The sequence below is a fragment of the Oncorhynchus kisutch genome, linkage group LG3, assembly GCF_002021735.2.
Source record: "Oncorhynchus kisutch isolate 150728-3 linkage group LG3, Okis_V2, whole genome shotgun sequence".
In the NCBI taxonomy this organism is placed as follows: Eukaryota; Metazoa; Chordata; class Actinopteri; order Salmoniformes; family Salmonidae; genus Oncorhynchus; species Oncorhynchus kisutch.
The window spans coordinates 49,614,821-49,758,999 of record NC_034176.2 but is presented as its reverse complement, the minus strand read 5'-3'; the positions used below and the strand labels follow the sequence as shown (position 1 = coordinate 49,758,999).

The window sequence follows — 144,179 nt, the reverse complement described above, 5'->3', positions numbered from 1 at the left end:
AGACTCATCTCTTCAGTGGGTCATATGATTGAGTGTAGTCTGGCCCATGAGTGTTGAACGGAAAGGCTCTGGAGCAATGAACCGCACTTGCTGTCTCTGCCAGCCTCACAACCGCAGACCACATGTAACTACGCCAGCCCAGGACATTCACATCTGGCTTCTTCACCTACAGGATCATCTGAGACCAGCCACACAGACAGCTGATGAAACTATGGGTTTGCTCAATTGAATAATTTCTGCACAAACTGTCTGAATCCGTCTTAGGGATGCTCATTCGCGTGCTCGTCGTCCTCACCAGGGTCTGTACCTGACTGCAGTTCGGTGTCGTAACCAACTTCAGTGGGAAAATGATCACCTTTGATGTCCACTGGCACGCTGAAGAAGTGTGCTCTTCACAGATGAAGCCTGGTTTCAACTGTACCGGGTAGATGGCAGACATTGTGTATGCAGCGGGCTAATGTCAACAATGTGAATAGATTGCCCCATGGTGGCTGTGGGGTTATGTTGTGGGCAGGCATAAGATGGACAATGAACACAATTGCATTTTATTGATTTCAATTTTAATGTACAGAGATACCGTGACGAGATTCTGAGGCCCAATGTCGTGCCATTCAACTGCCGCCATCACCTCACATTTCAGCATGACAATGACCGTCCCCATGTTGCAGCGATCTGTACCCAATTCCTGGAAGCTGAAAATATCCCAGTTATTCCATGGCCTTCATACTCATCAGAACATGTCACCCATTAGCATGTTTGGGATGCTCTGCATCAATGTGTATGACTGCATGTTTCAGTTCCCGCCAATATCCAGCACAGCCATTGAAAAGGAGTGGGACAACCTTCCACAGGACACAATCAACAGCCTGATCAACTCTATGCGAAGGAAATGTGCTGCACGGTGCTGACAACAGATACTGACTGGTTTTCTGATCCACACCCCTACCCTTTTTAATGAATTAATTTCAATTTATTGATTTCCTTATATGAACTGTAACTCAGAAAATCTTAAATTGTTGCATGTTTGTTGCGTTTATATTTTTATTCAGTGTAGTTAGGGAAAAGAGGTTAGTTAAGAGATGGCAGAGTTATTGATAAATGTGACTCGTTTCAGGATTCTAGGCATATTTTGCGCATTACTACTTCACAGGAGAGGCATATGAACTTTAAATTTTTTTTAAATCAAAATACATTTTAGGGCTGAACTGCCTTCTGGAACATGTGAACTTTCATGTGCCTTAATAACAAACTTGTATGCCATCTGCAAATACAAATAAAATTACTCCTGAGATAATGGATGAGCTGGACATGCCAAGAGGTGATGCCAAGAGATGAGTTCAGATTGGTCTGCCATGTAGCACGCTTCTGTCTAACATGAGCTGGTGGGTAATCCTTTCTAATGCAGCTTTTTTTAATGATAAAGTGGTGATCTCCCCTTTCTGGAGGACCGAGGTTTGAAATTAGTGAAAGGCCCGGTGGAATTTGAATATGATAGCTAAGGAGATTGAGAAAATTCTGGCCTTTGATTGCAAATATGCCGAGGGAGACAAAAAGAACACAAAAGGTTGTATAAAACACCTGTCTCTGGATTACATCTTCAAACGAAGGGCAACCATGGCCTCCGTGACAGAGAGGGAGAAGTGTCTATCCATGATAAGGTAAGATAGAGCTAGCTACATTTTCAGATGTTACACATTTCAAATTTTGTCAGAAGGTAGCTGGTAAATTCGCTCTCACTATCTACTCCGATTTCAGAGCACTCTCATCTGAGTGTGCCAGAGCGCAGAATAACTGACACAGTTGCGAAGGCTCAATACCCGTTGAATATGGCCGGTCTAAGTAAATGTTGGCAAAAAAGTGTAATTAAATTGTTGCCAGCAGCACAGTTACAGTCATAACATAAAAACAGCCTAACCAGCTCTGCTAGGGCGAGTAAAAAAAGTCAGTGAGCTGTTCTCTCATGTGTCTGGAAGTAGCTAGCAAGCTAGCCAACGTTAGCTTGGGATCAACCCTAATCCTCAGCCAGAGCATCCAGTGTGCGCTCTGAACGCTCCGAGAGCGAAATGCTCTGAAATTACGAAAGGGCAATTTGACAAGCTCTAAGTTTATGAACGCCCAGATCGCACTCTAGCACTCCAGATTGAATTTATGTCACAAGAATTATGTTCTCAATGTTCATAAACTGAACTTCAATTAAACTGCTCAGTATGCAACCCAGAATTTGTAAGATTCTAGTTGAATGAAACAGACAGAGTCCCAGCTTATAGTCAGAAGGTTTATTCACAAGAGCGCAAAAAATCATACAATGCACATAGCCTTTTATACCTCACATTTGGTAATATAAATGCCCCTCCTCTCTAACACTGTCAATGCTGTTTACAAGGTTTCTCCAACACATACCTTGCTTATCATATCCTGCAACATGTTACACAATCTACGGCAAGCCCAACGGTTTCTCCCCTTCCTGGGTGGGGAGACCTCCTTCCCTGTTATCAGTTTCACAGTTGTCACAAGTTGTCTGCCACAGTCTCTTGTCTGGTAACAGTTCCTCTTTTTTTATTCTTTTTTTTTGTTCCTCTTTTTTCACATACAATCAAGAATTCTAGTCTTATGATTCAAACACATTTTACTCCATCATACAGTGACAGGGTGGAATACTGTTAGTTATGGCCTTAACATTAATTGGAACGTATTAATCATTATCTTACCATTACCTTAACCATGTGAATCTCCATAACAATTTACAAATACACCCGTAGTATAAACCAGCCTCTATTCTTGAAATCTTTGGTTGTTTAGTACATGGCCTCACATGTTAATCCTTAAAGTGTTGAGCAGGGGGTTAAGGCTTAAGAGGGTGTGAACGATGCTGAATGGGTGTAGACAAAGAGCTCTCCAGTAGGTTTACCAATCATTCAAGGGCCATTTTTTCAAAAGTGAGGTTAAGTTTATCAACTTTCAAAGCAGAATGACTTTCCCATTGTTCCTCAACTCTAGTGTACGAAATTATGCTTTGAGTCCAGTCCTGGTCTTCCCATGGCCACTAGAGTCGCCGACGACAATTCGTCACCTGGCGTGGGGAACCTCCCTGCAGTGGCTGACGTGAACCTAAGACCTCTCTGCATCCTCTCTGCAGACAACGCTGTCTGTGTTGTCTGGAGCACCTGGAATAGACCAGTCCAGCGCTGTTGGTGCCTAGTATTTCTGCGGAGGTCCTTGATGACCACCCAATCGCCTGGCTGAAGTTTGTGGAGTGGTCCAGGTAAAGCAGCTTTTACCCTGGGTAAAAATAGATTTCAGAACATTGTTAAATGCAGGACAGTAACTTACCATTTGGTCCTCACAGTCCATCAGTGTCAGCCTATTCTTTGGGAATGGGGTGTTTAGTATTCTCATGGGTCTTCGTGTGAATATTTCATGAGATGCTAAACCAGTAGTACGATGTGCACATCCACGCATGTCCATCAGAGGCATTACTGTTACTAATGTGAGCGGACCAAGTAATTGGGCGTCACTCTAAAGCGGGAAGGTGGAATAAACGAGTCAGGAGTGGGTTCTCTTGATTGAACACAGTTCTCTATTGAGGGCATTTGGTCAACACAAACACTCCAACATAATCAATGAAAACCTTCCAAGGAAAAACATACATCTTCTCCAGATGAAACAGGAACGCCGCTGATGGACATGCGTGGATGTGGGTTAGGATTAGCTTTAAACTACAACAAAAGTCACAGGATTGTCACCGTCTTAGTGGTTCTTCCTGGATAGCTCCTCTGTCTCGGTGGTCATCTTCCAGAGATAGTTTTCCCCTCCCCTCTCTACTGGTTCCATTCTCTCTCTTATATAGGGGAAGGAGAATATGTCATTAGTACCGTCAGCTGTGCTCAATTGCCTCTGGTTACCTTGTCTCCCATGCCTTGTTGGGCTACTATCCGTGAGCCCAGCCTGCCCTCTGGTGGGCCTTCCACATACCTTCCCCCCCAGGACTGAACCGGAGGGTCTGGCTCCAGACGCACCATCTTGGTCGCGTCGGGACAGCGCGTCTGCATTCCCGTTCCTCGATCCGGCCCTGTGGATGACATGGAAAGAGAACCGTTGTAAAGACAAAAACCATCTGGCTATTCTGTTGTTATTGTTTCTCTTACCAGCCATCCACGTGAGGGGCGCCTGGTCAGTAACTAATGCCAATGAGACCGTGTCGGACAGCATCACCGTTTCTCCGGGGGCAGTACAACACTGAGGCCCTTGTCTTTGCAAAGGGTGTTAACTCTCTGGGATATGTGGGACAGTAGCGTCCCACTTGGCCAAAAGCCAGAGAAAATCCAGAGCGCCAAAATCAAATACATTCCTATAAAAATCAAACGCTCATGAAATCACACATGTAAGATACCAAATTAAAGCTACACGTGTTGTGAATCCAGCCAACATGACAGATTTCAAAAAGGCTTTTCGGCGAAAGCAAACGATGCTATTATCTGAGGATAGCACCTCCGTAAACAAAAGAGAGAAAACATATTTCAACCCTGCAGGCGCAACACAAAACGCAGAAATAAAAATATAAATCATGCCTTACCTTTGACAAACTTCTTCTGTTGGCACTCCAATATGTCCCATAAACATCACAAATGGTCCTTTTGTTTGATTAATTCCGTCCATATATATCCAAAATGTCCATTTATTTGGCGTGTTTGATCCAGAAAAACACTGGTTCCAACTTGCGCAACGTGACTACAAAATATCTCAAAAGTTACCTGTAAACCTTGCCAAAACATTTCAAACTACTTTTGTAATACAACTTTAGGTATTTTTTAAAGTAAATAATTGATCAAATTGAAGACGGGATGATCTGTGTTCAATACAGGAAGAAAACAAACTGACGCCAGCTTTCTGGTCACGCGCCTCTATCAAATAGTACCTTGTTTTGAACAGGGCTACTTCTTCATTACACAAAGGAAAAATCTCAACCAATTTCTAAAGACTGGTGACATCCAGTGGAAGCGGTAGGAACTGAAAGCAAGTCCCTTTCGCCTGCTACATAAGTTCTGTTATACTCACAGACATGATCCAAACAGTTTCAGAGTGTTTTCTATCCAAATCTACTAATTATCTTCTGGGGATGAGTAGCAGGCAGTTGAATTTGGGCATGCTTTTCATCCAAAATTCCAAATGCTGCCCCCTATCTTAGAGAAGTTAACTTCATTGGGATAGGGGGCAGCATTGGGAAGTTTGGATGAAAAGCGTGCCCAGAGTAAACTGCCTGTTACTCAAGCCCAGAAGCTAGGATATGCATAAGTATGCATAGAAATACTCTAGTTTCCAAACTGTTAAAATAATGTCTGTGAGTATAACAGAACTCATATGGCAGGCATAAACCTGAGAAAAATCCAACCAGGAAGTGGGAAATCTGAGGTTTGTAGTTTTTTAAAGTGATTGCCTATCCAATATCCTGCGTCTATGGTGTCAGATTGCACTTCCTAATGCTTCCAGTAGATGTCAACAGTCTTTAGAAGTTGTTTCAGGCTTGTATTGTGAAAGGGAATCGAATAAGAGCTGTATCAAAAAGTGGTCAGGCTGAAAGCCTTTAGTTTAGTCTTGCGCGTGGCCGTTCCCTTTCCCAACTGAATTGTCCGGTTGGAATATTTTTTAAGATTTATGATAAAAATATCCTAAAGATTGATTCTATACATCGTTTGACATGTTTCTACGAACCTTAATGGAACTTTTTTTACTTTTCGTCTGGACTTTGTGCCCGCGTTTTGTGCATTTGGATTACTGGATAAACGCACAAACAAAAAGGAGGTGTGGCTGTATGGTTTTCTGTGGCTAGGCGCTGACCTAATATAAACGCATGGTGTGCTTTCGCCGTAAAGCCTTTTTGAAATCGGACACTATGGCTGAATTAATAAGAAGTTTATCTTTTATAATGGTGTCTAATACTTGTATGTTTGAGGAATTTTTATTATGAGATTTCTGTTGTTTGAATTTGGCGCCCTGCAATTTCACTGGCTGTTGGCGAGGTGGGACGCTCACGTCCCGAACGATCCCAGAGAGGTTAAGTCCCAATTTGCAGAGAAGTTCTCTTCCCAAAGAAATTGACAGGGCACCATTTGGAGGCGATAAATTGGTGTGTGAAACACTTGTCTCAGCCTCCAGTATTTATGCTGCAGTAGTTTATGTGTCGGGGGGCTAGGGTCAGTTTGTTATATCTGGAGTACTTCTCCTGTCCTATTCGGTGTCCTGTGTGAATCTAAGTGTGCGTTCTCTAATTCTCTCCTCTCTTTCTTTCTCTCTCTCGGAGGACCTGAGCCCTAGGACCATGCCCCAGGATTACCTGACATGATGACTCCTTGCTGTCCCCAGTCCACCTGGCTGTGCTGCTGCTCCAGTTTCAACTGTTCTGCCTTCTTATTATTCGAACATACTGGTCATTTATGAACATTTGAACATCTTGGCCATGTTCTGTTATAATCTCCACCCGGCACAGCCAGAAGAGGACGGGCCACCCCACATATCTACAAAAATATTTCCCAAGCTTTTAACATCCCAAGGAGCACTGTGCAAGCGATAATATTGAAATGGAAGGAGTATCAGACCACTGCAAATCTACCAAGACCTGGCCGTCCCTCTAAACTTTCAGCTCATACAAGGAGAAGACTGATCAGAGATGCAGCCAAGAGGCCCATGATCACTCTGGATGAACTGCAGAGATCTACAGCTGAGGTGGGAGACTCTGTCCATAGGACAACAATCAGTCGTATATTGCACAAATCTGGCCTTTATGGAAGAGTGGCAAGAAGAAAGCCATTTCTTAAAGATATCCATACAAGGTGTCGTTTAAAGTTTGCCACAAGCCACCTGGGAGACACACCAAACATGTGGAAGAAGATGCTCTGGTCAGATGAAACCAAAATTTAACTTTTTGGCAACAATGCAAAACGTTATGTTTGGCGTAAAAGCAACACAGCTCATCACCCTGAACACACCATCCCCACTGTCAAACATGGTGGTGGCAGCATCATGGTTTGGGCCTGCTTTTCTTCAGCAGGGACAGGGAAGATGGTTAAAATTGATGGGAAGATGGATGGAGCCAAATACAGGACCATTCTGGAAGAAAACCTGATGGAGTCTGCAAAAGACCTGAGACTGGGACGGAGATTTGTCTTCCAACAAGACAATGATCCAAAACATAAAGCAAAATCTACAATGGAATGGTTCAAAAATAAACATATCCAGGTGTTAGAATGGCCAAGTCAAAGTCCAGACCTGAATCCAATCGAGAATCTGTGGAAAGAACTGAAAACTGCTGTTCACAAATGCTCTCCATCCAACCTCACTGAGCTCGAGCTGTTTTGCAAGGAGGAATGGGAAAAAATGTCAGTCTCTCTATGTGCAAAACTGATAGAGACATACCCCAAGCGACTTACAGCTGTAATTGCAGCAAAAGGTGGCGCTACAAAGTATTAACTTAAGGGGGCTGAATAATTTTGCACGCCCAATTTTTCAGTGTTTTTAATTTGTTAAAAAAGTTTGAAATATCCAATAAATGTCGTTCCACTTCATGATTGTGTCCCACTTGTTGTTGATTCTTCACCAAAAAATACAGTTTTATATCTTTATGTTTGAAGCCTGAAATGTGGCAAAAGTTCGCAAAGTTCAAGGGGGCCGAATACTTTCGCAAGGCACTGTAGGTTTTGGCCTTTCTAGGGAGTTTTTCCTAGCCACCGTGCTTCTACACCTGCATTGCTTGCTGTTTGGGGTTTTAGGCTGGGTTTCTGTACAGCACTTTGAGCTATCAGCTGATGTACGAAGGGCTATATAAATAAATTTGATTTGAAAATAAATGTGACTTATTTTAACCAGCAGGATCATTGTGAGCAATTCATTCATTGTTCCTGAGGCCCCCACGGTGCTGACTGATTCATTTGACATAGGAGAGTCAGACATGGTTTTAGAATTTATGACAGACATTGCAGCCCCAGTATTCAACAGACTCACCATTGACGAGGAGAAGAACCATTGGCTCCTCACGAGGGCTTGAAAAAAATCCTTAAATGCTGTCCAAGGGGGTCAACTCTCTACCTCATGTCCATCAATATGTGGTCGTTTTCGGCGGTCGTCCGGTTATCCAACCCCCCCCACCCCCCCCCCCCACACTGCCCCATGTTCGGTAGGTTTGCTTCGACATGTTCTGGCGATGCCTCTCCTGTCCACAGATATAGCAGGTCAAGCTACTACCTTGCGATGTCCGTTGTCCAGCCCATCCTTCAGCAGTCTCCTCTGCCTCCTCTTCCTCTACCCCTTCCTTTCCTCTCTGTCCACCATTTTGAGGTCCTCCCTGAGCCTGCCGCTGCTGGCCCTGTCCTTGATAGAAGGCCAGCTGTGCAGCTTGTAGTCTCACGCCCTCCTTTTCCATTCTCTGTTTCATCATATCTTCTTGAGAGAGTTGCTGCCTCTCAGCATGTTTACAGTGTTCAATGACCGTCTGTAGGGTTGTAGTTTCCCAGCTAATGCAGGTCGTCTTAACCTCACTAGGGTATGTGGGACGCTAGCGTCCCATCTGGCCAACATCCAGTGAAATTGCAGAGCACCAAATTCAAATACAAAAATACTCATTATAAAAATTCAGAAAACATACAAGTATTTTACATAGGTTTAAAGATTAACTTCGGTGTTCGATTTCAAAAAGGCTTTACGGCGAAAGCATACCTTACGATTATTTTAGAACATCACCCAGCAGACAAATCATTACAAACAGTAACCAGCCAAGTAGAAGAGTTACACAAGTCAGAAATAGAGATACAATTAATCACTTACCTTTTTTACATTTTTTATATTAGACGGTGGATCAGCTTAATATTGCGGAAAAAATGTTGCTTCCAATGTAATTGTCTGCATCATTTCCAATCCCCCATATTTTTTGGGTAAATATATATATCCAAACACGCATGCATATATATATACACATATATACATACACATACCTATATAGACATACATACTTTTTAAAAGAATATACCTTTATTATTATTCCCGGCAAACACTACCGCGATCCCCCAATTGAAGTAAACTAATAAACACTTCTGCTTCTACCTTCAATCCATACATCTTATACACATTCTACAGACACAGTCTACTTTACAATAGTTCTCTCTTGTTTGTTCTTAGTCCTTCCTCTTTTTCTGATGTCCATCCAGTTTGATTTCTATTTGTAACTATGCTATTTCACAAAAGTTCCGAACCTATATACATTGTACAGATCCCGTATGCTTTACATTGTTTATCTTGTTATTAGTCCCACCCTTCAGCTCCATTCAACCCCTCCCATCTGTCTCTCAACATCATCCATTTTGGATTTCTACTTGCCATATATTTTTCAACTGTGATGTGATGCTTCACAAAATAATTGAACCTTCCTATTCTCATAGCTTCTACAGATTGTAAATTAAAAATAAACATTTTTGCTAAAATGATTATTATATTATTGATAGATTGATTGACTATGGCTTTTCAAATCACCCAATATTGCTATCTGTAGTGTTAGTTCTAGGCAAATGTTGCAATTCTTCAGCCATTCCTGGACCTGTGACCATATGGACAATACCAAAATAAATGATCTAATGACTCTGCCTCCTCACAGCAGAATCTGCAGAGCTGGGAAGATTGTATCCCCCATATATATAACATTCTATTAGTTGCAAGAATTTTGTATAGTAATTTATATTGAAAAATTATAAGTTTTGAATCCGGTGTTGTTTTGCGTATCAATTCATAAACCATTGTGCCATGGAATGGATTCATCGAAAATCTCTTCCCAACTATTTAGCAATTTATATGGCACAGCTGTCAGTTTTTTGGTCCTTAAATTAAATTGGTAAAATTAAATTAAATTAAATTGGTAATTCGTGTCTGATAATCTACCATTTATATAGGAGTGGTTAAAACAAGCCAATAATGGTCCTTTGAGTATACCCCAAAAAGTTTTGTATACTTCCACTGGTATGCCATCCAGCCCTGGAGTTTTCCCATCCTTAAAGGCCGAAATTGCCTCAAGCAGTTTCTCCTCTGTAATTTGGCCTTCACATGAGTCTTTCTGTACAGATATTAATTTTACATTATTATTAGGAAATAAAACCGTACAATTAGTTTCAGTTAGTGGAGATGGAGGAGTCTGAAATTAAAACATATTCTTAAAATACTTTACTTCCTCTTTCAAAATATCATTTGGTGAATCATGCGTGACTCCATCATTTGTAACAAGTTTTAATACATTTTTTTGGTAGCATTTCTATATTGAAGATTGAAAAAGAATTTGGTGCATTTTTCCACATATTCCATCCAGTTCGCTTTATTTTATAATATATTACACTAGATGTTTCTTGAATAAGTTCCTCCATTTCTTTTTGTTTTTCCTAACTTATTCTGTGCCTCTATAGTACTGTTTTTATTGCTATCTAACTGTACTGTTAGTCCTTCAATTTCCTTTGTTAATATGGACTCTTGATCTACATTGCTTTTGTTTTATAGATGAGTACTGAATTGCATTGCCTCTAAAGGCACATATAAAAGTGTCCCATACAGTAAGGGGATCTGCTGTACCTATGTTATGTCTGGAAAAAGTCAGTTATAAATTCTTCTGTCCTAGTTCTAAACAATTTATCATCTAGTAGGCTTTGATTAAATTTCCAATATCCTCGCCCACGTGGAAATTCTGTAAGAGTAATATATATGCCAATTATGTGATGATCCAACCGCATTCTGTCCCCTATCAACACTTTTTAAACTTTTGGTGCCAGAGAGAATGGTATAAGAAAGTAGTCAAGGCGACTAGCTTGATTAAGCCTCCCCCATGTATATCTCACTAGGTCAGGGTATTTAAGTCTCCATATATCCACTAATTCCAATATATCCATGACATTCATGATTTCCTTAAGTGCCTGAGGGTGATAGTTTTTAGAGTGATTTTTTTCTGGTCCATAGAGGTATTTAAGACCGTATTAAATTCTCCCAACATAATAATAGAGTCTAGTGTTGCTTGTAGAGTTGATAGATTCTTATATATATTTTCAAAGAAGCTTGGATCATCATTATTCGAACCGTATAGGTTAATAAGCCATATCTGTTTATTGTCCAATAACATATTCAACATAATCCATCTAACTTGAGGATCTGTTTGGACAATTTGCATATTTGGATCAAAATTATTGTTAATTAAAACCATCACCCCTTTTGAATTTCTTTACCCATGGGAGAAGTATATTTCGCCCCCCCAGTTCTTTTTCCACAAAACTTAATCTCAAACTGTTGAATGTGTTTCCTGTAAACAATATATATTATATTCCTTCTCTTTTAGCCAGGTAAATACTGATTGTCTTTTCTTATTATCTGCTAGGCCATTACAATTGTAACTGTAACTATACTTATTTCACCACCTACCATAATGAGACACAACTTTCAATTATTTTTATCAAAATATATGTTTGTAAACGTACCATTAAAAAGTAACATGATGATTGAGTGTCTATTTAGCTGTACCATGACCTTTGCCTTTCTACTAAGTAAACCTCCAATTGGTCCCTACTATTCCACCCGTTAAAAGCCCTCCTCATCCCGAGTTGGTTTGTCATCCCAATGCCCGGCAGACCACCCTCGACCCCCTGTATCCCATAACCCATAACCGACTGGGATCCATCCTTTGAAAAGAGCACACAGTGCCATTTACCGAATTGAAGTAGATTAACTGCAAAATGCATTTCCATCGCCATCATCACTTACCTTTGATGATCTTCATATGCTTGCACTCAGAAGACATTCATTTACTCAATAAATGTTTGTTTTGTTTGATAAAGTCTCTTTATATCCAAAAACCTCAATTTTGTTCGCACGTTTTCTTCAGTAATCCACAGATTCAAACGCAGTCACAACAGGCAGACAAAAAATACAAATTGTATCTGTAACATGTAACATAGAAACATGTCAAACGCTTTTCATCCAAAATTAAGAATGCTGCCCCCTACCCTAGAGAAGTTAGTCCAGCCGCTTTGTCAGATTTCAAAAAGGCTTTATGGCGAAAGCATACCATGCGATTATCTGAGGACAGCGCCCTGCTTACAAAAGCATACAACATTTTACAACCAAGTAAAGGAATTACAAAAGTCAGAAATAGCAATAAAATTAATCACTTACCTTTGAAGATCTTCATATGGTTGCAGTCACAAGAGTCCCAGCTACACAATAAATGTTAGTTTTGTTCGATAAAGTCACTCTTTATATCCCAAAAACTCAGTTTTGTTCAGTAATCCACTGTCTCAAAGGCGGTCAAAACATGCAGACGAATACATCCTAATAGTGCCAGTAAAGTTTGTCGAAACATGTCAAACAATGTTTATAATTCATCCTCAGGTTGTCAATTGTTGATACTATTTCAACCGGACAATTGCGTATTCAATAGAAATGATAAACAACGAAGGGCGCACACTCGGTCATGTGCAAAACCAGCACTGCATGATTCTACAGTCCACTGAGAGAAAGGTCTCATTCTTCTTCATTTTTCAGAAGACAAGCCTGAAACAATGTCTAAAGACTGTTGACATCTAGTGGAAGCCATAGGAACTGCAATCTGGGTCCTAACCAATTAGATACTCTATAAGCATTCAATGACTACAGCCTTCCACTGTTTCCAATGGCTTTCATACTTATTATGAGGCAAAGTCCTCCCAGATTGCAGTTCCTGGGGCTTCCACTAGATGTCAACAGAAAGAGTTTCAGGCTGGTTTTTGGAAAAATAAGCTAGAAGTTGTAGTTTTTCTAAGTGGCTCCCATTTTGGCTGTAGTGTTTCCAAGCGAGTGGGTGAAAGCGCGTTCTTTGTTATTTATCTCCGGTAATGAACATACTATTCTCCGTCTTAAATTTTGTTTATTTACGTATTAGGGTACCTGAGGTTTGATTATAAACATTGTTTGACTTGTTTGGATAAGTTTATTGGGATTAATTTTGTATGCATTTTGAAGAAGAGAAATCGGTGGATTATTGAATGAAGCGCGCCAGCTAAACTGAGTTTTTATGGATGTAAAGAAGGACTTTATCGAACAAAAGGACCATTTGTGATGTAACTGGGACCTTTTGGAGTGCCAACAGAAGAAGATCTTCAAAGGTAAGGCATTTATTATATCGCTATTTCTGACTTTCGTGTCGCACCTGCCTGGTTGAAAAATGTTTTTCATGTGTTTGTATGCGGGGCGCTGTCCTCAGATAATCGCATGGTGTGCTTTCGCCGTAAAGCCTTTTTGAAATCTGACACAGCGGCTGGATTAACAAAAAGTTACTCTTTATTTTGATGTATAATACTTGTATTTTCATGAATGTTAAATATTTATATTTCTTTAATTTATAATTCGCACTCTGCAATTTCACTGGATGTCGGCCAGGTGGGACTCTACCGTCCTACCTGCCCATAAGAAGTTCAATTACTCTATGTAATTTAACATGTTGTACCCAGATGGTAGTTGATCCTACACAAATTGTCATAATTTTTGTACAAGTTGTCACGTTCTGACCTTAGTTCTTTTGTTTTGTCTTTGTTTTAGTATGGTCAGGGCGTGAGTTGGGTGGGTTGTCTATGTTCCTTTTTCTATGTGGTGTTTTTGTGTTTGGACTGGTATGGTTCTCAATCAGAGGCAGGTGTCGTTTAAAAAAAAAAAAAATTATTTTACCTTTATTTAACCAGGTAGGCAAGTTGAGAACAAGTTCTCATTTACAATTGCGACCTGGCCAAGATAAAGCAAAGCAGTTCGACAGATACAACGACACAGAGTTACACATGGAGTAAAACAGACATACAGTCAATAATACAGTATAAACAAGTCTATATACAATGTGAGCAAATGAGGTGGGAAGGGAGGTAAAGGCAAAAAGGCCATGGTGGCAAAGTAAATACAATATAGCAAGTAAAACACTGGAATGGTAGTTTTGCAATGGAAGAATGTGCAAAGTAGAAATAAAAATAATGGGGTGCAAAGGAGCAAAATCGTTAGTCGTTAGTTGTCTCTGATTGAGAATCATACTTGGGTAGCCTTTTCCCACCTGTGTGGTGTGGGTGATTGTTTTCTGTCTTTGTGTATGACACCAGACAGGACTGTTTTGTTTAGTTCGTTATCGTTATTTTGTTTTTGTGTTCATGATAATAAATTATCAATATGGACACTTACCAAGCTGCACATTGGTCCTCTTCTTCCACCACAGTCAAATCCCAATTATAATCAACTGTTTAATTGATTCCTTATTTTCTACAATAAAAAATGTTTTAACCTTCAGGAATATTTCTTATTTCTACCTCAGGATCCTGTCCTGGAATCACATAGCTCATGCATTTACATCTAACGATCGTAACCCATGGCATATTACTTCAGGACCTTGTCCTGGAATACTTTCATCAGGATCCTGTCCTGGTATCTCTATTGTACCACAGGATCTTATCATGGAATCGCTTTCAACAGGACTGTCCTAGTATCTCTAACACACATGACATGTTTCCAGAACTAGATTTTCTAAAAGTTAACAGAACTTTCCCCAATTGGAGGTTGTGTTTAAGAAAATCAGTCTCACCCTTAACTCTGTATTTTCGGGATGGCGCCTTACTCCCTGCCGGGTCCGAGGCAGTTCCCTTCTGCTCCTCTCAATAGAAGTGTGGGCTCCCTGAGCCACGTCTAACCTAGCCTCTATGCACAGTTAACCTTGGTGTCCCTGGGAACGATCAGCAAGCGGAATTAGCCATCTCATCCTTGTCTCCAAGAATTGTTGTGGAAATGAAGAGAGACTGTAGATTCTTAAAACATCAACTTTATTATAGGACTTTTAAATCTGAAGCGGTAAACAAATCACTCAATGGTGCAGAGTTAGGAGCCCAACAAACGGAGTTGGGTTTCAGCTTTTATAGAAAAGTACAACCTCTGTCTACGTGGCAGTTAGCAGATGTGTGAAGACATGGGTGGAGGAATAGAGTGCAGACAAGTGATGTTTTGTTACTATTTTCTGCTGATATTTAGGTGCTGCTGCTCCAGCTAGTTTCTGTTCTCTTGCATATCTCCACACAGCTGTGCCCTTGGTGGATACCAAAATAACAGGATGTATCACTTACTGTGGTCACCCCCAAACGGCCCTTTGCCACATGACTAAGTTACTCAAAGACCGTTTGTATCAGTAGAAAAAACACTATCATATAACAATAGACAGTACTCTAAGTAACAAAATGCATGGCATGTCTAATTTGTAACTTTACACCACAGTATCCATAACATGATGTAGCTACCACTATGCTTCAATATAAGGAGAGTGGTACTCAGTAATGTGTTGTGTTGGATTTGCCCCAAACATAAAACTTTGTATTCAGGACAAAAAGTGATTTGTTTCAAACAGGATGCATGTTTCGGAATATTTGTTTTCTGTACAAACTTCCTTTTTTTCACTCTGTCAATTAGGTTAGTATATTGTGGATTAACTACAATGTTGTTGAGCCATCCTCAGGTTTCTATTACAACTATTAAACTCTGGAACCTTAACAGTTACAGAAGGATGTCTGTATCTTTGCGGTGACTGGGTGTATTGATATACCATCCAAAGTGTAATTAATAACTTTATCATGCTCAAAGGGATATTCAATGTCTGCTTTATTGTGTTTTACCCATCTGCCAATAGGTGCCCTTCTTTGCGAGGCATTGGAAAATCTCCCTGGTCTGTGGTTGAATCTGTGTTTGAAATGCACTGCTCGACTGAGGGACCTTTCAGATAATTGTATGTGTGGGGTAACAGAGATGAGGCAGTCCTTCAAAATCATGTATAAAATCACTATAATTCCACACAGAGTCCACACATTTATAAAAAATATAAAACACTGAAATATTACATTTACATAAGTATACAGACACTTTATTCAGTACTTTGTTGAAGTACCTTTGGCAGCCTCAAGTGTTCTTGGGTATGATGCTACAAGCTTGGCGCACCTGTATTTGGAGAGTTTCTTCCATTCTTCTCTGCAGATCCTCTTAAGCTCTGTCAGGTTTGGATGGGGAGCATCTCTGCACAGCTATTTTCAGGTCTCTCCAGAGATGTTCAATCGGGTTCATGTCTGGGCTCTGGCTGGGCCAATCAAGGACATTCAGAGACTTGTCCCAAGCCACTCCTGCGTTGTCTTGGCTGTGTGCTTAGGGTCGTTGTCCTGTTGGAAGGTGAACCTTCGCCCGAGTCTGAGGTCCTGATCGCTCTGGAGCAGGTTGTCATCAAGGATCTCTCTGTAATTTGCGCCGTTCATCTTTCCTTTGATTCTGACTAGTCTCCCAGTCCCTGCCACTGAAAAACATCCACACATCACAATGCTCCCACCACCATGCTTCACCGTAGGGATGGTGCCAGGATTCCTCCAGAGTGACCATCGGGTTCTTGGTTAGGGAGGTGACTAAGGCTCTTCTCCCCTGATTGCTCAGTTTGGTCGGGTGGCCAGCTGTAGGAAGAGTCTTGGTGGTTCCAAACTTCTTCCATTTAAGAATGATTGAGTCCCCTGTGTTCTTGGGGACCTTCAATGCTGCTGACATTTTTCGGTACCCTTCCACAGATCTGTGCCTCGACACAATCCTGCCTCAGAGTTCTACGGACAATTCCGTCAACCTCATTGCTTGGTTTTTGCTCTGACATGCACTGTCAACTGTGTGACCTTATATAGACAGGTGTGTGCCTTTCCAAATCATGTCCAATCAATTTAATGTACCACAGGTGGACTGCAATCAAGTTGTAGAAACATCTCAAGGATGATCAATGGAAACAGGATGCACTGGAGCTCAATTTCGAGTCTCATAGCAAAGGGTCTGAATACTTATTTACATAAGGTATTTCTGTTTTTAATTTTAATAAATGTGTTTTTGCTTTGTCATTGTTATTATTTAGAATAAGGCTGTAACAAAATGTGGAAAATTCAAGGGGTCTGGGTACTTTCTGAAGGCATTGTAAATCGTGAATCTTTATTTGTGTTGTTGTGTGGCTGGGAATGTGCATGGTGCTGAATTTCGCATGGTTCTTGTTAATGCCTTCATCTTTATGAATGGACAATTGCGTGCCTGAGGTCACTTGGGTTCACTGACTTTTTTTTATGCCCGAGGTACGGGACATTTACTGAGGAACCTAAGTTCTTATTTTGTGACTAATATTGATTGTGTGATAATTTATGTTGGTAATTGTAACGGAGATGCTGTGTTGAGTTTGGTAAAGAACTGGGCCCTGCGGAGGTATTCGATGGCACCAATGGGAGATTGTACCGATACTTTGTGGTGATTTCGTTAAGTCCTCTGAGGTGTGTGACATCTACCTCCATGGGTTCAGGCTCTGATCCCGAGTGTTCACTGAGGAAAGGAGAGAAGCGATGAGTACCGGCTCTCCTGAAGTTGGTTATCCGGACGGCCATCGCAATGAGTGTGTCCAGGGTAAGGTTGTCATCTCGACAGGCCAGTTCAATCTGGACTTCTTTGAGTAAACCTCTTCTGAATAGCATACGAAGCACCGGCTCATTCCATCCATTGGATGCTGCTACTGTCCGGAAGGTGAACGCGTACTCAGAAGCTGTCATGTCCCCCTGTCGTAATTGCAATAGAGCATTACCCTCTGGGGAATTATCAAAAATACATTTAAAACAGAGCCATGAACCCCTCACAGGAATCCTGTCTCCCAGATGGCCATAGCCCATTCCAACACCCGCCAGTCAGTAGAGAAGTAACCGTGGCAACGTTGGACCTCTTGGTGGTGGAGGCTCCCATCTGGTGTGTAAAGTAGAGGGAGCACTGAAGTAGGAAGCCACGGCTTGTGGATGGTGTACTATCATACTTATCCGGGAGGGATAAATGGCCATAGCTGATCTGAGCAGGTTGCTGAATGGGCTGCTGTGCTGGCTCGCTGGGTCGACTGGTTGTAGAGTATCATCCGCTGGTTGAAGGCAACACCTCCTGGGTGTGTTCGAGACATTTCAAACTGCAAAGAACCTCCTCCATAGCCGTCCCCAGTTGTGCCAGCTGGTTATGGTGTTGAAGTAGAAGGTAACCCTGTTCGTCAACCGTCAGAAATATTCAATGTTCCTGCTGCTTCCATAGTTGGAGTCGGTATTCTGTAAAGTAGGCGCTGTGAGTCGAGAAGCAGGTGCAACATTTAATAAAACAACAAACATGAACCGAGACACCACAACAGTGGCGATAATGCATGTACACAAGAACAATACCGACTGATGAAGGAACCCAAGGGAGTGACAGATAAAGGGGAGGTCATCAGAGAGGAAATGGAGTCCAGGTGTGTATCAAAATGATCTGCAGGTGTGCATAATGATGGATGCCAGGTGTGAGTAATGATGGATCCCAGGACTGGTGGTTAGTATACCGGCGACGTCGAACGCCGGAGGGGAGGAATGGGAGTATTTAAAATATATATATTTAACTAGGCAAGTGAGTTAAGAACAACTTCTTATTTGCAATGACGGCCTACACCGACCAAACCCGGACAAAACTGGGTCAATTGTACACCGCCCTATAGGACTCCAAGTCAAGGCAGGTAGTGATACAGCCTGGAATTGAACCAGGATGTTTGTAGTGATGCCTCAAGCACTGAGATGCAGGGCCTTAGATCGCTTCACCACTCGGAAGTAGACGTTACCATCAAATGCAAAAGAACCATTGTTTTGAAGTTATTTCCTTCTATGTTTTAAGGGTTTTACAGTTCAAGTCGGGAGTCATTAAAACTCATTTTTCAACCACTCCACAAATTTCTTGTTAACAAACTATAGTTTTAGCAAGTCGGTTGGGACATCTACTTTGTGCATGACAAGTAATTTTCCAACAATTGTTTACAGACAGATTATTTCACTAATTCACTGCATCACAAGTCTAGTGGGTCAGAAGTTTACATACACTAACTTGACTGTGCCTTTAAACAGCAATTCCAGAAAATTATGTCATGGCTTTAGAAGCTTCTGATAGGCTAATTGATGTAATTTGAGTCAATTGGAGGTGTACCTGTGGATGTATTTCAAGGCCTTTACTTCAATCTCAGTGCCTCTTTGCTTGACATCATGTGAAAATCTAAAGAAATCAGCCATGACCTCAGAAAAAAAATTGTAGACTTCCACAGGTCTGGATCATCCTTGGGAGCAATTTCCAAATGCCTGAAGGTACCACGTTCGTCTGTAGAAACAATAGTACGCAAGTATAAACACCATGGGACCACGCAGCCATCATACCGCTCAGGAAGGAGACGCGTTCTGTCTCCAAGAGATGAACGTACCATGGTGCGAAAATTGCAAATCAATCCCAGAACAATAGCAAAGGACCTTGGAGATGCTGGAGGAAACAGGTACAAAAGTATCTATACCCACAGTAAAATGAGTCCTATATCGACATAACCTGAAAGGCCGCTCAGCAAGGAAGAAGCCACTGCTCCAAAACCGCCATAACAAAGCCAGACTACGGTTTGCAACTGCACATGGGGACAAAGATGGTACTTTTTGGAGAAATGTCCTCTGGTCTGATGAAACAAAAATATAACTATTTGGCCATAATGACCATCATCATGTTTGGAGGAAAAAGGGGGAGGCTTGCAACCCGAAGAACACCATCCCAACCATAAAGCACAGCATGGCAGCATCATGTTGTGGCAGTCCTTTGCTGCAGGAGGGACTGATACACTTCACAAAATAGATGGTATTATGAGGCAGGAAAATTATGTGGATATATTGAAGCAACAGCTCAAGACATCAGTCAGGAAGTTAATGCTTGGTCGCAAATGGGTCTTGAAAATGGACAATAATCCCAAGCATACTTCCAAAGTTGTGGCAAAATGCTTAAGGACAACAAAGTCAAATTATTGGAGTGGCCATCATAAAGCCCTGACCTCAAACCTATAGAACAGTTGTGGGCAGAACTGAAAAAGCATGTGCGAGCAAAGAGGCCTACAAACCTTATTCAGTTACACCAGCTCTGTCATGAGGAACGGGCCAAAATTCACCCAACTTATTGTGGAAGCTTGTGGATGGCTACCTGAAACATTTGACCCGAGTTAAACAATTTAAAGGCAATGCTATCAAATACTAATTGAGTGTATGTAAACTTCTGACCCACTGGGAATGTGATGAAAGAAATAAAAGCTGAAATAAATCACTCTACTATTATTCTGACATTTCACATTCTTAAAATAAAGTGGTGATCCTAACTGAACTAAGACAGGGAATTTTTACTAGGATTAAATGTCAGGAATTGTGTAAAACTGAGTTTAAATGTATTTGGCTGAGGATATAGATACTTTTGTACCCGTTTCCTCCAGCATCTTCAACAGGTCTTTTGCTGTTGTCCTGGGATTGATTTGCACTTTTCGCACCACAGTACCTTCATCTCTAGGAGACAGAACGCGTCTCCTTCCTGAGCGGTATGACGGCTGCGTTTTCCTATGGTGTTTATACTTGCATAGTATTGTTTGTACAGGTGAACGTGGTACCTTCAGGCATTTGGAAATAGCTCCCAAGGATGAACCAGACTTGTGGAGGTCTACAATTCTTTTTCCTTAGGTCTTGGCTGATTTCTTTAGATTTCCCCATGATGTCAAGCAAAGAGCAAATTATGTCAATTAGCCGATATCAGAAGCTTCTAAAGCCATGACATAATTTTCTGGAATTTTCCAAGCTGGTTAAAGACACAGTCAACTTAGTGTATGTGAACTTGTAACCCACTCGAATTGTGATACAGTCAATTATAAGTTAAATAATCTGTCTGTGAACAATTGTTGGAAAAATACTTTTGTCATGCATAAAGTAAATGTCCTAACCGACTTGCCAAAACTATAGTTTGTTAACAAGAAATGTGGTTGAAAAATTAGTTTTAATGACTCCAACCTTAATGTGTATAAACTTCTGACTTCAACTGTATGTGTGGGGTACAGAGATTAGGTTGTGTTATAGGCTTTGGTTTTCCCATTTATATTTCGAGGTTGGACATTAGCATGTGGGTGGCACCAATTGGTGTCTCCCCGTTAGTCAGTATGGCCCAGGTGATATTTAAGAGTGGCTGGCCCAGTGCTCCAGTTGTCTTGAGAGATGTAGAGGGTTGTTCTGCTCCACTTTTTGATTTGCATCCTTTCTTTAAGTTTGGTGTGGGTTTTTCTCTTGTTTGCCTCTTCTTGTGCAAATTTAGTGGGTCCTCATGGTTGGTGTCTTTTAGGTTCCAGTTGTTGTTGCTTGTCAACTTTCAGTGGACACCCCCATGAGTGTCTTTCAGAACCCCTCCTAAAAACCCACCTGTTCAGTTTAGGTTGTTGTCAGTGACTCTTTGTTAGTTCCTCCTTCTGTTTGAGCAAACATTTTTGGTTTTCTTGCTGGGGAATGTAAAATGGGGCTTGTCTGGGACATTCTTCCTTTGAGTATGGTATTCGCTCTAATCATCTACTCGGAAGCTCTGCTATGCCCAGATATTTGAGTGTTCAAAATACACTTTTGTGGTAAAGTTTCTGTCATTGACATCCACCCTTGAGGGGTTATAGGATTCATTAAGTTATTTTGAAAGTTACATAAGCACACGGGCTTATAAAATTAAATCCACCGACTTTATGTTATAAGCATTTGTAGAAAACGCTACATGGGAGACTAAATAAATGTACAAATGCAAATCTGCTCATCATTGCAAAGCATTTTCACATCAATGTTGCACATACCGACTCAAAATCATTGGTCGAAGAGTTAGCCAATACTGCTTTGGTGGAGGAGGAAATCCTTCCGGAGAGGGAGGATGATGAAAAGGATTCTACGGATGGTAAAGTACACCCAATAGACGTGCAACTGTGAAAGGTAGAACTAAAGGCAAAATGGGAACCACAGAAATTGGAGCAAAGAAGGGAAAGAGAATGTGCAGGCAGACAAGAAGAAGAAGAAGAATGTGCTCCTGCCACTCAATTAAAAGAGACGGAGCAGGAAGCGTGACAAAGGGAGATAGATCTGGAAGTACTCCAAATCAAGTCAGGCCATCCTGTAGCCTTAAAGCTCATCTTGGTCGGAACAGCCGTCTTGTACCACTTTTCACCGAAAAGGAGGGTAGGCAACAACACATCGGCTGCAGTGATCCTCAACACGGGAGCCTTTCAGCGGTGCGGGCTTAGTCCCCTCCTGTACTCCCTTTACTCCCTGTTCACCTACGACTGCATGGCCAAGCACGGCTTCAACACCATCATTAACCACACAATGGTGGTAAGCCTGAACACCGACAATGATGAGACGGCCTATAGGGAGGAGGTCAAAGACCTGGCAGTGTGGTGCCATGACAACAATCTTTCCCTCAACGTGAGGAAAACAAAGGAGCTGATCGTGGACTACAGAAAAAGGAGGGCCGAACAAGCTCCCCATTCACATCAATGGGGCTGTAGTGGAATTCGTTTTTGACCATCAAATCATCTTTAAGCTTAATGAGTTTATCAAAATCACCTTTAGAATTGTCTGTGAATATACTGAAACTGTCTTTACGACCCTTGATTAGATTGGTATAATCAGTGATTGATATAGAGGGTGACTGGAGGCCGTTCATAGCGAAATCACTGATATCAAATAATTTAGCAAATGCTCCAGCATCCTTTTCTATTTGCGGTCTCTTTAAAAAAAATTGTGGGCTTTGTTTTTCCTGGTTAATAATCAACCATAATTCAATTTCATTACATACATTAAATAGATTTTATGTACAGCAGTAGATTTTATGTAGGCCTACTTTTAATGTACAATGTTCTTGACTGTCCTGAAAGGCATCTGCCAAATAACTTTTATTACTAGTATTATTATTGTCAATATACACTGAACAAAAATATAAAGTATTGGTCCCATGTTTCCCAGAAATGTGTTTACAGTGAGCATTTAGTGAGCATTTCTCCTTTGCCAAGATATGCCACACCTGTCAGGTGGATGGATTATCAAGAAGCTGATTAAACGGCATAATCATTACACAAGTGCACCTTGTGCTGGGGACAATAAAAGGCCACTCTAAAATGTGCAATTCCATTTCTCTACCATAAGCTGCGTCCAATGTCGTTTTAGAGAATTTGGCAGTACGTCCAACCAGCCGAAGACCACATCTGGCTTCTTCACCGGCGGAAATGTCTTTGGGGGGGTGGGGTATTTCTGTCTGATTGGCTGGACCTGACTCCCCAGTGGGTGGGCCTGGCTTCCAAGTGAATGGGCCTATGTCCTCCCAGACCCACCCATGGCTGCACCCCTGCCCAGCCATGTGAAATCCATAGATTAGGGCCTAATTAATTCATTTCAATTGACAGATTTTATCATATGAACTGTAACTCAGTAAGATCTTTGAAATTGTTGCTTGTTGCGTTTATATTTTTATTCAGTATATATCCATTTCCCACCCCATCCTACTTCTTGCTATGAATTCTATCTGATGGCATATTCCTGTTGAGGCCAGTGCTTGACTTGGACTGAAATAGGTGCCGGTACTCATTTTGGGTGCTGGCAGCGTTTTTATTCAGGTGCAGGAACTCCTCAATACTTTTGAGCTAATATTCTATAGGAGGTGGAGGAAGTCAAGCAGAAGAAAATTTGAGGTGCCGGTACTCAATTCCAGTGAGCTCCTGCCCAAATCAAATACTGTGTTTTGGTAAAAAGACAAATAATGTCTGATTTGGAACACTGATTGAGTGGGCCTGGGTCCAGGTGGTATATTGGTGTACACTATCAGTCAAAGGTTTTAGAACACCTACTCATTCAAGGGTTTTTCTTTATTTTTTACTATTTTCTACATTGAAGAATAATAGTGAAGACATCAAAACTATGAAATAACACAAATGGGATCATGTAGTAAACAAAAAAGTGTTAAACAAATCTAAATATGTTTTATATTTGAGATTCTTCAAATAGCCACCCTTTACCTTGATGACAGCTTTGCACACTCTTGGCATTCTCTCAGCTTCATGAGGTAGTCACCTGGAATACATTTAAATTAACAGGTGTGCCTTGCTAAAAGTTCATTTGTGTAATTTCTTTCCTTCTTAACGCGTTTGAGCCAATCAGTTGTGCTGTGACAAGGTGGGGGTGGTATACAGAAGATAGCCCTATTTGGTAAAAGACCATGTCCATATTATGGCAAGAACAGCACAAATAAGCAAAGAGAAAGACAGTCCATCATATCTTTAAGACATGAAGGTCAGTCAATACAGACCATTTCAAGAACTTTAAAAGTTTCAAGTGCAGTCGCATAAACCATTAAGCGCTATAATGAAACTGGCTCTCATGAGGACCACCACAGGAATGAAAGACCCAGAGTCACCTCTGCTGAGGATGAGTTCATTAGAGTTACCAACCTCAGAAATTGCAGCCCAAACAAATGCTTCACAGAGTTCAAATTACAGACACATCTCAACATCAACTGTTCAGAGGAGATTGTGAATCAAGCCTTCATGGTCGAATTGCTGCAAAGAAACCACTACTAAAGGACAGCAATAAGAAGAAGAGACTTGCTTGGGCCAAGAAACATGAGCAATGGACATTAGACCGGTGGAAATTAGTCCTTTGGTCTGGAGTCTAAATTGGATATTTTTGATTCCACCTGATGTGTCTTTGAGAGACGTGGTGTGAGTGAACAGATGATCTCCGCATGTGTATTTCCCAATGTAAAGCATGGAGGAGGAGGTGTTATGGTGTGGGGGTGCTTTGCTGGTGACACTGTCTGTGATTTATTTGGAAGGCACACTTAACCAGCATGGCCACCACAGCATTCTGCAGCGATATGCCATCCCATCTGGTTTGGGCTTAGTGGGACAATAATTTGTTTTTTAACATGAAGATGACCCAACACACCTCAAGAATGTGTAAGGGCTATTTTACTAAGAAGGAGAGTGATGGAGTGCTGCATCAGATGACCTGGCCTCCACAATCCCCCGACCTCAACCAAATTGAGATGGTTTGTGATGAGTCGGACTGCAGAGTGAAGGAAAAGCAGTCAACAAGTGCTCAGTATTTGTGGGAACTCCTTCAAGACTGTTGGAAAAGCATTCCAGGTGAAGCTAGTTGAGAGAATGCCTAAAACTTTTGACCGGTAGTGTATAAATAAAATTGTACTTTGAGTGGTGATGTTTAAGGTTTAAATTATTTTATAGAGGTCAGACTCTCCAACTGTTACGGCTTACTTTAAACTGAGACTCGACGATATGATGTGATAAGTTGGCCGCATATAGCTGTTTACTTTGTGCATAACTGACTTTGCCTTTATTATAATACCTATTTTGCTATAATGAGTTGTTTTTTTTGTTTTTTTGTCAACGTGGGTCTAGACTTTGACTCTCATACTATACAAGATACACAGGGTGAGAACCTGGGCTATTGCTGAGTAGCAGTGAATCATGCTCATGACAACATCTTTCAGCACTGGCAGCAGGAATCAATATTTTGAGTGTGATACAGTGACATACCATCTGTAGTTTGACAGGGCAGTAAACACATTTTGCCACTGCTGTCAGTCAGATATTTGCCTACCACAGAGAGTACACATGACATGATAATGAATGCCCTTCAGACCACCTGTTGGGTGCAAACGGCTGCATGTCAGAAGCGTTTGGGGAGCCTTGTGCCCTCTAGTTGTGCTGTATTTACTTAATTTCAATAATCTTCTTGTGTTATATGTTTTATGTTCTTTGACCATTCTGTAATTGAAAATGTTTGTACATGACAAATTGTTGATTTCCCATATAGTGATGTTGAAAGATGGACAACTAGCATTGGTCTTGGAAAATAATACCAGCATGCAAAATTGGCTAGGACTACTCTATAGACTGACAAGTGGTCGGTACAGTAATAGCTAACAGCTGAGATATTCCAATATTTTAGGCTATTCATTGTGTGAATATGTCACAGTGGTAGTGCTCTGACAACTTGTTCTAACTACACTGAACAAAAATATAAATGCAACACTCAACAATTTCAAAGATTTTACTGAGTTACAGTTCATATAAAGAGATCAGAACATTTTAATAAATTCATTAGGCCCTACTTGGGAGCTAGGCCTAGCCAATCGGAATGAGTTTTTCCCCACCGAAGTGCTTTATTACAGACAATCCCGCAGGTGAAGAAGCTGGACGTGGAGGTCCTGGGCTGGTGTGGTTACACGTGGTCTGTAGTTGTGAGGCCGTTTGGACGTACTTCCAAAGTTTCTAAAACAATTTTGGAGGTAGCTTATGGTAGGGAAATTAACATTCAATTCTCTGGCAAAATCTCTGGTGGACATTCCTGCAGTCAGCATGCCAATTGCACACTCCCTCAAAACTTGAGACATCTGTGGCATTGTGTTTTGTGACAAAACTGCATATTTTAGACTGGCTAATAGGTCTACCAAAACAAGTGGCTGACAATTTCACTGGAATAGAGGTAGATAGATATATTTCTAATTACCAGTTAATATGTAGAACACAGTAAAAAACAATTTTTTTAAACATGACAAGGATATCACAAAAGTCAGAGACTTATTTCCATTGTAGTCCCTTTAACTTGCAAAGCAAAAAATAAACAGGCACAGCAATTTATAGATATATAAAAAAAAATGTAACGCAAATGGTGTCTCTAGCCTACTTCAGATAGAAGTAGAGGCAGTTCGGAAAGGCAGGATTGAGTGAAGATAAGGGTATTGATAGTTACAGTAGCCAGGGTCCGGGAGAAAGTCAGCCTGACAGACAGGCTCTTCTTCAAGGCACCTTGCCATCTCCAACATTCATTCCCCCATACTTCCTCTGAATGTCTTAGTGCACCACCGACAACAGTGTAGCACCCGCCTCTGGGTGATGCTTCGGCTGCTCCTGAGGAGGTATCACAAATATATCAGCATAAGTGTCTTAGGCCTTAGAATTAAAAAATATCTACTCATAGCCGCTTGCCTATAGTTTATAAAGTGATAAATACCTACACGCCTTCACCGACTGCTTAGGATACTGAGTATTTTCCAACAGAAATAAATCAACTTACAAAATCATTTGGCATATTTACCAACGTAATCTGTCCCAAACTAACATTTACTTTGATATTTTTATACATGATCTCAGTAAAACTTCCTATATTCATACCAATAGTGTCATTGTTCCATGTAGAAATGGCACAATTTATATAGTTGACTTCTGCAGTCCTTTTACAGTGATACTAGAATACGCTTGAGAAAACTGAACTCCTCGGGTCAGTTTCCAACACTCTTCAACCTGTTTTAACTGCAAGTGTGTACACTTCGTTCACTTAAGCCTACTTAAGCCTATGCGTAAGCCTTAAACCTAAGTATAGATAATGCTGGACTAAAAAGTATGCTCAATAGTGAATCTTCCCTCAGTGTGAGACAAAACAGGAGTGATCATGATAAAACATGTTTTTTTTATTGATATCAGAAAAAATACATCACTCTTCACGAGAACAGAGGGGACAAATGCAACACTCCGTTATGTGTCATCTGCCTGTTTGGCAAGTTTGCTCTTCCTCAGAAGTTCGTCATTTAATTTCTTCAGATGTTTTGTTCGACTCTCAAGCCTTCGGTGCCATTCGTCTCGCAGCCTATGTAAAGACAAAGTATTATAATTTTTTAAAAGTCAGACACATTCCATAAGCCATATGTTTACAATATTGCTTTAGGCTACTTAATTGTATGTGTCTTGTTCAGACAATGGATTTTTTTCTAGCCTGGTTACAGATCTGTTTGTGCTTTTACCTACTTCATTAGCAAGAGAGCAGAAACAAACGGGCACCCAGGCAAAATTTCTACGACAATTCCTCTAGGAATTCTAATGGGTTTATTATTTGTGACACCATGCTCTTGTGCCCAGTATTGTGAGGATGGCTCTGCCACCTTCCTCACATCTACTTGGCTTATTGCATTTGTTGCTGCTGTGACACTGCTGTGTCTGATAATCCTCTAACCTTAAAGCAGCACAGGTTATTGTAGGACAGCTAAGCATGGAATATGGCATCCCCTAATATCACTCAACACTCTCTGATTATCATATCGGATTCCCTAAAGTTTTTCCAGTCCTTCTCAGATCGGGGATATACACATGATTACATGGACTAGCTACGGACAAGCCATGGGGTTATGAGATATTAGAGTGCGCTTTTGCTTTTGTGGTTAGAGATTCTTATGGCCAAGTACTTTAATATGATTGTCAGTGTAAGTTGTCCTGAGATGCCCTTAGTGTTAACATTTTGCTCGTAACAAAATCATGATCTGTTACATGTAGCATGTGCGTCGAAAGTGATATCGCCTAAATTGTGGAAGTTTTATCACTCATAGCAGGATGTATTCCTAATCCAAATATGAAGAAGAAAAGTTCTGCAAAACATAAATAAATAGACCTTTGTTTCCCTTGAGTAACCTTTCCTCATATCCTGTGCAGTATTCTTATAGCACAAAAGTGTATCCCTTCAGAATGTCCAACAATCCTTACTTGGTGAGAGCACTATTTTTCTTCCTCATGTCTTCAGTTTCTGTCCTTTGGTCGTGTTTAGCAATTTTTTGTTCCCAGAGATCTTTTATAAAAAGCTTATCATGAATAAGAGCCACATTCATTTCCTAGAAGAAAATACACATCTAATTAGTTAACATGGACTCAAATAAATAAATTCGCAATGTCTCACATTTCTCAATGGCTCAGAAAATCAATGTCAGTTATGTTTACTCTTGACAGTAATACATTTTTCATCTTGAATATGTATTTGTATAGTAGTAGATAGTAGCTACAGTATATGTAGTCAGATATTAGTGATGAGACAATGAGTTCCAAACAGCTGGACTAATAAGAGGAACAGCATGCATAGATCATTAAAAACAAACCTTCTGTGGGTATGAATCTTCTTCTCCCAAAGAGCCTCAATGTCACAGGATGTACTGTATAGTCCTGTCGTGGTGGATGTGGTGCCGATGAAAGTCTCCCCTCTTCCGCGCCCCCTGCTGAGCTTTATTTAAGTGGGGACAACATAAGACCTTCGTGTCATCTGGCCTTTTTGAGAAGAGTTTGGAAGGGAGGGGGAAACATAACGTTACTTCCCTTTGTTACGTCTGATGACATTATGTTTAGAGGGGACCTATAGCAGAGCTGTAGTAGTGCTCAGCTCAGCATTAGGGGCCTCCCACACTGGCCTTATTCTAATCGCCCCCACTACTCCAATGACACTAGCACCAAAAGAAGGATTGGCTTGTTCTGTTCATTCTGGCTAGATCACATCAGTCATTTGATATCATCCCCTTTTATTCAATTTGAATGGCTCGCGCCACATTTTAAGACGGTGGCCCATGAGAGGCTAGAGCAGCAAGGCTAGACTGGGTAGCTGTGGATCGTGTTACTTGTAAAACTGATGAATGTATCAGGTTCTAATTTATGACAAGAAAATCCTTGACATCTTCTTGACAACTCCTTGACTGCTTATGACAACCTCAATGATTGGATGGCATTGAGGTAAAAGGAGGGCAGTCCAAATGATTAGCCAAGCAAGGGAAGTTTGCAACGTAAGCCCCTCAGCCCTCGTGTTTAGTCGGCTTTGCAAGTGTACAATTATGTTCACTCCGGGGCCTGAAACTCCCCATAATTCAATTCGCGACAATAGTACATCCGCTAAGAGAAGTCTGTGAAAATTTAAAAACAACGTCAATGGAGAAGTCAACATACAAATGTAAGTAGAAACAAATGCAAATAAGTTTGAAATTTTGCTACTAATGCACATGACGACACAAACACGTCTTGTAAAAAGTAAATGTGTTTTTGTTTGTTTATCTTTTAGAAATTGTAGAAATAAAAAATGTTCCTTCTTCAGAAGTTCCAGCTAGGCAGGCAAATGTTAGTTAGCTAATTCATTTGCTAGCTTTCATACAGTAGGCTTATATTAATTATATATTTAATATAAGTAGACATGCACTCATAATTGACTGTGGTGCATATAAAGCACCCACAAGCTACCGGTGGCTGAAAACACAATCATTGCGGGATGAACGAGTGACGAATTTCCGGCCAAGGGTGGTCCATTTAAAAATCATTCCTTCCTCTCTCGCCCATTACCCTGTAAGTTTATTCTCGTCAGACGTCATGACACATCATCAGAAGTGTCCACTTAATATGAGGACTGAGGGGATAGGGTGTGTCTTTTTAGTGTTTGGACCGCAACCAGTGTCTTTATATTGCAAGTGCAACAGTTCACTTTACCTCAATGCCATCCAATCATTGAGATTCCCCCAAGAGCATAAGGTGAGGGTAAGTGGACGAGGGTGTATTTTAAGTGTTTGGACCGCAGCCACTGTTTGAAGCTACAATTGATATTAAGTGTTTTTTGTGTGTTAACTGACTGCAGATGAGTGGTAATAGTATTCGTTCTGAAAATGTTATACTGCCACTACTCCTTTGTTTTATCTCTCTGAAAACAATTGCGCAAGACAACACTTAGCCTAAAAAAATGTAAATGTGCCCCACAGAAAATGTTTTGATATCCCTACAAATTCTTAAAATTGAATTGCATGTATTTTATCTTTGCTTAAAAACTATACGTTTTATATAGTCGTCTATGCCACCTTGACATGACTGGTTGATGTATACAATATAGATACATTTCACAATAAATCATTAATTTAATTTTACTATTATAATTTCTCCTCTTTGTCCATAGAACATTTTTGTTTTCTTTGTATAGTGAACTTAACCTGTCTCAGATGTGTGATACAGTTTTCCTCATAATGTTGGCCCTACAAACTTATTTTAATAAACAGGGCTATAAAATCCAAAATAACTTTTCATCACATGGATCTTTTTAATATGAATAGGTTATAACATCTAAAAAGCTCAATAAATCATTGCCTTATAAATCAACCACAACAATCAAGCCACCACTCACATGCTGAATGAGGTCTAAAATGAAGACAATTGGTAATCCACTCCCATAGTATTGCACCAGACATGTCCAAGGCAGAACGACGACAACATTTACTTCGGCCAATCAGTGAAAGGGGCACAGAGAACATTGTGTGGAGCGAGAAAGTGATCTATGTTGGCCATGAGGCAATTAACACTGGTGGTCAGTGTAGCGAATACTTTTTTGAGAGGGTAGCTGTGATGATAAATGTGATAACACATGTCTGACATTTCATTTCCTCTGGGTGTGACACACTGTACGCCACCGGTATTAAAAATAGGTAACAAGGGTTGTCATGTGGTCTATTTTGGGTACAGCCAGAGCCTTTGCTAATGTACTATAATTACACTATCATTCCCATATACTGATTCAGTTGTCATTGGATACAATTTGGAAGAGTAATCAATCAATAATTACCACGATAAGTACAGTTATAATAATATAGGCATCAATCAATATTGAAGATATCCAGCTATGTGAATGATATGCAAACTCTCAAGGAATTAGTTGGGACTGAGAGTGAAGAGAGCATTCACTCACACACTTCAGACTCATCTTCCATTTAAAACAAAAGCACAAGAGACAAATATTTTGTGAAAGGCTAGAATTTCAACATTTCAGCATTTCTTGTTGATGAAAAAAACATGATTTGAAATCATTCCAAATTATAATAGTGCTGTATTAAAAGCAACTCGCATTTCATTGCTCCTTTGTTCTATACAGAGTATCATAATATGAAGGTGGGGATAGTTTAGGAAGTGCAAATGAATCCAAAGATTAAACTGGTATACAGTGCATTCGGAAAATATTCAGACCCCTTGACTTCTTTCACATTTAGTTTCAGCCTTATTCTAAAATGGATTAAATATCAATCAGGCCTTTATGGTAGAGGGGCCAGACAGAAGCCACTCCTCAGTAAAAGGCACCTAAAGACTCTCAGACCATGAGAAACAAGATTCTCTGGTCTGATGAAACCAAGATTGAACTCCTTGGCCTGAATGCTAAGAGTCACGTCTGGAGGAAACCTGGCACCATCCCTATGGTGAAACATGGTAGTGGCAGCGTCAGGCTGTGGGGATGTTTTTCAGAGGCAGGGACTGGGAGACTAGTCAGGATCGAGGGAAAGATGAACGGAGCAAAGTACAGAGAGATCCTTGATGAAAACCAGCTCCAGATCGCTCAGGACCTCAGACTTGGGCATAGGTTCACTTTCCAACAGGGCAACGACCCTAAGCACACAGCCAAGACAATGCAGGAATGGCTTCAGGACAAGTCTCTGAATATCCTTGAGTGGCCCAGCCAGAGCCCGGACTTGAACCCGTTCGAACATCGCTGGAGAGAGCAAAAACTAGCTTTGCAGCGATGCTCCCCATCCAACCTGACAGAGCTTGAGAGGATCTGCAGAGAAAAATGGGAGAAACTAATACAGGTGTTCCAAGCTTGTAGCATCCTACCCAAGAAAACTCAAGGCTGTAATCACTGCCAAAGGTGCTTCAACAAAATACTGAGTAAAGGGTACACAAAATACCACATAATGACAAAGCAAAAACTGTTTTTTATAAATTAGCCAAAATGTATAAAAAACTGTTTTTGCTTTGTCATTATGAGGTAGTGTATAGATTGATGAGGGAAAAAATGACTTAATCAATTTTAAATAAGGCTGTAACGTAACAAATTGTAGAAAAAGTCAAGGGTTCTGAGTACTTTCCGAATGCACTGTATTTTATCTTTGATATGAAGGTGCTAAATAGAACCATCAGTGGCGACCCATCATTCAGGGCAGGTGGGCAGAGCCCCACCTGATTTTTTTGCCTATTTTGCATGTTATTTTGTCAACAGCTTGCAAACAATGTAAAAAAAAGAATAATCATTGAGCTAATAAAGCCGCATACAAACATGGTCTCTTTTTTGCTTTCTTGACTAAGTCAGCTCCAAACCGTAAGTGTTTCAGCCTAGCTCAGTGCTTTCTATGGTGGTTGGAGCCAGTGGAAAATACGGAGCGTAGGGGTTGGTAATGTTCTCTAGTTGCTCCTCGATTGGCTCAGTGTTCTCTCACTCATGGGGACACTACTTCACCGCAAGATCTACGGGGAGAGATTGAAAACTCAAGCACCTGGGTGCTGCCATAGAGTTACATTAGAAGTGCCCATCCAAGAAGGCTGAAGGTCATTGGACACAGATATAATGCTGTCAAATTGCATTATAACTACCGTAGCTTTGATTGGACTGATCATGTCAACATCATACTTTCAAAATCTTAGCTAGCAGTCATCATGAATCAAGTCGACAATCTACTGGCAAATATTTTTCAATCCTTGTCACATAAAGAGAAATTATGGATAAAGTGTATCGGTACTCATTGGCCATTGGACATTAACATTACGCAACAAGTTGGATGTCGAAAATTCAACAATGAATGGTTTGGAAGAAATCAGTGGCTAACTGCAAGCATTGCAAAACAATCACTTGCCTGCTATTCCTGCTATTAAGGGTCTCTTTTCCAAGCTTAAATGATAAACATTCAACATTGGCCATGTTGTCAATCCAGTATGACTTCTGCCACGTTCAAAACAACTGGAAACTCGGAATTTGGAAAACTCAGACTTCAGTGAGTTCAAGACAACTGGGAACTGGGAACTGGAAAAAACTAGTTCCGTTTTGAACGGTCATCCAACTCGGAATTCCAAGACGGGAACTCGGCCTCTTTCTAGAGCTCTGACCTGAAGATCACGGACATCATGATTCTACCTTGTTTTCCAAATTCCCAGTTGTCTTGAAAGCACCATAAATCCAGAGAATGCCAGAATTTAATGGCAAAGTTTGATGAGAAAATTTGCCCACAAAGGACCGCTGCGCCATCTTCCTGCTCAAGTAAGCACAGTACAACAAGTCCAAATATGTCTTGTATGCTGCTGCATAAATTATGTAATATGCCAGTGAGATATGTATACTGTAGCTAAGAAAGTAACACTAAGTGTATGTTGTGTAGTAAGCTGTTAGTAGCCCATGTGCTTCACCCTCAAAATGTGGTCCCTTTTACCCTCATAACTTTGCCTACTGTTCTGACTTGGTGGTGCACATGTAGCCTTTAGCCTGTTTTAGAGAAATGTCATCATCGAATATTGTAAGAGCTTTCATTGTCTGCTTATATGCCCTCTTTATTTATCCTACAGTTCTGACTTTGTGTACATGGAGAATACTGTAAGAATGGCCCATGATCTGAAAACAAAGTTATATTGACTACGTCCTAGTTCGTTCATTAATGTCTTAATCTAAATTATGAATTGCCTCTTATCCGCTCGTCGTCCCCTTATGCCATAGTTTGTACATCTCAAATGTCATTAAAAACCTCATTTGTTTAAGCAAGTCAGCCATATCAGCTATGTTTTTTAAAAGGCAGTAAATTAGGCTGAATTAAGTGTTTCGCTACCAGACAAGGCTCTGCTGATAGCCAGGTGTAGCAGAGGTAAGGTGTTGGGACTGCTGTTGGGATAGCTTTATGTACAGTTGAAGTCAGAAGTTTACATACACTTAGGTTGGAGTCAATAAAACTCGTTTTTCAACCACTCCACAAATTTCTTGCTAACAAACTATGGCTTTGGCAAGTCGGTTAGGACATCTACGCGTTCTGTCTCCTAAACATGAACGTACTTTGGTGTGAAAAGTGAAAATCAATCCAAGAACAACAAGGGACCTTGTGAAGATGCTGGAGGAAACAGGTACAAAGTATCTTTATCCACAGTAAAACGAGTCCTACATTGACATAACCTGAAAGGCCGATCAGCAAGGAAGAAGCCACTGCTCCAAAACCACCATAAAAAAAGCCAGACTATGGTTTGCAACTGCACATGGGGACAAAGATCGTACTTTTTGGAGAAATGTCCTCTGGTCTGATGAAACAAAAATATAACTGTTTGGCCATAATGACCATCGGTATGTTTGGAGGAAAAAGGGGGAGGCTTGCAAGCCGAATAACACCATCCCAACCGTGAAGCAGGGGTGGCGGCATCATGTTGTGGGGGTGCATTGCTGCAGGAGGGACTGGTGCACTTCACAAAATAAATGACATCATTGAGGCAAAAAAATTATGTGGATATTTCAAAGCAACATCTCAAGACATCAGTCAGGAAGTTAAAGTTTGGTTGCAAATGGGTCTTCCAAATGGACAATTACCCCAAGCATACATCCAGAGTTTTGGCAAAATGGCTTAATGACAACAAAGTCAAGGTATTGGAGTGACCATCACAAAGCCCTGACCTCAAACCTATAGAACATTTGTGGCCAGAACTGAAAAAGCATGTGCGAGCAAGGAGGCCTACAAACCCGACTCAGTTACACCAGCTCTGTCAAGAGGAATGGGCCAAAATTCACCCAACTTATTGTGGGAAGCTTGTGGACGGCTACCCTAAACGTTTGACCTAAGTTAAACAATTTAAAGGTAATGCTACCAAATACTAATTGAATGTATGTAAACTTTTGACCCACTGGGAATGTGATAAAAGAAATTAAAGCTGAAATAAATCTCTACTATTATTCTGACATTTCACATTCTTAAAATAAAGTGGTAATCCTAACTGACGTAAAACAGGGAATTTCTACTAGGATTAAATGTCAGGAATTGTGAAAAACTGAGTTTAAATGTATTTGGCTAATGTGTATGTAAACTTCCGACTTCAACTGTTCAACTGTATGTCCTAACAGTTTGTAGGCACCTTTTGTCACCGTTAAAGTGCAATTGATGTATTGTTTAGTGTTGTGTTGATTAATGGCTTTGCTGGCATACATCAAATAATGTTTTGGGGAGATTGCCCCACCAAGATGTACATGCTAAAAATTGCCATTTGATGGAATAAATGATGATGAACTTCACAGTGTGGTGAAAGTGAACACAGTGACGAGCTTGATGCTGCTTACCAATAAATATTGAGGGTCTTTTTCTGGTGACATGATGATCCATGATTGACTGCCATTTGAGAAATACAAATATTCTCGCTCTTATCCATAATAATGTCATCATGTAGACTAGCCAACCCTCACAGCATACCCGCACTGTATTTGCAAGCTGTTGACTAGAGCGCAGGTGCCAGGACCAGAGTAGGCACATTTGCTATTTGACAGTTTTTGTGATGGAATGTGATGGAAACACATTGAACTTCAGAATTTTATTCAGTACATGAAAACTTAAGTGAAAAAGTACATTTTGTGTGCACTACCTCATCATGCACTGATTTTTATCCGAAACAAGTCAGTTTGGAGGAAAATGCTCAAATTCCAGAATATTCACATGAAAATGTATTCCCAATTGGATGGAAACCTAGCTACTGATCTGTTCTTTTCTATACATAAGATCATACATAATTATTGCCTGATGATCTTCTGAACAATATATACCTTTCTGATGCATTTCAGTCACTTCAAACCATACTTCCTTCAGATTGAAATACTGTCAAAAGTACTGTCGGACTAATTTGTAATAGACTGTCATAGCCTCAATTAAAAGAGTAAACATTGGCCATTGATTACATCACCTTTTTACATAGATATTTTTAAATATCAAAATGGGGTCTCTCTGGGTGTAGCATAAGATTGGTAACACATTTTATGGGGTCCTTATTACAGTGTAATTAGGGGTTCACAGTAAACTGTGAAACCTATTGTTATTCAAAAACAAATTATTGACCTTGTCAATTAACTCAAGCGTAGATTGGTATTTTTTTGTTTTGGCACACTAGAGGACATGAGTAACTTGGTCAAAAATAATGGCACCGATTGGCCTATAGGTGGAGCCGTTATAAGCAGTCTCACATAACCCCTCATATCCGCTGCCCCGTTTGACCTAGGGCCTTGTTTGTAGGTCTGTCAGGATATATTTTCCTCCATCTTGGAAATTTTGGAAAACCTTTGAAAAATGTATTCTCATGAACCATAAGTTCAAATAACACCACAATGTGTATGTAGGCCCATGGTATATCTCTTAACTTAGTTTGAGAAAAGCTAAGGGATTGTTATTGACAAATAAAAAATCTGATTTTAGGTGTCTATTTAAACCACTGTAAATCCACTCCACAGTGGCCTTTCAACTTGTTATCGCTACCATGGGAGTCCCTAAAATGAACCTTTCAACAGCTTCTTATCTCATATTATTTTGGGATTCCTCCAGGCCGGTACATGCGTTGCTTTCTGCAAGTATGGACAACCCCACTGGGCACAGACGTCAGTTCAACGTCTAGTTTTTATTTACATTTGTAAACTAACGTGAATATAACACGACATCAACAAAAAAGGTCACGATGTCATTGGATTTAGGTAAAAAAAATACTAAATTCCCTTATGTTGTTGACTTTTTAGAAATCAAATCAGTTTCCACGTTTCCAGCATCATCACATTGAATTTTGTTGCAATTATGTGGAAACATTGATTCAACAAATATTTGCCCAGTGGGACGGAAAGTGTGTACAATTGAAACCAAGGTGTGACATGGCAACCTCATAATGTTGCTAGGGGAAATTACCCCAAATATACTTTTGAAATTGTACCTTTGATTTATAATATTTAATTAATGTGCAACTTTCACAAGTTTTCAACCACAGTGTTCATATTAATAAAATTATCCACATAATGATGTTGTTTTTGTTTCTTGGGTCACAGAATGCCTTTTCTGAATGCCTTTTCTTTTTTGGTGGGTAGCCCTTGGACTATAACTATAAATATATTTTTTTGACATAATAAACAGTTATGGTTCAAATTGAGAGATAGTCATTCAGTGCTTGCCAAATTGTGAGCCTATTAGGCTTGGTTGATTAATGGTTTATAAATGCACTTTAAATGGTCATAGGACAACCTCTTTTTTAATCATGTTTCACGCTTGAAGCCCATTCTCATTTTTGGATGAGATGCATTGGTGCATTTATATGTCACAGAAATTAAGGCATCATGTCAAGATCTGCCCATCTGTGCAACGCACTCTAAAAAAGGAAGACCTCAAACATGCCCACAATTTGTGTTGACACTGACATGAAAGTACGCAAAGAACCGGGATTGAGACAAAGGTTGTGTGCAAAATCCAGACATAAGAGATTGCTGCGAAAGAACCAAGTGTTTGAGCAGGAAAAGGGAAGATGGCGGAAGTGGATGCCAGGGTTGCAGTAGCGGTACATGGGTAAAATTACTGGGGAAGCCAAGCCAGTAAAAAAAAAGCTATATTACAAACTATGTTATGATAATTGCTTTGTTTGCTCTATAACCCATTCGTTCATACACCAACTTGATATTGCCTACAATAAGGCGGAAACAACCAAAACAACAACCCCCCCCAATTTTATTTTTATAATAATCACCATCTGAATGTTACACATACACAATCCATGTCTCAATTGTCTCAAGGATTAAAAATCTTTCTTTACCTTGTCTCCTCCCCTTCATCTACAGTAATTTGAAGTGGATTTAAGTGACATCAATAAGAGATCATAGCTTTCACCTGGATTAACCTGGTCAGTCTACACTGTGTACACAAAAGTATGTGGGCTCCCCTTCAAATGAGAGGATTTGGCTATTTCAGCTACACCCGATGCTGACAGGTGTATAAAAATCGAGCACACAGCCATACAATATCCATAGACAAACATTGGCAGTAAAATGGCCTTACTGCCAAGAGCTCAGTGACTTTCAACATGGCACCGGCATAGGATGCCACCTTTCCAACAAGTCAGCGCGTCAAGTTTCTGCCCTGCAAGAGCTGCCAACTGTAAATGCTATTACTGTGAAGTGGAAACGTCTAGGGGCAACAACGGCTCAGCCACGAAGTGGTAGGCCACACAAGCTCAGAGAACACGACCGATGAGGGCTACTTGCCCGAATGCATAGTGCATATTGTAAAGTTTGGTGGAGGAGGAATACTGGTCTGGGGCTGTTTTTCATGGTTTGGGCTAGTCCCCTTAAGTTTCAGTGAAGGGAGATCTTAACTTAACTGAATGGAATTAAATAAGAACATTTCATGGTCCTGTTCTTTTTTTTAATGAAGAGCACCTACCTATGCATGTGAAGCTTGTTTATGTACGTTTAGCTGTGAAAGCTTTCATCCCCAAATCACTGCAGTGTAAAAAATGAAGAAGAAGGATTTGGCCATGTTTCAAATGTGTGCAGATGGACAGAGTATACTGAAGAACAGTGTGTAGAAGGACAACGATGTTGCAATAGTGGTGGGGATCATGATCCCGAGTTCCTGGAGTACCCTGTAAGGGTGAAGGAGATTCAGGTGGCAAAAGTTTGGGCGGTCAATCTAATCTCCTATGCGGAGGTGATTAAAAGAGTTGAGAAAACAAGTGACTTAGGCCAAGTAAATGTTTGCTGCCAGTCAAAAGATACCACGTGTGTTAAGGGGGATTTTGTGGTGTTCATGCCACAGTTATAAACTGTACGGCTTAAGTGTCAAAGAAACTAGACATTATTGTGGCTGCGGCAGCAATTTATTTGGGAGTTTATATTGGAGACTTTCAAGGTGTACTGGCGCCAAAATACCATAGAAGAAGAAGTGAGAGAGAACGTAGGTTTTTCGATGAAATTTGTTTAGCTTTTTGGATACAGTAATTGTGCTGGATGATTTAGCACAGGTAGCTAGTTAGCATTTGCCAGCTAACCAGCCTAGTGTTGGCTAGCTAGCTAACGATAGCTTTCCCCAGCTAACATTATCTATGCTAAATTGTCCAGCAGAATACCAAAAACTAGCTAGCTACATTAGCTGCCATTTTTGGTAGGCCTACCAACTAGGCTAGACAGGGGGCTAGCTAACTTAGTTAACATCTCCACAGAATATACTTTCCATGCTAGCTAGTTTTATAACCTTGACAGCTAACATTAGTTACCTAGCTAACTACCTAAAGCTGGCAAATAGCTAGCTAGCTGGGCTCTACGGTCAAGTTCTTCCCTGAACCTTGTTCTCAGGGTATCTGTACCCAAGAGAATTACGTGAAGCACATTCAGCATGTTAACCTTAGGTAGCTAGCTACATGTGTCAACACAATTATGTATACACTCCTTGGGTATCTTTACTATTTGTTTTTTGACAACTTTTACTTTTATTTCGCTACATTCCTAAAGAGAATTATGTGCTTTTTACTCCATACATTTTCCCTGACACCCAAAAGTACTTTGGGTGTCCATACATTTAAAAAAAGACAATTGTGCAGTCTTGTTTGCTTAATATAAAGATTTTGAAATTATTTATACTTTCACTTTTGATACTTAAGTATATTTAAAACCAAATACTTTTGGACTTTTACTGGGTGATTTTCACTTTTACTTGAGTCATTTTCTATTAAGATATCTTTACTTTTACTCAAGTATGACAATTGGGTACTTTTTACACCACTGAGGCTATGTCCTTTTCAATGGAAACACTACTTAGCTTATTAAGCAACCATTATTAGTATAATACTAGTTGAATAACACAACTAGGTATCTATGCAAAGCTACGGACTAGACCCTAAATGATAGAAATCATGATAATGATCATTACAGCGGAAGGTTTCTAGCTATACTGCCTCTGAGTCTGATGATAGCTAGCTAGTAGGCTAATTGTCTTTGCTAACAATGCATTATTTTTCTCTAATTTTACCACAGATTTCCACAAGTTCTCAGACTCCAGGTGTCACGTTCGTCATAAGGATCGGACCAAGGCACAGCGTGAGTAGAGTTCCACATAATTTTAATCAATCGAAACTCACTGAACAAAACAACAGCCGACAGACCGACCAAATCGTGACGCTACTGATGTGCACTAAGGCAACTATACATAGACAAGATCCCACAACAAAAAGGAGGAACATGGCTACCTAAATATGATCCCCAATCAGAGACAACGATAAACAGCTGTCTCTGATTGGGAACCATATCAGGCCAACATAGACATACAAAAACCCCTAGACATACAAAAACCCTAGACATACAAAAACTAGATTACCAACCCTAGTCACACCCTGACCTAACCAAAATATATAGAAAAACAGAGATATCTAAGGTCAGGGTGTGACACCAGGATAGGAAAAATGTTTACAAGAATCAAACAGATGAAGACATAGATGTTTCCATTGTTATTTCTATTGTTGATTGTAAAAGGGGGAATACATTTCTGTCTTCTCTGAATTACCTAGGCTACTCAACATACTATAGGCTGCAGATTTGAATCACCACTAAAACAGTTATTTTTTGCAATTGAGTAAGCCCATATCTTTGTTTAATCTAGTTAATCAAATTATTAATCCAATAATACAATCCTTATTACTTTGTAAGAAATGTAAGGTTGTTTTACATGTTACAATAGAGTTAACTAGAAGCTCATCTTTTGTTTGTTGGTATTTTCACTTGGTAATGATTAGTAAGTAGGTACTGTATATGGTAATTGCTCATTGGTTACCTATATATGTAGGTAATGTACTATGTAGGTACACAATAATTACACGTAAGTACCCCTCAATGTACACTTCGTTTTAACTAGCTAAATTCTGTGTAACATTTCATAGTTTTGATGTATTCTCTATTATTCTACAATGTGGAAAATATTAAAAACCCTTGAATGAGTAGGTGTGTCCAAACTTTTGACTGACCTGACTAGTTTCCCAGTCCATGCCGATAAAAAAAATCTCCACAGCATGATGCTGCCACCACCATACTCCACTGTGGGGATGGTATTCTCGGGGTGATGAGAGGTATTGGGTTTGTGCCAGACATAGTGTTTTCCTTGATGGCCAAAAAGCAAAATTTTTGTTTCATCTGACCAGAGTACCTTCTTCCATATGTTTGGAGAGTCTCCCACATGCCGTTTGATGAACACCAATCGTGTTTGCTTATTTTGTTATTTAATTAATGGCTTTTTTTCTGGTCACTCTGCCATAAAGCCCAGCTCTGTGGTGTGTACGGCTTAAAATCGTCCTATGGACAGATACTCCAATCTCCGCTGTGGAGTTTTGCAGCTCCTTCAGGGTTATCTTTGGTCTCTTTGTTGCCTCTCTGATTAATGCCCTCCTTGCCTAGTCCATGAGTTTTGGTGGACGGCCATCTTTTGGCGGGTTTGTTGTGGTGCCATATTGTTTCCATTTTTAATAATGGATTTAATGGTGCTCCGTGGGATGTTCAAAGTTTCAAATATTTTTACATAACTCAACCCTGATCTGTACTTCTCCACAACTTTGTCCCTGACCTGTTTGGAGAGCTACATGGTCTTCATGGTGCCGCTTGTTTGGTGGTGCCCCTTGCTTAGTGGTTTTGCAGACTCTGGGGCCTTTCAGAACAGGTGTGTATATATACACTGAGATCATGTGACACTTATATAAAGTCCACCTGTGTGCAATCTAACTACTTACGTGACTTCTGAAGGTAATAGGTTGCACCAGATCTAATTTTGAGGCTTCATAGCAAAGTGGGTGAATACATATGCATGCACCACTTTTCTGTTTTAAATTCTTTTGAATTTTTGGAAACAAGTTATTTCTTTCATTTCCCTTCACCAATTTGGACTATTTTGTGTGTCTATTACATGAAATCCAAATAAAAATCTACTTAAATTACAGTTTGTAATGCAACAAAATAGGAAAAACGCCAAGGGGGATGACTACTTTTGCAAGGTACTGTATACATTAATAGAGTGTTAATTGGAACCAGGTGTGTGTAATGATGACGGGACAAGTCCGGGGTTGATGAGTGAAGGGCGTTTGCCAGCCGTAGGTTCGGCAGCAGCTAGAAAGCCGGTGACGCCAAACGCCTGAGCTGGACAAGAGGGGGAGCCTAAGCGAAGACTGGTGTGACAGTATCACTCTCCTTGGTCAAATAGCCCTCACACAGGCTGGAGGTGTGTTGGGTCATTGTCCTGCTGAAAAACAAATTATAGTCCCACTAAACGCAAACCAGATGAGATGGAATATCGCTGCAGAATGCTGTGATAGCAATGCTGTGCCTTGAATTCTAAATAAATCACTGACAGTGTCACAAACAAAGTACCCCCACAACATCACACCTCCTCCTCCATGCTTCATTTAAGATGGCGCCGAAGAGGATGGCTGACGTTTTACATGCTCCTAACCAACTGTGCTGTTTTGCTCCCACTGCCATCCGTTCTACTGGCTAACGTGCAATCATTGGAAAATAAAATTGATGACCTACGATTACAATTATCCTACCAACAGGACATTAAAAATTGTAATATCTTATGTTTCACCGAGTTGTGGCTGAATGATGACACGGATAATAAAGAGCTGACGGGATTTTCCTTGCACCGGCAGAACAGAGAAGAAGCTACGTCTGGTAAGACGAGGGGTGGGGGTGTGTGTCTATTTGTTAATAACAGCTGGTGCACGATGTCTAATATTAAAGAAGTCTCGAGGTATTGATTGCCTGAGGTAGAGTACCTTATGATAAGCTGTAGACCACACGACCTACACAGAGAGTTCGCATCTATTTTATTTGTAGCCATCTATTTACCACCACAGACCGATGCTGGCACTAAGTCCTCACTCAACCAACGCTATAAGGTCATAAGCAAACAAGAAAATGCTCATCCAGAAGTGGCGCTCCTAGTGGCCGGGGACTTTAATGCAGGCAAACTTAAATCAGTTTTACCAGGATGTCACATGTGCAAAAAAACTCTAGACCACCTTTACTCCACCCACAGAGAAGCATACAAAGCTCTCCCTCACCCTATATTTGGCAAATCTGACCATTATTCTATCCTCCTGATTCCTGCTTACAAGCAAAAACTAAAGCAGGAAGTACCAGTGACTCGCTCAATGCGGAAGTGGTCAGATGAAGCGGATGCTACGCTACAGGACTGTTTTGCTAGCACAGACTGGAATATGTTCCGGGATTCATCCAATGGCAATGAGGAGTATACCACCTCCTCAGTAAGTGCATCGATGACGTCATCCCCACAGTGACTATACGTACATATCCCAACCAGAAGCCATGGATTACAGGCAACATCTGCATTGAGCTGAAGGATAGAGCTGCTGCTTTCAAGGAGCGGGACACTAATCCGGACGCTTATAAGAAATCCCGCTATGCCCTCAGACAAAACATCAAACAAGCAAAGCTTCAATACAGGATTAAAATCGAATCCTACTACACCGGCTCTGATGCTCGTCAGATGTGGCAGGGCTATGACTACAAAGGGAACATTCTTGAACTCCACACTGCCCTTTCTCACCTGGAAATAAGGAACACCTATGTGAGAATGCTATTCATTGACTACAGCTCAGCGTTCAACACCATAGTGCCCACGAAGCTCATCACTAAGCTAAGGACCCTGGGACTAAACACCTCCCTCTGCAACTGGATCCTGGACTTCCTGACGGGCCGCCCACAGGTGGTAAAGGTAGGCAACAACACGTCTGCCATGCTGATCCTCAACACTGGGGCCCCTCAGGGGTGTGTACTTAGTTCCCTCCTGTACTCCCTGTTCACCCATGAATACATGGCCAAACAAGACTCCAGCACAATCATTACGTTTGCTGACGGCACAACAGTGGTAGGCCTCATCACCGACAATGATGAGACAGCCTATAGGGAGGAGGTAAGATAACTGGCAGTGTGGTGCAAGGACAACAACCTATCCCTCAATGTGAGTAAGACAAAGGAGCTGATTGTGAACTACAGGAAAAGGAGGGATGAACAGGCCCCCATTAACATCAACATGGCTGTAGTGGAGCGGGTAGAGAGTCGAGAACGAACTATCATGGTCCAAACACACCAAGACTGTCGTGAAGAGGGCACGACAAAACCTATTTCCCCTCAGGAGACTGAAAAGATTTGGCATGAGTCCCAAGATCCTCAAAAAGTTCTACAGCTGCACCATTGAGAGCATCCTGACCGGTTGCATCACCGCCTGGTATGACAACTGCTTGGCATCTAACCGTAAGGCACTACAGAGGGTAGTGCGTACGGCCCAGTACATCACTAGTGCCGAGCTTCCTGCCATCCAGGAGTAATAGGCGGTGTCAGGATAGCCCATAAAATTGTCAGAGACTCCTGTCACCAAAGTCATAGACTGTTTTCTCTGCTATCGCACAGCAAGCGGTACCGGAGCGCCAAGTCTAGGACCAAAAGGCTCCTTAACAGCTTCTACCCTCAAGCCATAAGACTGCTGAACAATTAATCAAGTGGCCACTGTACTATTTGCATTGCCGTCCCCCAATAGTTGTGTTGTACACTGCTGCTACTCGCTGTTCATTATCTATGAGAGAATACCAAGAGTGTGCTAAGCTGTCATTAAGGCAAAGGGTGGCTACTTTGAAGAATCTCAAATATAAAATATATTTGGATTTGTTTAACACTTTTTTGGTTACTCCATGATTCCATGTGTTATTTCATAGTTTTGATGTCTTCACTATTATTCTACAATGTAGAAAATATTTAAAATAAAGAAAAACCATTGAATGAGAAGCTGTGTCCAAACTTTTGACTGGTACTGTAGGTCAGAGAATGTAGGACAGAGGTCACAACATCCAATGTGAAATACCATTCATGCATGCATCCTGAGGGTTGAGTATTCTTGCATGCAAGCACACACACACATTTGCACGCACGCACATGCCTATGTAAGTTTAACATTCCAACTGTTTTCATTCTACTGATGTAGAATGTATAGTTAAGCAATAAGGCACAAGGGGGTGTGGTATATGGCCAATATACTATGGCTAAGGGCTGTTCTTATGCGCACCACAACGCAGAGTGCCTGGATACAGCCCTTAGGCTTGGTATATTGGCCATATACCATAAACCCCGAGGTACCTTATTTCTATTATAAACTGGTAACCAACGTAATTAGATCAGTAAAAATACATGTTTTGTCATACCCGGTCTGATATACTGTACCACAGCTGTCAGCCAGTCAGCATTCAGGGCTCGAAACACCCATTTTATAACTTGCAATGTATCACTTCTAATCACTTGGAACCACTGCAATATGAGTGCTTTTTAGTTTCTTAACCACTGAAACTTGAGAGCAGTTTAGTACAACAGTTTCCATAAGAGATTCCATAAGGTGACAGACGGTAGGGCTCATGCTGTAATGTTGGTACTCATGAGAGTGCCTCCATGTGACCCATGGAATCATATCTCAAGTGTAAAAATAGCACCTTGGTCACAGAGAGGCAGACAGTTGTTAGTCATCTGTATTTTAGCCTACCAACTTTGTAAACAACTAAACAAGCAGTTGAAGTTACACAGAAGCGGTCAATTTACACAGGTAAGAAAATGTATTTGTTGTACGCATTGTCTTATCACTAATCGTACCTATGGATGTCTTCATTATTTTCATACAGGATTTATAGCTTAGGGGGAAATCTGTTTATTTTCACACAATAATAGATGTGTGTTGTGCAATTCAAGGTACAGACAAACTACAGCAAACAACTGTTTTGGATCTAAAAGTAGAGAGAAACCAATATGTTTCCAAGTTAGATTGATAAATGACCCGACTCTTGAGCTGAAAGTAATATATATGAAGACATACATTTATGAAGGCATTCAAGCCGGTTCAAGTGCTTGCTACCATGACTTGCTACCACACCCTCCTGTAGTCTATGGACCAGGAGAAACTATCACCAATGGTTTGTTTTTCTTTAAAACCATCTAAGATAAAGTTGTACAATCCTGAAATTCCCCATGAATGAATATTCAGTTCAGACTGTTCAACAGGGTTAAAGTCAAGTCACATGTTTAGGTTTCAGTGTGATATGACTGTGATCAGAGACCAAATGTGTCAGTGTGGTCAGAGGCATTAGAGAGCGAGGTGAGCTTAGCAAAGCTGACTGCTGTGACTGTTCTCATCAAAATGCTGTGGTGATGATTGATGTGCTCCACATATAGGGCATGGTTACCTTTAGCATACATAATATATACTGTATACAGTTCCAGTCAAAAGTTTGGACACACCTACTCATTCAATAAATAAAAAAATTGTGTGACTATTTTCTACATGGAATGGAATCATGTAGTAACCAATAAAGTGTTAAACTGTCACGGTCGTCATAATGAGGAGACCAAGGCGCAGCGTGATAAGCGTACATAACTCTTTTAATGAAAAGAACGAACACTGAACAAAACGAACCGTGAAGCTATATGACAAGTGCAAACAGGCAACTAAACATAGAATAACAACCCACAAAATAACCAAGGAATATGGCTACCTAAATATGGTTCCCAATCAGAGACAACGATAAACAGCTGCCAGAACCAATCCAGGCAACCATAGACATAAACCCCTAGACATACAAAACCCCCTAGACAATACAACAACTAAACAAACCACCCCGGTCACACCCTGACCTAACCAAATAATAAAGAAAACAAAGATAACTAAGGTCAGGGCGTGACAGTACCCCCCCCCCCCTATATGGGAGGGTCTGGGTGGGCATCTAACCTTGGTGGCGGCTTTGGTTCTGGAAGCCGCCCCCCTTCTTTACTCTGAGTCCGCTTTTGTATCACTGACCCGTGGATCATCGTCGGAGGCTCTGGACTGCGGATCCTCGCCATAGGCCCCGGGCTGGGGACCCTCGCTGCGTGGATCATCGCCGGATGTTCTGGACCGGGGACCGTGGCTGGAGACCCCGGACCATCGCTGGAGGTTCCGGACTGTGGCCCGTCGATGGAGGTTCCGGACTGGGTACTGTCGCAGGACGCTCTGGACTGGGTACTGTCGCCGGAAGCTCTGGACTGCCAAGGCGCACTGTAGGCCTGGTGCGTGGTGCCGGCACTGGTGGTACCGGGCTGGGGACACGCACCTCAGGGCGAGTGAGAGGAGCAGGAACAGGGTGTACTGGACTGCCGAGGTGCACTATAGGCCTGGTGCCTGCACTGGTGGTACCGGGCTAGGGACACGCACCTCAGGGCGGGTGCGAGGAGCAGGAACAGGGCGTACTGGACCCTGGAGGCGCACTGTAGATCTCGTGCGTGGTGCCGGAACTGGTGGTACCAGGCTGGGGACACGCACCTCAGGGTGAATGCAGGGAGCAGGCACAGGACGTACTGGACCATGGAGGCGCACTGGAGGTCTGGAGTGTAGAGCTGACACAACCCATCCTGGCTGGATGTTTATTTTTCGCCCTGCAAATGCAGTGGGTGCACTGGGCTGTGCAGACTCACCAGATACACAGTACGCAGAGCCGGCGCAGGATATCCTGGTCCAAAGAGGTATACTGGAGACCAGGAGCGCTGAGCCAGCACCCTCATTCCTGGCTGGATGCCCATTCTAGCCTGGCCAAAATGGGAGGAGCTGGAATAGAGCGCACCGGGCTAGAATAGCGCACTGGACACACCGTGTGTTCTACCGCATAACACGGTGCCTGACCAGTAACACGCTCCCCACAGTAAGCATGAGGAGTAGGCTCAGGTCTTCGACCTGACTAATGCAATCTCCTCGTGTGCCACCCCAATTTTTTTTATTGGGGCTGCCTCTTGGGCTTCCGTGCTAGCCGTGTACCCTCATATCGTCACCGTTCCTCCAGTGCGATCTCCACCTGCCTCCATGGTAGGTGATCCTCTCCTGACAGTATTTCCTCCCACGTCCAGTATTTCGTCCCATGTCATTGCTGTCTGCTCCATCAAACGCTGCTCCTCCTTTTCATGCTGCTTGGTCCTTTTATGGTGGGTTGTTCTGTCATGGTCGTCATAATGAAGAGACCAAGGCGAAGCGTGATAAGCGTACATAAGTATTTTAATGAAAAGAACGAACACTGAACAAAACTATACAAAACAACAAAACGAACCGTGACGCAATATGACGAGTGCAAACAGGCAGCTAAACATAGAATAACAACCCACAAAATAACCAAGGAATATGGCTACCTAAATATGGTTCCCAATCAGAGACAACGATAAACAGCTGCCTCTGATTGAGAACAAAGGCAACCATAGACATATAAACACCTAGAATTAAAAAACCCTAGACATACAAAACCCCTAGACAATACAAAAACTAAACAAACCACCCTTGTCACACCCTGACCTAACCAAATAATAAAGAAAACAAAGATTAATTAACTAAGGTCAGGGCGTGACATAAACAAATCAAAATATATTTTAGATTTCAGATTCTTCAAAGTAGCCACCCTTTGCCTTGATGACAGCTTTGTACACTCTTGATATTCTCTCAACCAGCTTCACCTGGAAGGATTTTCCAACAGTTTTGAAGGAGTTCCCACATATGCTGAGCACTTGTTGGCTGCTTTTTCTTCACTCTATGGTCCAATTCATCCCAAACCATTTCAATTGGGTTGAGGACAGGTGATTGTGGAGGCCAGGTCATCTGATGCACCACTCAATCCCTCTCCTTCTTCGTCATAGTCCTGTTGAAAAACAAATGATAGTCCCACTAAGTGCTATTCAGATGGGATGGCATATCGCTGCAGATTGCTGTGGTAGCCATGCTGGTTAAGTGTGCCTTGAATTCTAAATAAAGCACTGACAGTGTCACCAGCAAAGCACCCCCACACCCTCACACCTCCTCCTTCATGCTTCACAGTGGGACCCACACATGCAGAGATCATCCATTCACCTACTCTGTGTCTTACGAAGACACGGCGGTTGGAACCAAAAATCGCATATTTAGACTCATCAGACAAAAGAACAGATTTCCACCGGTCTAATCTCCATTGCTCATGTTTCTTGGCCCTAGCAAGTCTCTTATTTTTATTATTGGTGTCCTTTAGTAGTGCCTTCTTTGCAACAATTCAACCATGAAGGCCTGATTCACGCACTCTCCTCTGAACAGTTGATGTTGAGATGTGTCTGTTACTTGAACTCTGTGAAGCATTTATTTGGGCTGCAATTTCTGAGGCTGGTAACTCTAATGAACTTATCCTCTGCAGCATAGGTAACTATTGGTCTTCCTTTCCTGTGGTGGTTCTCATAAGATCCAGTTTCATCATAGCGCTTGATGGTTTTTGTGACTGCATTTTACATTTTCCACATTGACTGACCTTCATGTCTCAAAGTAATGATGGACTGTCATTTGTCTTTGCTTATTTGAGCTGTTCTTGCCAAAATATGGACTTGGTCTTTTACCAAATATGGCTATCTTCTGTATACCACCCCTACCTTGTCACAGCACAACTGATTGGCTTAGATGCATTAAGAAGGAAAGAAATTCCACAAATGAACTTTTAAGAAGGCAATCCCGATAATTGAAATGCATTCCAGTTAAATACCTCTTGAAGCTGGTTGAGAGAAAGCCAAGAGTGTGCAAAGCTGTCATCAAGGCAAAGGATGGCTACTTGGAAGAATCTCAAATATATTTGGATTTGTTTAACACTTTTCTGGTTACTATATGATTCCATATGTGTTATTTTATAGTTTTGATGTCTTCACTATTATTCTACAATGTGGAAAATAGTAAAAAATAATTGTATGTATGTATGTATATATGTATATAGCATGATCCTTTTTTTAATCAATATCAAATTGATTACTATTCAGCGCACTGAAAAGTAAGCATGGTAAAGCATGTTTGTTCTTGTCCAATCTCGCTTGGGGAAGCCTGTGCTTCTGATGCTAATACTTGTCTTAACAACTGTAGAGTAAATTATTTGTGTATGATTTTCTCCCAAAGCTCTAGAAAATGCAAGTCAAGTCGCTATGGATAAAAGTTTCTGCTAATTGACTAAAATCTAATGTACACATAAAAGACAAAGGGCACAAAACCAATATTTGTTTTCAAAGGCACTTCCTGCACTATGGTATTAATTAATACATTTTTATTTAACTAGGCAAGTCAGTTAAGAACAAAATCTTTTTTACAATGGCGGCCTACCCTAATGGCCAAACCTAACCCAGACGACGCTGGGCCAATTGTGTGCCGCCCTATCGGACTCCCAATCAAGGCCGGTTGTGATACAGCCTGGAATCGAACTAGGTTCTGTAGTGATGCCTCTAGCACTGAGATGCAGTGCCTTAGACTGCTGCTCCACTCGGGAGCCCAAAAAAGGAGTGTCAATTGATACCAATTTCAATATAGAATCAAAGATCTATAACTCTACATCTGAACTTGTACAGTGTCATTCATATTGGCAGACACGTTTAAAACACATAACATGGAATCAACAATCAACTGTGAAATTCAACTGAACAGTTCCAGAGGTAAGATGGTGGGTCAAACGGCTAGACACAGTTTTTGGATTGCCCTTGTTTTATGGTAGATTGTCATCTGATTTCTAACAAGATATTACATTTTACCCCCTTGATGCTGCTTAACTTTTAGCTAAACCCAATCCTTTTTTAAATATAATTTTATAACAGATTTTCTCAAAAGGATAGAGGCTTGAGGTGAAATACCTTTTTGTTTGTGGCTATAATGTCATGTTTTTTTACTTACCCTAAATGTATGCATTTTTCCACAGGGGAAAATCAACATGAGGGTGGACAGGACGGTTGATATACCAGTTTATGACATCTCACTGCTCAGGAACATTTGGGAAGGCAGAGAGAAAAAATACAAAAACAAGCAGAAGAAGGAACACGAGCGAGTACAGAAAAGCGCTCTGGCAAAGTATGTTTATTAATCAAAGCTCAGAGGTTTGACAACCATATTCTAGATATATTCTCATATTATTTTTAACTTAAAGGAAAATTAAACCACAAAACTATATTTAAGGTATTTGTTTCATTAGTCCATTGTTAATATAGTTCCATTTTTTGCATGACAGCAATCAAGTTTTTAAGATACATAACTTTCAAAGTAGAGAAGTACCGCTGGTATGATGCATTGTGGAGAAAATATGGCGCCGACAGAGAGGGCTGCCTCACTTCTAGTCCTGAGGAAACTTAGCAGTATTTTGTATTTTTTATGTATTATTTCTTACATTGTTAGCCCAGAAAATCTTAAGTGTTATTACATACAGCCGGGAAGAACTATGGATATCAGAGCGACGTCAACTTACCAGTACCACGACCAGGAATGCGACTTTCCCGAAGCGGATCCTTTGTCCAAACCACCCAGGGCATTTGAACTGATTCCAGAGGCTGACCCAAAACAACGCCGCCGGAGAAGAGGCAGACGGAGCGGTCTTCTGGTCAGACTTCGGAGGCGCGCACACCACCCACCCGAGTATATTACTCGCTAGTGTCCAGTCTCTAGATAACAAGGTAGACGAAATTAGGGCAAGGGTTGTTTTCCAGGGAGACATCAGGGATAATAACATAGTCTGTTTCACGGAAAGATGACTCTCTCGGATATGCTGTTGGAGTCGGTACAGCCAAATGGATTCTTTGTGAGTAGTGCCAACAGGAATAAACATCTCTCCGGGATGAAGAAGGGTGGGGGTGTATGTTTCATGATTAACGTCTCATAGTGTAATTGTAACAACATATACAGTCCTTTTGTTCACCTGACCTACACCTGACCTACAATAAAATGCACAATAAAATGCCGACCATATTATTGCCCAAGGGAAATCTCCTCAAGCCGATACCACGACGGCCCTCAAGGAACTTCACGGAACTTTATGCAAATTGGAAACCACATTCCTGAGGCTGGGGATTTTCACAAAGCAAATTTGAGAACAAAGCTACCTAAATTCAATCAGCATATTGACTGTAGTACTGACACTGATAAAACACTGGATCACTGCTACTCTAACTTCTGCAATGCATACAAGGCCCTCCCCCGCCCTCCTTTCGAAACATCTGACCACGACTCCATTTTGCTCCACCCTTCATATAGGCAGAAACTCAAACAGGATGTACCCGTGCTAAGGGCTATTCAACGCTAGTCTGACCAATCGGAATCCACAATTCAAGACTGTTTTGATCACGCGGATTAGGCATGTTCCGGGTAGTCTCAGACATTAATATCGACTTATACGCTGATTCGGAGAGTGAGTTTATAAGTAAGTGTATTGGAAATGCTGTAGCTACTGTGACTATTAAAACCTACCCTAACCAGAAAACATGGATAGAATGGCGGCATTCGCACAAAACTGAAAGCACCATGGAATGGTGCCTGGCAATGTGGCCGAAAACAAACAGTGTAGTTATTCCCTCCACAAGGCAAACAAACAAGCAAAATGTCAGTATAGAGACAAAGTGGAGTTGCATTTCAATGGCTCAGACACGACACATATGTGGCAGGGTCTACAGACAATCACAGACTACAAAAGGAAAACCAGCCACATCACAGACACTGACGTCTTGCTTCCAGACAAACTAAACACCTTCTTTGCCCACTTTGAGGATAATACAGTGCCACCGACACGGCCCACTACCAAGGACTGTGGGCTCTCCTTCTCTGTGGTCGACGTGAGTAAGACATTTAAACGACATTTAAACCCTCACAAGGCTTCCGGCCCAGGCGGCATCCCAAGCCGCGTCCTCAGAGCATGCGCAGACCAGCTGGCTGGTGTGTTTACAAACATATTCAATCTCACCCTATGCCAGTCTGCTGTCCCCACATGTGTCAAGATGACCACCATTGTTCCTGTACCCAAGTAGGAAAAGGTAACTAAACTAAATGACTATCGCCCGTAGCACTCACTTCTGTCATCATGAAGTGCTTTGAGAGACTACTCAAGGATCAATCATATCACCTCCACCTTATCTGTCACCCTAGACCCACTTCAAATTGCTTACCGCCCCAATATGTCCAGACAATGCTATCGCCATCACAATGCACACTGCCCTATCTCATCTGGACAAGAGGAATACCTATGTAAGAATGCTGTTCATTGACTGTAGCTCAGCATTAAACACCATAGTACCCTCCAAGCTCATCATTAAGCTTGAGACCCTGGGTCTCAACCCCGCCCTGTGCAATCGGGTCTTGGACTTCCTGACGGGTCGCCCCCAGGTGGTGAAGGTAGGAAACCACTTCACTGATCCTCAACACTGGGGCCCCACAAGGGTACGTGCTCAGCCCCCTCCTGTACTCCCTGTTCACCCATGACTGCGTGGCCATGCACGTCTCCAACTCAATCATCAAGTTTGCAGATGACACAACATTAGTGGGCTTGATTAGCTACAATGACGAGACACTCTACAGGGAGGAGGTGAGGGCACTCGGAGTGTGGTGTCAGGAAAACAACCTCTCACTCAACGTCAAGAAAAAATAAAGACTTCAGGAAAGAGCAGAGGGAGCACCCCCCTATCCACATCAATGGGACAGCAGTGGAGAAGGTGGAAAGTTTTAAGTTCCTCGGCGTACACATTATGGACAAGCTGAAGTGGTCCACCCACACAGACATTTTTTATTTATTTCACCTGTATTTAACCAGGTAGGCTAGTTGAGAACAAGTTCTCATGATGTGCAAATAGAGATACTGGTGTGCAAAAGAACAGAAAAGTAAATAAAATAAATAAAGTATGGGGATAGGTAGGTAGATTGGGTGGGCTATTTACAGATGGACTATGTACAGCTGCAGCGATCGGTAAGCTGCTCAGATAGTTGATGTTTAAAGTTGGTGAGGGAAATAAAAGTCTCCAACTTCAGAGATTTTTGCATTTTGTTCCAGTCACTGGCAGCAGAGAACTGGAAGGAAAGGCAGCCAAATGAGGTGTTGGCTTTGGGGATGATCAGTAAGATATACCTGCTGGAACGTGTGCTACGGGTGGGTGTTGTTATCATGACAGTGTGGTGTTGAAGGCGCAACATTGCCTCTTCAAACTCAGGATGTTGAAGAAATTAGGCTTGTCACTTAAAACCCTCACGAACTTTCACAGATGCACAATTGAGAGCATCCTGTCGGGCTGTATCACCACCTGGTATGACAACTGCACTGCCACAACGGCAAGGCTCTCCAGAGGGTGGTGCGGTCTGCACAACACATCACCGGGGGAAAATTACCTGACCTCCAGGACACCTACAGCACCCAATGTCACAGGAAGGCCAAAAAGGTCATCAAGGACAACAACCACCTGAGCCACTACCTGTTCACCCTACTACCATCCAAAAGGCGAGGTCAGTACAGGTGCATCAAAGCTGGGACCGAGAAACTGAAAAACAGCTTTTATTTCAAGGCCATCAGACTGTTAAACAGCCAAAACTAACACAGAGAGGCTGCTGCCTACATACAGACTTGAAATCATTGTCCACTTTAATAATGCCACTTGAATAATGTCTACATATCTTTCATCACTCATCTCATATGTATGTACTGTATTCTATTCTATACGATCTATTGCATCTTGCCTATGCCGCTTCGTCATTGCTCATCCATATATTTATACAGTTGAAGTCGAAAGTTTACATACACATAGGTTGGAGTCATTAATTAAAACTTGTTTTTCAACCACTCCACAAATTTCATGTTAACAAACTATAGTTTTGGCAAGTCGGTTAGGACATCTCCTTTGCGCATGACACAAATCATTTTTCCAACAATTGTTTACAGACAGATTATTTCACTTATAATTCACTGTATCACAATTCCAGTGGGTCAGAAGTTTACATACACTAAGTTGACTGTGCCTTTAAACAGCTTGGAAAATTCAAGAAAATTATGTCATGGCTTCAAACTCAGTGCCTCTTATCTTGACATCATGGGAAAATAAAAATAAAATCAGCCAAGACCTCAGAAATAAATTGTAGACCTCCACAAGTCTGGTTCATCATTGGGAGCTAATTTCCAAATGCCTGAAGGTACCACGTTCATCTGTACAAGCAATAGTATGCAAGTATAAACTCCATAGGACCACGCAGCTGTCATACCGCTCAGGAAAGAGGCACGGTCTATCTCCTGGAGATGAACGTACTTTGGTGCGAAAAGTGCAAATCAATCCCAGAACAACAGCAAAGGACCTTGTGAAGATGCTGGAGGAAACAGGTACAAAAGTATCTATATCCACAGTAACACGAGTCCTATATCGACATAACCTGAAAGGCCGCTCAGCAAGGAAGAAGCCACAGCTCCAAAACCGCCATAAAAAAGCCAGACTACGGTTTACAACTCCTCTGGTCTGATGAAACACAAATGTAACTATTTGGCCATAATGACCATCTTTATGTTTGGAGGAAAAAGGGGGAGGCTTGCAAGCCGAAGAACACCATCCCAACCGTGAAGCATGGGGCTGGCAGCATCATGTTGTGAGGGTCTATTGCTGCAGGAGGGACTGGTGCACTTCACAAAATAGATGGCATCATGAGGCAAACAAATTATGTTGATATATTGAAGCAACATCTCAAAACATCAAGCAGGAAGTTAAAGCTTTGTTGCAAATGGGTCTCCCAAATGGACAGTGACCCCAAGCAGACTTCAAAATTTGTGGCAAAATGGCTTAAGGACAACAAAGTCAAGGTATTGGAGTGGCCATCACAAAGCCCTGACCTCAATGCTATAGAAATTCTTTGGGCAGAACTGAAAAAGCGTGTGCGAGCAAGGAGGCCTACAAACCTGGCTCAGTTACACCAGCTCTGTCAGGAGGAATGGGCCAAAATTCACCCAATTTATTGTGGGAAGCTTGTAGAAGGCTACCTGAAACATTTGACCCAAGTTAAACAATTTAAAGGCAATGCTACCAAATACTAATTGAGTGTATGTAAACTTCTGACCCACTGAGAATGTGATGAAAGAAATCATTCTCTCTACTATTATTCTGACATTTCACATTCTTAAAATAAAGTGGTGATCCTAACTGACGCAAGACAGGGAATTTTTACTCTGATTAAATGTCAAGAATTGTGGAAAACTGAGTTTAAATGTATTTGGCTAAGGTGTGTGTAAATTTCAGACTTCAACTGCATGTTTATATTCTTATTCCATTCCTTTACTTAGATGTGTGTGTGTATTAGTTAGTTGTTATGGAATTATTAGATTACATGTTAGATATTGTTGCACTGTCAGAACTAGAAGCACAAGCATTTCGCTACACTTGCAAAAACAACAATCACATTTATTTTCAGCCCTTTTTACATCTGCTAACACAGCTGGTATGATAAATTTTGCATCAAATAATGCTGCGTTCAAATCAAATCAAATTTTATTTGATTTGAACGCAGCATTATTTGATGCAAAATGTATCATACCAGCTGTGTTGCTGTATTTTGAAAGTTATATATCTTGATTTCTTATATATCTTATATATCTATATCTTGATTTCTGGCATGCAAAACATTTTGGAACTATACCAACAATGTTCTAATGAAACAAATACCAAAATATAGTTTTTGGGTGGAGTTTTCCTTTTAAGTCACCTAGATTACCAGTCTGTTTGTGCCATCATTCAACTCCTTGTTTGGAGCGGCAAAATATTTGTTGTGACAAGACGAGTAGCACGATGGCACAAAAAAAGACTGGTACCCCGGTAAACTAGATTCACCTCAGCTATGTGATAATAATGACATCCAACAGCAGTGTCTTTCTCGTTGCTCTCATCCAGACAATGTATTTTCAACAACTGATGGTGCTGTGATGATCTGGTCGAACCATGCCTTTTGTAAATATGCTACTACGCCAATGTCAACATTTCCAGAAAAACGTTTAAATGTTTTTCCCAAGGATCAATCAACAATGGCAGTATCGCATAGCATGCAAGACATTGAAGTCCAACGAGGTGGAAGTGCTCCAACACTACCTGACGAGAACAGCTCTGAATGAAATTCAGCCCCACCAGGATATACCAAACACAGGCAAGCTCAGCAAAACAATTAAATCATTAGGACAGCAATCCAACATGTCCCGTGAAAATGTTGTAAATGTATAAAAATAAAACAAATATGCATTTACATAAGTATTCAGACCCTTTACTCAGTACTTTGTTGAAGCACCTTCGGCAGTGATTACAGCCTTGAGTCTTTTTGGGAATGACGCTACAAGCTTGGCACACCTGTATTTGGGGAGTTTTTCCAATTCTTCTCTGCAGATCCTCTCAAGCTCTGTCAGGTTGGATGGGGAGCGTCGCTGCACAGCTATTTTCAGGTCGCTCCAGAGGTGTTCGATTCAGAGACTCCTGCATTGTCTTGGCTGTGCTCTTAGGGTCGTTGTCCTATTGGAAGGTGAACCTTCGCCTCAGTCTGGCCACTCTACCATAAAGGCCTGATCGGTGCAGTCCTGCAGAGATGGTTGTCCTTCTGGAAGGTTATCCCATCTCCATAGAGGAACTCTGGAGCTCTCAGAGTGACCATCGGGTTCTTGGTCAACTCTCTGACCAAGGCCCTTCTCCCCCGATTGCTCAGTTTGGCCGACGGCCAGCTGTAGGAAGATTCTATGTGGTTCCAAACTTCTTCCATTTAAGAAAGGACCTTCAATCCTGCAGACATTTTTTGGTATCCTTTCACAGATCTGTGCCTCGACACAATCCTGTCTCTGAGCTCTACGGATAATTAATTTGACCTCATGGCTTGGTTTTTCTCTGACATGCACTGTCAACTGTGGCACCTTATATAGACAGGTGTGTGCCTTTCCAAATTATGACCAATCAATTGAATTTACCACAGGTGGACTCCAATCAAGTTGTAGAAACAGCTAAAGGATGATCAATGGAAACAAGATGCACCTGAGCTCAATTTCGAGTCTCATTAGCAAAGGGTCAGAATACTTACTGTATGTATTTCTGTTTTTTATTTGTTATAATGTGCAAAAAAACAGTTTTTGCTTCGTCAATATGGGGTATTGTGTGTAGAGTACATGTTATAATTTAATCAATTTTAGAGTAAGGCTGTAATGTAACAAAATGTGAAAAAAGGGAAGGGGTCGGAATAGTTTCCGAATGCACTGTATATTTATCTGAATAAGTATTTGTGCCATAGTTACTGTGCTCTCTCTCTTCTCACACTCAATCAATGCCATGCTCCACTCTTTAACTGACTTTTTTATCCTACAGATGCAAATTCCATAATTGAGGGCATCAAATTCATTTTTGAGCTGGATGGTGATAAATGGATGGTAAATTGGCTCATAACATCTCATTCTTTTTCATCATGATTGTTTTCAGATAAAATCACTACCATTGTATGTATCCACATTATTGTTGTTTTCATGTTGTATTACTTTCAATGCAGGAACTTCCTGATAATCTTCTTGATATGACATACCTTCGAGAATGGCACATAAGAAGAACTAAAATCTGCAAACTACCAGAGTGGATTGTGCAGTTTCCGGACCTCTGCGTATTGGATATACCCCAAAACGGAATTGACAAGCTGCCTGTTGAAATAGGTAATTATTATGTATCATGCATGTCCTCCTATTTGAAAATATGAAAGTTGAAGTCTCTCCTATGACTTTGTCTTTATTTGTTACATTAGCTCATTAAACATCCTTCATTTGAATTGAATTTAAATGCGATTTAGAACATATCTGTTTCTTCATTCCATTACATGTCTTTCCAATGTTTTTTTGTAAGGTCAATTAACAAAGCTGAGGGTGCTGAAAGTTAATTACAATAGGCTGTCCAGTATTCCTCCAGAACTTGGTGAATGTGAGAATCTGGAGAGATTGGAGCTAACTGGAAATTATCTTGAACAGTTGCCTTTTGAGGTAAGGGGTATTTGTGTGAAATGGCTTGTGTGGTATGATATCTTCAAAAGCTCCATTTATACCTTGTTCTAACATGCATACATTTTCTTGATTTCATCCAGATTCTGATTGTGCCCAATATATTTTGATAGGGGTAGACAATCAAAATACACATTGTGATCTGATTGTGATCAGATCTTCTTGCCCACCTCCGGAGTTAGTCAGTCACACATTGGATCTGAATATCTTACAATTGTAGACAGATCTGGGCCTCGTTTCCCAGTTGTGACACAAATTAAGCATTACGATTATGGTACCAGATGCAGTGCTTCCCAAGTTATTTACTTTTAAGTGTTTCCCAAACAAGCACGCAGAGTGAATCTGTAAGTGTGACAGCTAAGAGCATCATTGGGGCCATGTTCGGTTTTTTCACGTGATCCTGTCCAGTTCCCTGGTGCTGAAATCGCAAACGCAACTAATAGCCCACATGTAAGCTATGTCAATACATTTCACAGATTCGTTTTTAAGAATGAAAATAAATTACAAAAATAAATAACAAACAATCCATTGATTTCAAGATTTGAATCTGTCGTCTTTTTTTCTACAGTGCTTATGCTCTAGTGCTGAGCTAATTGAATTTTGGTATTATTTTTTTCTGTGAGCTCAATGTACACATTGCGCAGTTTCTCTAGAGATCAATCAAATCAAGCAGGCTATGGTGTGAAATAGGCTTTTAGAAGTGCCATCTTTATTTTATTCCTTATCATTAATGCCGTCTTTTGTGTGCTTATCAATACACGAGCACCTATTTTCAAGTTTGAAGTTTGAAGTTTTAATGTCACTGTAACGCCCAGGGTGTAGTGGAGGAAGAAGTCAGGAAGCAGAGAGTTCAGGGTAGCGCTACTTTATTTGCACCACAACGGTGAAACGACGCCAACCCAAACAAATGCCCCAAACACGGGGAACTTAAACAGTCCAGGAAAATACAAAATACACGGACAACCGTGACCTACAGCCGTGTACAACATGTACACTGAAAACCGGGCCGGCTGGTAAATAAGGCCCAACCAATTATCCTAAACTAAACACAGGTGCAACTAATAAACAGAAAAGGGGGAAAATGGATCAGTGGCAGCTAGTAGGCCGGTGACGACGACCGCCGAGCGCCACCCGAACAGGAGGGGGAGCCACCTTCGGTAGGAGTCGTGACAGTCACATGCAGTACAGTGAAATGCCTTTCTTGCAAACTCGAAAACCAACAATGCAATAATCAATAACAATGTACAACTAGAAGAAAAAAACACAAGAAATAAAAATAAATATGAAGAACAGAATAAGTAAGTAAGCATACTGCATACAGGGTCAGTTCCAATACCACATTTACAATGTGCAGGGATACTGGAGTGATGGAGGTAGATATGTATAGGGGTAAGGTGACTAGGCAACAGGACATAAGATACACAGAGTAGTAGCAGCTTGTGCAAGACTTGATGCAGCGGTACCGCTTGCCGTGCAGGAGAGAGAATAGTCCTATGGCTTGGGTGGTTGGAGTCTTTACAAATTTTCCTGGCCTTCCTACTACACTGCCTGATATAGATGACCTGGATGTCATGGAGCTCGGACACAGTGATGTACTGGGCTATCCGCACCAACCTCTGTAGCTCCATGCGATTGAGGGCGGTGCTATTGCCATACCAGGCACTGACCCAGAGTCAGCTTCTATCCTATCGATAAAATAATTTGATTAAGTCATACAAAAGTTTGAATTTGATTAAGTCATACAAAAAAACTAATTTAAGGGTTTTTCTTTATTTAGACTATTTTCTACATTGTAGAATAATTGTGAAGACATCAAAACTATTAAATAAGATATGGAATCATGTCGTAACCAAAAAAGTGTTAAACAAATAAAATACATTTTATATTTGAGATTCTTTGCCACCCTTTGCCTTGATGACAGCTTTGCACACTCTTGGCATTCTCTCAACCAGCTTCATGTGGTAGTCAGCTGGAATGCATTTCAATTAACAGGTGTGCCTTGTTCATTTGTGGAATTTCTTTCCTTCTTATTGCTTTTGAGCCAATCAGTTGTGTTGTGACAAGGTAAGGGTGGTATATAGAAGATAGCCCTATTTGGTAAAAGACCAAGTCCATATTTTTTATTTCACCTTTATTTAACCAGGTAGGCCAGTTGAGAACAAGTTCTCATTTACAACTGCGACCTGGACAAGATAAAGCAAAGCCGTGTGACAAAAACAACAACACAGAGTTACACATGTGATAAACAAACGTACAGTCAATAACACAATAGAAAAATCTGTATACAGTGTGTGCAAATTAAGTAAGGAGGTAAGGCAATAAATAGGCCATAGTGGCGAAGTAAATACAATTTAGCAATTAACACTGGCGTGAAAGATGTGCAGATTAGGATGTGCAAGTAGAAATACTGGTGTGCAAAATAGCAGAAAAACAAAATCAAATAAGGTGAGGAGGTAGGTAGTTGGTAAGAACAGCTCAAATTGGCAAGAACAATATGGCAAGAACAGCTCAAATAAGCAAAGACAAATGACAGTCCATCATTACATGAAGATCAGTCAATACGGACAATTTCAAGAACATGGAAAGTTTCTTCAAGTGCAGTCACAAGAACCATCAAGCACTATGATGATGAAACTGGCTGATGAGGACCTCTACAGAAAAGGAAGACCCAGAGTTACCTCTACTGCAGAGGATAAGTTCATTAGAGTTACCAGCCTCAGAAATTGTAGACCAAATAAATGCTTCACAGAGTTCAAGTAACAGACACATCTCAACATCAACTGTTCAGAGGAGACTGCGTGAATCAGGCATTCAAGGTCAAATTTCTACGAAGAAACTACTACTAAAGGACACCAATAATAAGAAGAGACTTGCTTGGGCCAAGAAACACGGGCAATGGAGATTAGACCAGTGGAAATCTGTCTAATGAGTCCAAATGTGAGATTTTTGGTTCCAACCGCCGTGTCTTTGTGAGACACAGAGTAGGTGAATGGATGATCTCCGCATGAGTGGTTCCCACCGTGAAGCATAGAGGAGGAGGTCTGATGGTTGTGGGTGTGCTTTGCTGGTGACACTGTCTGTGATTTATTTAGAATTCAAGGCACACTTAACCAGCATGGCTACCACAGCATTCTGCAGCGATACGCCATCCCATCTGGTTTGCATTTAGTGGGACTATCATTTGTTTATCAACAGGACAATGACCCAAAACACACCTCCAGGCTGTGTAAGGGCTATTTGATGAAGAAGGAGAGTGATGGAGTGGTGCATCAGTTGACCTGGCCTCCACAATCAATTGACCTCAACCCAATTGAGATGGTTTGAGATGAGTTGTACCTCAGAGTGAAGGAAAGGCAGCCAACAAGTGCTCCTCAGCATATGTGAGAACTCCTTAAAGACTGTTTGAAAATCTTTCCGCATAAAGCCGGTTGAGAGATTGTCAAAGTTGTGTAAAGCTGTCATCAATTTGACAACAGCCAGTGAAAGTGCAGGGCGCCAAACAACAGAAATCTCATAATTAAAATTCCTCAAACATACAAGTATTATACACCATTTTAAAGATAAACTTCTTTCTAATCCCACCACAGTGTTCAATTTCAAAAAGGCTTTATGACAAAAGTACTCCATGCGATTATGTTAGGTCAGCGCCTAGTCACTAAAAAACTAAAATTTTCCAGCCAGAGAGAGGAGTCACAAGAAGCAGAAATAGAGATCAAATTTATCACTAACCTTTGATGATCTTCATCAGATGGCACTCATAGGACTTTATGTTACACAATACATATATGTTTTGTTCGATAAAGTTCATATTTATATCAAAAATTCTCAGTTTACATTGGCGCGTTATGTTCAGTAATGTTTTGCTTCCAAAACATCCAGTGATTTTGCAGAGAGCCACATCAATTTACAGAAATACTCATCAGAAACGGTGATGAAAGATACAAGTGTTACACATATAATTAAAGATATACTTCTCCTTAATGCAACCACTGTGTCAGATTTCAAAAAAGCTTTACTGCAAGTACAGCGCTCAGCTACAAAAACAAGCCATACAGATACCCGCCATGTTGTGGAGTCAGTAAAAGTCAGAAATAGCATTATAAATATTCACTTACCTTTGATGATCTTCATTGGAATGCACTCCCAGGAATCCCAGTTCCACAATAAATGTTTGTTTTGTTCGATAAAGTCCATGATTTATGTCCAAATACCTCCTTTTTGTAAGCGCGTTTAGTCCAGTAATCCAAAATGCACAAGGCGAGAGCACTAGGTCCAGACGAAAAGTCTAAAAAGTTCTATTACAGTTCGTAGAAACATGTCAAACGATGTATATAATCAATCTTTAGGATGTTTTTATCATAAATCTTCTATAATGTTTCAACCGGATAATTCCTTTGTCTTTAGAAAGGAATAGGAGCTCAGCTCGTACTCACGGCTGCATGCGTGACTAAACTAATGGCTTTGTGCCAGACCCCTGATTCAAACAGCTTTTATTCCCTCCCCCTTCATAGAAAAAGCCTGAAACAATGTTCTAAAGACTGTTGACATCTAGTGGAAGCCTTAGAAAGTGCAATCGGACTCAATGTACACTGTATATTGGATAGGCACTCACTTGAAAAACTACCACTTCCTGGTTGGATTTTTCTCAGGTTTTCACCTGCCATATGAGTTCTGTTATACTCACAGACATCCTAAAATGCATATCTCAGCTTCTGGGCCTGAGTAGCAGGTAGTTTACTCTGGGCACCTTATTCATCCAAGCTACTCAATACTGACCCCAGCCCAAAGAGGTTAAAACATTTTTGGTTACTACACGATTCCATATGTGTTATGTTATAGTTTTGATGCCTTCACTATTATTCTACAATGTAGAAAATAGTCTAAATAAAGTAAAACCCTTGAATGTGTAGGTGTCCAAACTTTTGACTGGTACTGTATGTATTTACACACAAAAACAGTTGAATAATACAATATTTAATAAATGGTCTTCCTCAAACAAAGGGGGTGATGATACAATCTTTGCAAGAGGGAGGCATTCTGATTTCATTGGTCCTCAACTCGCAGCTCAAACACTTCATTCAGGATAAATGGAGTTAGCCCTGAGTTAGTCTGCCCCTGAGCAGGTTATATCTGAATGATTTGTTGCCATAGAAATTGACCTGACTAAAAGGTAAGCCATAATCATAATCATAATCATATCAGTTGAACTCAGAGTTGACCAAAGTTACATCACTAACTCCTCAAACCTGATTTGTATGATACCACTCTGGTCTCAGACTAGATGTAACAGTAAATTAAAATCCAAAATGAACCCTAACCCTTTAACCTAACTTCTAACCTTATCCTTAACCCCTAGCCTACCTAACGTTAGCCACCTAGCTAATGTTAGCATTAGCCACCTAGCTAACATTAGCCACAACAAATTGGAATTCATAAAATAACATATATTGAACATATTGTACGAATTGCAATTTCTGACATATACGGATTGTAATTCAAACCATATCATGCTAATTGTCATTTGTAACATATCATACGAAATGGATGATGGACATCCACAAAGTAATACATACAAACGTAACATATCATACTAATTAGAGTGTCCCGGATTTTTGTTTACTATGTTACATCTACCCTAAGCCCAGGTTGCAGCACTCAGGCAAAGTTGGTCGGCTTATTGAGGGAGACACAAGGTCAAGCAGTCTGATTATCTCCTCTCGTGGGACCCTGTATTTTTTAAGGAAAGCCCCATCATTGTGAGTCTGCAACGGGCTCAGGTTGTTGTGAATATGCACATTTATATACACCAAACAACTGCGCGGCAGTCGCTGCAAGTTATGTTACAGAGCAACAATCCTCTGAATAGCAGCCATGCTATATTATTGTTGTTCCGCTGATCTCTGACCTCTAGCTGGATGTTTATAGTGTCCAAGGTCTTTCCAAACGTGTCTGGGACTCTATTGGAGGGATGCAACACCATTATTTCTCAAGAATTTCCATAATTTGGTGTTTTGTTTATGGTGGTGGAAAATGTTGTCTCAGGCGGCTGTCTAGAATCTCCCATAAGTCTTTAATTGGGTTGAGATCTGGTGACTGAGACTGCAATGGGATATGGTTTACATCATTTTCATGCTTATCAAACCATTGTGACCACTCGTGCCCTGTAGATGGGGGCATTGTCATCCTATGGGGGCATAGCCATGGTAGCCAAAATAATGGCCTATCCATCATTTTTATATATGAGTATGATGGGATGTTTATTGCTCAGGAACCACACCTATGTGGAAGCACCTGCTTTCAATATACTTTGTATCCCTCATTTACTCAAGTGTTTCCATTATTTTGTCAGTGAACTGTATTAGAACCAGGTATTTCCACTGAGTGTAAAAAACATTAAGAAAACCCTTTCCATGATATAGACTGACCGGGTGAATGCAGTTGAACGCTATTATCCCTTATTGATGTCACTTGTTAAATCCACTTCAATCAGTGTAGATGAAGGGGAAGAGACCGGTTAAAGAAGGATTTTTAAGCCTTGAGACAATTGAGACATGGATTGTGTATGTGTGCCATTTAAAGGGTGAATGGGCAAGACAAAGGATTTAAGTGCCTTTGAATGGGGTATGGTACTAGGTGCCAAGAGCACTGGTTTGTGTCAAAAACTGCAACACTGCTGGGTTTTACAGACTCAACAATTTCCTGTGTGTATCATGAATGGTCCACCCAAAGGACATCCAGCCAACTTGGTTGTGGGAAACATTGTAGTCAACATGGGCCACCATCCCTGTGAAACGCTTTCGACACCTTAAAGTCCGTACCCCTATGAATTGAGGCTGTCCTAAAGGTAGGCTACTCGATATTAGGAAGGTGTTCTTAATGTTTGTACACTCAGTGTGTATACTGTACAACAAGCAACAATGGCGAACCACAACCATGCGAAAACTTAACAAAAATGCAAAAGGTCTCATTCTGTCATGATAATGTTTTTTAAGGCCTTTATTGTAGGAATTTGTTTTCTTGCTACTGCTCTTCTATGTAAACACAGAATAAATCAGAGTCTTTGTTTCAGTTAAGCAATCTCAAGAAAGTCACACATCTGGATATAGCAGAAAACCAATTCGCCAGCATACCCATCTGTGCTCTTCGTATGACAAGCCTACAATTGTTGGATATGAGTATCAACATGTTGACGGATTTGCCTGAGGATATGGACAGGTATGTGAAGCATAGCCTTAATGCTATAACAGATTACCATTTCATCATTCATCACTCACACATTACCATAATGTATTATCATCATGATCATCTAATGATAAAAGTTTCATATTCATAAATTATATTAAAATGGTTATAATGATGACATGTTTCCACTTTGGGTGGGGGCAACCTTCTGCCTGGAGAGCTACTGAGTGTGCAGGTTTTTTCTCCAACCCTGCTGAATGCTCTGTTAATCAGCTGCTCATCAGGATCTTGATTAGCTGGGGTGTATTTGCTAGTGCAAATCGTAGCAAAGTATTTGGCAACAAAAAATGTTCTGCAAGAAAAACTAGTTAATTTTTGGACAAATTTAGGTAGGACCCTCCACGTTTTGTCGCATTTGCTTTGGTTTAGTTCCTAGTGAGTACACCCCTGAATTAGATATGTGTTGGGTTAAGGTAAAAGCCTGTACCTTGTAGCTCTCTAGGAGGAGGGTTGGCCGCTAACTATTCCCAATATCTCTTGTGTCCGATTCAGGTTGGAAGAATTGGAATCCTTGTTTGTTCATAAGAATAACATGTCATATTTGCCAAAGTGTTTGGTAAATATCACTACACTCAAGATGATTGTTGTTAGTGGAGACACATTGATCTGCTGGCCTTCAGGGCTTAAAGAAAATCCTGCCATCAAGTAAGTCTGACGAGATGACTGAGAGTGATTAGTATCATAATATCACTGTATAACTACGCCTGGTGGTCACATATACACTATATATACAAAAGTATGTGGACACCCATTCAAATTAGTGGATTTGGCTATTTCAGACACACCCATTGCTGACAAGTGTATAAAATCGAGCATACAGTCATGCAATCTCCAAAGACAAACATTGGCAGTAGAAAGGCCTTACTGAAGAGCTCAGTGACTTTCAACTTGGTACTGTCATAGGATAAAATTCTATTAAATTGTATTGGTCACATACACATTCAGCAGATGTTACTGCGGGTGTAGCGAAATGCTTGTGTTTCTAACTACAACAGTGCAAAACTATCTAACAAGTAACATCAAACAATTTCACAAGAATACACACAATACACACAAATCTAAGTAAAATAATGGAATTAAGAATATATAAATATAAGGACCAGCAATGTCAAAGCGGCATAGACTAAGATACAATAGAATAGAATACAGTATATACAAATGAGATGACTAATGCAAAATAAGTAAACATTATTAAAGTGACTAGTGTTTCATTTATTAAAGTGGCCAGTGATTTCATATAAATGTACACTACCGTTCAAAAGTTTGGGGTCACTTAGAAATGTCCTTGTTTTTGAAAGAAAATCACATTTGTTGTCAATTAAAATAACATCAAATTATATCAAATTGATCAGAAATACAGTTAATGTAAATGACTTTTGTTTCTGAAAACAGCAGATTTTTAATGGAATATCTACATAGGCGTACAGAGGCCCATTATCAGAAACCATCACTCCTGTGTTCCAATAGCACGTTGTGTTAGCTAATCCAGGTTTATAATTTTAAAAGGCTAATTGATCATAAGAAAACCATTTTGCAATTACGTTAGCAGAGCTGAAAACTGTTATGTTGCTTAAAGAAGCAATAAAACTGGCCTTCTTCAGACTAGTTGAGTATCTGGAGCATCAGCAATTGTGGGCTCGATTACGGGCTCAAAATTGCCAGAAACAAAGAACTTTCTTCTGAAACTCGTCAGTCTATTCTTGTTCTGAGAAATGAAGGCTATTCCATGCGGGAAATTGCCAAGCAACTGAAGATCTCGTACAACGCTGTGTACTACTCCCTTCACAGAACCTGCAAACTGGCTCAAACCAGAATAGAAAGAGGAGGGGGAGGCCCCGGTGCCCAACTGAGCAAGAGGACAAGTACATTAGAGTGTCTAGTTTGAGAAAAAACCCCAGTCTCAATGTCAACAGTGAAGAGGCGACTCCGGAATGCTGGCCTTCTAGGCAGAGTTGCAAAGAAAAAGCAATATCTCAGACTGGCCAATAAAAAGAAAAGATTAAGATGGGGAAAAGAACACTGGACAGAGGAACTCTGCCTAGAAGGCCAGCAGCCTTTCACTGTTGATGCTGAGACTGGTGATCTTTTTGGCCTTACCGTGACATCAGGTGATATAGGTGTCCTGGAGGGCAGGTAGTTTGCCCCCAGTGATGCATTGGGCAGACCTCTGGTGAACCCTGAGGTTGTGGTCGGTGCAGTTTCCATACCAGGCGGTGATATAGCCTGACAGGATGCTCTCAATTGTGCATCTGTAAAAGTTTGTGAGGGTTTTAGGTGCCAAGCCTAAAACCTCCTGAGGTTGCGCCTTCTTCACCACACTGTCTGTGTGGGTGGACCATTTCAGTTTGTTAGTGATGTGTCCTTTCGATGTGGATAGGGGGATGCTCCCTCTGCTCTTTCCTGAAGTCCACAATAATCTCCTTTGATTTGTTGACATTGAGTGAGAGGTTATTTTCCTGGCACCACACTCCCAGAGCCCTCACCTCCTCCTTGTAGGCTTTGTCGCTGTTGGTAATCACGCCTACTACTGTTGTGTCATCTGGAAACTTGATGATTGTGTTGTAGGTGTGCGTGGCCACGCAGTCATGGGTGAACAGGGAGTACAGGAGGGGGCTGAGCACACACCCTTGTGGGGCCCCAGTGTTGAGGATCAGCGAAGTGGAGGTGTTGTTTCCTACTTTCACCACCTGGGGGCGGCCCATCAGGAAGTCCAGGACCCAGTTGCACAGGGCTGGGTTCAGATCCAGGGCCTCAAGCTTAATGTGGAGCTTGGAGGGTACTATGGTGTTGAATGCTGAACTATAGTAAATGAACATCATTCTTACATAGGTATTCCTCTTGTCCAGATGGGATAGGGCAGTGTGCAGTGCAATGGCGATTGCATCGTCTGCGGATCTATTGGGGCGGTAAGCAAATTGAAGTGGGTCTAGGGTGTCAGGTAAGGTAGAGGTGACATGATCCTTGACTTGTCTCTCAAAGCACTTGTGAGAAGTGAGTGCTACGGGGCGATAGTCATTTAGTTCAGTTACCTTTGCTTTCTTGGGTACAGGAACAATGGTGGCCATCTTGAAGCATGTGAGGACAGCAGACTGGGTTAGGGAGAGATTGAATATGTCCATAAACACACCAGCCAGCTGGTCTACACATGCCCTGAGGACGCGGCAAGTGATGCCGTCTGGGCCGGCAGCCTTGCAAGGGTTAACACGTTTAAAAGTCTTACTCTTGTCGGCCACAGAGAAGGAGAGCCCACAGTCCTCGGTAAGCGGGCCGCATCGGTGGCGCTGTCTTATCCTCAAAGCAGGCGAAGAAGGTGTTTTGTAGTCCGTGATTGTCTGTAGACCCTGCCACATACCCCTTGAGTCTGAGCCGTTGAATTGCGACTCCACTTTGTCTCTATACTGACGTTTTGCCTGTTTGAATGCCTTGCAGAGGGAATAACTACATTGTTTGTATTCTGCCATATTCACAGTCACCTTTCAATGGTTAAATGCAGTGGTTTGCACTTCCAGTTTTACGCGAATGCTGCCATCTAGCCACGGTTTCTTTTTAGGGTAGGTTTTAATAGTCACAGTGGAAACAACTTCTCCTATACACTTCCTGATAAACTCAGTCACCGTATCAGTATATTCATCAATGTTATTCTTGGAGGCTACCCGGAGCATATTCCAGTCTGCGTGATCAAAACAATCTTGAAGTGTGGATTCCGATTGGTCAGACCAGCGTTGAATAGTCCGTACTTCCTGTTTGAGTTTCTGGCTATAGGAAGGGCGGAGCAAAATGGAGTCATGATCAGATTTGCCGAATAGAGGGCGGAGGAGGGCCTTGCAGGCATCCCGGAAGTTGGAGTAGCAGTGGTCAAGTGTTTTAGCAGCACGAGTGCTACAGTCGTTGATAGAATTTTGGTAGCACTTTCCTCAAATTTGCCTTGTTAAAAATCCAGCTACATTAAATGCGGCCTCAGGATATGTGGTTTCCATTATGCATAAAGTCCAGTGAAGTTCTTTGAGGGCTGTCGTGGTATCGGCTTGAGGGAGAATATACACGGCTGTGACTATACCCACATTTGATTGTGAGGTGTTCTAGGTCAGATGAAGAAAAGGACTTGAGTTCCTGTATGTTATCACAATCACACAATGAGTAGTAAATCATTTAACATACACCCCCGCCCTCCTTCTTCCTGGAGAGATATTTATTTCTGGCTGCGCGATGAACTGAGAACCCAACTGGCTGTACGGACTCAGACCGTAAATCCCAAGAGAGCATTGTTTCCGTGAACCAGAGTATGTTACAATCCCTGATGTATATCTGGAAGGAAATCCTCAGGTCATCAACTTTATTATCGAGAGACTAAACATTAGTGAGTAATATACTCGGAAGCGGTTGGTGCTGTGCGCGCGTCCTGAGTCAGACGGTGATGTTTTGGGTCAGCCTCTGGAATCAGTTCAATTGCCCTGGGGGGTACAAACAAAGGATTTGATTCAGGAAAGTCGAATTCCTGGTCGTAATGCTGGTAATGCTGGTGAGATATCGCCGCACTGATATCTAAAAGTTCTTCCCGGCTGTATGTAATAACACAAAAATTATTCTGGCCTAATAATGTAAGAAATAACACATAATCAAAACAAAATGCTACAACGTTGCCTAGGGGCTATAAGCATCTATCGGCACCATTTCTATCGGCACCATTTTTTAAATCGACCCCCTTAGTGCCAACAAGTCAGTTCATCAAATTTCTGTACTGCTAGAGCCGTCTCAGTCAACCGTAGGTGCTGTTATTGTGAAGTGGAAACGTCTAGGAGCAGCAACGGCACAGCCACAAAGTTGCAGGCCACAGAATCTCACAGAACGGGACTGCCGAGTGCTGAAACGCGTAGCGCATAAAAATCGTCTGTTCTCGGTTGCAACACTCACTACCGAGTTCCAAACTGCCTCTGAAAGCAACGTCAGCACAATAACTGTTCATCGGGAGCTTCACGAAATGGCTGAGCAGCTGCACACAAGCCTAACATCACCATGTACAATGCCAAGCGTCGTCTGGAGTGGTGTAAAGCTCGACACCATTGGACTATGCAGCAATGGAAAAGAGTTCTCTGGAGTGATGAATCATGCTTCACCATCTGGCAGTCCGACGGACTAATCTGTGTTTGGCGGATGCCAGGAGAACGCTACCTGTCCCAATGCATAGTGCCAGCTGTAAAGTTTGGTGGAGGAGGAATAATGGTCTGGGGCTGTTTTTCATGGTTCAGGCTAGGTCCCTTAGTTCTAGTGAAGGGAAATCTTAATGCTACATTATACAATGACAATCTAGACAATTCTGTGCTTCCAACTTTGTGGCAACAGTTTGGGGAAGGCCCTTTCCTGTTTCAGCATGAGAATGTTCCCGTGCACAAAGCGAGTTCCATCCAGAAATGGTTTGTCAAGATCGGTGTGGAAGAACTTGACTGGCCTGTACAGAGCCCTGACCTTAACCCCATCAAATACTTTTGGGATGAATTTGAACGCCGACTGCAAGCCAGGCCTAATCGCCCAACCTCACTGATGCTCCTGTGGTTGAATGGAAGCAAGTTCCCCGCAGCAATGTTCCAACATCTAGTGGAAAGCTTTCCCAGATCAAAATGAATCAAATCTGTAACATATTACATCATATACTACAACAAAGATCATGTTATATGATCCCATGACATTTGTTCTAGTGAAGGGGGAACTAAATCAAATGGGGGAGCAAGATTGGGACAACACAGGATACTTTTTTCTGTATTAAAAAACTGGGTCCAGATGATAAATATTAAATTAAAATGGAAAAGATTGCAAATGGGATGGGTTGCCAAAAATAACTAACTGAAAGCCACACCCCCAATAAGCCACAAATATGACTGCAATGAAGCTTATAAAACAGCACATTTTTCTCTTTGCCCCATGAAAAAAAAAAAAAAATGCCACTGTTTTAACATATAAACTAACTCCATCATATGATTTTGCAATCTGATATGCCTTTTCTTTTCAGATTCATTAAGCTATATGACAACATGGTTGATGAAATAATGGAGGGGGATGATGAGATATTGGAAACAAGGCAAGACCATCACAAAGAATTTATGCAGACATACATTGACACAGTGAAGGACAGAGGTAAGACATCGCTTTTCATATTTGTGGGTTGTTCACTGTTGGACAAGTTAGCAATCACTTAGCAAGACATTAGATCCATCCACCACAGACAATTTCTTTACCACTCAAGGCACTCTTATACTGTATTATTGTGTAGCCTATAAATGCAGAGTTCGACATGTAAATGTATAATTTCTCTCCAGAAACTGCCCCAACATACACCACCAAAGTGTCATTCTCATGCTGTCTGTAATGGAGATTCAGATGACCAGAAGAAAACGGACAACCATGCTGCTGTGCATGCATTGCATGTCAATCCTCTGAACACTTGTAAACAGTGGCCGAGTTCCAGGCTGACTACATTGCCGATGCATGCCAAAACTCACATCACCTGGATAGATGTTTAACACAGGGGCGTAGGCATGTAACACTCTTTACTTGTCAGTGTTCCAAATGGGATATTATTTACCTAAACATACAAACACCATCAGATAGAATTCATAGCAAGCAGTGCATTGGGTTAGTCAGATTTGAATAAATATAACAGAAGAGATGAACTGGAATAATTTTTTGTATTTCACCTTTATTTAACCAGGTAGGCTAGTTGAGAACAAGCTCTCATTTACAACTGCGACCTGGCCAAGATAAAGCAAAGCAGTGCGACACAAACAACAACACAGAGTTACACAAGCGTACAGTCAATAACATAATAGAAAAAAAGAAAGTCTATATACAGTGTGTGCAAATGGCATGAGGAGGTAAGGCAATAAACAGGCCATAGTACCAAAGTAATTACAATTTAGAAGATTAACACTGGAGTGATAGATGAGCAGATGATGATGAGCAGACAATGGTGTGTAAGTACTGATACTGTTGTGCAAAAGACCAGCAAAGTAAATAAAAACAATATGGGGATGAGGTAGGTAGATTGGGTGGGCTATTTACAGATGGACTATGTACAGCTGCAGCAATCGGTTAGCTGCTCAGATAGCTGATGTTTAAAGTTAGTGAGGGCAATGTAAGTCTCCAGCTTCAGCGATTTTTGCAATTCGTTCCAGTCACTGGCAGCAGAGAACTGGAAGGAAAGGCAGCCAAAGGAGGTGTTGGCTTTGGGGATGACCAGTGAGATATAACTGCTGGAGCGCGTGCTATGGGTGGGTGTTGTTATCGTGACCAGTGAGCTGAGATAAGGCGGAGCTTTACCTAGCATAGACTTATAGATGACCTGGAGCCAGTGGGTCTGGCAACGAATATGTAGCGAGGGCCAGCTTACTAGAGCATACAGGTCGCAGTGGTGGGTGGCATAAGGCGCTTTGGTAACAAAACGGATGGCACTGTGATCGACTACATCCAATTTGCTGAGTAGAGTATTGGAAGCTATTTTGTAGATGACATCGCCGAAGTCGAGGATCGGTAGGATAGTCAGTTTTACGAGGGTATGTTTGGCGGCGTGAGTGAAGGAGGCTTTGTTGCGAAATAGAAAGCCGATTCTGGATTTGATTTTGGATTGGAGATGTTTGATAAGGTTCTGGAAGGAGAGTTTACAGTGTAGCCAGACACCTAGGTATTTGTAGTTGTCCACGTATTCTAGGTCAGAACCGTCCAGTGAATGTCATTCACTCTCATGGGATGGGTTGCCAAAAATATATAACTGGAAGCCACACCCCCAATAAGCCACAAATATGACTGCAATGAAGCTTATATCCTTGTGCTTCTATGCCACTGCCTATTTCATTTGTTCATTTAGCAAACAAGACAGCTCATATTCCAGTGCCTTTATCACAGTCAACCACCTAAATTTGAACTTTAATTAGCTATAAAATTGCAGGAAATGATCTTTAAAACAGCAACATTTTCTCTCAGCCTTATGGCAAAATGTAAAGAATAGCACGTGATTAGCTATAAAACAGCACATTTTTCTCTTTGCCCCATGAAAGAAAATACAACAAAAGTACAAAATTGGCCCATGCCACTGTTTTAACATATAAACCAACTCCATCATATGATTTTGCAATCGGATGCCAAAACAGTCGATGACATATCACGCAACCATTGGTTGATGCAATGCAATGTCTGCAATGAAGTTGACCTGGAACAGTTCAGTTAGTTTTTTCAAGATTATGGATGGGTTAATGTTGTGCCATGATTACTAGTCTCAGCTGGAGTGCAATATCATTTTAAAATGTTGCAATATACACTGCTCAAAAAAATAAAGGGAACACTAAAATAACACATCCTAGATCTGAATGAATGAAATATTCTTATTAAATACTTTTTTCTTTACATAGTTGAATGTGCTGACAACAAAATCACACAAAAATAATCAATGGAAATCAAATTTATCAACCCATGGAGGTCTGGATTTGGAGTCACACTCAAAATTAAAGTGGAAAACCACACTACAGGCTGATCCAATTTTGATGTAATGTCCTTAAAACAAGTCCAAATGAGGCTCAGTAGTGTGTGTGTCCTCCACGTGCCTGTATGACCTCCCTACAATGCCTGGGCATGCTCCTGATGAGGTGGCGGATGGTCTCCTGAGGGATCTCCTCCCAGACCTGGACTAAAGCATCCGCCAACTCCTGGACAGTCTGTGGTGCAACGTGGCGTTGGTGGATGGAGCGAGAGATGATGTCCCAGAAGTGCTCAATTGGATTCAAGTCTGGGGAACGGGGGGGCCAGTCCATATCATCAATGCCTTCCTCTTGCAGGAACTGCTGACACACTCCAGACACATGAGGTCTAGCATTGTCTTGCATTAGGAGGAACCCAGGAGGAACCCAGGGCCAACCGCACCAGCATATGGTCTCACAAGGGGTCTGAGGATCTCATGTCGGTACCTAATGGCAGTCAGGCTACCTCTGGCGAACATATGGAGGGCTGTGCGGCCCCCCAAAGAAATGCCACCCCACACCATGACTGACCCACCGCCAAACCGGTCATGCTGGAGGCTGCAGGAAGCAGAACGTTCTCCACGGCGTCTCCAGACTCTGTCACATGTGCTCAGTGTGAACCTGCTTTCATCTGTGAAGAGCAAAGGGCGCCAGTGGCGAATTTGCCAATCTTGGTGCTCTCTGGCAAATGCCAAACGTCCTGCACGGTGTTGGGCTGTAAGCACAACCCCCACCTGTGGACTTCGGGCCCTCATATCACCCTCATGGAGTCTGTTTCTGACCGTTTGAGCAGACACATGCACATTTGTGGCCTGCTGGAGGTCATTTTGCAGGGCTCTGGCAGTGCTCCTCCTGCTCCTCCTTGCACAAAGGCAGAGGTAGCGGTCCTGCTGCTGGGTTGTTGCCCTCCTACGGCCTCCTCCACATCTCCTGATGTACTGGCCTGTCTCCTGGTAGCGCCTCCATGCTCTGGACACTACGCTGACAGACACAGCAAACCTTCTTGCCACAGCTCGCATTGATGTGCCATCCTGGATGAGCTGCACTACCTGAGCCACTTGTGTGGGTTGTAGACTCCGTCTCATGCTACCACTAGAGTGAAAGCACCGCCAGCATTCAAAAGTGACCAAAACATCAGCCAGGAAGCATAGGAACTGAGAAGTGGTCTGTGGTCGCCACCTGCAGAACCACTCCTTTATTGGGGCTGTCTTGCTAATTGCCTATAATTTCCACCTGTTGTCTATTCCATTTGCACAACAGCATGTGAAATTTATTGTCAATCAGTGTTGTGGACAGTTTGATTTCACAGAAGTGTGATTGACTTGGAGTTACATTGTGTTGTTTAAGTGTTCCCTTTATTGTTTTGAGCAGTGTAGTATGCTGTGTGATTTTTACTTGACATATCAAATGCCTTTTGGGGACTTTGCATTTTGCAAAGGAAAGCATGGTCCCCCACTTTTTAATCCATGATCAATAAGGTTTGTAAATGACATGACCATATCGATATACATTTGTAGAATTTGTGCAGATTGGGCTGGCACTAGCTTCAATATTTACGAAAAGGTCTCTCACATGTTATGGGAGACCATACGGTAGTTGTAATATGGTATATGTGTTCTGATGTGACCAAACACTTGTTGCATTGCAATAGTTAAAGGCCTGAATGTAGGTTTATATTATATTTTTCTAACTTTTATCTCAAAGACAACAATTGTCAATCAAGTTTACTAAATGAGTGTCTGGGATGCTGAGTGTTTTGCAAGTGAGCAGTTTGTATGATTTTTATAGACAATGCTGTATGATTAAACACTTTCGAAGTCTGCACTCTGATACCAAGAGCAAATATGAGGAATCCTTTTCACATAATGAAATTTGATATAATACCCACATAATGGTGGTCAAAATGTGTGGATTATAAAATCCATACATACTAGTATAAATTATGTAATGCAGACATCCAACAATGGCTATACATGTCTTTATTATTGTAGATATTATTCAGAATTATGATTTAAGAGAAAACAAAGCTATTACAAATGCACAACCCATGAAGAAATAATTCAACATCATTTTAAAAAAAGACCTCAAAATAGATTGAGCAAAAATATAAAACGCAACATGTAAAGTGTTGGTCCCATGTTTCATGAGTTGAAATAAAAAAAATCCCAGAAAAGTTCCATATGCACAAAGCGTATTTCTCTCAAATTTTGTGCACAAATTTGTTTACATTCCTGTAATTGAGCATTTCTCCTTTGCTAAGATAATCCATCCACCTGACAGGTGTGGCATATCAAGAAGCTGAATAAACAGCATGATCATTACACAGGTGCAACTTGTGGTGGGGACACTAAAAGGCCACTTTAAAATGTGCAGTTTTGTCCCACAACACAATGCCACAGATGTCTCAAGTTTGTTGGGAGCATGCTGACTACAGCAATGTCCACCAGAGCTGTTGTCAGATAATTGAATGTTACTTTCTCTACCATAAGCTGCCTCCAACGTCGTTTTAGGGGAATTTGGAAGTGAGTCCAACCGGCCTCAAAACTGTAGGGGGTTAGAAATATTACAGTCTGTAATAAAACCATTTTGTGGAGAAAAAGTCATTCTGAATGCCTGTGCCTAGTTCCCCATTGGGTGGGCCTATCCCCTCCAAGGCCCATCCATGACTGCACCGCTGCCCAGTCATATGAAATCCATAGATTAGGGACGAATGAATTCATTTCCATTGACTAATTTCCTGACATGAACTGTAACTCAGTAAAATCTTTGAAATTGTTGCAAGTTGCGCTTATATTTTTGTTCAGTATATTAAACATATATTTTTAGGCACACATATTCATTGAAATTAAGGTGCAATACTCAGAATGAATGCATAATTTACACTGCAATAGTTGAGTAAATGACTCATCCATGTAGAAATAAGTATTTTAACTGCATAATTGAATCGTTTTCTTTAGCAATAACAATGGCTAAATATATTAACCTTGTTCTTAAAATATACAAAGTTCTGCATTACGAAAGTCCAAGACTTTCTTGCATAAGTTATTGAACAGATTCATACTGTTTCATCAACATGAGATATGTCATAAGTTAGATTCAAACCTGCTGGCAAAATTAATACAGTACACAACATGGAAAATGTAACACTAAATTCCACTTTTACAGGTTAGTTATGATTGTATGCAAAAATATAGGTTGTAATGTGTTTTTTTACACCAACTATCTTTGAGAGAGCAACATTAAAAAAATCTTAAGATCTGACAGAGCAACATCTTGGTCTCCATTCAGTCTGGGGTCATAATAGATACAGGAAACCGCTAAAATAAAGGAAACACCAACAAAGTGTCTTAATAGGTCATTGGGTCACCACGCCAGAACAGCTTCAATGCACCTTGGCATACAATATATTCTACAACTGTCTGGAACTACATGCGACACCAGTCTTCCACGAGAAAATCCATAATTTGGTGCTTTGTTGGTGGTGGAAAACGTGGTCTCACGCTCCGCTCCAGAATCTCCCATAAGTGTTCATTTGGGTTGAGATCTGGTAACAGACGGCCATGGTATATGGTTTAAATCGTTTTCATGCTCAGCAAAAAATTCAGTGACCATTCGTGCCCTGTGGATGGGGGCATTGTCATCCTAGAAGAGACCACTTCCATCAGGACAGAAAGGATTCACCATAGGTTGAAGGTGATCACTCAATGGCTGTGTATTCATTGGTGTTTACCTTGTCCTCTAAAGAGGTCGAGTGGAACTAAACCATACCAGGAAAATGCACCATAACAGAATGGCCAGAACCCTAATTTACTCAAGTGTATCCTTTATTTTGACAGTTACCTGTACCATACCACAAAAAAACACTTTCCAACTAGTTGCAATAGTTATGAGGCCAAACAACTGTACTCTGAAAATACATTTTTAAAGTACCACAATATGCCATTATCACGGTTTTAATTTCAATTCAGGATTGGCAGTTAAAATGTTAAAGTCTCAAGTTAAAAACTGAGGAGTACAACTGTACTGTGGGTCTCAAGTTAATCCATTAATGTCACGGGTAGCCACAATCCCACCAGACCTTTATGCAACATAAGAACTAACACACAGATGTAAAAGGTAACAGTTCCTGTAAAAGTGATGATTTAGTTTTTAAAGGTTATGAGAAGCTATACCAAATCAGGGGGCCAAGATTTGTCTTTAATTTACATCTTATGAAGAGGTAAAAATTTGAGGTAGCTGACAATATACTCCGGTTGGGATTTGTATGGTGGATAGGCATATTTGGAATGTCATGTTCAACTCTTTCAGCAACTATTTCTGTAACATTCAAGTCCAAGTCAAGTCTCACTCGGCTGATTCAACAATGCATGACAAAAGGCAAAAATAAAAAATAATATATGGCACAGCATTTATAATAAATTGCATCACCTTTAAGGTACATACACTATATATACACAAAAGCATGTGGACACCCCTTCAAATTAGTGGATTCGACTATTTCAGCCACACCCATTGCTGATAGGTGTATAAAATCAAGCACACCGCCATGCAATCTCCATAGACAAACATTGGCTGTAGAATGTCCTTACTGAAGAGCTCAGTGACTTTCAACGTGGCACAGTCATAGGATGCAACCTTTCTGCCCTGCTAGAGCTGCCCCGGTCAACTATGTGAAGTGGAAACATCTTGGAGCAACAACGACTCAACATGACAACGCCCCTGTGCACAAAGTGAGGTCCATACAGAAATGGTTTGTCGAGATCGGTGTGGAAGAACTTGACTGGCGAGCACAGAGCCCTGACCTCAACCCCATCAAACACCTGCACTGTTGGAGCTAGAAACACTAGCATTTCGCTACACACGCAATAACATCTGCTAAACACGTGTATGTGACAAATAAAATTTGTTTTGACACCTTTGGGATGAATCAGTGCCCTACCTCACTAATGCTCTTGTGGGTGAATGGAAGCAAGTCCCCGCAGCAATGTTCCAACATCTAGTAGAAAGCCTTCCCAGAAGAGTGGAGGTTGTTATAGCAAAGGGGGGGGGGGGGGGGGGGGGGACTCCACATTAATGCCCATGATTTTGGAATGAGATGGTCTAAGAGCAGGTGTCCACATACTTTGTCATGTAGTGTATTTACCTAACTATACATCAATCCGTTTACAATCTAGATTGCACAGTAACTTTGATGAGATACAGGTCAATATTTTATTAACATAAAGCTGGAGTGGGCATTGATTGGCATTTTAAACCCATTAATAGGAGGGGGGGTTCTTTAAGCATATGAGAAACCAGCAGAGCTTACGGTCATCTCTTCAACTCCACAAACACTGTCTAGGCCAATGTTTGACACCAAAACACATTGTCACTCAACCCGGTGCATTAAGAAGTGTTTCTGTCCTTGTCGCAATGTAAAATCACAGTAAACGATAAAACCATCTCGCTGGACAAAAGACCGATCCCTAATCGTAGAAACAGAACTGTGTTCAACGTGGTTGAAGGATATACCCTGCATGGCTCCATGTCGGCTGCTGCTGGTTGAGGTTGTAGTTTAGGGGCCATTAGGGGGGCTCATGTTGGAGTCTCTTTCAGACAGTCACATGCTGCTGTCCTGCAGGAGAGGCTCTATGTCCTCTTCGCTGGCAGGCAGGGGGTTTAAACTCTGGAGGTTGTTGCTGGTGCTGATTTTGCGCGTGTCCGTGTAGGTCTTCACTGCCATACTGTGGTGGTCAGGGATGAAGATGGCCACAAGGAGAGCCAGCAACACTAAACAGGCTCCGAACAGGAAGGGTGGACCGGGAATGGTCGGTTTCTGAAATAAAATTCACAATAAGTGTTACCAAAATGAACCGCTTGCATCACAATGCTGTCGTTAAGTATTCAGACCCCTTGACCTTTTCCACATTGTGTTACGTTACAGTGTTATTCTAAAATGGATTGAATTGTTTCCCCCCCCCCCCCCATCAATCAACACACAATACCCCATAATGACAAAGCAAAAACAGGATTATATTTTTTGCAAATGTATCAAATAAAACGTACACTTTTACATAAGTATTCAGACCCTTTACTCAGTACGTTGTTGAAGCACCTTTGGCAGCGATTACAGCTTCGAGTCTTCTTGGGTATGATGCAACAAGCTTGGCACACCTGTATTTGGGGACTTTCTCCCATTCTTCTCTGCAGATCCTCCTCTCAAGCTCTGTCAGGTTGGATGGGGAGCGTCGCTGCATAGATATTTTCAGGTCGCTCCAGAGATGTTCGATTGGGTTCAAGTCTGGGCTCTGGCTGGGCCACTCATGGACATTCAGAGACTTGTCCTCTAGCCACTCCTGCGTTGTCTTGGCTGTGTGCTTAGGATCGTTGTCCTGTTGGAAGGTGAACCTTCAAGCCAGTCTGAGATCCTGAGCGCTCTGCAGCAGGTTTTCAAGGATCTCTCTGTACTTTGCCTCAATCCTGACTAGTCTCCCAGCGCTTGCCACTGAAAAACATCTTCACAGCATGATGCTGCCACCACCATGCTTCACCGTAGGGATGGTGCCAGGTTTCCTCCAGACGTGACGCTTGGCATTCAGGTCAAAGAGTTCAATCTTGGTTTCATCTGACCAGAGAATTGTTTCTCATGGTCAGAGTCTTTAGATGCCTTTTGGCAAACTCCAATCTGGCTTGTCATGCATCTTTTACTGAGGAGTGGCTTCCGTCTGGCCACTCAACCATAAAGGCCTGATTGGTGCAGTGCTGCAGAGATGGGATAACCTTCCAGAAGGACAACCATTTCCCCAGAGAAACTCTGCAGCTCTGTCAGAGTGACCGTTGGGTTCTTGGTCACCTCTCTGCCCAGTTTGGCCGGGCAGCCAGCTCTAGGAATAGTCTTGGTGGTTCCAAACTTCTTCCATTTAAGAATTATGGGGGCCACTGTGTTCTTGGGGACCTTCAATGCTGCAGAAATGTGTTGGTACCCTTCCCTAGATCTGTACTGACACAATCCTCTTGGAGCTCTATGGACAATTCCTTTGACCTCATGGCTTGGTTTTTGCTCTGACATGCACTGTCAACTTTGGGACCGTATATAGACATGTGTGTTCCTTTCCAAATCATGTCCAATCAATTGAATTTGCCACAGGTGGACATCTCAAGGATGATCAATAGAAACAAGATGCACCTGAGCTCAACTTCAAGTCTCATAGCAAAGGGTTTGAATACTTATGTAAATAAGGTATTTCTGCTTTTGCTTTTTCATTATGGGGTAGTGTGTGTAGATTGATCAGAATTTTTTATTTATTTAATCCATTCTAGAATAAGGCTTTTACATAACCAAATATGGAAAAAGGGAAGGGGTCTGAATACTTTTGTAATGCAGTGTATGTATTGATGATAGGTTTTACTTTGATAATGATTATTTTAACCATCATCAAAAAGTAGAAGAAGCTTCTCTTAATGGGATAACTTTTTGTTTTTCTAATCCAACTCCATAAAATAAAACTACTGTTTCTTAGCCAACAGAAGGAGTTTTTGCGCTCTAAGGGCCTAAAGCAAACTGACTATCACATTCACCATCACAGCTGTACTCATATGATCTCAGAGTTACACAGCCATGAAATTAAAGATGTAAGCGTATTCTGGGCTCTGTACCTCGCTGGGCTCCTGAGATGTGCTTTTGTTTCTTCCTGTCATAGGGTCAAGCTCGTTCAGCTCCACGTTGAACAGGAAGAATATGAAGCCGTACAGAGCTGGACCCAGCCCATTGCATAGGCCTCTGATACCCGTAATCATTCCCTGGACACATCCTGTAAGTGTAACAAAACCAGATTTTACTCTGACGGCACAGATAAACTCACAATTCACCTCCTTTCAGACACCTCAGGTAGAAAGGGTATAAAAAGCATAATGCCTGTTATGGTGAAAGAGAGAACAAGGTAGAGATTACATAGACCAAGGCTTGAATCAGTTGTCACATGTCAGCTGTTGCTCTTTAGTTGGTCAGTGGCAGTGACCTCTGCAGCTCCGTGTAAGGGCAATGTGTGGAGGGGAAAAGGTAGAGCCACAGAGAGGAGACTGGTGTTGTCTTACCTTGCTGATCAGAGGCTGCTATCCGGGACACCAAAGCACTGACTGCAGGGAAGGTGATACTGGACATGGCTGCGACTGTACCCGCAGCCCACATCATCCTGAAAGGCAGGAGGTCCCACAGTGGGGTTAGAGCTATTTCACACGGACAATGGACAAATCCCCTCCACACTCACGCGGTGCCAACACTTGGACAGCTGGACAACACTAAAGACTAAAAGACCAACCCTATGTATTCTAGCACGTATGAGATAACATTTTGGCTGTGGATCAAACACAAACTTACCATGGTTCTGATCCAAAGCCATACCAGGCTAACTGGAACAGCTGAAACCCCAGTCCAAGTAACACTGTGTTTTTATTCCCGATAGTTCTCATAAAATAGGTTAAGAGCAATGTCTGTTAAAAGAAAAGGGGAGAGGAAAAATTACAGTAAATCCAAAATATTTGTATATATATATATATTCTTCATTATCTTTTAATAGTTTACTGAAGTAAATATTGAGGTGGAACATCGTAAATAGTGACACTTTTCACAGTTGATGAATAGAGGAAATACTAATATAGCAACAAAATACCTGAGCGATAATAGAGAGGATCCCGACCATTGCTATAAAAGCAGCAATTGCCGCAGGCGAGAATTCAATAACCTGAAAAGGAACGCAAAGCACAGTGCATCTCATATTACACAGCGTGGATAAAAGTGAAGTATACACGTCACCCTCCCCATATCCAATTAATTTAGACAAGGCAGATGCAATGTTGCCAATTGAGTGACTTTGTTGCTAATCCTATGCAAGTTCAGACCACTCCAGTGACTTTTATTGGTTCTAGTGACAAATTCAGCTACTTTTCAGGGTGCCTTTGGGAAGTTTTGACACGAGGGCTTTGCACACTAAATTCTGCCGCAAACAAGAGTTGGATTTACAGCAATGACACCCACACCGGCTGAGAAGCACACGGGGAGAGGATGTGCGGCGAGAGAGGGTGCGAAAACGGGGACTGCAGCTATGCCGCAGCAAGCCAAATTTGTACTGTGACGTTGTCACAGAAATGGCAAAACATCTAGAGACTTCTAGCGACAAATCAAGGAGCCAATAGCGAAACTCACCGCAAAATTGTTGGCAACACTGGTCAGATAACATTACATAATGATTGATAACAATGCTAGAATGACTTAAGACTTCCCATGATGCTTATAATTGACTTATAACCAGTCGCACCTGTCGCAGGTAGAGGAAGAAACTGGAGTACTGGCCTGCCTCTGGCAAGTAGGACAGGAACACTGTGACACATATAAGCAACACTGTCGGGTCCTTTCCCACTCGCCTAAGAGACTGGACAAATGACATGGGAGGAAGAAAAACCAAGTGGTCAACATTCAGTATCACAGTGAAATTCTAAACATATTGAACAGCTGTAAGACTTGAGGCTAATTTGTACCCAACCAACATATGCAAAAATGCAAAATGACGATCCTGCGTAGCCAAAATACGCAGACGTATGCAGCCCTTCAATTTTTTACTCCGCAAAATGCCCATTTTACAGAGCTAATTGCCTTCTTGCATTGTATATGTACATACGGTATAACAGTTCATTCAATTTGGGTAAGGTTATGTCAATGTCACTCACAGCAAAGGGGTCAGCTTGCTCCCAGGAGATAGGCGACCCCCAGGACGTCAGTCTCATTTTGTCTGGGAGAGATTCTGGCACGACCAAAAGGACAAAGGCGATATCCACCACTGCGATGATAGTGGCCACTAGCACCACCAAACTGTCGCCGTAATTTGCAGAAAGGTAGGCACCGATGGCGGGACTCGTGACCAAACTGGCGGCAAACGTTGCTGACACCTGAAGCAGAAGGTGGAACATCCTCAACATTTGTGTGTTAATTTATTTGATCCTCTTTAACATATAAGTCATAAGGGTGGTGGGGGATAATGCGTTAAGACAGACAAGAGCCATTACCAGTCCATATGCGGTGCTTCTTTCATGTTCTTCAGTGATGTCAGCAACATATGCAAATATTACAGAGAAAGTCACAGCGAAGACGCCAGAGACTGATATCATGGCAAAATACCACCTGTGAAACATTCAAAAGTCAAAATCTTACTCAAAACAGAGGAAATGTCACACATATTCAACACTGATAGAAATGTATAGTTGAAAACAATGTTGAAAACAAAGTTGTGTTTAAATTCAGCAGCAAAGATACATTTGTCTCAGTGTGAGAAGGTAAGCATCAGCAGAAAACACACAGGGAGAATCTCAATTTCATACTCCACGCTTCCTCTCTTCTTTCCTCCTTCTCAAAACCCATTGGAGGAGAAGATCAGAGGGGAGGGACCTATGGCTTTCTCATCCAATAGGTTTTGAGAAGGAGGCGAAGAGAGAGGACACGAGGAGTATGCAATTGAGATTTTCCCATTGCGCACATACGACCCTTGTTCCCAGCAGGTTCGCAGTCAGAAGCCACGGAGAGCGCTGTAGAGATCACTCACATGAGAAGCATGTGACTGAGCACAAAGGGTGCTATGTCTACCGGTGCCTCTTACCATGGGCTTATCCTCATTAGGGGGATTGGGGCACAGGTGAAGAACACTGTAACCAGCAGGAAGGACTTCCTGCCCCAAACATCTGATAAGGCACCTATCAGAGGGGCACTCAGGAAAGACAGCAACCCCTACACACGACACAGGGGGGTGGGTAAAATGTCATCACAATGCTACGCCAAAAATGCATGAAGCACGAGACCTATATGGGAAGGCGTTTGACACAACTCCATGTAGGTGTGAAAGAGCCTCATTACCAGTGTTAAAATTGCTCACCTAAGCACATAAAGAGTGTGACATAGCTAACTGAAGTATAGTAACATGGGGTCTTGCTGTGGGTAGTAAATGCAGCACAAAGACGTAGGCAGACCTGGGTTACCAGGCAAGCTCAATCCTCTGTGATTTTGACTGACAACCATCTCTATGTCATACATGAAAATAAGTTATATTACAATGCTGTAATACTGAGCTCTTTTCACCATTGACTAATGCTGATCTGAACAAACCAGATGCCTAGTAGAAACTTGACAAACAGGTTTTCCCCCCTGCACCTCTCAAAGTGAGCATAGTGACCAAATATCCTCTCATCGCAACTTTGAAATAAAAGTTCCTAATTAAAAACTATATAGTAAACATTGATTCTTAAAAGCAACCCAAATGGAAATGCCTCTTACCTTAACACCTTGAATCAGACCATTCATGAGAAATGTGTGCTGGGGGAATGTTTCATGAAGAACCTGGAGGACAGAGGAAGGAGACAATATAAATACCCTTGTTAGGTCATTTGCAAAGTCTCTACAGATAAAGCTGTCATTTATTCATGACCTTTGGGGCACTGAGGAGGGCACACGTCTTGCCGCTTCCTGCTCGACTTTGTTTTTATTCATTGGTATTTTTTGCATTAAATATGACTATGTTTGCTCAGAATGTTTGTGCAATAATTTCCTACGAGCGACAAACTTCTGGATCATGAATCAGAAGCTACAGACTTATCGCTCAGCCTCCCAGATCTGGAATAATAAATGTCTCGCACAGCTGGCTTACCTGTTGCTCCTGGCCGAGACGACAGAAGGCAATGCCGGTGACGAAGAAGAAGAACGAAAGGGGGACTCCAAGCAAAGCTGAAAAGACAGGCTACATGGCCTCCTCTTTCTAGCATCCTGATGGCTAATGTCCAATCGCTGGAAAATTAACTTTGTGAACTCAGAGCAAGGCTTCAAATCAAGGAGGGACATCAGGGAATGCTGAGTCTTGGTTTTTACAGAGACATGGCATATGGACAATTCACTTGACTCTGTTATTCAACCAGACAACTTTTCAATTTTCCGTATTGATTGAACACAGGCTTCTGGTAAGAGTAGGAGGCATAGGCTTCCTCGTCAACAGTTCATGGTGTACCGAAGTTAAAAACATTTCAAGCTCCTGTTCACCCTACCTGGAGTTTTTGGTGCTAAAATTCGGACCCCACGATATGCCGAGGGAATTCACATGCGTTATTAGCACAGCTGCGTACATACAGCTACAAGCAAACATCAAAGCGGCACTCAGCGAACTGTACAAGAAAATTGGCCAGCAAGAATCCTCTCACCCGGAAGAAGTCTTTATGGACGGGGGAGATTTTAACAAAGCAAGTTTATTTTTTATTATTTCAAAGTATCACAAAAATGTATCCGGGACCACAAGAGGAAACAACGTGCTGGACCATGTGTACACAAACATCTGTGATGCATATAAAGCCTTCCCTGCCTCCACAACGATCAATCAGATCCCGTCTCTCTGTTCCTACTCCCTGCCTAGAAGCAGCAACTCAAGAGGGAGCCACCAACACAAAGAATAGTGAAGTGCTAAACAGAGGCAGACTCAATGCTGTAGGAGTGTTTAAGAATATTAACTGGAATATGTTCAAAGATTCATTCACCCAGGACTCATCCATCAATATCGAGGTATATACATTGTCAGTCACAGGCTTCATTATGAAATGTGTTGATGATGTACTTGCAAAAACAATCCGGACGTACCCCAACCAAAACCCTGGAAGAACAGAGAAATCCGTACCATGCCGAGAGCCCATACTGCCCATACTTCAATGTCAGCAGCGCGAACCCCAACAATTCGGTGGCGTGCGACGCGTACAAGGCAAGCATGAACGAGCTCACAAATCCTTGAGGGATGCAAAAAGACAAAATCGATGTTTGACAACTCAGACTCAGACTCATACTCCTTGCATATGGCAAGGAATACAGGCTATCATGGACTACAAAGGCAAATCCAGCTGTGTGGTGCCCTCCCTCTCAGACAAGATTAACACAATCTATGCACTCACTCACTGAGCAATCCTGGAAGGCTCTCGCTGCTCCGGAACCAGATGTTTTTGCTCTCCGAGTCTGACGTGAGGAACTCTCATGAGTGAATACACAAAGCCGCCGGCCCAGATGGCATCCCTGGCCACGTCCTCAGAGTGTGCGCTGACCAGGGGGAGTCTTCTCTGCCATCTTCAACCTGTCCCTGTCCCATGCTGTAGTCCCCCCACTTGCTTCAAGGAGACCACCATCATCACAGTGCCCAAGAAAAACAAGCTGACATGCGCAAATGACTATCGCCCAGTCGCATCATGAAGTGCTTCAAGAGGCTGGTCATGGCCCACATCAAGGCCAGCATGCCAGGCACACTGGACTCACTCCAATTTGCCTACCGCTCCAACAGATCCACGGAAGATGTCATTACAACCATTATTCATACGGCCCTAACACATCTGAACAAGAGGAACACCTATGTGAGAATGCTGTTCATTGACTACAGTTCAGCATTCAACACTATTGTTCCCTCTAAGGTCAGAGTCCCGACTCTGGACACTACCCTCTAAAACTGGACGCTGGAATTCCTGATGGGCAGAACACAGGTTGTGAGGAATAGCAACAGACCCTCCTCCATACAGACTCTTAACACGTGGGCCAGCATCCACATCAAAGAGGACTTGACATGGACCAACACCACCACTCGTCGAGGGTGCAACAGCACATTTACTTCCAGGCTGAAGAAATGTGGCATGCCACCCCGGGTCCTCTCCAAATACTACCGCTGCACCATCGAGAGCATCCTGACCAGTTGCATCGCAGCCTGGTACCGGAATTGCTCCGCTAACGACCGCCAGCGGGTGGTGACCACTAGGCTTGAGTGGTATACTGTATACCAAGGTATTTGAAAATAGCCACGGGATGGTTTTTCAATACCGGTAAAACTATTTATTACATGTTTTTCTATACATTTTAACATTTGTAGCTACTTTTTAAGTAAATACCTGCAGTCAACTTGTGCAATATGTTAGAAGATAAAGCAGATTGCGTTCTCCATCTCACCTGTCACATTATGAAGCATACCGTAGTTCCCCAGAACATTTGAGCCAGTCACGTGTTTGTTTGTAAATAGCACAACTGGAGAATACGGAAGCAGATGAGTACAGCTGTTTATTGACAGCAGTTGCATTTTATATTGAAAGTCTTTTTATTTTTTGCTTCAATAGACTGTTCAGGGACGTGCAACTATAGTTTTCCATTACAGAAAGTACTTTAGTGCAACACAATTGGCAGAAAGTAGTCATTTTCATCAGATGACAACAGAAGTGCAACGCTATTTGGCTGGAAGTAGGCTAAATTAGCTTTTTTTTGCAAAATCAATGCACAGCCATCATCTTTCAGTTGATCGCAGAAAGAATGTAGCCGGCTTGCATTTTACCGGAGAAAAGTTGGCTGGCCACACCTCGAAAAGTACCAGAGAAAAGTAGCTACACATCAGTCAGAGCGCTGTCTGCTGATAGAATGCCCGTTTTTGAATTCTCATCCCAGTGGAGAAGTGCAAAAAAAGCACAAAGTTGTGCTGAGAAGAAAGATATTTATGCGTTAACTTTTTTTCCCAGTGTGAAAAACAAAGAATTCTACATTAAAGCAACCCTTAAGTTTAACTTTCTAGTTATCCAAGTAAGTGGATGAATAAGGTGACGGGGCATCATATTGTTTTGGCTTTCTGTCGTGTTTGAGAAGTCAAAGCCCTTTGGATGAATTGTCTTTTGATTTCCTTGCATTTTTTCTCCTCTCCGTTCTCAGCCTGTCTGCTCTTTCGCCATCTTCTCCAGGCAGGCCCATTGCCCTAACAACTCCAGACTCCACACAGACACAGCATGTACACATGCTGCTCCATAGCCAGTACTGTTCATTTGCACAATGTCTCTCGTTCACATTCACATGTAAATGTCCAAACTCACCAATAATGACATTTGGTAGCACCTACCTATTTACAGTGCATTCGGAAAGTATTCAGACCCCTTGACTTTTTCCAGATTTTGTTTCATTACAGCCTTATTCTAAAAAATATATATTTTTATTATCAATCCCCATAATGTCAAAGCAAAACAGTTTGTTAGACATTTTTTTAACTGAAATATCACATGTACATATGTATTCAGACCCTTTGTCAGTACTTTGTTGAAACACCTTTGGCAGTGATTACAGCCTAGAGTCTTCTTGGGTATGACGTTAAAAGCTTGGCACACCTGTATTTGGGGAGTTTCTCCCATTGTTTTCTGCAGATCCTCTCCAGCTCTGTCAGGTTGGATGGGGAGCGTCACTACACAGCTATTTTCAGGTCACTCCAGAGATGTTCATTCGGGTTCAAGTCCGGGCTCTGGCTGGGCCACTCAAGGACATTGAGACTTGTCCAGAAGCCACTCCTGTGTTGGCTTGGCTTGGCTGTGTGCTTAGGGTCATTGCTCTGTTGGAAGGTGAACCTCTTCCCCAGTCTGAGGTCCTGAGCAGGCTTTCATCAAGGATCTCTCTGTACTTTGCTCCATTCATCTTTCCCTCGGTCCTGAGAAGTCATCAGACTAGAGAATCTTGTTTCTCATGGTCTGAAAGTCCTTTAGGTAACTTTTGGCAAACTCCAAGTGGGCTGTCATAGGGAGTGGCTTCAGTCTGGCCACTCTACCATAAAGGCCTGATTGGGGGAGTGCTGCAGAGATGGTTGTCCTTCTGGAATGTTCTCCCATCTCCACAAAGGAACTCTGGAGCTCTGTAAGAGTGACCATCGGGTTCTTGGTCATCTCCTTGACCAAGGCCCTTCTTCCCCGATTTCTCAGTTTGGCCGGGCGGCCAGCTCTAAGAGTCTTGGTGGTTCCAAACTTATTCCATTTAAGAATGATGGAGGCCACTGTGTTCTTGGGGACCTTCAATGCTGCAGAAATGTTTTGGTACCCTTCCACAGATCTGTGCCTTGACACAAACCTGTTTCGGAGCTATAGGGAAAATTCATTTGACCTCATGGCTTGGTTTTGGCTAACATGCACTGTCAACTATTGGACGTTATATAGACAGGTGTGTGCCTTTCCAAATCATGTCCAATCAATTGAATTTACCACAGGTAGAAACATCTCAAGGATGAGTAATAAAACTGTCTCCTGTGTTAAAATGACTAATAAAATATCAAACTTATAACTTGGGTGTCTGGTGTGTTTACTTACAGTCAGCATTGGTGTTGTAAGCAGCCCCCAAGCAAAGAACTCTAGAAAGATGACCACAACTGCATGGGACACCTTGGCACGGCCGGTGGTGTGCTGCAATGGGAAGATAGTGACAGAGGCTGTTTAGGACATTCCACGGTGCAAAATAGCAGTGCCTGATCTGTAATAACAACATTGAGCAAGAACTTGCCACACCCTTCCTTGTTGTTTTAAAAGTGAAAATATGTCAACGTGGGGAGATGCTACAATAGGGGGACTACTGCCGCGTTCAGGTCATGTCGGAAACTCGGGACCTCAGAATTTAAATTAATGTAAGTTAGTTACGTAGACTCTTAAAGCTTCCTATTGCTTGATTCTGATGAATATTAATGGAAGGAGTTACCTGCCGAAACTCAATTGGAAATGCAAATGGACAAATGATAAATCAATATCAAGATTGCAATTCCTTTTCCTCAATGGGTGACGAAATTCAAATTGAAATGCAAAATAAATTGCATTATCATTTCCATGATTGAGTATGCATGTCTACCAATTTGAAAAAGAAAAATGTGTGACATTTAATTCCCATGGTACTAACCAGTACAACACTGACACGTTTAAAAAACTAACGTAAATGCGTAAATGACAAATAATTTCTCATGTTTGCCATTTAATTGCATTGTTGTGATAACATGAATTGTGACAAATCTAATGAATTCTCAACTGGCAATTGACAATGCTTTTCCATACTCTGTGGTTTAAGAATGTCAAAATTTAAATGATCAAATTCAATAAATCAATCGCAATTCTTCATTTTGCAATTTAGTTTAGGTTATCGGTTTTGACTTGTGGGCGGGTTTTGGTAAGATGAGGCGGAAGAGGTTGCCTATGCTTGTTGGGAACAGTAACTTTTAGCCATAGTTGTATCGATGTGGAGTGTTTTTAGGCAACAACAGCCAGTGTCCAGCCAGTTGTCCAGGCAACAACAGCCAGTGTGAAACCCCACAGATGAAGAAAAACAGACAATGTGCGCGAGGAGTTTGCAAGAGGGGACTATAAATCTCAGTGGAGGGGACACAGGGAGCTAGTAGCTAGATAATATAGCTAATTGGCTATCAGATGTACAGTGCGGAGAAAGTTTGTGAACCCCTTATCATTTTCACATATTTCAAACCTAAAATGTTAGATTATGATCTATGTCCTAATAATAGATAAAGATAACAAATTACACAAAAACATTACACAACACTTTTTCAACATTTATTTATCCACAATTTATTGATTCAACATGCAATATCCATGTGTGAAAAAGTATGTGAACCCCTGGTTTTAAGGGGGAAATTAGAACTGGGTGTTTAAATAATTTCATGGAGGCTCGTCACCACATTAGCTCTTTGAGATACATTGGCATCGAACATGTTAAGACTCCTAAGAGGGGGGAAGATACTGATAATCTATTATTGAAGAAGAGAAATGTAATGGATTGGATTCACCATGTGTACCATGTCTCCTAGAGGTCTGAACCAAGAGTTTGATATCTGACAATTTTTTACATGAATGTCACTTTGATTGGTCTCGTCTTCCAGGTCACCTACTTGGACATTTTGTAATTATCTGGAACTACTACATGTACCCATCTCATTGTTATCAAATTATTAGAGATACACAAATAGTTTTTGCACCCAACATACGTCATGTCTGCAATGGTCATGTGAGGTGAAATGTGTATAATTTGGGATGTGAGCACCCAGTTTGTGTGTTTGTCCTGGCAAAGATCCGTTCCGGAACGAAACTTTGTCAATAAGCAGTGATTTGGGAGCTTTAACAGTGTGGGGGAATTACTGTTCTTTACTAGAATTCTTTATAAGCCCAGCACCTACAGTACCAGTCATAAGTTTGGACACACCTACTCATCCAGGGTTTTTCTTTATTTGTACTATTGTCTACATTGGTCTAATAATAGTGAAGGCATCAAAACGATGAAATAACACATATGGAATCATGTAGTAACCAACAAAAACGTGTTAAACAAATCTAAATACATTTTATATTTGAGATTCTTCAAAGTAGCCACCCTTTGCCTTGATGACAGCTTTGCACACTCTTGGCATTCTGTATTGTCATGTGTTGTTGCCTTGCTATGTTGTTGTCTTAGGGTCTCTATGTAGTGTTGTCTCTCTTATCGTAATGTGCATTTTGTCATATATTTTTAATCCCAGCCCCCGTCCCCACAGGAGGCCTTTTTCCTTTTGGTAGGCCGTCATTGTAAATAAGAACTTGTTCTTAACTGACTTGCCTAGTTAAATAAAAGGTTAAACACAAAATAAAAACATTAAATAAAAATGCTCTCAACCAGCTTCATGATGTAGTCACCTGGAATGCATTTCAATTAACAGGTGTGCCTTGTTAAGTGAATTTCTTTCCTTCTCTTAATACATTTGAGCCAATCAGTTTTGTGACAAGGCAGGGGTGGTATACAGAAGATAGCCCTATTTAAACCAAGTTCATATTATGACAAGAACAGCTCAAATAAGGAAAGAGAAACGACCATGCATCATATCTTTAAGATATAAAAGGTCAGTCAATCCGGAAATATTCAAGAACTTTGAAAGTTTCTTCAAGTGCAGTGGCAAAAACCATCAAGTGTTAAGATGAAATTGTCTCTCATGAGGACCACCACAGGAAAGGAAGACCCAGAGTTACCTCTGCTGCAGAGGATAAGTTCATTAGAGTTAACTGCACCTCAGAAATTGCAACCAAGGAAATGCATCAGAGTTCAAGTAACAGACACATCGCAACATCAGCTGTTCAGAGGAGACTGTGTGAATAAGGCCAAATTGCTGCAAAGAAAACACTACTAAAGGACACCAATAATAAGAAGATACTTGCTAGTGCCAACAAACACGACCAATGGACATTAGACTGGTGGAACTCTTTCCTTTGGTCTGATGAGTCCAAATTTAAGATGTTTGGTTCTAACCGCTGTGTCTTCTTAGTAAGACGCAGAGTAGGTGAAAGGATGATCTCCGCATGTGTGGTTCCCACCGTGAAGCATGGAGGTTGTGTTATGGTGTGGGGGTGCTTCGCTTGTGACACTGTCAGAAACGTATTTAGAATATAAGGCACAATTAACCAGCATGGCTACCACAGCATTCTGCAGCAGTATGCCATCATTGAGCTTAGTGAGACTATCTGTTTTTCAACAGGACTGTTACGGATACAGTTATCCTGTGTGTGTGTATCCTGTGTGTTTCTTTTCTCTCCTTCTCCCCTCACAGGTGAAAATCATCACTCCCCAATCAGTCAACAATCAATCATCAATCAGAAGACACACCTCCTCCTATTTCCTACCCTATCACAGTTCCTTCCCCATGGTTTAAAAACCCCATCATTTGTTTGCTCTAGAGCTCAATCTCTCTGTAAATGCCATGTATGTAGATCTCTGTGTTTCACTCTCTCTTTGTCTTAAACCTCTCTTTTGTTTGAGCACCTCCATAGCACTTTGTCATCACCTGTGAGTATTGTTTTGGTTATGGTGTTTGTTTGTTGCTGGTGGGAAAAGGGGGAAACCAAGACAAGTCGCCCATGGGCATACACTACCCGTAGGTGAACTTTGTTAAATACACTAGTTAGAACTGGGCGGACCACCCACTGTATTTTTGGTTAGTTAGTTAGCTGTTGTTAAAGTAGGCTAGTCTAGCTTAGGGGTGTTTTTGTATATTTATTGTTTCTTTCCTTGGGTCCAGCTCAGCCCCTTTTCCTGCTCCCCCCCATTACCGTGTGTTTATAAATAAACTTTGAGTTTGACGGTAGATTTCAGTTGTCCTGGTTATTTCGTTCACACTTACTTTGTCACAATTATAATTTACATGAGTTATGTTACGGGTCTCATTACCATCCCCCCTAGACTGTCGGGCCAAAAGGGATTCGTAACAAGGACAATGACCCAACACACCTCCAGGCTGCGTAAGGGCTATTTGACCAAGAAGGAGAGTGGTTGAGTGCTGCAACAGACGACCTGGCCTCCACAATCACCCGACCTAAACCCAATTGAGATGGTTTGGATGAGTTGAACCGCAGAGTGAAGGAAAAGCAGTCAAAAAGTGCTCAGCATATGTGGAAACTCCTTCAAGACTGTTGGAAAAGCATTCCAGGTGAAGCTGGTTGAGAGAAAGCCAAGAGTGTGCAAAGCTGTCAAGGCAAAGTATCTCAAATATAAAGTATATTTAGATTTGTTAAATACTTTTTTTGGTAACTATATGATTCCATCGGTGTTATTTCATAGTTTTGATGTCTTCACTATGATTCTACAATGTAAAGAAAAATCCTTGAATGAGTAGAGGTGAGTCCAGATATTTGACAGTACATATTTTTTTATCATGGTGAACAAGAAACCAGTCTCATTCCCGCCTCTGAGTGGACTAATTCACCATGGAGGCTGTGGGGATGACAGTCCATCACAAGACATATGCTACTGAAATGGTATATGTTAATATTAAGTAAGAACACAGGTGCAAAACTTATAAAAATAGAGAGACTTTTGAATAATTAAAGTAAACAATAAATAAACCTTTCCATTTCGGAAATTGCGTTCATTAAATGAAAGCGATTATTTTTAACTTTGCTGTAATAAGGGCTTAAGGAGAAGTTTCTGTATTCGTATGTTTAACACTTGTATCTTTTATCAATGTTTATGATGAGTATTTCTGTTATTTGATGTGGCTCTCTGCACTTTCACCAGATGTTTGTTTGAGACAATGCATTTTTTCTTTTACCCCCTTTTTCTCCCCAATTTTGTAGTATCCAATTATTAGTAGTTACTATCTTGTCTCATCGCTACAACTCCCGTATGGGCTCGGGAAAGACGAAGGCCTAAAGTCATGTGTCCTCCGAAACACAACCCAACCAAGCCGCACTGCTTCTTAACACAGCGCGCATCCAACCCGGAAGCCAGCCGCACCAATGTGTCGGAGGAAACACCTGGCGACCTTGGTTAGCACGGACTGCGCCCAGCCCGCCACAGGAGTTGCTGGTGCGCGATGAGACAAGGATATCCCTACCGGCCAAACCATCCCTAACCCGGACGACGCTAGGCCAATTGTGCATCGCCCCACAGACCTTCCAGTCGCGGCTGGCTGCGTCAGAGCCTGGGCGCGAACCCAGTCTCTGGTGGCACAGCTAGCGCTGCGATGCAGTGCCCTAGACCACGGTTGGTGTGCTTTCGCTGTAAAGCCTATTTGAAATGGGACACTGTGGCTGGATTTACAAGAAGTTTATCTTTAAAATGGTGTAAAATACTTGTATGTTTGAGGAATTTTAATTATGGGATTCTGTTTTGAATTTGGCGCCCTGCAATTTCACTGGCTGTTGTTGAGGTGGGACGCTAGCATCCCACTTGTACCAGAGAGGTTAAAACACATAGGATGTCGATATGGAAAAATACAATTGAAAATTTTTATGAATCTATTTGTGGAAAGAACAGACTACTCTTGGGCAACTAATATTTTTTTTTAGTTGGGGACAGCCCTAAATAAAAGTTTAAAACATAGGTGCACAGGTCGAGAGAAATTTGAGTAATCAAGGTGACAGGCACTAACACACTCAACATCACCTTCACACTCTTGCCTGCATCTAGCTGATGTAGGGTGTAATCATTAGGCCAACAGTTACAAACAAGTTCAGGTATGTTTACCCTTGTTTCATTCCGCTTGCTTCCGTTTAAGAAACGTTTTTCAACAGAGTCGGTAGAATTAATAAACCCCTGATCACACGCAAACACAGTTCACTTTCATAGTAGCTACAAACAGGTATGGCCCCTTTGATCGTTGTATAATTCCTTCTCGCATCTACGCGCTCTCCTCCTACTCATCTTTTCCCTTCGCTTGTGGACATCAGCTGTGTGTAACCAGGTGAAGAAAAGTTATCAAGTCAAATCTTAATGTTATAACCACTATACACTGCCTACATCGTTGTCACCATGTTAGTTAACATCTTAGTGAACATATCTACTAGAACTAACGTGTTAGTAAACCCGCTACAATCATGCAGTACAGTGTAGTCAAGCAAGCATTTTAGCAGTTACACTGGCGGGCCCCGGTGGAATACATTTATAAAACCTTGACTTGGAAGAGTTCTAGTGTTGGAGAGCCATAGCCAGCTAGCTAACATAAGATCCCAGTCTGCTTGAGTATGCTAAACTAGCTAACAGTCTTCGCGAGCTAAGTGAAAAAAATATTAAATATAGCTCTCTCTCTCGCTTCTTTCATTTTTGAACAAATTAATTTGGGAGATTCACAATATATATCTTGATGGTTTTTATGTTCTTTAAATAAGTGTTGTTCTACAATTAAAGGTCAAATACACTGCATTTCAAACAGTCAGCAATAATCCAATGAATTCAGGGCTTGTGAAGTTATAACTAGGCTAAATATAAGCCTTCCACAACCATAAGACCCACTAATAATTTAATTATTTTCTTAAAATAGTTTAACCTGCTTTTTTGTGGCAAATTTTTTTTTAAATCACTGATCTGGCTTTCAAGTCTATCCACGAAAATTCAATTATTTTGTTAATGTAACTACAACCATGCATAATGCACATTCACTAAAAATGACACACTTCTTGTAACATGCATTAGGCTATTAAAAATGAACACAGGTCTCATCAAAAATCTGTCAAAACCACCTGCTAGTGATTAGCCAGCTAATCTTTATATTTCAAGTTCAGCCTATTTGGATCTATTAGCTAGCTAACAAGGTTGAACAGTTGAATTGTTAAACACACCCTTCTGTGTGTCTCCAACTGCTTGAAAAGCATGTTAGCCTTTCCACTTCGTTCAGATGTTGAAATCAAGTGGCCTTGCAAATTATGACTTGACTTAATAAGCTAAGTTGATTGTCGCAAGAGAAAATAATTTGCACTTAACATCGCCAGAATTTTCCATCAATGGATTTCGATTGAACTTGTTTGACTGCTATGATTAAGCAATAAGGCACAAACAAGCCGACTGGATAGAGCCGTTAGCCATGGTACTGTATATTGGCCATATACCGCAGGGTGCCTTATTGCTATTATAAACTGGTTACCAACGTAAAAATAATTGTGTCATTCCCATGGTATATGGTCTGATATGCCAACCAAACAGCATTCAGGGCTCGAACCCGGTTTATAATTATAAGTAAATCCCTTTTGCGCATGAGCATAAATATAGATAAATCTGACAGGGGAGTTTGAGTAATAAAAGATGGACAGAGGATCTATCTCTGAGCAAGAAACACTTTGATGAACTACATTTTTTTAAATGTTAGGCTAATTTCTGGCCATTGTGCCATTATTATGTGCCAGCTATTAAGACTACAAACACTTATAAATGGCCCATTTGCGAGACTGACTTGTCATTTCAATAGGCATAGGCTACAAACTAAAATCTGGGTTTACGATTGTACTTAAACTTTGCCATGGTTTGCTTAGATAGATGCAAGTAGCCTATAGCCCCTGATTGGCCTACATCTTCACTCTATAGTAGCCTAACGTAGGCAAGATGTCATCTGAACGATTTAGCAGCTTGCTTAGTTCAAAGTTACAGACTAATTTATTTGAACATGAATAGTTTGGCGATTTCGAGATAAGAAGTGCTTGTGTTTCCCAATAGCCTGCTGGAATAGGCTACTGAGAATGGGGTCATAATTTCAATCACTGAATTAAATATTAATAACATGTTTATGAACGGAATATGCTTGTCAACAGCCAGTGTTTAATAATAATAATAATAATAATACTATTTTTTTAACCTGTGGCCTAAATCTGACTGACTGTCTGTTACCATCAATCTAATGCATTCTAACCACTGACTGGCAATTGCGATACAGCTTTGATAACTTCCAATTTGATTAACTAAATGTGGCCATTAATAATTGCATAACACAAGGCTACAACTAGAATACACTGAAGTTATAGGCTATTTATTCAATCTGTTTGTCAGCTCCAGGTAGGCTACTTGATGGCCAACAGATGAAAATATATTAATTGAGGACTTTTCCCCATAACAGAAGCAAGCGAGGGAGTTCCATAACTTCCATTTCAAGTTTCCACTTGCGCATAATGACAAGTTAAATAGTCTACCTACAACTGGTAAAAAGTTGCCGAGCATGTGTGCTGCTTTGTCTCCGCTCACTCACATGACTCAGCCAATAGTGGACTAAGCTGCATGCTCTCTCAACACACACACACACACACGGCAGCCGGAGTGAAACTTAGATGTAGCTCAAAAACCTGCAACCAATACATTTTGAACGTATCCCAATTTGGCAGGAAAAACGTGAACATGGCAACCCTGGTGAAAGAGGAAGATGTGAACTCTCAACTTTGGTGTGAGAGGCAGGGGAAGAGGCTTAGAGTGTGGGCTTATTTTGGACCTAAGCTTGACGCATGCCTTCCCGCATTTGAGACAACGACTCCCATTGTTAGGGCGGAGATGTGCCTTTCGTCATTATATACAGATCTCTGATGTAAATGAGAAGGTGCACACAGCACAGGAGTTTTATTTTATCTTAATTTAACTAGGCAAGTCAGTTAAGGACAAATTCTTATTTTCAATGACAGCCTAGGAACAGTGGGTTAACTGCCTTGTTCAGGAGCAAAACAACAGATTTTTACTTTGTCAGCTCGGGGAGTCGATCTTGCAACCTTTCGGGTTACTTGTCCAACGCTCTAACCACTAGACTACCTGCCGCCCCAGTGAGTGAAGGAGACGAGACCAAAAATACAACATTAGAGCAAGTGGACGTAAGCGCTCATAAAAAAGAAAAACAAAACCTACAGACATTTGTAATATCGCTCAAAAACTAATTTGAATTAAATCAAATTAATCCGATATACAGTATCGCCCAGCCCGAATGGAAGTGGATGAGAACAACGAGCCTCCTAGGTTTTTTATTGAAGTCAATGTACCCAGAGGAGGATGGAAACTATCTGTCCTCTGGCTACAACATGGTGTTACCCTACAGAGTGCTGTTAAGGTTACTGTAGACCTTCATTGCAAAACAGTGTGTTTTAATAAATTATTTGGTGACGTGAATATATTTAGCATCGTTATCTAAAAATGTTTCATTATTTTTATGAAATTCACTGAGGAAGGTCCTCCCCTGGTCTATTCACAATATCCCATAATGACGAAGCAAAAACACATTGAGAAATGTTAGCAAATTTATTGCAAATAAAAACATTTACATAAGTATTCAGACCCTTTACTCAGTACTTTGTTGAAGCACCTTTGGCAGCGATTACAGCATCAATTCTTTGTCAGTAAGGCACTACAAGCTTGGCACATCTGTATTTGGGGAGTTTCTTCCATTCTTCTCTGCAGACTCTCAAGTTGGATGGAGAGCGTCGCTGCACAGCTATTTTCAGGTCACTCCAGAGATGTTGGATCGGGTTCAAGTCCGGGCTCTGTCTGGGCCATTCATGCGTTGTCTTGGCTGTGTGTTTAGGGTCATTGTCCTGTTGGAAGGTGAACCTTCAACCCAGTATGAGGTCCTGAGCAGGTTTTCATCAAGGATCTCTCTGTACTTTGCACCGTTCATCTTTTCTTCGATCCTGACTCGTCTCCCAGTCTCTGCTGCTGAAAAACATCCCCACAGCATGATGCTGCCACCACGCTTTACCGTAGGTATGGTGCCAGGTTTCCTTCAGACGAGGAATTCTGGAGCTCTGTTAGTCACCATCGGGTTTCTTGGCCACTTGCCTGACCAAGGCCCTTCTCCCCCTGATTGCTCAGTTTGGCCGGGTGGCCAGCTCTAGGAAGAGTCTTGGTGGTTCCAAACTTCTTCCATTTAAGAATGATGGAGGCCACTGTGTTCTTGGGAACCTTCAATGCTGCAGACATTTTTTGGTACCCTTCCCCAGATCTGTGCTTTGACACAATCCTGTCTCTGAGCAACTGTGGGACCATATCCAATCAATTGAATTTACCCCAGGTGGACTCCAATCAAGTTGTGGAAACATCAAGGATGATCAATGGAAACAGGTTGCACCTGAGCACAATTTCAAGGCTCATAGCAAAAGGTCTGAATACTTATGTAAATAAGGTATTTCTGTTTAGTTTTTTTTTATACTGCTGTACATTTGCAAAAATGTATAAAAACCAGTTTTTGCTTTTTCATTATGGGGTATTGTGAGTAGATTTAATAGGGGAAATTTGTATTTAAGCAATTTTAAAATAAGGCATAACATGTGTAAAAGGAGAAGGGGTCTGAATACTTTCCGAATGCACAACTCCAGTGTATATTTGGCCTTGTTTTCGGTTATTGTCCTGCTAAAAGGTGAATTCATCTCCCAGTGTCTGGTGGAAAGCAGACTCCACAAAGTTTTCCTCTAGGATTTTGCCTGTGCTTAGCTCTATTCCCATTCTTTTTTATCTTGAAAAACTCCACAGTTCTTATCGATTACAACCATACCCATAACATGCTGCAGCCACCACAATGCTTGAAAATATCTGGAGTGGTAGTCAGTAATGTACTGTATTGGATTTACCCCAAAAGTAACACTTTGAATTCAGAACAAAAAGTTAAATTGCTTTGCCACATTTTTTGCTGTATTAATTTAGAGCCATTTAGCTGCAAACAGGATGCATGTTTTGGCATATTTTTATTCCGTACAGGCTTCCTTCTTTTCACCTAACTGTCAGTTAGGTTAGTGTCCCGGGAAATACAGCAAAAATTAGAAGTGCCCATTTAAAGTGTTTAAAACCAAGATACGGTCACTATGACAGGGATCTCCCAAAATTACATTGTCGGTGCGACACATTGCCGGCTACACCACTATGTTAAGATTTCACAGCAAGTGAAACTGATATTTAGTAATGATAGAGTAACTTTGATCGACAATTGTGAAACAGGCGGTTCATAAATTCCAAGTGTTATCATGTTCCTCAATTAATTCAGCGAAATTAAGCAGTAGGCCTAGGCTATCTCCACAGAGTGTGCTCACGATGCACAGAAGGCACCCAGAGTAGGCTATAGCGTTTTTGAATCATACAAACTTTGTAACGACAGTCAAACAAACGTCAAATTACCAACGTTGCTAAGCTTGCTAGATAACCTCCCAACCTCCCAAAGAATATCCCCTATTTGGCTAAATAGGCTAAACAGATCAGCTCATGAATAAAACAGGGAGATGATGAGAGGAAATAGTTTAAATATCAAGGTATCTTAACAAGAACTCTATAAACAAACTATCCATACCTACTCTCATTCAGTCTGTTGATCACACATTCTCTCCCGAAGCTCTCATATGGGCCGCAACAGGAGACAGCGGGGTAAATGTTATAACGGTATTTTGACATGACTAAGTGAGACGTGCTTTGATAATGCAACCTATGGCTTACAAAATAAAGTTATCAATTTTCATGCGATTCTGGGTTTCAAAATCAAATCAAACTTTATTTGCCACATTCGCCGAATACAACAAGTGTAGACTTTACCGTGAAATGCTTTACTTACAAGCCCTTAACCAACAGTGCAGAACAAGAAAATATTTACCAAGTAGGCTAAAATAAAAAGTTATAATAAAAAGTAACACATATACAGGGGGCACCGGTACCGAGTCAGTGTGCGGGGGTACAGGCTAGTTGAGGTAATCTGTATATGTAGGTGGGGGCGAAGTGACTATGCACAGGTAACAAACAAACAGCGAGTAGCAGCAGTATACAAAAAGAGGGGGGGGTCAATATAAATTGTCCGGTGGCAGTTTTATGAACTATTCAGCAGTCTAATGGCTTGGGGATAGAAGCTGTTGAGGAACCTTTTGGTCCTAGACTTGGCGCTCTAGTACAGCTTGCCGGGCGGTAGCAGAGAAAACAGTATAACTTGGGTGACTGGAGTCTGACAATTTTATGGGCTTTTCTCTGACACCGCCTATTATATAGTAGGTCCTGGATGGCAGGAAGCTTGGCCCCAGTGATGTAACTGGGCCGTTCGCACTACCCTTGCAGCGCCTTATGGTCAGATGCCGGACAGTTACCAAACCAGGAAGTGATGCAATCGGTCAAGATGCTCTCAATGGTGCAGCTGTAGAACCTATTGAGGCTCTGGGGACCCATGCCAAATCTTTTCTCAATCTTCTGAAGGGGAAAAGGTGTTGTCGTGCCCTCTTCACAACTGTCTTGGTATGTTTGGACCATGATAGTTCGCTGGTGATGTGGACACCAAGGAACTTGAAACTCTCGACCCGCTGCACTACAGCCCCGTCAATGTTAATGGGGGCCTGTTCGGCACGCCTTTTCCTGTAGTCCACGATCAGCTCCTTTGTCTTGCTCACATTGAGGGAGAGGTTGTTGTCCTGGCACCACACTGCCAGTTCTCTGACCTCCTCCCTATGGGCAGTCTCATCGCTGTCGGTGATCCGGGTTGTGTCGTCAGCAAACGTAATGATGGTGTTGGAGTAGTGTTAGGCCACGCAGTCATGGGTGAACAGGGAATACAGGAGGGGACAAAGTACACACCCCTGAGGGGACCCAGTGTTAAGGATCAGCGTGGCAGATGTGTTTTTGCCTACTCTTTCACCGGGATTCAGTGGGAAAATAGCCTAGGCTTTATATAAGGCTATATAAGGCTAATACATGAGTCAATAGATAAATAATACACTTGATTTACATTATGCTAAATGTTTCTGATCAGTAGATAGATGAGTAAACAAATAAATGAGCTACCACTTCCACTTGTCTAGCCAGAGATGAATTAACCAAAGGCTTTTGGTCAGGAGTAGGGCAGGCTACTACACGAGTGAAGACCAAGTAGACTTGTATAATGTGCTAGCAAACGATTCTGCTCTACTAATATATGAGCAAACATTAGCGCTCAACTCAATTTAGCTAACATTTCCCCAGTCTGTTACCAAATATTCAAACGGAGATTTAGTGAAAACAAAAAAATGACTTGGATTGATTTATCTATACATGTCCCCCACGCTTGTCTGAAAGCAATGCAATGGTGCTGTCCCAATCAAAATGGTGCTGAAATTATAATCTAGGTGACCACACACACACACACACGACTATTGCTTTAAATTAGTTAACGGTTGGATATGACTTTGGGAGTTTCAGTATAAGCAAGAATTTGATACATATCTTCAATTGCATTAGTCTACTTTATTCTAACACACAATCAAAATAGCCTGCTGTCTTCTAGAAATCTAGCTTTTTTCAGGTTAATTTCTGTGATGTCGGACTGGGTCTCTGGCTTCAACTCACCGGGCATGGGTCGGACCACGATCTAATTTTCAGTTCTGATGAGAACTCTAAACTGCATTCGGTTCTCGTGTGCAGTCCGGCAGTGTCAATTATGCGTGCGCTTTGAAATTATTGCATCTTCGTGTGAAGGAAATACGCTAGTCTAAAGGCTTCGATGCAACAACCTGTTTGGATAATGTGCCATTTTACTTTTGGCCAATCTGCTGCTGCGCATGTTGTGTATTTTTTGGAATTGCATTAGTGCGACATTGGGGGACAATTTAGTAATTTCCCAGGTCTTGTCATTACATTTTTCCAGGAAATGTGAAGAGTGGTCCCGGGATCCCGGTGTTAATCACTATTGTGGAGTAACTAGTGTTGTTGAGCCATCCTCAGTTTTCTCCCATCACAGCCATTAAACTCTAACTGTTTTAAAGTCACCATTGGCTTCATGTCCTCTCCATGGAAACTGCGTTAGGAAGGATGCCTGTATCTTTGTAGTGACTGGTTGTATTGATATTGACACACCATCCAATGTGTAATTATTAACTTTACCATGCCCAAAGGGATATTCAATGTAATTTTTTATTAATTTGTAACATTTTCGAAAAAGATCATCTCACTTTGACATTATGGGGTATTATGTGTAGGCCAGTGCCCCAAAACATCTTGATTGTATCAATTAAAAATGCCCTATGCAGAAATCGCGTCGCCATTTCCTGGTTGCTAAAGTTCGAATAGTTTGCCTATTTATTTGTTTATGTGACAAAACAAGCAACTATAGTGTAGAATATCATTGTAACACCTAAACACCTGTGAAATATATTTTCCATAACCAAAAATGTTGTATTTTCAGCTGTCCTATCAGTCAAAAAAAAATGATAAAGCCAAGTAATGGGATTTGCTAGTTCGCTAACGTTACATGCATAGCTCCAGACCAAACATTTTGCTTTACTACAATGTTATGTTGGATAAAGACATTTTAGGGCACCCAGCTGTATGTTATTGTGGTAGATATAGCCACTTACTGTCATGTGTACCCTGTTCATATGACCCCGACCCTCGCCTAGCTAATCATATCAGATTGGAATTCAAGAGCACGGACAGCAAACTTTATTGCTAACGAGTTCGCAAAATGTAGCGACAAAGTTATCTAACGTGTATGTATCGAATCATGTGAAAATACGTAGTTATATGGACACAAAAACCTCGTGAAAAACGATTGTCAAAATGGCAGAGATATCAACTAGCGAAAACAGAAGAGATAGCTTTCTAGCTAACGTTAGCTAACGTACTAGCTAGTAGCTAGTTAATAACATGCTAACTTCGGCTATAAATAACGTTATTGACACTTCCGGCATAGCCATACCTAACGCGTTACTAGCTAACTACAGTAGCTAGCTAAATATTTTTGAAGGATGTCCAAACGTGGGTAACGTTAATTTAACTTACAGGGGTCCCATCTCTCATGTTTCGAACCAACATGTCGTCTTTGGTCTCAGTCGGTATTTTCTCCTGGGTCAATTCACATCTTGCTGTAACGATATTTACATAAAGTCCATGCTGTGTAATATTCTTAGATACATCCGTCTCTTCCAGTTTGTCTTAATGATTATGACTATTACCCGGACTGAGTAAACTGTTGTGAGTTTTTCTGTCAGATTCTGAATTTACGTCATGACGTTCTTCTTCTTTGGTATTATGTGGCGTTCGCACATTTTGTTTGCGCATGAGGTCACCTACTGTGCGGTCGTGTGTGGTCGATCACGTTACATTTTGTGATACAATAATAAAAAAGGGGGAAAAGGAAGAAAAATAATACACTACCAACTAACCCTACACCTACTGTATATACCAATACTACAAAAAAACAAGGTATCACCCCATTTCACTACCTTGACCTTAACTAGTTCTACACCAGGCCTACTGCCTGGGAGGACAGGCCTCTTTCGTTCAACACACCTTGTAACCCTTCGCAGTAAAACCCCATACACCTAAGTACTTCTCTGCAGCTGCCACTAAAACATCTATTTTCTCTGATTTTACATTCAATTTCTGCAGTACAGTTGGCAATGAATGCTAAGAAGCCACACATTCCTATCACTCTGTATTGGCTTAGGGCTACTACTCACCCTTGATCCATCATCCTCTACTCTCTTCACTTTCTCAGCATACGACACCTTCTGTTCTACTCTGACCCTGACAACCTCAACCTGACTCTCTCGCACCAGGCACTTCTGATCCCCAGCAACATGGACACTACCACAATTGACACTGTTTTTCCCACCAATACTACACATTCCTTTGTCCCATGCCCTACTGCACACTTATCACATCTCAGAATCTCTCTCCTACACACTGATGCAACATGACCATAAGCTTGGCATCTGAAACACCTTAGTGGGTTCAGCACAAAAGCTTAGGGAGTGGGATGTCTCGCTTCCTCTTCCGTCCCTGATTTGGCTGTGTGAAGAAGATTCCATCAGCTAGCACAGCTACAAAGTAAACATTGGATATACCGTAAAAATTTATGAAAACAAAAATGAACTTTTTAGGTTATTAGGTTAGCAGTGTAGTTAAGGTTTTAAAAATATAAATTGTAGAAAAAGGTGAGGTTTATGACAGTGGCTGTGTTATCTAGTGACGACCTTGAGAAGCAGGCAAGAATAACTAAGCACGTCTGGGTCAAAGATTTTTGGAATCCTTCAAAATAACGGACACACGTTTGAGTGGTAAGGCGAAAGTAGCCGACGGTAGACAGAAGTCAACGAGTAAAGTGGAGGGAGGTACATCTGCCCGATAGCAAGTCAGACAACTTCTGCTGTTTCTAGGACAGACGAAAATGGCACACATTGGCATTTGTCTTTGTTATTGCCGATGAAGTTGAGGGTATCGAAAATTCACCTTTCCTACACAAAGCAGAACATTATCAACATGTTCCAAGGAATTAATATCCTGATGATAAGGAAATTATATACCAGTCCAAGCTCTTTCTAACATTCACGAGACTTGTTTTGTATTTTTGTGATGGTTTCTCAAAATATAACCTGGTAGTTAGTACATAGGCTACTAGAACGAGAACATATAGGTGTTTTGCAGCCTATGGGCTATGCTCTGTTGTTTGCCATTACTTCATGCCCTTGTACCTTCCTCATTATTATTTGTGATTGTGCAACATGGAATTGTAATAGATGTGATTAAATGCAGTCCACAAAGATTCTTACTGTATGGTAATTGATTGCATGTCAGCATCACTACAGCCTGCAGTGTATTTCTTTAATTCTCAACTGTTTTTTGATTCAATCACATGAAGGACAAAACACTCACTGTGCAGAAAAGTATTAGACAATACATGTACATCAGTTCACATAAGATACTGGGTAAACAATATTTCAAGCAATATGCTAAGCAGTCAAAAACGCTTGGTATTGACTCCACAACTGGTGTCTGGGGTACTTGCTTATTAAGGGACAGTTCCCCAGACACAGATTAATTCTCCAAAATTGCAAGTGTAGAAATCCACTACAATAACACATGTAGCCTACAATATGTATTACATTTTATTCACATAAAATAAACGATCAACAAATTTGAATTTGTTTGGGGAACAATATTATAGACAAGACAAAGTGTAGGCTATAACATGGGACAAAACATTACAGTAACATCTAGATAAATACATTAGCTATGTTGTTGCAAACTGGATATTGTATTAATTTATGTTAGAAATTTGCAGCATATGTAGGCCAATGTAATTAGATTGTAAGGATAAATATGTATTTAAGCTCTAAATAGTCATAGACCCAAAACACTAAACATGCAGTGATAATAACCAATGATAGGTGGTGAAATCAATTAGCTTGTAGTGCCTTTTGCGTTTAAAAAAACAAACATAAAAAGGTTGTCTCCCACAATGCTTTGGTTCCGACTTCAAGTTGCAGTTGGTGTGGAAGCAACTGCAGAAATGTCCAGTCAACTGCTGTCGAAAGTTCATGACCTTTGATCACATGCTTGTTATAAAGGTCATACGGGCAACATTGGCTGCAGTCCAAACTCAAAGTGGACAGCCCTCGGCCCTAAACCCTCAGCTCTTGAATGACGTTTTACATCGTCACATCCAAGTGTACCTTAAATGTCTCTTGCCCATGCGAGGGAGAGTGGTGATCGGAGAGGCAGCATTCTTGGTAGAAATCTTGAAGTTGAGCTAAAAACAACCAACCTAAAGCTATTAATGTACTTAGCAAGCTAATGTAGCTAGCTAGCACTCCTGTCAGGAAACTAGCTACAGTTACCCATAGCTGGCTAGCTAGTTTTACAGTTTGGTCATTTATTCCAATACATTTCAGAATTCCCAAAAATATGTTCATGAAGCTAGCTACATTTTACAGGCTACGAGACCAAGCCACTTTGCCAATGCTAAAATCAATGTTATCTACTTGTAAATATATATATTTTAGCACGCTAGCATCATAATTTTGTCTGACATGCCGAAAATGCAGCCGTGTTGATTAAATTTCACACTTCGCAGTCACCAGAGCTTGACAAGTGACTACAATTGGCATTGAATTGTGGGTCATATCAACCCCACAAGAGATCAAAGTTCTTAACTCGCTCACTCGAACTAAATCGAGGGAACGAGAGGGCAACATTTGTGAATTGGACCTCCACTTAAGATGGCAATCAAACTGCATCCGGTTTCAACAGGGATTCCCCCGAGGGAATGTAGCCGCAAGTCAGACAATTTTTATACCCATAATGCAACACACATTGAAAGGCAGTGATCAACATTGGTCAACAATCTGCTCAAATGTGCCCACTCTTTTCAAGCCATTTCACCCGGTGGGTGGTGCTATACGTCAATGATTCCCAACCAGGGGTACTAGGACCCCTGTGGGTACTTGGCCTATCCACAGGAGGTACTTGAGAAGACTCATGAGACCACAGGCCTACTAGTACAATGTACATGAGGGGGTACTTCAGGGGTACTCCTGGCAGAGAAAAATTATTTGCCCATGTGTACGTGTGTAGGCTACCTGCCCCTCCCCCTTCCTCTGAAGCGTGCATAGTTCACTATAGCTACTGACATTACAGGCATGATTCAGAAATTAGGGAATTAGAGAACAATGGATTAACTTTTTCAATGCTAGTTATCATGTTTCATATTGCATTTATTAACTACAAAAATATAATACGTGTTTTAATTTGAATTCTGGTTCCACTCTGCACACACAAGCTTGTTAGCTAGCTAGCTTGTTAGCTAACTTTAGTCTAGCTCTTGAAAACTCAAGGCATTATGTGTAATGTAATGGAACTGAGAGTTATGCTCAAGGTCAGTTAAGCCAACTCTCTTATGTTCAAAGACATTCATAGAAGCCTCTCCTCCGTAGTTACAATTCTGTGGGCTTAATTCAGATAATGCATGTCATAAAAACAAGATGACCAGAACTTCATGCTCAGCACTCTCCTCACCCGCAAAAATGCAGTCACATGTAGCATCCTACACTACGCTTGTCTTTCCGATGTATGTACATAGCTTTCCCGCTCCATAGCAAGCCGCTCTATTCATTGGTGAAGTAATTTAATGTCGAGTTAAATGTTTAAAAAGGAATGATATAAACAGTAATATTTGTATGGTTCAAACTGGTTTAGAACTTAATTTTTCTAGTCGAAACAGTGGAACGTAACAAAAAATATATGGTTCTGTTCATAACTAAACAACTGGAAAATAACCTCTGATATACAGTGTATTCGGAAAGTATTCAGACCTAGTATTCAGACCTTACGTACAGCCTTAATCCAAAATTAATTAAATATTTAAATATCAATCTACACAAAATGCCCCATAATGGCAAAGTGAAAACAGTTTTTTTTTTATGTTTGCAAATGTAATTATATATATATATATATATATATATATAAACATGAATACCTTATTTACGTAAGTATTCAGACCCTTTGCTATCAGACTCGAAAATTGAGCTTGCATGCATCCTGTTTCCATTGATCATCCTTGAGATGTTCCTACAACTTTATTGGAGTTCACCTGTGGTAAATTCAATTGATTGGATATGATTTGGAAAGGCACACACCTGTCTTTATAAGGTCCCACAGTTGACATTGCATGTCAGAGCAAAACCCAAGCTATGAGGTCAAAGGATTTGTCAGTAGAGCTCAGAGACAGGATTGTGTTGAGGCACAGATCTGAGGAAGGGTACCAAAAACTGTCTGCAGCATTGAAGGTTCCCAAGACCACAGTGGCCTCCATCATTCTTAAATGGAAGAAGTTTGGAACCACCAAGACTATTCCTAGATCTGGCCACCCGGCCAAACTGAACAATTGGGGGAGAAGGGCCGCAGAGTTCCTGTGGAGATGGGATAACCTTCCAGAAGGACAACCATCTCTGCTGCACTCCACCAATCAGGCCTTTATGGTAGAGTGGACAGGTGGAAGCTACTCCTCAGTAAAAGGCATATGACAGCCTGCCAAAAGTTTGCCAAAAGGCACAGAAAGACTCTCAGACAATGAGAAACAAGATTCTCTGGTCTGATGAAACCAATATTGAACTATTTTGTCTGAATGCCAAGCCATCATCACATCTTGAGGAAACCTGGCACCATCCATTTTTTTTGTGGCAGTTACTGGAAGACTAGTCAGGATTGAGGGAAAGATGAATGGAGCATAGTACAGAGAGATCTTTGATGAAAACCTGCTCCAGAGCACTCATGACTTCAGACTGGGGCAAACGTTCACCTTCCAACAGACAACGACCCTAAGCACACAGCCAAGGCGATTGCAGGACTGGCTTTTCGGGACAAGTCTCTGAATGTCCTTGAGTGTCCCAGCCAGTGTCCAGACTTGAACCCAATCGAACATCTCTGGAGAGACCTAAAAATAGCTGTGCAGTGATGCTCCCCATCCAACCTGACAGAGGGTCTGCAGAGAAAAATTGGAGAAAATCCCCAAATACTGGTTTCCGAAGCTTGTAGCATCATACCCAAGATGACTTGAGGCTGTAATCACTGCCAAAGGTGTGTCATGACTGTCCTGGTGTGATCCAAATGGTCAGATCAGGTCTGCAATGAATAAACTTCCACCAGACCCCCTCTCACCCACAGAGGGGAGGAGGGAACTGGTGTGGGGGTTTTGACACCTCACACCCTATTGTAAATTAAGGTTGAAGAAGACTCACTCCCTCCCTCTTCAAATGCACATAGGAATGTGCTTTTGTTTCACAGAAGTCTTCTCACTAAAGTGAATAGTGGAACAATATTTCTAACATAAGAACGTGGAGAGTTTTCAGATACAAGCTATAGAAATCTAATGTCATATTGGGTTTTATTTTGTGATGTCATTAAAAGGGTTGTGGGGGAAATACTGTAACTTGAAAAGTGTTTACACTTCAGGCATGAAGTCTCCCGTCTTAACGTTGTATATGAAATATGAACAATTATGAAAGTATTTTTGTTAGGATAGAAATGTGATTTTAGGAGGTATAAGATAATCTATCTCCTATAAACTGTGCACGGTAAGTAGCCACGCCCCGAGTGAGGTCAGAGAGCGTGTCAGACTGATGGAACCGTCCCCTTCGGCCAGAGTGCATAAAAGGATTTCCAACAGAGATAAACATTAGACCAGGAAACGTGAGGTGGGAGCTACACGTTTGAAATGGTTGGAACTTTGAACCTCAACACGAGGTGGAGAAAATACCTCACCTCCCAGACTAAAACAGAAAGACGGAGAGGTTCAGCTCATGTCCAAAGTGGTCTGAATCCTGAATATCAACACGAGGAGGAAGACGCCAGAAGTTCACCTCTTAGACAATCATTGGTACAGCTGATTAGCTGTCTTGAGTCAAATATCTAGAAAAGCAAACTCGTCAAACCATCCACACTAGCTATCTTCCAGAGTAGACAACAGTAGAAGACGGGAAAGGGGAGACCCCTTTCGTACAATAAGAGCCATACAGCTTGCCGCTGAAAGGCCAACAACCTTCCGAAGGAGGGCTGGTTCCGACAGAGATAAACGGCGAACAAAGGCACTCACACGAAAAAACATTCATAATTTCTTATTCCAAACGGGCAGCGGTCCATGTGCAAACTATATGATTTTCTGTGAGAATAGTTTTGAAATGTATCAACAATGTGTCTTTTACTCCCTCTCTCTCTCTCTCTCTCTCTCTCTCTCTCTCTCTCTCTCTCTCTCTCTCTCTCTCTCTCTCTCTCTCTCTCTCTCTCTCTCTCTCTCTCTCTCCCCCTCTCAATGTCATTGTGTAAAAACCCACAATATTGTAAAGGTTCGCTAGGGACCTTTGTCTCATGAATTAAGTGTGTATGTTATCCTGTTATTATTTAGTTAGCTAGTAAATAATACATTGGATTGTCGATGCTATCTATTGGCCAATGAGAGTGTAAGTGTGGACTTGGTGGACTGTATATTCTTTAGGTCAGCTTATACAGAGAGGCTTTGAAGCCACCGGTTGGCCGTATTGGCATTCCCCAGAAGGAGCAGTCCTCCATAGGAGATTAATGGAATTCCACAGTATTTCAATTAAATCTTTCAAGGACAAAATTACATGTGTTTAAGAAGTTTGTTACTGTAGTGGGGACAGTGAAGTGAGAACCTTCTAAAAATTATACTTTAAAGAAAATATTTAGATATATTTTTTCATTTTTTATTTGTATGTTTAGCTAACATAATATGCATTAAGGTGTCTGTAATAGAATAAACCGGTGACAAACAAATGTATTTCTGTAGCTTCCTAAATATATATTTTTTTACAATGATGGGGGTGCCAAGATGGAGGGGGCTTCAAAACAGAGCTCCCTGTTAGTCATCTAGTGTATATATAAACCATTGGTTCACACAGTGTAGAGAACGAGTCAAGCAACCTTGGCTCAAGTCCAGGTTGTGGATTCTATTCAACACATCGCTAAGCCATAGAGTACAGGGTCAGGGTTTATTTTTTATTTATTTCACCTTTATTTAACCAGGTAGGCAAGTTGAGAACAAGTTCTCATTTGCAACTGCGACCTGGCCAAGATAAAGCAAAGCAGTTCGACACATACAACAACACAGAGTTACACATGGAATAAACAAACATACAATCAATAATACAGTAGAAAAATCTATATACAGCATGTGCAAATGAGGTAGGATAAGAGAAGTAAGACAATAAATAGGCCATGGTGGCGAAGTAATTACAATATAGCAATTAAACACTGGAATGGTAGAATGTGCAGAAGATGAATGTGCAAGTAGAGATACTGGGGTGCAAAGGAGCAAGATAAATAAATAAATACAGTATGGGGATGAGGTAGGTTGGATGGGCTAATTACAGGTGAGCTATGTACAGGTGCAGAGATCTGTGAGCTGTTCTGACAGCTTGTGCTTAAAACAAATGAGGGAGGTAAGAGTCTCCAGCTTTAGTGATTTTTACTGTTCGTTCCAGTCATTGGCAGCAGAGAACTGAAAGGAGAGGCGGCCAAAGGAAGAATTGGCTTTGGGGTGACCAGTGAGATATACCTGCTGGTGCGCGTGCTACGGGTGGTATGGTGACCAATGAGCTGAGATAAGGCGGGGCTTTACCTAGCAGAGACTTGTAGCCAGTGGGTTATGCGACGAGTATGAAGCGAGGGCCAGCCAACGAGAGCTTACAAATCAAATCAAAGTTTATTTGTCATGTGCTCTGAATACAACAGGTGTAGATCTTACAGTGAAATGCTTACTTACAGGCTCTAAACAATAGTGCAAAAAAAAAGGTATTTGGTGAACAATAGGTAGGTAAAGAAATAAAACAACAGTAAAAAGACAGGCTATATACAGTAGCGAGGCTATAAAAGTAGCGAGGCTACATACAGACACCGGTTAGTCAGGCTGATTGAGGTAGTATGTACATGTAGATATGGTTAAAGTGACTATGCATATATGATGAACAGAGTAGCAGTAGCGTAAAAGTGGGGTTGGCGGGTGGTGGGACACAATGCAGACAGCCCGGTTATCCACTGTGCGGGAGCACTGGTTGGTCAGCCCAATTGAGGTAGTATGTACATGAATGTATAGTTAAAGTGACTATGCATATATGATAAACAGAGAGTAGCAGCAGCGTAAAAAGAAGGGTTGGAGGGGGGCACACAATGCAAATAGTCCGGGTAGCCATTTGATTACCTGTTCAGGAGTCTTATGGCTTGGGGGTAAAAACTGTCTAGAATCCTTTTTGTCCTAGACTTGGCACTCCGGTACCGCTTACCATGCGTTAGTAGAGAGAACAGTCTATGACTGGGGTGGCTGGGTAGTATATGGGGCTTTGGTGACCAAACGGATGGCACTGTGATAGACTGCATCCAATTTGTTGAGTAAAGTGTTGGAGGCTATTTTGTAAATGACATCGCTGAAGTCGAGGATCGGTAGGAAGGTCAGTTTTATGAGGGTATGTTTGGCAGCATGAGTGAAGGATGCTTTGTTGCGAAATAGGAAAGCGATTCTAGATTTAATTTTGGATTGTAGATGTTTGATATGAGTCTGGAAGGAGAGTTTACAGTCTAACCAGACACCTAGGTATTTGTAGTTGTCCACATATTCTAACTCAGAACCGTCCAGAGTAGTGATGCTGGACGGGCGGGCAGGTGCGGGCAGCGATCGGTTGAAGAGCATGCATTTAGTTTTACTTGCAGAGCAGTTGGAGGCCACGGAAGGAGAGTTGTATGGCATTGAAGCTCATTCTGAGATTAAGTTAACACAGTGTGCAAAGAAGGGCCAGAGGTATACAGAATGGTGTCGTCTGCGTAGAGGTGGATCAAAGAATCACCAGCAGCAAGAGCGACAACATTGATGTATACAGAGAAGAGAGTCTGCCCGAGAATTGAACCCTGTGGCACCCCCATAGAGACTGCCAGAGGTCCGGACAACAGGCCCTCCGATTTCACATACTGAACTCTGTCAGATAAGTAGTTGGTGAACCAGGTGAGGCAGTCATTTGAGAAACCAAGGCTGTTGAGTCTGCCAATAAGAATGCTGTGATTGACAGAGTCGAAAGCCTTAGCCAGGTTGATGAAGACAGCTGCACAGTAATGTCTCTTATCGATGGTGGTTATGATATCGTTTAGGACCTTGAGCGTGGCTGAGGTGCACCCATGACCAGCTCTGAAACCAGATTGCATAGTGGAGAAGGTACGGTGTGATTCGATATGGTCAGTTATCTGTTTGTTAACTTGGCTTTCGAAGACCTTAGAAAGGCAGGGTAGAATAGATATAGGTCTGTAGCAGTTTGGGTCTAGAGTGTCTCCCCCTTTGAAGAGGGGGATGACCGCGGCAGCTTTCCATTCTATGGGAATCTACGTAAGAGAGGTTGAACAGGCTAGTAATAGGGGTTGCAACAATTTTGGCAGATAATTTTAGAAAGAGATGGTCCAGATTGTCTAGCCCGGCTGATTTGTAGGGGTCCAGATTTTGCAGCTCTTTCAGAACATCAGCTATCTGAATTTGGGTGAAGGTTACAGAAATGGATGTTACTGTTTCATCAGGGAGCCACAAAGATTAAGTAAACAAAGCTGAATTCACGTTACGTTTCATACAACCACAGAATAGAAAGAAGCGATTGAGTTTGTATTCAAATTTTGCATTGTTTAAAGTTGATAAATATCATTCATGCAAAGCAATGAGACTGGGGAGTAAGTATGCTTCTAGAATGATATGATCGAGTTGGCATGCATATGCCAACTTTGAAAGGTCAGATCCCACACCACATTTGACCTAGACTCATTAAATGTAGTTCCTAGGTCCCTCTCCTCACAAGGAACAAATTTGCCTCAAGAACCTATAAAGTCAGCCATGATGGATTTTCTGCAATTCAGAATTTTGTGAAAAACACTTAAAACGCTACTCCTCTAGCACCGTTTGACCGATCTGCGTGGCTGCTATTGACCAATGAACATTCACGTGTTGTGCCAAATATTGGTACACATGTTCCAAACACTGTCAAGGCTCAACATATCAAAGCACATCTGGATCGACCACACAGTGGTGCAAAAAGGCACATTTTTGTATCTCTTGATCTGTTTGACTCAGAGTGATGAAATGTGGCACACATATGAGGCTTATGAGGCTAGCTAACCTGTAAGCTCATTGGCTCATAGTGTCCCTATTGTTTCAGCTAGAGATTTGGAACATATTGCATTTGAAGACATTCATAGATGCTATATACCTAATTTGGTTCCGATCGGTCTAGCGGTCCTGGAAAAGAAGACATTTAAAGTAGTCAACATCATTGAAAATGGTCCAAAATATACTGAACAAAAATATGAACGCAACATGCAAACAACTTCAGAAATGTTACTGAGTTACAGTTCATGTAAGGAAATCAGTCAATTTAGATTAATTAATTATGCCCTTATCTATGGATTTCACATGACTGGGCATAATTTATTTAAATAGACTGATTTCCTGATATGAACTTTTGCAGTTTTCGGTTCTGTTCCCTGAACCGGTTCCAGACCCTGGTTCTCTCCCATCACAGTCATTGAACTATTTAGCTGATTTAAAATAACCAATGGCCTCATAGTAACATCCTTGAGCAGTTTCATTCCTGTCCTACAGCTCAGTTCAGAAGGACGAGTGTATCTTTGAGGTGTCTGAGTGGTTTAATACATAATGCACAGCATAATTATTAACTAGACCATGCTTAAAGAGATATTCAATGTCTGATTTGTTATTGTTACCCATCTATCAATCACTGTCCTTTTTATGAAGCTTTTGAAAAGCTCCCTGGTGCGAGCAGAGTACTGATTGGCCAGCTCATCATCCTCAGGAGGATGACATCATCCTCTATGAGGAAATAGCAAGCTTTTGAAAAAAAATTCTGATTCAAGTTTGAGGTGGGTTTAAAATCATTTTTTTTCTGTCAAATGTATGCTTTGGCCACATGTGAGTATAAGATGAGTCAACAACATTATTTGGGTATGAGTTAACAGATGATTAACTTTTAAAAGTGAGATTTTTGCTGGACTGTTACTTTAAGGGCCGCAAAATGAACAGCAACTCTGGCCCTTTTGGAAAGTAAAAGTGCTCCTGAGTAGAATGGACCCCCTTTTACTGCGACACAATGTACAGGCAATTATGTACGGTGCAATATGAAAAGCATACTGAACATCATGCAATACTAATGGACTAAATAACAATGGGATTTAAATGTGTTTTCTAATATCAATATTAATAATAATATTAATATTAGAATAATCATTCTAATATTAATATTATTATTAATATTGATATTACTATTATTATTAACAGTTGCATTATAAATAATGTTTTGTCATTTGGATGACTGTTGCTACCATAATAACGATCTAGTAATCATTACTTCTAATTCTGTAAAAAAATATTGTCAATGCTATATTCATTTTATTCATTTTTTAAAATATTGTTAAACAACAATCTAAGTCTTCTAACATTTCCTAATAAAATGTTACGAATTTCGAACGTTTGTATTCTTTTTTTACCATCTTCTTTGCAGGACTTTTATTTTAAGAGAAATCGTTGAGGTCACGGCCTTATTCTTGCTTGTGCTTGCATATTCTTGCTGGCCTCTCAGAAGTATGACATTCTTCTTCCTCTTGCCCCTGCTTCCATCATGAATGCAACGGAAATGAGATTTTCCAAAGATGACACTTGGTAGCATAATGACAAAAAACAAACAGCAGCTACTTTTACAGTAGCTTTCTTTATTTAAAAAAATAATAATTATTATTTTATTTTATTTTTAAATCTCCGTTATTTTACCAGGTAAGTTGACTGAGAACACATTCTCATTTACAGCAACGGCCTGGGGAATAGTTACAGGGGAGAGGAGGGGGATGAATGAGCCAATTGTAAACTGGGGATTATTAAGTGACAGTGAATGGTTTGAGGGCCAGATTGGGAATTTAGCCGGGACACCGGGGTTAACACCCCTACTCTTACGATAAGTGCCATGGGATCTTTAATGACCTCAGAGAGTCAGGACACCCATTTAACGTCCCATCCCGAAAGACGGCACCCTACACAGGGCAGTGTCCCCAATCACTGCCCTGGGGCATTGGGATCTTCCTCATTGGTTCAAATAATTGATTTCAAAATGTGCATATGCCATCTAATGTCTTGTAGTGGAAATGAGAGGCCTACAATATTATATTTAGAAAGTCTTTGTTGACTTTGAAAATATATAGCAGAGTAGCCAGAACATAACTCTTAACTCAGCCCCTGCGACTGTCAGTCCAACATACACCAATACACCAAGTGGTCTGAATGTCTTGAGGAATTCGCTTTACAGTCCTTACAACTGTCAGTCCAACAGTCCAACTAGGTTGTTGTGTTGTACTCAGGTCGTTACATTATACACTGTCATTTGGGGGAAGGTATACTACAGTATACTATTGTATAAATACTATAGTATTCACTTTAGTGTTTTTGCTGATTTTACTGTTGTATACTGTAATAATTTGTGTAGTATTTACTGTAGTATACTGTAGTATGTACAGTTAACTTTAGTATAAAGACTGTAGTAAAATAACTATAGTATACACTATAGTAATTAAATGTGTTTTGCGACTTGAAGTACACTATTATTTACTGCAGTGTTTTTGCAGACTTTACTGTAGTATTTACTATATTGTTTAAGTTTTATTATCTTTGACATAGAAGTGGAAGCTTTCTCCTTCAGGAAACCTACGGGAGAAAAACTAATAGAGCATGTTTTCCATATCCTGTAGGTAGGTCAGACTGGGGCCTGACTAGATAGTTCAGAGCTTCTGATCTGTTCTATAACTTTGGGGCGGCAGGTAGCCAAATGGTGGCCACTGGGGCTAAGCTGCCTGCCATCCAGCACCTCTACACCAGGCGGTGTCAGAGGAAGTCCCTAAAAATTGTCAAAGAACCCAGCCACTCCAGTCATAGACTGTTCTCTCTAATATCGCATGGCAAGCGGTACAGGAGTGCCAAGTCTAGGACAAAAAGGCTTCTCAACAGTTTTTATCCCCAAGCCATAAGACTCCTGAAAATGTATCAAATTGCTATCTGGGCTTTTTGCATTGTGTGCCACCCCCCAACCCCTCTTTTACGCTGCTGCTACTCTTTGTTTATCATATATGCATAGTCACTTTAACTATACATTCATGTACAAACTACCTCAATTAGCCCGACCAACCAGTGCCCCCGCACATTGGCTAATGGGGCTACCTGCATTGTGTCCCGCCACCCACCACCCACCACCCACTAATCCCTCTTTTACGCTACTGCTACTCTCTGTTTATCATATATGCATAGTCACTTTAACCATATCTACATGTACATACTACCTAAATCAGCCCAACTAACCGGTGCCTGTATATAGCCTCGCTACTGTTATAGCCTCGCTACTGTATATAGCCTCGCTACTGTTATTTTTCACTGTCTTTTTAATGTTGTTTTTATTTCTTTACTGAACTATTGTTCACCTAATACCTTTTTTAAAGAAATTGCGCTGTTGGTTGGAGCCTGTAAGTAAGCATTTCATTGTAAGGTCAACACCTGTTGTATGCAGCGCACGTGACAAATAAACTTTGATTTGATTTGATTTGGTTAGCGCGTTGGGCCAGTAACTGAAAGGTTGCAAGATCGAATCCCTGAGCTGACAAGGTAAAAATCTCTCGTTCTGCCCCTGAACAAGGCAGTTAACCCACTATTCCTAGGCCGTCATTGTAAATAAGAATTTGTTCTTAACTGACTTGCCTAGTTAACTAAAGGTTCAATTAAAATAACTGTACTTCTTCTTCGATGAGGTTTAATGGCGGTTGGCATCCAATATACAGTGCCTTGCGAAAGTATTCGGCCCCCTTGAACTTTGCGACCTTTTGCCACATTTCAGGCTTCAAACATAAAGATATAAAACTGTATTTTTTGTGAAGAATCAACAAGTGGGACACAATCATGAAGTGGAACGACATTTATTGGATATTTCAAACTTTTTTAACAAATCAAAAACTGAAAAATTGGGCGTGCAAAATTATTCAGCCCCTTTACTTTCAGTGCAGCAAACTCTCTCCAGAAGTTCAGTGAGGATCTCTGAATGATCCAATGTTGACCTAAATGACTAATGATGATAAATACAATCCACCTGTGTGTAATCAAGTCTCCGTATAAATGCACCTGCACTGTGATAGTCTCAGAGGTCCGTTAAAAGCGCAGAGAGCATCATGAAGAACAAGGAACACACCAGGCAGGTCCGAGATACTGTTGTGAAGAAGTTTAAAGCCGGATTTGGATACAAAAAGATTTCCCAAGCTTTAAACATCCCAAGGAGCACTGTGCAAGCGATAATATTGAAATGGAAGGAGTATCAGACCACTGCAAATCTACCAAGACCTGACCGTCCCTCTAAACTTTCAGCTCATACAAGGAGAAGACTGATCAGAGATGCAGCCAAGAGGCCCATGATCACTCTGGATGAACTGCAGAGATCTACAGCTGAGGTGGGAGACTCTGTCCATAGGACAACAATCAGTCGTATATTGCACAAATCTGGCCTTTATGGAAGAGTGGCAAGAAGAAAGCCATTTCTTAAAGATATCCATAAAAGGTGTCGTTTAAAGTTTGCCACAAGCCACCTGGGAGACACACCAAACATGTGGAAGAAGGTGCTCTGGTCAGATGAAACTAAAATTGAACTTTTTGGCAACAATGCAAAACGTTATGTTTGGCGTAAAAGCAACACAGCTCATCACCCTGAACACACCATCCCCACTGTCAAACATGGTGGTGGCAGCATCATGGTTTGGGCCTGCTTTTCTTCAGCAGGGACAGGGAAGATGGTTAAAATTGATGGGAAGATGGATGGAGCCAAATACAGGACCATTCTGGAAGAAAACCTGATGGAGTCTGCAAAAGACCTGAGACTGGGACGGAGATTTGTCTTCCAACAAGACAATGATCCAAAACATAAAGCAAAATCTACAATGGAATGGTTCAAAAATAAACATATCCAGGTGTTAGAATGGCCAAGTCAAAGTCTAGAATCTGTGGAAAGAACTGAAAACTGCTGTTCACAAATGCTCTCCATCCAACCTCACTGAGCTCGAGCTGTTTTGCAAGGAGGAATGGGAAAAAATGTCAGTCTCTCGATGTGCAAAACTGATAGAGACATACCCCAAGCAACTTACAGCTGTAATCGCAGCAAAAGGTGGCGCTACAAAGTATTAACTTAAGGGGGGTGAATAATTTTGCACGCCCAATTTTTCCGTTTTTAATTTGTTAAAAAAGTTTGAAATATCCAATAAATGTCGTTCCACTTCATGATTGCGTCCCACTTGTTGTTGATTCTTCACAAAAAAATACAGTTTTATATCTTTATGTTTGAAGCCTGAAATGTGGCAAAAGGTCACAAAGTTCAAGGGGGCCGAATACTTTCGCAAGGCACTGTATGTTGCATTACCCTCACCTCCTGTACTTTGCTTGAAAATGAAAATAACTCAACAAATAACCTACAATTTAACACTACACCAACTAAATACCCACCACCCTACTCCACTATTTAAATCTATTTAGTCCTACCTCAGGCTAACAACCTGAAAGGCTAGGACAACACAACCCTGTAACTCTTCTGACGTCAAGTCTCGTATACCCAAATACCTCTCTGCAGCTGCCACCACAACCTACATTTTCTATGACTTACGTTCCATTGCTGCAGTACAGTAGATAACCATTGCTATAAATGCTAAAAATCCAATCTTGCTGAAGCATATATCACTTGTTGGCCTATCCCTCTGTACTGGTACAGATATACTACTCACACCACTCCTCTCAGGATCCCTCCCCGTTGACCCATCTTCATCGACTTTCTTCACTGCCTCAGAATACATCGACTTCTGCACTGCTCTCACCCTGGAAACCTCAACCTGCCTCGCTCACACCAGACATTTCTGATCCACAGCCCATGGGCACCCCTATAACTAACACATTCCCCAATGCTATACATCCCTTTGTCTCATGACTTCTGCACACTTATCACAGCGAGGAACCTCCCTCCTACACAGTGCTGCCACATGCCCATAAGCTTGACAGCTGTAACAACGTAATGTATTCGGCACAAAAGCTTGTACAGGACAACATAAATACAATTACATCACTTTGTCGGGAAAAGGCAACATCACAACTCAAAAGAACAGACGACTCTTCTGTTTCACCACTCACGCCACCCTGTCTGCGTCGCACCAAACGACGAGCATCACAAACACCGGGAATCTTCCCTTTCAGTTGATCAACTTTCACATGTATCACTACCCCAGTAATCACTCCTTTCAATGGCGTCCTTTTCTTGAGAGCAAAACAATTCACATCGCTTGTCCCCATTTATTTAACCTGGAACGCCTGCTCCCTCTGACCTGCAGAAATATAAACAATTATCACAAGACCACTTCTGGTAACCCTCACCGATTCCACTGCACCCAACTCTGTTTTCACCTACCCTGAAACCACAAATGGATCAGCCAAAAGGCAAGGGTCCACTTTTTCCAAAAATGTCACTCCTACCGTCACAGACTGATATTTATCCTGACCCTTGGTGCCTAGGGCTCCGAGAACTTCACCACACCTAACCCTCCACTACTTCGCCCTCCTCCTGTCTTCGATCCAGCGTACAGCTCACTCTGCTTACACTTTCTGACATTCTTCTTTATAGAAGCCATTTTTAACTGATTCAAGCTCACCCTCTTCCTCCTTCGCTCTTTTTGACCTCCTCTGCCTCCTCCGTATTCCAAGTATACAGCTCCTTATGATAACACTGCACTTCTCCTGACATACCTCTTGTTTGTGCCTTCTCAAGGGACCATTTTCCTTCTAGAACTGTAGGGAACACAATAAATGGTATGTACTTGGCATATATGTTTCTCACTTCTGAGTGGCACAAATTGTGATATGGGGGAATGGGCAGGGTATATGCAAATTAAATACTGTAATATTTACTATAGTTTTATTGTAGTGTTTTTGTGGACTGTAGTGTTTTTGCAGACATTACTGTAATATTTACTACATTGTTTTTTTTTAGATAATACTGTAGTATTTACTACAGTATTCTACAGTATACTACAACAATCTATAGTAAGTACTACACATGATCGAGGGATACTACAGGGTGTAGTATATTATTCCACAATATACTACAACATTCTATAGTAAGTAATGTAGCAATTATTCTAAAGTAAAGTGTCGTATTTTTCAATATCGGTACTACAATAAGTAATAACAACTGTTTACTTGTTTATATTCATGTACCTGTATTCATATTTCATGTTCATCACAAAGTTGCAAGTGGTAGCCAATCACAGATGCTTGTATTAAACAGAAATACAGATGTTTTCAAATACGTGTAGGCTTCTACGAATGGTGTTGTATTGGCCGCGCATGCGCAATTTTCGGTCGAAGATCCCACTATTTGGCAGGAAGACCGAGCTTCCCGCGTCCCCATCCACATTTCCAGATCACTATTTGGTAGAAAGCGGGATAGGTGGGACTCGGCCATAGGATTTGGGTTGTATGCAAACGGAGCCAGAGGAAAAGCGAGATGGGATCAATTTAGATGTACAATTCATCGGGTAAGCAACCCTCAAACTAATCACTCGATTGGTAATCAAATGCATTGACTCAGACGACCACTAACTACACTAGTTCATTGGGAGGTATGCATGAGCAATTTGTGTATAAACCTGCTTTGTTGTTTGCATTTCAAATGCATGTCAGACAGACCCAAACCTTCCCCTCCTTTGTTCGCTTGCGCTGGTTTTGATGCGGGGTTTGTATATACTGGTGCAACATGGCTGACATTGAGGTACCATACCTCCTCAGTTAAAATCCAGTCAATCCGCCTATTTGACAATCAAGCGAATCGGTGCTTCAGGATGCACATGTATGCAACGTCAAGCAACATATTTCCTCCCTTTGACTTTATTCATTGTAAACTAAATGACAATCCTATACTTTCTTGGGTCACTCTAGAGCATCTTTCTTGAGTAGTTTTACTTAGCTTGAACTGCTTGCCATTTCTGTTAAATAAAAGTATACAACAGTGAGTTCGAGGCAATGAGACAAACGTTATTTCAATGTTACCTGTAGGTAAGTAATGTTTGAAAAAACATGTCTGAAGGGGGCGGGTCTAATCCTAGTCTACTAAAAAATAATTTCTGCTGTCTGGATAAAAAAAAAATCAGGGGGGGGGGTGTAAATCCCTATTGTTTATACATTTTCAGGAAATACAGCCTATGTTGTCTATTTTCATAAGTATACATTATTCTATTACACCTAACGTTGTAGAAATTACATCAGAATTGTGACAAATTGAGCCAAGATGGGCCTACTTTCTCTGGACCACTAATAGTAAATTGAGTCTGATTGACCTGTGTTGGTAGGCCTACTTGGTCTCTACTGTAATTATGACTCGTTGAACATGGTGTGCAAGACTAAGCCACCCTGCAAAAACAAAAAATTATATATTGTTCTGCAATTGTTTTTAGGCAGCTACTGGTGCTATATATGATTGTATAAAAGGCAGGTCTATAGCACACGAGTCAGCATGACTGAATAGGTTCATAACAGTTACATTTGCAATGAGATACTTGCTAGTTATGACATTTTCTACCCCAAAGTCATTCTTCATCATAATGTTGCCATGTTTAACACATGCTCATTTTTCAACAGTTTGAACTACCACATTAAGTGTTCCTGCCCTGGAGGGGAGTGATCCTCCCACCTGGGGCCACCACCTGCACACTGTCCTTCTTTCTCCTGATTACCTAGTAGAGACATTGTCACCCTAGTCTGGCAGCCTGGCTGCTTACCTACATGTATATCAATGAAGACCCCATTTGGGAAGAGGCCAGGCCAGCGCCCCAGAGCTGATGGGGGTGAGACACATTCTTGCCTTGTGTACATGAAGGCAGCAGGAACGTTACACATTACATATAGCCTGCTACACTATATGGCTGTAATTTTGAAGATGTAAATATGATACAGTAATAAATACTGATTGGAGAGATTTCATGCACACGTTTGTTTTGTCCTTTTAGGGAATATTGGGGTATCTGCAAATATGATGAAGAAGAAAAATTCCCACAAGTAAGTTCTCTCATTGTGTAGACACAGCATAAGACCAAAAGCAGGTTGGCTTACAAACTGATACTACATAGATTGATTTGACATTAATTTACATATTGCTGTCCTTGACTCTCAAATTGGGATCTCTATAGGAAGCAAAAGAATAATGTTGGTTCAAGCAAGCCTATTGCCCAACCCAGACGAAACATAGTGGGTTGCAGGATAACACACCAGTGGAAGGAAGACTCCAAGGTTTCCCAGTGGAAAGGAACAGTTCTCGACCAAGTCCCTGTTAACCCCTCTCTCTACCTAATCAAGTATGATGGATTTGACTGCATCTATGGACTTGAGCTTCACAAAGATGAGCGGGTGCAAGGCCTGGAGGTTTTACCAGACCGAGTTGGTATGTGTTGTGAAGACATGACAAAAATCGTCTTTGCTCTGCCATAAAAAGCATATTACTCTTATCTCTGTTCAGTATGGTATAACCAATGTACTTATGTGCTTGATGTGTGTTTGATCATGCATACCTTATATCACAGATTAGTAAATGTGTCTTTTCATAGCCATATTAGCTGTCCATTTGAAAGTGCTCTCTGTATTGTAGCTCCAGCTCGTGTCAGCGATTCCCAGCTAGCAGAAACCATGATAGGTAAAGCAGTGGAGCACATGTTTGAGCAAGATGAAGGACCAAAGGAGGAGTGGAGGGGCATGGTGCTAGCACAGGCTCCCATTATGAACACATGGTTCTACATCACTTACGAAAAGGACCCTGTTTTGTACATGTACCAACTCTTGGATGACTACAAAGAGGGGGATCTCCGGATAATGCCTGACTCAAGTGAGAGTCCATCAGAAATGATCTTCAGTGTTTAAAATGTATACATTGAGTACATTTACATGCACAGTAATAGTTTGGTATTAAACTGATTATGGCAGCAGGCAGATTATGCAATAGTCATGTAAACACCTTACTCTGCTTATTTTAATCAGCATAAGCTCAAAATTGAAGTAAGCATACACAGATTAGAACACACAGTTTTCTGAGCAATCTTTTGAATTATTAGGACATGTAAACAGCTTAATCGGTGTTCCGATGGTGTATTTGATCTGCGCATGTGCCTGTGCCAGCACCAGGTAGTGCGAGTGAAGTGAGTTCTGAAAAACTGAAAGTATGCGTCTTAAATAGTTTTCACATACAAACTTTGTCTGAACACAGAATCAAATATATTTTTATTGCAGATTTTTCTGCACTTATCAAAAGGCCTATCAGTAGCCTGATTTCAGATGTGTACATGTAAACAGGATTATTAGGGAAATCGTTCTTCTTGCAAAGCATGTAAACATTTTAAACAAACTATTATATTAACCTATCCACAATAATCACATTATTGTGTGCATGTAACCGTGCTCATTGTTTAATGTCTATCTCTTTTAAAAAACATGTCATTCTAAATTGTTTTACTGTAGATACAATCATACTACATAGATGTAGTCAACCAATTATCTCACTAAAGCTGATAATATTCTATGCTTTTGCAGATGACTCGCCTCCAGCAGAGAGAGAGCCTGGAGAAGTGGTGGATAGCCTTGTTGGCAAACAAGTGGAGTATGCCAAAGAGGATGGCGGCAAAAGGACTGGCATGGTTATCCATCAGGTTGAAGCCAAACCCTCTGTTTATTTCATCAAGTTTGATGACGACTTTCACATCTACGTCTACGATTTAGTAAAAACGTCTTAGGGCATAGGCATTGAGAAAATCATTGATCCACAGACCTTGGCAAATGTTCTGACGCTTTCTTTGAAACAACATACATTTCCATTCAAAATGGACAATTCCTTCACAGGCTGCAAATGTGGAACTTGTCGTTTCCTGTGTCACTGCTTCCAATGCGAAATCTTTTAGTGTACTTTGTTTCAAGTCCACTCTGTTTCTAAAAGAAGGGAGACCTCTGCAGATTTCGGCATGTCTGAACATTTACACTGTTCAATTGGGCCAGACGCCATGTGCGACATGGTTTATGAATGTAAAATGCGGGAAGAAAAAAATCATTGCGCTGGTAATATGGGTCAGATCTTTTTAACTTTAGTTTTCACTGTATTAATGGTGCAAGCATGACGCTAACTAATCTGCACTCTGGAAACAATGTTACAGTGACACTTTATCATTACAGCAATTATTAAAAATATATATATATATATATTGGATTATAATTATTTCGCACAGTGCTCCCAAATTAAAACTCCAGGTCGCACAGCAAAATATTTAGTTGCATACCTTAGAACCCTGCTTGCAGCATTTTGAATTTTAACTAATTCTCACCTAAAAAGAACCGTGTCATGGTTCTTTTATGAGAGAATTGTTGTATTGTTAACACATGATTCAATTGTTCACCTTGTGTTACTGAAGCCTATGTCACTGTTGTCCTATGCAGCTCTTCTGATGCTGCTGCAGGTTTACTTACCGCTACTACAGTCACTCTTGTGTACAAAGATCAGCTCCTGCCTAACCTCAATGTAGTATTATTGATAAGACATCTTGAAGGTCTGCAAACGGGTCTCTGAACCATGTGCACCTGGATATACTTTGGTCAAAATGCTAGATCCTTGATGGCCCCTTCATGATTTCCAAGGTGTGGAAATCATCATATGCTGCCAATGGCTGTGGGAGGCATCAGGGCATTTTACATTTTACATTACTGTTGTGCTGTATTGTGTGCAATGTCAGTTCCACTTCTGAAAAGCAGACTTGTGTTTTCATGTTTATAGCTAAATGTAAGTTGATGTGAGTTGCATGTCAGTTTGTTCTTTTCAAGGTTATGAGCTTATGTAAACTGTGACATTTATTTTGTTGTTTTTGTACCATGCATTACAGAAACCAGTTGACTGGTAATGCTAAGTGAGTGCCAAGTAATGGTGCCAGTGTTGTACAGCATTTATTGGGTAACATTTCTAAATAAATCAGTTCTCTGTTTTTTGTTTTTGTTTTTTCCACAAAAACATGGCTTATTTGTATGTATCAACAAAGAGCTTGCCTTATTTGATTGGGAGACGTGTGTGCATGTAAGGATGGAGCTTGTGTGTACATATTCAGTCACAGTGGTTGTATGTCAAAATAGGACTAACATATTTTGAGTTGAAATGGAAGAGAATTTAGATATAGCTAAGGGACAGTAGTGAAGTCCTGTTAATACATCAATATAGAGGTAAAATGTGTTCTTAAAGGCATTGTGTGTTCTACATTCAGTTAATATACCTAATGCATTATTTTTGAATAATGAAAATGGTTACAGTTTGTCATTTGGCACAAACACTTTAACATTACATAATTCTGTAAGGACATTTTATAATTAAAGACTACTCTGAATATTAAAACAAGTATGTCATATGTTTTAATGTTATTTAAGAATGTTATGTTTAATTTTAACATAACCTTGGAAGATTGTCGATTGTTTGTGTAGCGGGGTGTAGTAGTCCAAATGGGGTCCATGGAAAAGCTCTCATAACATTGAGTGTTGCAAAACACAAATACTAGCTAGCCATTCCCTCTGTCATGCTAACTCTGAGAAATACTTAGCAATAGAATTACATATAGAATATGAATTATAGGATTGCTGTGTATTTAGCTGCAAGATATTGTCAAACTTGTATAATTTATTAGATGATTACTTTATCAATACTTTAGCACATCATGAGCGAAAACAATATAGTCAAGGAACTAGGCCCTCAGATCCGGTTCTGCCACTTGTCACTTTTACGTGTGCCATTGTAGGGTAAGGCTGAGAGGAAGGATGTCATGTTTCTTGTTTTTCAGATCCTAATCTTGTCTCACTTGAGTTTTCTTAGGCACTAGTGCTGCGTTCATAACAAAGTGAGAAAGTGGTATTTACCACATACGACTGAGGGGAAAACACTTGAACGCCCCTCCAACTGGTAATTACTAGTGGGATACTCATCTGCCAACACTGAGCACTGACTTCTCCCACATGCTGACCTCTGACATCACCTACTATGGAAATTACAACAAAACTTTATTTATGAAAAGCTATCTATTAATTCGTTTTTTTTAGCACCATAATTTCTTTACAAGCATGATAGTTGTACTTTTGGTTATGGTTGACACTAGGTTGTTGGCCATTAGCCAATCAGCGTTTCTCAACGAGTTCAGAGCATGTGAATGCATCCAACTGGTATTTACAACTTCCCAACTGTAATTACCCCCTTCCCGCTTGGTTATGAACGAGCATAAAAACAAGTAAATAAGAAACCTCTTTCTTCCATAGCATGAGGTCTTATAATGTAAAGAAGACGTGTCACTGATTTTACACCTCTCTAAACCCTTTAGATCTAGGGAGGAGGGGCTATTGGTCGATTTGGATGTCAAAGGACAGAGCAACTACACATATTATCCATTATATTGACCAGATATACTCTACTAGCCACTCTAACAATGAAAATACATGTCTTAAAAAATAGAGGCAGTCGGGAGGAGGCAGGATCAGGTGGGCACATTCTAGCCAATGAGAGAGCATATACTCGCGTGAAAAACAGGCTCAACGGTGCCCATTAGTTACTACAGCCAAAGTCAAAATAGTCTGTAAAATTCATGAAAACGAAAATGTGATTTTTATTTGAGGTTAGTGTTAGGCATAAGGTTAACAGTGAGGTTAAGGTTTAAAATCACAATTTAAGAAGATAAATTGTGAAAATAGGCGAGGTGTCTGACATTATGACTGTGGTAACTAATGACGACGAGGCACAACTCCGATAAATGTTTTTCCTCAAAGTTTACGAGTCCCAGATTTATCAGTAAGCTCTAAACAACCTAATCATTACGAAACATATATTCGATCAAATAAGCCACACATAGCAAATAGGCCATTACATTTGTTGTTAACCAAATTCACTTTCATTGACCTCCATACAAAAACTAAAAAACGGCACCTGCTGGAGAAGACAGATTTTTTCGCTCTGACTTCGCCTCTTCCTCTCTGCTAACTATATCCAATGTCCCAGAATGCATCATTTGTGAATATTTTATAATGCGAACTACTGACGGTTTGCTGTACTTTATTGAAAATTCACAAACATTTTAGCTTCTTTCATGTTGAGAAATTGTAATTATATTTTTGTACTGATCGTTGAATGTAATTATACATGAAAACATGGACTTTGTTTCCAAACCAGTTTATAAAAGACTATGAGCATTCCTCTAATACTTTTGGAACATTTACCAACATTGATCCTTCGGTTCATTAATGTGATGATCGGGAGCGTCATAGTGTTTCTGTGACAGGTGTGACCTCATTGTTACGCAATGCACCTCAGCCGTCTGATCATGAACCAGGGTTTCATTAAATGGTTAAAAAAATGTGACCGATATTCGAAACACTGAAAGGTTCGATTTTTGGTTAACCTCTGCACACAAGCAGGTTTCGCTGAAGGGTAAATACAGCTAGGCTTTTATTCGTTTTGCGGGTTCCCAAGCGTTTTTGGCTTCGTGAACTACTAAAACAACGTGCCTGAGTTGTAACCCAATAGAGAATAGCGGTGTAAAAACATGGACCAAATAATAAGTACAAAATAAAACCTCTGCTTCAGAACATCTAACTTTATAAAGATCTTAAAATCTGGTCAGTTTTAAGGGGCTGACTGACACTCTATAATGGATTAATTTTTTATATGCCAAAAAATGTCAACCTACGACGCACTTGAACCCCTCCCACGACCCAACCCCGAATGATGTAGGGCCTATATGCTAGGTCGAACATACAATTGAAATCGGAAGTTTACATACACCTTAGCCAAATACATTTAAACTCGGTTTTTCACAATTCCTGATATTTAATCCTAATAAAAATTGCCTGTCTTAGGTCAGTTAGGATCACCACTTTATTTTAAGAATGTGAAATGTCAGAATAATAGTAGAGAGAATGATTTATTTCAGCTTTTATTTCTTTCATCACATTCCCAGTGGTTTACATACACTCAATTAGTATTTGGTAGCATTGCCTTTAAATGGTTTAACTTGGGTCAAAAATTTTGGCTCATTCCGCCTGACAGAGCTGGAGTAACTGAGTCGGGTTTGTTGGCTTCCTTGCTCGCACATGCTTTTTCAGTTCTGCCCACAAATCTTCTATGATAATGAGGTCAGGGCTTTGTGATGGCCACTCCAATACCTTGCCTTTGTTGTCCTTAAGCCATTTTGCCACAACTTTGGAAAGATGCTTGGGGTCACTGTCCATTTGGAAGAACCCTTTGCAACCAAGCTTTAACTTCCTGACTGATGTCTTGAGATGTTGCTTCAATATATTCACATAATTTTCCTCCCTCATGATATCATCTATTTTGTGAAGTGCACCAGTCCCTCCTGCAGCAAAGCATCCCCACAACATGACGCTGCCACTGTCATGCTTCACGGTTGGGATGGTGTTCTTTGGCTTGTTCTTCAGGTTGCAAGCCTCCCCCTTTTTCCTCAAAACATAACGATGGTCATGATGGCCAAACAGTTCTATTTTTGTTTCATCAGACCAGAAGACATTTCTCCAAAAAGTACAATCTTTGTCCCCATGTGCAGTTGCAAACCGTAGTCTGTCTTTTTTATGGCGGTTTTGGAGCAGTGGCTTCTTCCTTACTGAGCGGCCTTTCAGGTTATGTTGATATAGGACCCGTTTTACTGTGGATATACAGTGGGGCAAAAAAGTATTTAGTCAGCCACCAATTGTGCAAGTTCTCCCACTTAAAAAGATGAGATAGGCCTGTAATTTTCATCATAGGTACACTTCAACTATGACAGACAAAATGAGGGAAGAAAATCCAGAAAATCACATTGTATGATTTTTTATGAATTTATTTCCAAATTATGGTGGAAAATAAGTACCACCATCATTTGCAAATAAATAAATAAAAAATCCTACAATGTGATTTTCGGGATTTTTTCCCCCTCATTTTGTCTGTCATAGTTGAAGTGTACCTATGATGAAAATTACAGGCCTCTCTCGTCTTTTTAAGTGGGAGAACTTGCACAATTGGTGGCTGACTAAATACTTTTTTGCCCCACTGTATGCTGAACACTTGTTTTACTTGCTTTTTCCTTCCTTTACTCAGCTGTCCATCTCATCCCAAACCATCTCAATTGGGTTGAGGTCAGGTGATTATGGAGACCAGGTCCTCTGATGCAGCACTCTCTTACTCTCCTTCTTGGTCAAATAGCCTTTATACAGCCTACAGGCTGCTATTTGAGAACTCATCTGATTTAGAAATCAAACTGGTTATCTTATTGCAGAGAACAATGCTATATGTGTAGGCTATGCCATATCAATTGGCTAATATGCATATGCAGTTGTCGTTTTTAAACTTCCATTCTGGCATACATGACACTTCTGTCTATCTACATGCTTTTATTTGGGTTTCTATGCTAAGTATATGATTGAATGTTCATTTAAGCCTGCAGCGAGGTACTTGAAATTAGACAAAAATAATCATGCCAAAACATAATTCAGCAATTTTATTTACTGACAGAGATCGCTAATGAAACAGAAATTGACATTTAAAGTAGCGGGCTAGTCTAACATTGTCTAGCTTTTCATAAATTGGCTAAATGGTCAACGGAGTTACCTCTTCATACAATCAAGACAATTAGTATTGCATGCGACATATTTCTAGTGCATTCGAAAACAGATACGTGTCGTACTTCATTCTGGGAGCTAGCTAGCAATATCTGTTGTCCTTCATCAGACAGCAGCTCACGTTTTCACAAGAGGCTGTGTTTACATCGTGGATATAAGCAGGCCATTGGTTGACTTCATCATGAGGGATTGGTACGGGAGTTCTGATTGGTTCCATGTTTAGACGTTCGGCAAATTTGCCTGAGCGTCCGAGTGTTGAAATATACTTTTTTATAAACATACATTTCAATAATTGAAGGTGCCAACATATTTTATAGTAAAAATATGTTAATGTCACACAAAAAAATCAGCTCCTCCATTGACGGAGATCGATCAACTTCACGTTTTAAGGCTTCGGCCCACCACCCAGTGAATGTCCTCACGCTCCAGTACAGTAGGTGGCGGTGTATGCACTTCACGTTTGCGATCCAGCAATACAAATGTAAAAAAAAGAAGAATAACGTCCGTTTCCTATTGTTCCATGTGGTTGTACTGAGATAAAAACGTAACTACACCTTGCCTGTAAAGTTGTACTATTTGGATTTTTATAAAAATATATATATTTTAAACAATCGGAGAATTCACAACACTCGTGTGGGGAACTAAAAATGCAGCACGACGATGTAAGTGAAGAGATACCATCTAGCTGATTTCCGACACGATTTTGTCGACGCCACGCGCTATCCAACGAGTTCTGGACATCAGTTTATTTTACACTTCTAGCTACAATATTGACTTGTGATTATGCATTCACATAGATTATCTAAAATTCCAATGACTAACAATGATACATAAAATGTCAGCTTGTTGGTTGGTTTGCCAGTTAGCTTGATCAATGTGTATTCTGCCATATACCTAGCAACCAGGCTAAATTTGCTAGCTGGGTCAATTCCAGGGTGATTGAGTGATGCTGAGACTCAAGATGATTTTCCTTTAAAATGTATGTCAAGCAAAAACCGAAGACTGTTTTACTTTGCACACTATACACAAGGACTGCTGTGAAGAAAATCCACTGAACATTTTGCAAAAATATATTTACCTGCGTAACAGGACATGCAAATGATGGCACAAACTGTACATTTTTAAGTGAAGAATCAGTCTAAGCATCGCTGTTACCGTAAAATTGCCCCTAGTTAGATATTTGGTAGATGGTTTTGGAGGAAAGTGACCAGGTAACTAATCGAACACTTAATTTCTAGGTTATCTGGGATGTCATAGGAAACAGAGCGTTCTGTTCCTTCAAAGTCAAGTAAGTTACCCACTGTTGAAGTTTCATCTTGTTACAAGTGTGTGGATGTGGAACCCATTCAGTGCTTTTAACGTCAGCTCATTTGTTGCAGCTATCAAGATGATAAGGTGGTTAACTTACAAAATACTGTTTCTGTTGGTCTTTTAACAGGACAAAGGTTCAGAACTTCTGCCGGAATGAATACAATATAACTGGGCTTTGTAATAGGTCATCTTGCCCACTAGCAAACAGTCAGTATGCAACTATAAGAGAGGAGAAAGGTACGTTGTCTCCTGTGAAATAAGTATCAGAAATATTTAGCTACACGTAGGAAGTATGTTTTTAGTAGTTAAAGGTATTGAGATTACAATGCAAATTGAGGTTTAATGTATCTGCTTACCTTTTTTCTTAGGTCAATGTTTCTTATATATGAAGGTTATTGAGAGGGCAGCCTTCCCTGCCCGAATGTGGGAGAAGGTAAGTGACAATAGAACTAAAGAACTGTCTGTTAATAGACATTGGTTTATATTTGATGTATTTTCTTTAACTTCAACTTTGTCTCGTAGGTGAAACTTAGTAAGAACTATGAGAAGGCTCTGGAACAGATTGACCAGAACTTGATCTATTGGCCCCGTTTCATCAGACACAAATGTAAACAGCGCTTCACCAAGATCACACAGTACCTCATCCGTATCCGCAAGCTCACACTCAAACGACAGTAAGCATCCAACCTATATACACCATTCCTTTCACACACTCAAACTGATCTTTGCAGAAATTAGTTTGGTTTCCTTTAACTTGTAAAGGTCAAATTGTGTTTTTTATTTAATTTAAATGACGTGTGAACTGTAAATTATGATCTTTCAGGAGGAAACTGGTCCCCCTTAGCAGAAAGGTGGAGGCAAGAGAGAAAAGGAAAGAGGTACGTACTTGGTTAAACAGTTCAGTAGTGTTTTTGTCCCTGGCATTCAACTGTTCTGCTCCAAGGAGTGTTGGTGAATAGACCGTAAGGCATTGGCGACTCAAGAGTTCCTGTTAAAGGGTATGATTTACAAAAATGTCATGTGATCTAAGCATGACATTCATATTCTATTGTTTTACAGGAAAAGGCCCTGATTGCTGCACAGCTTGATAACGCAATAGAGAAAGAACTGCTGGAGAGACTGAAACAAGGAACGGTAAATACATGATTATGTACAGTGTCAATCACTCCACAATTTGTCACCACCTGAAGAATACTTTCAGACAAAGTAAAACTGCATGAGACAAATATGGTATGTTCATAACAGGAGATTGAGTATTAATGTTCTATTTCTTTCAGTATGGCGACATCTACAACTTCCCCATCCATGCCTTTGATAAGGCACTGGAGCACCAGGATGAGGAGAGTGAGACTGACTCAGAGGAGGAGGAGGATGATGAGGTGAAAACGGCTCCTTTATCGAGTTTCTATTGAGCAGGGCCCAGATTCACAAAATCTTAAGAGATGTCTTCTTAACTGCCATTTGTTCCTTAACTATAGACTTATGAAGAAAGTTCAGCAAAATTGCTCAGGGCAGTGAGAGAATAAGCTCATGAAAGCAATTGAACATGTTTAATTCACTCAAACTTCATCTGAAAGTTTCAGTATTGATTATTTCAAACCCAAGAACATGTTTTAGCATATTTCATACTGAGATTACTGTTCTAACATGATTGCCATTGCTTGCTAGATAGGTTGACTAGCAACAAACATCATAAGATAGTTAGGACATTTAAGAAAATCGTTCAATCTTAAGATATTGAGTAATTGCACTTAAGAACTATGTTATGAACTTAAGTTTAGACTGGTCCTTGGACTGCAAGTGTTCCTATCAGCACAACCAATAAGATAACTCTTGTTTTTTGGGCAGGGTCTGGTGCAGGACATTGGCACTGATCAAAATGAAACCCAAGTAGGAGGCCCAATGCCATCTGATGTATTTTAATCAAGTGAATGTGTTTGCAGGATGTTGGAAAGAAAGAATTTGTTGCTGAGGATGAAATAGAAGAGAGCGATCTCAGTGACTTTGAGGTAACTTAATATATAGCATGATCACATCTAAAGATCACTCACATTTTGATTAATAGGGTGTGATATTGCTTGATATGCTTTAAGACTAAACATGTCTCCTTTGGAAGGACATGGACAATCTGAAGGCAGGCAGTGATGAACATGAAGAATCCAGTGAAGAGGATGAGTCTGAAGAAGAGATGGAAGAGGAGCCTGAGGCCTCAGGCTCCAAAGGAAAGATGCCCCTCAAAGGCGCTGTATTCAGGAAGAAAAGGGCCTATGTGGAGATTGAGTATGAACAGGAGATGGAACCTGTCCCCAAAAGCAAGGCAACATAGTCAGACTTCCTCTGACATGGACTCTAGGCCTTTCTTAGTTTGGAAGGTTAACCTGGTTATGTTGTCTGGAACGATTACTACTGGAATGCAATCAAGACTTTTGGTTCTTTGAGCTGTCAAGAATGTTTTGCCTAATGGGACTGTACTTCCAGTAATTTGTCAATGTATCACTCCTGGGTGGATTATGAGGATGGGGCGTAATCCTGTGATCAGACTTGACCCCATTCAATTTGCACAAGTCTGAAATAAGTGAATTTAGACCCACCATTAACGCCATTTAAAATTATTTGCTGTCTTAAATTCAGTTTTTCCACATACAGGTCCTCTTCTGCCCATTTGTTCAAATGAATAAATCTCAATCCCGAGTAGCCTGACAATAGTGTAATGTCTTAAACCTGGCTGAAAAAGAGTTTCTGCTGTTTGATAAATGACTTACCAAATCTCCCCAGCCAGCGATGTTTTAATAAATACAGTGAATCCATGACACACAGATTGGAACATGTCAGTTTACTGTATAATAGCACTTGGGTCAGTCTTATATTGCCAGACTACATAGATGATGATCCAGGTTCTGTCAGTCCTGCTCAATTAACCACATTCATCTTGATCATATCACTGTTCCAGATATCCATAGATGTGGGCTTCATTTCCAATGGAGGAATGAACACTGTAGATATGTCATCTTTGGGCCATTGTGACTGTCTCTATGCATCTCAGCACATAGGTGCTGGTGCAGCTGCTGTCGACATCCTTTAGAAGCATCTGAAGAAAGAATAGTTACCATTAATATACTGAACAAAAATACAACTATTTCAAACTTTGACTGATTTTCTTATGAACTCAATTGAAATAAAGTAGGCCTTTAATCTATGGATTTCACATGACTGGGAATACATTCATCTGGTTTTTTTTAAGGTATCAGAAACCCAGTCAGTATCTGACATGACATCTTCGCATAGAGTTGAACACATTGATTGTGGAATGTTGTCCCACTTCAATGGCTGTGAGAAGTTGCTGGATATTGACAGGAACATACTGTTGCACACATTGACCCAGAGCATCCCATGGAAGGACTCACATTCAGCTTCCAGGAATTGTGTACAGATCCTTGCGACATGGGGCCTCGCATTATCATGCTGAAACGTGAGATAATGGCAGTGGATGACTGGCACGACAATGGGCCTCGATCTCGTCACAGTATCTGAGCACTCAAATTGCCATCGGCAAAATACAATTGTGTTCCTTGTCAGCGTATATCATAATCCCACCGCCACCATGGGGCACTCTGTTGCCATCAAGCGGTATGACTGGTTGGACGTACTGCCAAAAGGTGCGGCTGGATATTGTCATTCTTTGACAAAGTAACAAACCCCCATCTCGCAACACACTTAACCCCAAACTGTTCACACCCTTCTTGTTGGCAGAGAAAATGTATACATTTTAAAGCAAATTTCTTGCAATTCTACACATTTTACAGTGTCATCCGAATGACTCAACAAAATCAAATGGGGGGGGGGGGGGGGCCTTGTGGTCGTGGCCTGTGAACAAACACGGTGTAAATCAGTAAATGACATAACGAGGTAAACTGCCCATGCACTACCAAATTTCAAAATGGCACCTTTTACGACTACAACAGCAGCTAAAAGCCAGACTGATAAAAATGAATGTATATCTATATATATATATATACACACACTAGGTATTCAGACCCCTCAACTTTTTCCACATGTTAGGTTAGCCTTATTCTAAAATGGAATTTTAAAAAATCTCAATCTATACACAATACTCCATAAAGATAAACCAGAAACAGGTTTGTATAAATGTTTGCTAATTTATTAAATATAAAAGATACCTTATTTACATAATATGCTATCCCTGAGCTATGAGACTTGAAATTGAGCTCAGGTGCATCCTGTTTCCATTGATCATCTTTGAGATGTTTCTACAACTTGATTGGACATGATTTGGAAGACTCTTCCTAGAGCTGGCCGCCCGTCCAAACTGAGCAATCAAGGGAGAAGGGCCTTGGTCAGGGAGGTGACCAAGAACCCAATGGTCACTGACAGAGTTCCTCTGTGGAGATGGGATAACCTTCCAGAAGGACAACCATCTCTGCAGCCCTCCACCAATCAGGCCTTTATGGTAGATAGGCCAGGCAGAAGTCACTCCTCAGTAAAAGGCACATGACAGCCCGCTTGGAGTTTGCCAAAAGACACCTAAAGACTCTTAGATCACGAGAAACAAGATTCTCTAGTCTGATGAAACCAAGATTGAACTCTTTGGCCTGAATGCCAAGCGTCACGTAGGGAAGAAACCTAGCACCATCTCTATAGTGGTGCTGTGGGGATATGTTTCAGCGGCAGAGACTGGGAGACTAGTCAGGATCAAGGAAAGATGAACGGAGCAAAGTACAGAGATCCTTGATGAAAACCTACTCCAGAGGGCTCAGGACCTCAGACCGGGGCCAAGGTTCACCTTCCAACAGAACAACGACCCTAAGCACACAGTCAAGACAATGCAGGAGTGGCTTCAGGACAAGTCTCTGAATGTCCTTGAGTGGCACAGCCAGAACATCTGTGGAGTGACCTGAAAAAAGCTGAGCGCCACTCTCCATCCAACCTGACAGAGCTTGAGAGGATCTGCAGAAAAGAAAATGGGAGAAACTCCCCAAATACAGGTGTGCCAAGCTTGTAGTGTCATACCCAATAAGACTCGATGCTGTAATTGCTGCCAAAGGTGCTTCAACAAAGTACTGAGCGAAGGGTCTGAATACCTACGTAAATGTGATCTGATTTTTATTACAAATTTGCAAAAATAATAAAACAGTTTTTGCTTTGTCATTATAGGGTAGTGTACATTAAGGGGGGAAAAAGCAATTTAATCAATTTTAGAAGGCTATAACATAACAATTTTGAAAAAGGGGTCTGAATACTTAATGAATGCACTGTATATATGCAGGACTCGTGGTCCGTATTGACCCAGTTCTGGGTCCGGATCTGTTGAATATGGCTGCTCTAGGGGCTCAAATCAGCTTTATTGCTTGATTGAAATGTAAAGGTAATTTTAGGATTTGAGCTGACGTATGTAGTGTTTACCGTGAATGCAGTCTCCGCTAGCGCTTAAACGTTGCCTTTAAATACCTAATACACTTTAGCGCAGCTCTTCAGCACAATGCATTGAATCGAGCCCTAAATCAATTTCTGATTATTGCCAAGTTGTATTCAACAGGAAATATACTTGGAGGTTAAAAGCCAACTCAACACCCTGAGTGGTACAGTGATACTGTTTTATGCCTACCTTGAGCTTGCCCTGGGTGCAGTGGTCCAACAGCAGCAGACAATGAGTGGCCTTGGTGACAAGCTCCTCTCTCACTGCTGGGGGTATGGACTCTGTGGACAGGTCACACACTAGCCTCAACAGACTCTGCACCAGGGCGGAAAGACGGCACTCCATTCTGCAAGTCCAGAGGACACAAACACTCAGTATGACAACAAAAACAGAGATGGGATTTCCATTAGTCTCATTTATTTGCTGGGGGTAATGACAACCTTGGCCAGGCGATGAGCAGGGTCTTTTCTAAAGCATCCAGGATAGCTAGTCTAGTCTGTTCTTCAGGACCGTCTGAGATCTCTAGATACCCAATGATTACTCTTTCCAATCGTTTCAGATGGCGAACAATGACGATACCCATCCTAACAAAAGAAAAGTACAATCCAAAAGTAAATTTCCTAGATGTCTTAAATTTTTAAAAGTGGCCAGATCACAACAAATACAATTTCTCACAGATACTCAATGTAATAATAGTTAATTGTTAGCAAGAGGAGATAGACTGCACTTTTCAATGAAGTGTTCCAGAAACTTGGCATAGACACTCCGAAGTGCAAGTTTATGCTCCGTCTCCATATGGGTGAGGGTCAGCCGCAGCACCTCGTCATAACGGTTAGGTTTCCTGGGGAGCCCAGTGCAAGCAGGGTCTTTCTCCAACACAGGCAAAAGGTCTATCAGGCATGGAAGGACCACCTGAGACACAGAGGGGAAGATACAGTATATGGAACAATAGAATACCATGATGTGAATGAGGCTACTTGGTCACCAGCTCAACTAGTACATACAAAGTGTATTATGAGATGTATGTACAATGCACCGACCAACAAAAGCTGTTAATGCCATTGAAAGCCACAGCATTACCTCAATAAGCTGAGGCTCAGATGTGTAGAGGTGGTTGAAGAGGGCATGGTAGAGCACCTGGGCCCTGTTGTACTGACAGAGATCGGCAGCAGGCTGAAAGGGGGAGACGTTAATTGAACAGATACACAAAACACCAAACAGTTTTACAACCCATTACTGTAGATAACGGCATTATCTGGAAGTTCAGAGAGATATAGTACATCTCACCACATTGAGGACAATGTGATTCAGGCAGCGTACTCCCAGCACTTGGTTGTCAGTGCAGTAATCATCTGACATCAGCAGTGAAGGGGGGAAAACCTTCTCCAGATAGTCGGTCAGCCACGGCCGGCCCACCTGCATGACGATCCAGGCAAATACATGCTTAGTGGCCTGGTTTCGCTTCCAGCTGTCCCTGCAAAACATTATAAACAACACATTTAGAACATTCACAGCATGGTGCACTGATTGAAAATCTAATGCAAAGGATGTTCATTTTTGAGATTGGGATTGTTGATGAAATATGGTCAACAACACAGAGGTTAAAGTGTTTGAAATGTTCTGAATAATTTCAACTTGCACTATTTACTAGTAAGTCATTATGATGGAACTCACCTTTTTAAATCAGACTGCAGGATCTCCAAGATGGAGCCAAGGATTCCTGGTTGGCGCTCTGTGTTGTTCTTCCCAAACAGAAGCTGTGAGGTGGTCTCCCAGTCCCCTGCCTGAACCACTGAGTCCAGGAGGTTAGATGCAGCTGTTCTGGAGGCCTCACTGGTCCATGCCTGATCTTGCATATGAGTCAACGCAAACACACACAAGAGGGGGGCAAGTGGACCTGTGAGGAAGACCCAGGAGGTGGCTTGGCAGTGGCTGGAAACAACCTCTCCTCCATTCCCAAGTCTTTGTACCAGGGCTAAGACTACTAAACTCACGACACAGGCTCTGGCCGGGATGGCCTCAAAGGAACTCTCTGGTAGTGTGCCACTATCATTGTCACACAATGGCAAAGCAGCATACAGTGTCAGGGAGCTCACAAAGTCTACATACTCCCTTGTCAAGTCTGTGCTCTGATTGCTGCAACACTCAGAAAAAAGCCAGTGTCTGTCCCCCAGTCTGAATAGCTGCTCCACAATATGAAGGATTTCTCCACTTTGGTCTGTGGTAAGTCCTGGTGCCTTGAGTTTCTCCTGGACATGAAGCAGGACCTCAGCCACTGGACGGCAGAGCAGCGTATCAGGTTCTGCTGGGGAATGTCCCTCTTCAGGAGCCTTACATTGTTGTAGGTCTTGCAGGATATGGGACAGGTCCATCTTTGAAATATCTGTTTGGTGATGGAATTATGTTGTTTTTGTGACAATAAAACATAGAAGACATGCATGCAATATTAATGGCACAGCTCAAAATTCTGACCCAGCACAAAAGCATACCTTATTGTAGATGTGTGCTATCTAAAAACAAAATTGCACGCTTATCCGTAAAAGTTAAACCTGTCAACTAGCTAGCTAAAGTTAGCCGTTTACGATGGGACCACATGGACTAACAAGCTCGCTACCGAGACATACTATAAAACCTGCGTTAAACTAAAGCTAGTCACCGTTGAGTGATACTTTATAACCATTCGTATTCATAGCTCTAGTATTGATAGCAGAGGGCCTCTTGATTTGCAGCTTATGATTTGACGAAGGGCGAAACCGCGGCAATATACTTCCTGGAATGAGAGAAGTAGGCGGAGCTTCTCTGGCTCACGCTATAACAGATAGGTGCACCCCATACAGAAACAAACAGTCGATATAATCGACAACAATCATCAGAAATCACGCGATATTAATCAGACAGTGGGGCGCTGTCTGATCCACTAGTTGGTCAGAAGGTTCAAATCAACGTTTCATTCATAATTTGCGAGTAGACAAATAGCATCAACCACGGCTGTTATTACACCCCGTATACGTTGGTGGCGGTAATGATCATTTTTATTACGCTGTAACAAACCTAAAGATCTTCTGACGTCCTTTCCCTTCGTCAAATTTACGTAATCGCATTATTTTGTAAACAATTTTTTTACAAAGCTAATGTAATGGATTTAAAAAGTGTTTTTACCCCGGGATAGCCCACTAATATGAGCCATACTATGGAATATCATTTATTGAGTGCAATTCGATCTGAATATATCATACATTTAAAAGGATTTGCAATTTTGCATGAGCAGGCTTAAATTTCCCGGGAACCATAACATGGTGTCATTTCCGCGTCTTTCTTTTTCCAACACAGATAAGCCAAAACCACGACCCGTTATTCAGAGGGGCATTCTACGACGCTTTGAGTGCTCGCCAAGGCTCCAAGACCGGAAGGGAATATCACGTATGGCGAATTTTCGGTTACATTTCAAACAGTTAAAATAGACACCCTATCTCCCCAGCCCTCAAATTAAGTGCACACTTTTGATGACGTTGCATGACGTCTGTCGAGAAAACACTTGCAAGGCAAGGGAGGAAGGATATATATATATTTTTTTGAATGGACGCCTTTTCCCGGAAATTCGTCGATCGTTCATCCCACGATCATTGTGTTTTCAGCCACCTATAGCTTGTGGGTGCTTTATATGCGCCACAGTCAATTATGATTGCATGTCTACTTATATTAACTATACAATTATTAATATACGCCTACTGTATGGTAGCTCGTCTCGTAAAAGTAATGATGTTTTTGTTTGGTTAGCCTTTGGACATTTTTAGAAATAAAACTTTTTCTTCTTCAAAAGTTCCAGCTATGCAGGCTAACGTTAGTTAGCTAATTAATTTGCTAGATATCATACAGAACTATCATATATTAATAATTATATAGTTAATATAAGTAGACATGTAATCATAATTGGCTGTAGCGCATAAAGCACCCACAAACTACCGGGCGGTCCATTTGAAAATCATTCCTTCCTCCATCGCACCTGCACGTGTAAACTCGGCAGATGTTATGATCCCTTATCAGAAGTGTCCACTTAATTTGAGGGGAGAGGGTGTGTCTGGCAAGTGTTTGGAATGCAGTCCCTGATTAATAACATTTGCACTTGTATTTCAAGATTGAAAAATATAATAGCATAATGTTGTGGACCGAGCTAGCCATTAAACGTCCCTTAATGCTCAGACACATTCAATGTCTGTAGCATAGCTTATTCTACTGATTTAGTTATGTTTTAC

General features: G+C 41.1%; 6 protein-coding genes, 2 long non-coding RNA genes and 1 other non-coding gene across 10 annotated transcripts in view; 5 read left to right on the top strand and 4 right to left on the bottom strand.

Annotated features, from left to right (window-relative positions):
- Positions 1-2,261: 2,261 nt before the first annotated feature.
- On the bottom strand, positions 2,262-15,067 carry LOC109884444 (uncharacterized). Its single transcript, XR_002254361.2, has 4 exons — positions 14,603-15,067; positions 3,973-4,069; positions 3,744-3,838; positions 2,262-3,279 (listed from the first exon to the last, which is right to left on the bottom strand). It is a non-coding gene; the product is annotated as an uncharacterized LOC109884444 (long non-coding RNA).
- A 12,317-nt stretch (positions 15,068-27,384) lies between these two features.
- Positions 27,385-29,048, bottom strand: fam240a (family with sequence similarity 240 member A). The gene is made up of 3 exons (XM_020463868.2): positions 28,855-29,048; positions 28,469-28,593; positions 27,385-27,581 (listed from the first exon to the last, which is right to left on the bottom strand). The coding sequence occupies exons 2-3, from the start codon at positions 28,588-28,590 to the stop codon at positions 27,470-27,472; spliced, it is 234 nt and encodes a 77-aa protein (XP_020319457.1). The 5' UTR covers positions 28,591-28,593; positions 28,855-29,048; the 3' UTR covers positions 27,385-27,469.
- Positions 29,049-46,053: 17,005 nt separating this feature from the next.
- Positions 46,054-73,402, top strand: lrrc2 (leucine rich repeat containing 2). Its single transcript, XM_020463858.2, has 10 exons — positions 46,054-46,149; positions 51,299-51,447; positions 57,386-57,516; positions 58,710-58,771; positions 58,888-59,044; positions 59,232-59,365; positions 66,453-66,598; positions 67,118-67,270; positions 72,630-72,754; positions 72,937-73,402. Exons 2-10 carry the CDS (start codon positions 51,311-51,313, stop codon positions 72,984-72,986), a joined length of 1,095 nt encoding a protein of 364 aa, XP_020319447.1. The 5' UTR covers positions 46,054-46,149; positions 51,299-51,310; the 3' UTR covers positions 72,987-73,402.
- Positions 73,403-77,088: 3,686 nt separating this feature from the next.
- On the bottom strand, positions 77,089-106,143 carry mfsd14bb (major facilitator superfamily domain containing 14Bb). The gene is made up of 12 exons (XM_020476409.2): positions 105,914-106,143; positions 91,258-91,350; positions 86,423-86,485; positions 85,752-85,879; positions 85,165-85,279; positions 84,829-85,047; positions 84,420-84,533; positions 83,775-83,846; positions 83,483-83,595; positions 83,200-83,297; positions 82,762-82,916; positions 77,089-80,941 (listed from the first exon to the last, which is right to left on the bottom strand). The coding sequence occupies exons 1-12, from the start codon at positions 105,944-105,946 to the stop codon at positions 80,726-80,728; spliced, it is 1,419 nt and encodes a 472-aa protein (XP_020331998.1). The 5' UTR covers positions 105,947-106,143; the 3' UTR covers positions 77,089-80,725.
- Positions 106,144-123,899: 17,756 nt separating this feature from the next.
- Positions 123,900-128,527, top strand: spinb (spindlin b). Its single transcript, XM_020476395.2, has 6 exons — positions 123,900-124,057; positions 125,157-125,362; positions 125,525-125,573; positions 125,705-125,955; positions 126,160-126,393; positions 127,095-128,527. Exons 2-6 carry the CDS (start codon positions 125,311-125,313, stop codon positions 127,292-127,294), a joined length of 786 nt encoding a protein of 261 aa, XP_020331984.1. The 5' UTR covers positions 123,900-124,057; positions 125,157-125,310; the 3' UTR covers positions 127,295-128,527.
- Positions 128,528-130,795: 2,268 nt separating this feature from the next.
- Positions 130,796-130,891, top strand: LOC116372046 (small nucleolar RNA U13). The gene has a single exon (XR_004209101.1). It is a non-coding gene; the product is annotated as a small nucleolar RNA U13 (small nucleolar RNA).
- A 2,767-nt stretch (positions 130,892-133,658) lies between these two features.
- mak16 (MAK16 homolog (S. cerevisiae)) lies at positions 133,659-137,688 on the top strand. The gene is made up of 10 exons (XM_020476379.2): positions 133,659-133,843; positions 134,420-134,469; positions 134,620-134,729; positions 134,861-134,925; positions 135,015-135,166; positions 135,316-135,370; positions 135,552-135,626; positions 135,770-135,871; positions 136,436-136,501; positions 136,609-137,688. The coding sequence occupies exons 1-10, from the start codon at positions 133,829-133,831 to the stop codon at positions 136,816-136,818; spliced, it is 900 nt and encodes a 299-aa protein (XP_020331968.1). The 5' UTR covers positions 133,659-133,828; the 3' UTR covers positions 136,819-137,688.
- Positions 137,261-142,710, bottom strand: tti2 (TELO2 interacting protein 2). Its single transcript, XM_020476373.2, has 8 exons — positions 142,416-142,710; positions 141,601-142,309; positions 141,214-141,400; positions 141,007-141,099; positions 140,654-140,838; positions 140,367-140,510; positions 140,116-140,272; positions 137,261-137,580 (listed from the first exon to the last, which is right to left on the bottom strand). Exons 2-8 carry the CDS (start codon positions 142,296-142,298, stop codon positions 137,497-137,499), a joined length of 1,548 nt encoding a protein of 515 aa, XP_020331962.1. The 5' UTR covers positions 142,299-142,309; positions 142,416-142,710; the 3' UTR covers positions 137,261-137,496.
- A 279-nt stretch (positions 142,711-142,989) lies between these two features.
- The window catches only part of LOC109884419 (uncharacterized), an 18,969-nt gene continuing 17,779 nt past the window's right edge, over positions 142,990-144,179 (top strand). For both annotated transcript variants that reach the window (XR_004205958.1, XR_002254359.2), the window contains exon 1: positions 142,990-143,346. This is a non-coding gene — a long non-coding RNA (uncharacterized LOC109884419). The remainder of the gene's footprint in view (positions 143,347-144,179) is intronic.

What these genes read in the sequence shown, in the direction of transcription:
- fam240a (XM_020463868.2), bottom strand. Translation starts at nt 28,590, where the DNA reads ATGAATGTGGCTCTTATTCATGATAAGCTTTTTATAAAAGATCTCTGG. An exon ending in AAAAATAGTGCTCTCACCAA is followed by an intron (nt 27,582 to 28,468) that starts GTAAGGATTGTT and finishes GTCTTTACATAG; the next exon opens with GCTGCGAGACGAATGGCACC.
- lrrc2 (XM_020463858.2), top strand. Translation starts at nt 51,311, where the DNA reads ATGAGGGTGGACAGGACGGTTGATATACCAGTTTATGACATCTCACTG. An exon ending in CAGAAAAGCGCTCTGGCAAA is followed by an intron (nt 51,448 to 57,385) that starts GTATGTTTATTA and finishes GTTTTTCCCAAG; the next exon opens with GATCAATCAACAATGGCAGT. An exon ending in CCAGGATATACCAAACACAG is followed by an intron (nt 57,517 to 58,709) that starts GCAAGCTCAGCA and finishes TTTATCCTACAG; the next exon opens with ATGCAAATTCCATAATTGAG.
- mfsd14bb (XM_020476409.2), bottom strand. Translation starts at nt 105,946, where the DNA reads ATGTTGGTTCGAAACATGAGAGATGGGACCCCT. An exon ending in GTCTGATTCAAGGTGTTAAG is followed by an intron (nt 85,880 to 86,422) that starts GTAAGAGGCATT and finishes TGTCGTGTGTAG; the next exon opens with GGGTTGCTGTCTTTCCTGAG. An exon ending in CTAATGAGGATAAGCCCATG is followed by an intron (nt 85,280 to 85,751) that starts GTAAGAGGCACC and finishes AATGTTTCACAG; the next exon opens with GTGGTATTTTGCCATGATAT.
- spinb (XM_020476395.2), top strand. Translation starts at nt 125,311, where the DNA reads ATGAAGACCCCATTTGGGAAGAGGCCAGGCCAGCGCCCCAGAGCTGAT. An exon ending in GCGCCCCAGAGCTGATGGGG is followed by an intron (nt 125,363 to 125,524) that starts GTGAGACACATT and finishes TTGTCCTTTTAG; the next exon opens with GGAATATTGGGGTATCTGCA. An exon ending in AAGAAGAAAAATTCCCACAA is followed by an intron (nt 125,574 to 125,704) that starts GTAAGTTCTCTC and finishes GGATCTCTATAG; the next exon opens with GAAGCAAAAGAATAATGTTG.
- mak16 (XM_020476379.2), top strand. An exon ending in AACTATAAGAGAGGAGAAAG is followed by an intron (nt 134,730 to 134,860) that starts GTACGTTGTCTC and finishes CTTTTTTCTTAG; the next exon opens with GTCAATGTTTCTTATATATG. An exon ending in CAAGAGAGAAAAGGAAAGAG is followed by an intron (nt 135,371 to 135,551) that starts GTACGTACTTGG and finishes ATTGTTTTACAG; the next exon opens with GAAAAGGCCCTGATTGCTGC.
- tti2 (XM_020476373.2), bottom strand. Translation starts at nt 142,298, where the DNA reads ATGGACCTGTCCCATATCCTGCAAGACCTACAACAATGTAAGGCTCCT. An exon ending in CTGAGCCTCAGCTTATTGAG is followed by an intron (nt 140,839 to 141,006) that starts GTAATGCTGTGG and finishes TCTGTGTCTCAG; the next exon opens with GTGGTCCTTCCATGCCTGAT. An exon ending in GCACCCAGGGCAAGCTCAAG is followed by an intron (nt 137,581 to 140,115) that starts GTAGGCATAAAA and finishes TTCTTTCTTCAG; the next exon opens with ATGCTTCTAAAGGATGTCGA.